This window comes from Micrasema longulum, unplaced genomic scaffold, assembly GCF_059751315.1.
Source record: "Micrasema longulum isolate JH-2025_06_02 unplaced genomic scaffold, ASM5975131v1 h1tg002269l, whole genome shotgun sequence".
NCBI classification, from domain to species: domain Eukaryota; kingdom Metazoa; phylum Arthropoda; class Insecta; order Trichoptera; family Brachycentridae; genus Micrasema; species Micrasema longulum.
The window spans coordinates 1-144,179 of NW_028279427.1; the positions used below are offsets into that span (position 1 = coordinate 1).

The 144,179-nt window shown below is 30.9% G+C and overlaps 5 protein-coding genes across 8 annotated transcripts; 3 read left to right on the plus strand and 2 right to left on the minus strand.

Annotated features, from left to right (window-relative positions):
- Positions 1 to 4: 4 nt before the first annotated feature.
- Positions 5 to 4,862, plus strand: LOC148272619 (patj homolog; the record flags this gene model as incomplete). Its single annotated transcript, XM_088239803.1, has 4 exons — positions 5 to 146; positions 297 to 596; positions 1,701 to 1,867; positions 3,804 to 4,862. Coding segments are annotated over 4 exons (774 nt in total), but the record flags the coding sequence as incomplete, so codon positions are not given.
- Positions 4,863 to 11,496: 6,634 nt separating this feature from the next.
- On the minus strand, positions 11,497 to 56,335 carry bgm (acyl-CoA synthetase bubblegum family member 1). Of its 4 annotated transcripts, none has more exons than XM_088239804.1 (16): positions 56,211 to 56,335; positions 30,802 to 30,876; positions 29,856 to 29,925; positions 28,096 to 28,300; positions 25,058 to 25,192; positions 23,783 to 23,984; positions 23,497 to 23,598; positions 22,739 to 22,885; positions 21,943 to 22,052; positions 21,718 to 21,858; positions 20,502 to 20,720; positions 19,245 to 19,479; positions 18,183 to 18,323; positions 14,020 to 14,145; positions 13,080 to 13,200; positions 11,497 to 12,456 (listed from the first exon to the last, which is right to left on the minus strand). In XM_088239804.1, exons 2-16 carry the CDS (start codon positions 30,865 to 30,867, stop codon positions 12,380 to 12,382), a joined length of 2,097 nt encoding a protein of 698 aa, XP_088095930.1. In that variant the 5' UTR covers positions 30,868 to 30,876; positions 56,211 to 56,335; the 3' UTR covers positions 11,497 to 12,379. The 4 variants fall into 4 exon arrangements, with proteins under 4 accessions (XP_088095930.1, XP_088095931.1, XP_088095932.1 ...); XM_088239805.1 differs by lacking the exon at positions 56,211 to 56,335 and adding an exon at positions 43,817 to 43,947; XM_088239806.1 differs by lacking the exon at positions 56,211 to 56,335 and having other exon boundaries at positions 30,730 to 30,838.
- Positions 56,336 to 58,279: 1,944 nt separating this feature from the next.
- sau (Golgi phosphoprotein 3 homolog sauron) lies at positions 58,280 to 71,971 on the plus strand. The gene is made up of 5 exons (XM_088239801.1): positions 58,280 to 58,676; positions 58,756 to 58,903; positions 61,219 to 61,317; positions 61,524 to 61,699; positions 70,433 to 71,971. Exons 1-5 carry the CDS (start codon positions 58,485 to 58,487, stop codon positions 70,679 to 70,681), a joined length of 864 nt encoding a protein of 287 aa, XP_088095927.1. The 5' UTR covers positions 58,280 to 58,484; the 3' UTR covers positions 70,682 to 71,971.
- Positions 71,972 to 81,305: 9,334 nt separating this feature from the next.
- LOC148272622 (C-Maf-inducing protein-like) lies at positions 81,306 to 121,900 on the minus strand. Its single transcript, XM_088239808.1, has 13 exons — positions 121,799 to 121,900; positions 113,738 to 113,866; positions 101,898 to 101,948; positions 101,743 to 101,814; positions 99,199 to 99,288; positions 95,881 to 96,122; positions 93,182 to 93,955; positions 92,244 to 92,496; positions 89,787 to 89,885; positions 86,285 to 86,440; positions 85,015 to 85,170; positions 84,104 to 84,248; positions 81,306 to 81,473 (listed from the first exon to the last, which is right to left on the minus strand). The coding sequence occupies exons 1-13, from the start codon at positions 121,898 to 121,900 to the stop codon at positions 81,349 to 81,351; spliced, it is 2,394 nt and encodes a 797-aa protein (XP_088095934.1). The 3' UTR covers positions 81,306 to 81,348.
- Positions 102,479 to 113,371, plus strand: LOC148272623 (uncharacterized). Its single transcript, XM_088239809.1, has 4 exons — positions 102,479 to 102,676; positions 102,762 to 102,904; positions 107,159 to 107,351; positions 108,595 to 113,371. The coding sequence occupies exons 1-4, from the start codon at positions 102,602 to 102,604 to the stop codon at positions 110,239 to 110,241; spliced, it is 2,058 nt and encodes a 685-aa protein (XP_088095935.1). The 5' UTR covers positions 102,479 to 102,601; the 3' UTR covers positions 110,242 to 113,371.
- Positions 121,901 to 144,179: the final 22,279 nt, after the last annotated feature.

The window sequence follows — 144,179 nt, forward strand, 5'->3', positions numbered from 1 at the left end:
TGGGGGGCTGGGGATCTCCTTGGAGGGAACGGTAGATGTAGAGGAGGGAGGGAGGGAGGTACGTCCTCACCACTACATCCGCAGTGTACTGCCCGAGGGACCCGTCGGCCGCTCCACAACTCTTCGCTCTGGAGACGAACTCTTGGGTTTGTTATTAAAAATTTACATTATCAGCATTCTCTGCACTGAAGAAGTAACTACATTATTTGGGAAAGCAAACAAGAAGAAATTTAAATACATGATATATTTATGTACCTACTTACATAATAAGATTTTTTTTTTAAATTTAATTTTAGAGGTAAATGGTCATCGCCTGCTGGGAATGAACCACCTTGAGGTGGTCTCCATCCTCAAGGAGCTTCCAGCACGGGTATGTCTGGTGTGCGCACGTGCCCCTGTGCCCCCAGTCAACTCATCAGGGGGTGCCCTGGTTAAGGCCAAGTCCGATGGAAGCCTTGCGGGGGCCGGGGGGGCTGGTGGGTCTGTGCCCTCGCCGGACGGAGCCAATACCAGCCTGAATGGGGCCCGTTTACGCTCCCGCTCCCTGGAGCCCCTCACTGGTTTAGCGATGTGGTCCTCTGAACCTCAGATTATAGGTAATTCATTATGGATTATAAATATTGCAATTTTTTTTTCTTTGGACCACTTTATAATTTGTTTTACATTAAGAAAATAACTTTGTTTTTAACCACTTATTTCATGCAATATTTCCGACCGACATAATAAAATTTTACCTAAATAAGGAAGCTTGTGTAGCTTCGAAGCCGGTCAGTAACAAAATAAGTGGTTATAGAAGTTTTTATTTTATATTTATGAATATTGTATTTATAATATATTGTAATTAATGCACAAAAACACCCTGAGCCCTAAAAAATTATGAAACTTAACTCATTTATGCCCAAACAGCCATGCCTAACGCCTATTTCATCATCATTGCACCCAGTGGTGGAAAGGGCACTCCAATTGCAACATATCTAGATTTTTTTTGCATGGAAGTAAGGCGATCAGTCTTACGTTTCAGGTTCCAGTCCAGGAACAGTGAAATATTGCAGTTTTAAACCATTGTGGGGTGTAAAATTAGCTTGAGGTTTATGCGAAATTTGATTGCGTAAATTTAACCTCAAGAAAGAAAAAAATAAAATATTAAAAGTAATTTATTATTAAAGTTTATTGCACACATGAAAATGTAGTGGTTACACAAATAAAATAAAGATGTTTTGTAGTAGATCGGAATGCTGGTGGAGGCAGAGAAGGGTGGGTATAGATAATAACTCATTGTTGTCACTCACTCTCTGGTTCTCTTACCACCATTAAAACTAATATTTCAAGTCGACCCTGCCAGGAATCGAATCTGGGACCTCAAGAATGGTAGGCGTATGCGCCAACCACTAGACTATGAGGCTGATTTGTTATCCGACTTATCCCCACTTGATTTTAGGCCGACTTATCTTTATTTTTCTGGATTTTTACCCGACAATCGAAAGCCATAGAGTCAAAAACATTCATCCAGGGTTCTGGTTCTATACCGCACACAGAAATGTATTTTTCATCCCGCTCAGAGAATGATAGAGTATTACAGATGCGTATTTAGTCATTCCCTAACCACCAGCTGGGTGTATAAAATAGAAGCCGTGTAAAAACTTTTTTTGTATTATCATATTAAATTATTGTATATTCTTTCATTTAACATTTTCCCACAGAACTGGTAAAGGGAGAAAGGGGCCTGGGTTTCTCTATTTTGGACTATCAGGATCCGCTGCGACCAGCTCACGCAGTCATTGTCATCCGTTCCCTTGTACCCGGGGGAGTAGCACAGCAAGATGGACGGCTTATTCCGGGAGATCGTTTGCTCACTGTCAATGATCAGGTTATTTCAATGCTACAGTATTTTCTTACTTATTGCTGACTGTGTGATAGGTGTAAAAGTACAATCAAATAATATTACATCATCGGGTTTCTGCAACAAGTTAGTAACTAACATTTTACTAGTCTTGAGATATTGTACTTTTAAAGTTAAAAGCTCATCTCAAATCAACAATTCAAATAAAACCACAAGTTAAATGTTATAAAGTATTCGTCAAGCATCAAATAATCTTTGTATTTCACATTTTAAAAATATATATTTTATTTTTATATATTATATAATATAATATGTATATATAAATAAATATATTTAATATTTTATAAATACAAAACATTATATTTTATAGTATTTAACTAACAGTTTTATTTGAATGATTGTTGATTTGGGATGAGATTTTAACTTTAAAAGTGCAATATCTCACTATTAGTAAAATATTAGTTACCAACTTGTTCCAGAAACTCGATGATATTATCTATCAAAAATAATAAACACAAATTTAATCAGCATCTAAAATAATTATGTACAACTCTGTAAATATAAATTGATTACTAATTACCTATTACAGTAAAACCCCTGTTTTACGTTTTTTAAGAGAACAGCTAAAGAAAGTGTTCAACTGAGGAAAACGCTAAAGTGAGGAAATAAAAAACTGCAGAAAAATTGTCATATTTGGGGATTATTCATATTTACCTATGATTTCATTTAAAATATTTTGTATTTTTTCAATCAATACCACAATTGCCAAAGACCACTTCATTATATAATTTCTAAAATTTTCAATAAGATTCCTAAACAGATCTTAAAAGATCTCAAAATGTTGAAGAAACTTTCAAGAAAAAAATAATTAAATGGCTTATATGTAACAATGCTTTATATTGATTATTATTTTATGTTAACAGTCATCTATTTAATTTTTTGTATATAAATTTTGTGAAAAAATATGTATGCTTTTAGTTCTTAATAATGTTTATATTACTTTTTAAATATATATAATTTCTCTAACGTTTTTCTTTGTAAAGGAAAAATAAGAAACCTGCTGACAAGCCGGTTTCGCGGTTTACTGGGTTTCATTATTTTTACTTTTATATATTTTTTTCTGTTCATGTTTACCTTATTAAATAAAATGTTTTTTTTAATTAATTTAAAAAAAACATGCTTATATAATTTTATGTAGGTGCTTAACCTTAAAAACCCGAAATTAAAAAGTTGAATTTACATAAAATAATTTTTCCCTAAATATTCGGATATTTTGTTTATATGGTATCACTTTTTTTAGTATGGCACCACATAATTTCAACTGTCATTTACATCATGGCAAAACTGTTTCACACTTTAATGATAACTGTTTAAACAATCTTCTTTCCAAGTTATGTTTATAACTTCAAATAATATTTCTAAAGCCAAAGTTTTAAACTTTCTGCATTGTAATTTATTGATGTAAAGACTTTATTCTTCCTAAACATGCGTCAACCGCATGTCACAATTTAGTAAAATGACAAAATTAGACACTTAAACAAAATGGTCAATTACACTGAACCTACTTTGAATTTAGTTTGAGGCAACAATTTACACATTTTTTTATTTACCTTGATTTTATTCACCATTTTGGGCAAACGCAGCGGCGCGCGGCTCGGCCTCTTTTGGCAGATCGAATGAGTTTCAAAAATTTTCAACATAAAAGCGGGGTAGTGAAAAACTTTAATTGTGGGAATATTTGAATGAGAGAATGTATGAAAAAAAATGGGACCTAAACATTTCGGCGTCAAAAGCGGAAAAATGTAAAATTGAGGAACGTAAAAACGAGGTTTTACTGTATGTATCTAGTCAATAATATAGCTGTTTCAATGTACATAGTTCTATTGTGCTAAATAAACATTAATATTTCATCACTGAACAGGAAAAACCGAAATGTGCATCTTTAATTTTTATACATTTCCAGAACTTAGAGAATGCAACGCTGGATCAAGCCGTGCAGGCTCTGAAGGGAGCCCCAAGAGGACTTGTCCGTATCGGAGTTGCTAAACCCCTTCCCCTCGCTGACTGCATCCCACCCAATGGAATGCCCACCTCATCCCTCCCGCATAACAAGATGAATACTCAGTAAAGTATATTGCCTGGGACAGGCTTAAGACAAATGGACTTTATATATCTATGTTTGTTTGTAATGTCTTCACTTTTATAGACCTTAATTTGTTACAAGTTCATTTATTAATATCAACAAAAAAAATATACTTTGCGGTATGACATTTTGTATGTACAATTTGTGTATAAATTAGTAAAAACCGCTTTAAATGATAATTGGCATAGAATCATATATCAACTCATTTAGTAATATCGCTCAGATTTTACCTCAACATTTAACAAGCATTCTTTGTATACTGATAACATAGGTAAATGTTATCTAATTATTTAAAAGATAATAAATTGAATCATTCAAGAATATATACATCAACTTGTTTAAATTGCACAAATTTCTATATTGGTAAAACTTCTCGTAAATTTCAAATTAGAATCAAAGAACATATTATAAGATAACAGCAATAACTTTTTGTGAAAATTTTTATCAAAAAAGGGCAAATAAAATTTACATATCAATAAATAATGTGGTCTTTGTTTAGACAATCTTGAAAAAAAAAATAGAAGTATAAGTAAAGCTATTTACCAAAAACTTCCCATGGTAAATAATTAATAAATTTACTTTGAGCCCTCTTCTAAAAATATTCCAGCTATGATTCATATTATCTTTTTTCTCTCTTTCTTTCATTTATCCCTCCCTCCACTATTTTATAACACAAATAGTGATGCGAATGATTCTAAATTAGTAGAAGTCCCGATGATGAGGTAGTAACCTCGAAATCAGTCGACATATAGCTAAAAATGAAAGTGTAAATTTGTTGAAGTTCACTTATTAGTTACACATTTGCAAAACAAAATATGCTTATAATCTCATGATTAATTAAAAAGGGCGATTGTAGGTAATTGAATCTCAAATCAAAAATGTTAATGTCACGTTTTCACCAATTTTAACATGCATAAAAAACAGTCCTTATTGTTTGATTTACTGACAAAAAGTATTGATACTGATAATAGCGTCTCTCATGCGGTTTTATGCACTGATTTTTTTTTTTTTTTTTTATAATTATATTTATGTGTTAATATTAATTATCACTTATTAAAAATATTTCTTGCAAACTGATACGTCAAAAAAGTTGTATGAACTACATATAATAAAAGTATAAAATAAAAAAATTTAAATATCCTGCCTCGATACAAATTTACCTAGTGAGGCTAAGTTATTACAAAACCAAAAAAACTGTCAAAAATATGAGTATTCAATAAAATGTAATTTTAAAATTTCCTGGTTTTTGCTATTACCTACTATCAAAAATGATTAAAAGTAAATTGTTACACTTATTTTGATTTCAATGAATTCATAATCATAAAAAACCCATACTAGAATTATGTAATACACTCATTATGATTGTATTGTATGAAGAAAAGAGGCAAATTGATCAAAATGCTCTCTCTCATAAAAAAATATCCAGACATTCCAGATGCCAGTTAAAGACAGTTTAGAGATATAATGAATGGTATTTTTTTTAAGGTCACAGTATTATTTTAATTATGTACTTAACTTCTTTATAGTTTTACTTCTCTCGCAACTATTTTTTCTAGTTTTAATTTATGATGTATAAATATATTATGTTTTTGGATATACTATAGAGAACCAAGGGCTATAATTACATACATATTATTCAAGTACTAATTGCCCTCATCTTTAGCAAAATATTGATTGCATTCAAACAAATATTAATCAATGTTTTTAGCATTATAATTTATATATGATTAGATACATATTAAACTTGCTGATTTGTATGAAAAAAATCACTGTACAAGAATTTTCAATACATTGATGTAGTCAGCAGTCAGCTAGTTTGAATTCTGAATAGCTTGACAATTTTATTGAGTGAAGCCTGGGGGTACATTAAAATATTTAAATGGATACTATCTACAGTTTAGAAGCTCTTAGAAAGAAATTCAAGCGTTTTTCAAATATTAATCATTCTTTACAGATTTACTAACTATAAATAGCTGTAACCTACATAAACGTACCCCCTTGTCTTGGAGAAGGACTGACGATTTTTATTATCTGTTTTTAACATTTAAACTAACCGCCAATAAAAATAATTAGACAAAACAGTGCATGTGTACCTATTCTATAATTTTAAACATATTATGTAATTGTTAAAGAAAAAGAAAACATTGTCAATAAATTGATACATATTTTTTAAATCTGAGTTTCTTATGTGTGCATGAATTATTATAGGTTTTAATAAGATGAATATCATAAGCGGAAATTTTAAATGATGTAAGGGGGACAAAGTGTAAATTGTTGGGTATAAATAAAGATAAATGATAATGTTTTAAATTCAAACCTGTACATTCCTATAATAAATGTACCTACGATGTTGACTTAATATTTTATTTCTGAAATATTGTTGCCTGTATACCATTTACATAAATTTATTTTTGTTATTAAATACACTGTATAAGAATATTATTTACACTTGTGATTCAAATGGTGGAATATATGAGAAAGCAATAAAATAAAATTTGGAAATTTAGGTTTTATTTATTTTTCAAAATACCCATTCACACCAACATAATGGAAAAACCTGTACATATTATTGTATTTGTTGAACTATCAAAACTATACATCTAAAGAATAACAAAATGTATTTTTTATTATAAAAAAGTAGATACAAGTTATTATTTATGTACATACAAAATATACATAGTGGAATGTGGCTATTGAAAATAAATAATATGTTTAATTTTGAGGTACATCTATGTTAAATATTACATAACATCTCATACTTTCATTCTAAATATATCAACGTAATAATTTAAATTGATATATTTTCATTTTAAAAATTGGCAATCCAACATTCCATAGGTAATACGCACAGATGCAATAAGTACATTATGATGATTTCAATATTATAGTAATATTCAATAAACATTATTTATAAAGCGATGCTGATGAATATAAAATTTTAAATGGAATAAAATCAATGTAAGGAGTGTATCAAGAAAGCTAGTTCCATTTGTATTTCTTGCCATCGCAGCGCTGCGATCAAGTAGGGAGTTATGTAGGAAAATAGTTAAAGTTTAAACATTTTTTCACACCCATTTTTTTTTCTGAATATGTACTTGTTTTTTTAATCCATCAAACGGAACTTAGATTCTAGGTTTCTAGTCCTGTAATTATTTATTATTTTATCTTAATATAATCTTTCATGTTAGTTTCATTTACACAAACAGTTCAGAGTACTACACCTATGAAGGGTACACGGCTTAAATGGGTTCATCGTATCTTTTCCATTTTCGAGATATTAATGTCTTTTTTTTCTCCTGGATTAGTTCCATAAAAAAAAAAAACAAATTTAACAAAATGTGACTCACTGTCTTACAAATTGTAGGAAATAAATCAGTAGTCAGATGGCAGAAGGGACCATCTGTAATTTTTTCAATTTTACTTTTTTTTAAATTTCAGTAAGTACATTCTGAAAAAAAAGGATTTGAAAAGATAGTTAATTATTAAAATCTGAACAAAACACTTAAATATTTTAGTTTGTAGATTGAATCAAGGTCTCAGCTCTCCTGAACATTTTTGAAAATACAGATGGTCCCTTCTGCCATCTGACTACCGAAATATGGGGTCACGGCTGGCATAAAACAGTCAAAATGCATTTCGTTTTTATTAAAAGAAATTGAGATTTAAACATGATATCAAATATTAAAATCTGTTTCTTTAGATAAAAGTGACCAGTTTTTTGTTGAACTTACTTTTTTCAGTTGAGCCCATCGCAGGATAAGTGAACTAACTGACATTTCAAAGGTGAAGTAAACTCATTGCTCATTGCTTAAATTACATTTATGTAATCCGCATAATCTAAGTACCTTTTTTCCTGTTTTATGTACAAAACATCCATGTTTAGTAAAATATCAAAACAGTTTGATAAAAAAAGAATTAGGCAGAAAGCTCGTAGAATTCAAACTTTGAGGGTTGCTGTATGGTGAATATATCATCCAGAAGGTACTTAACGGCTGGACAAGAGGCTTCACAATTGGGGGAAAGAAGTTATCCAACCTGAGATATGCTGAAGATATGCACATTTATTGCATCATCAGAAATTGAAATGAAAGAAATAATTGACTAAATAGATGCTGTTAGTTCAGACCTGGGACTCTCAATGAATATGAGCGAAACTAAGCTTGTGGTCATTGATCAAGCTAATAAAGTAGCACCTTTATCTTTATTGCATAACTTAGAAAGAGTCAACAATTTAATTTATCTAGGTTCTCTAATCCGCGATGGTGGTGGGTGTGAAGGTGAAATACGGCAACATGTTGGTATTGCCAAAAGTACTATGAGTCGGCTGGTGAAGATTTCGAAGAATCACAGTATAACCCATTAACATCAAAAAGAGACTAGCGAAGGCCTTGCTTTTTTTTAGTGTTCATGTATGGTGTGGAGTGTTGGCCACTGAGAGAATCTAAAATGAAAAAAATCGAAAATTTCGAATTTTCGATGTTTGCGGTGAATACTGTGGATTCCATGTACAGCTTTACGAATATATCTATACTCCGTGAACTAGACATAAGAGAAAGAATTACATCCATATGCGAGAAAAGAATCAGTTCTTGAATGCAGTTCTTTGGACATATTTACAGAGGGAACTCTGATAGTTTGGAGAAAGCTAACCTCATGCGAAATGTCAAAGGGACAAGGTCACATAGACATTGACCGACAAGATGGAGCAGCTAGGTCACTGAATTATCAGACCTATCACTGACAAAAATTGCACACTTCTTCAGCACGAGAACGTTCCAGACGAAGGGAGGTTGTCCACAGACGAGCCATGCCTGGATCAAAGAGAGAGAGAGAGAGGGTACAAAAGTTTTACCATTTTGTTGTCAGTTGGTTAACTTCACCTGCAATGAGGCTTAATTGTAAGGCACACATGGTTTTTAAAATTATGTTTAATTAAACAAACATATATAATTATATGCAATCAATTTATTTCATTAGTATGCACTAGGTGTATGCAGAAGTCTTTTCTTGAAATTCTTGAATGAAAGACAGTGCGCGCTCTGGTAGACCACAAAAGTGTGGAGATGAGCAATTGCAGGTGTTACTGGATGATGGACCCAAACTCAAACTCAACAGTAATTGGCAAAGGCATTAAATGTGTCGCAAGAAATAATCAGCAGACGTTTACGAGCAGTGGGGAAGATCAATAAACTCGGTAAATGGGTCCCACACGATTTATATATTTATGCTTTATTAAGTTAGTTTATACATCTTAAGAACATTTTTTTTTTTTTTTAAATAATTCGATTCCTTCTTTTTCTTTTATCTCTTTGAATGAACGGCAAATGGAAAATCGCAATCATTTGTGAAATGCTGCTTCAACCCCATGAAAGAAAATCATTTCTGTACCGTATTGTGATGGGTGACAAAAAAGGATTTTTTTTGAAAACCCAAAGCGGAAAAAATCATGGCTGTCACCTGGCGAAGCCGGTTTTTCAACACCAAGGTCATATCGCTCCAGCAAGAAGACTATGCTTTGTGTATGATGGGACCAGAGCGGTATTGTGTATTATGAACTCTTGAAGCCCAGCAAACTGTTAAAGCACTAATTTTTACCAGGTTAGCCATTTATGGCTCAACTAATGGTTTGCTGCAAAAGACAAACAGTTTTTCTGGCATGGTATTCATAACTTACCTGAAAGATGGGCGAAGTGTGTAGAATCTGATGGCCAGTATTTTGAATAACCAAAAAGTAAATTTTCCTTGAAAATTACGTGTTTTCTTTACCACAAAAACCAGCAAAAACTTATGCATACACCTAATATATTGTATAAATATTTTATGAATCGAGTTGATCAATATAAAAATATCTTAATGTAAATTATACATTATAATATAAAGTAATCATTATATAATAACATTTCGATCATACAGGCATAATTAGGATATTGAAAATGCTACGAAGTAATGAAAAAATGAAAATTAACAGTAGAAATAACACTGGACTATTGTTTAGTAATTTAAAATATGTAGGTAGGTACAGTAAAACTCCGAAAACGAGTGCCAGATTTGATTGCTTTTGAAATAATACAGCAGATTGGAATCATATTTAAAACTTACTTAAACATGTCCAGCCAAGCTAATTGCACAATAAAATTAAAATAAAAAAATTCTTTATTTTTTATTTCCTGATAATGATCTGGACATTTGGCAACCCAGATAACTGGAGTTCGGATAAACGGAGTTTTAGTGTATAAATAAAGTAATATTTTTAATTACACTTTCTTCCTTTGAATCTAAAAATCATTCAATAATTTATTTTAACATACCCTTTTTGGTTTGTATCAGTCTGCCCACATTTTAGCAATGATTAGCATGCTGTATTGGCATGTCTGTTATATAATATTTTCTAAAAATATATAACGTAATATTGTGCAATATTATCAATAAATTGACCCTGTCAAAATATTGACAGCCAAGGTAACATACTAAGATTTTGGCACTTGAGTTAAATATTAAATAAAATACAGTCCATTCTAAATTTTAATAACTTTTGAATTACATGTGCGTAACTAGTGTGCCTACTAACACAAAATAAAATTGTTAGCTCACCAACAGGCACTAACACATTAACATAAGGTAATTAAACATTCGAAAACACTGCACACTTTTAAATTATTGGCACATGATACACATTATACAAAATAAACATTAATTGGATGTCAATACAAACCCTTATTCCCACAGTAAAACATCACAAATTTTAATATTCACCTTTGGTTATTATTTTCCAATTCAAAGCTTTTGCTTTGAATTATACAAAAAATATAAATTAATATTTTATGGTGTTATAGCCTTTTCTTAGCAATGTATCCTATAGGATACATATATGATCTCATTTTTTTTTCATGATCAAAAAGTGAAACAGCATTCAATTAAAACAGTTTTACCAATTTTTTTATTCTTAACTGCACATCATCACAATTCATAATAAACGTTGATAAAATAAAACAAAAAAATATTTCTGAAGCCTTTTCAACCATCAAATGTGTAAAAAAATATTTTTTCGTTCTTTCAAGATGAGGGTTAAATTCTTTTTTTGTTTGGCCCTAAGACATTTTACAGTTTTTACATTTTTTTTTTTGCACCACAACAGGCCAGGAGGCCTAATTACAGTGGTGAATTACATCACAGAGCACCCAGGCTTGAGAAAAATCACATTTTAATTTTTGTGTTCTCACCGGGAATCGAACCTGGAACCTTCCGTGCGTGAGTCAAGCGTCTTGACCACTACACCACGGAGACTTTTTAAAATTTGGAATAAAAAAATATTTTGTAAGATCTTGGATGATAACTATGACTGCCTCTATACATTGCTTAATTTCCAGAGCCGCACATAACACAGGTTCAGTTGTCACAAAGAATCAGGGTCAGAAAGGAGAGTAATATCGCGGGGTAATTAGTATAATTAGGTAACCTCAAAATCAGCATTTGTGAGTTAGCTACTTAAAACTAATGTGTATTTTCTCATCTCTTTTCAGTAAGTGATGGGGCGCTAGATTCCGTTAGATCCAACACTGATAATTTAAAATTCAACATACCTAATATTTTTGTTCTGAATTCACCATACACATTGTATACATGTACATAATATTATGTATAAATAAAAGTGTTTATGTGTAATAAACATATTTTCTAGTTTAAGTTTACACTTACATACACATTTATTTACATAAACAAATTCCCTAGTTAAAAAGGTCAAGTCAATTCTTAATATCAATGCATTTAATGTTACAATAGTATTGGAATTTATTAAATACCCAACAGTACCAATACTTACAAACACGTAGGTAGGTACACCAAAAAACTAAATGCAACCTCTAATGTTTAAATTTGAATGTTTTAGATAGTTTGTCCTATGAATATAATAATAACAATTATTATTATTTTACAAACAACATTAATTAAGTTAAAAAAAGCATATTCTATAAAACAGTATTTTAATTTAGCACGATAAAAATATTTATTATTTAATTTTTTTGGAGTTCCCTAAGCACACAAATTACATAAAATATTTGTTTACGTAATATTCTTTATAATTAAGTTAAATGTAATCTTGTTGGTACAACAGCTTCCTTTAAAAACAGAACATAAATCATGTAAAATGGATCGGATTATATTACCACCAATCTCTAAAATATTTTTACATGATCCAAAATAAAAATTACAGGCAGGTTCATACCTTCTTAAATTTGACAACTTTTTAGGGAATTTAATTTCAAATGTAAATTTTTTTCAAAAAATACATCTAAGTTTTCCTTCATTATAAATGAAAATAAACATTTTCCATGAATCTCGAAAAAAGTCATTTTATTTAATTGATTATATTGATTTTAAACCGATGATATGTATTGTTTTTATGCACTGTAAAGAGATTCAATGATAGACGCATATTTACTGGCTACAACATTTCTCTTAATTTTCAATGTTGGACCTGAAATAAAAAAATATTATGTTTTTAATAAAAATTAACACTGATTCTATAATATAAAAAAATAAAGACATTTAAAATAAAATGAAGACAAAATATTAAGGCTTTACATAATATTCTGCAGATACATGTTAGTTGCAATGCTGGTTACAAGGCAAACATCATCAGCATGAAATAGAATGTCACACTTAGCAAGTCTAGCAAATTCAGAGGTGCAGCAAATAGGTACGGTACGGTACCAACCCTACCAATTATTTTATTTATTGTTCATTTTTAAAAATTGTTTCGATAACATTTTTTTCACATAGATAAAGGAATATTACAATCGGAATAGATGATTTCAGAATGTTATCTGTTTGACTCAGTTTATTTAATACTCAAAATGAAATACAAAACATAATTGCGTACAGTTTGAATAGAAATGTTTGAGATTGTAGTCCATAGTCAAAATAATTATATTCAAAAATGTTTTTTTAAAGCACAATCCATAGGTCAAAAGTTTGTTTTTTTTAAAAATAAACTTTTAAAAAAACTGGTAAGCTCATGTCTGAGAAATAAATTTAAAGGGTGAACCAAAAAGTAATTTGTGGGGTGAATTAATATTAATTTAATTAGCATATGCTTACCTAGTTCATCCGTAGCTACAGACAAATCGACTGGCAAAATTGCAAACTTTTGTACTTTTTGGGCATTGGAAATGGCTTGTGTGTTTGCTCTGGATATACCATCTTGGATTTCTTTCATCACCTGTATAAACAACAATACCATTTCAGCGCAGTTTATAGTTACAAATTAATATTTTGATTTAAATAACATAAGTAGGTACTTTTGTAATTTTATTATGTCTTCGGCAAGTTAAAATATATACTTGGAAACAAAAAGGTACCTATACAATTGAAAGCTAAAGTCTGTGACTCAAATATCTTGCCAGTGACAACGATTGGCCTGGAAACGAGGAGATTTAATGCCGAAAAAAGGTTCCCAACATTGCATAAAGAACAGCAAAGCTAAAATGGCAATGTGTGGGGCACGTGCCAGGATAGATCAGTGTCAGATGGTCGCTTAGAATCCTGAAGTGGAGGCCTTGAAACAACAAAGGAGGCGTAGGAAGACCACATAAAGGTAGACAGATGACATTGTCCAGTTTGCGGGTCTTAGATGCCAGCAGATAGCCTAAGACAGAAAATATTGGAAGAGTTTAAAAGAGGCCTTTGTCCAGCAGCGAAATAAACGTGGCTAGCAGTAAGTAAGTAGGTACTTGTGTTCTTTATTCAACTACATATTTTTGAAACCGATAGGCTTTTTAAAGATTAAGTTAATTCGATTAGGTAGGATTTAATAAAATAATAATTAATTAAAAGTACTGTTTGCCTCATATTTTTATTCTATTGAGATTCAATTCTAATAAAGTTGTGCAAAAGGCTGTGGGAAATATTTGATACATCCTGATTGATACATTTTGATTTAATGATAATAATTAAAAAAATTATTCGTAAGGTAATCGAAAACTCTCTAGTGGAAATGTTCCGATGATTAGAAATACACATTTGTAATCAATAGAATTACCTTCTGATTAGGACCCATCATGATATCCTTAACAGTAGTTATATGTTCTCCAATATCAGATATCCACCGGAGAGAATCACTGCTGAGCTGGTCCAAGGGAACTCCACTAGCACTATCAGTTTCAGTCTGGAAAATAAATTATTGATTCCAATCAACTTCAGTGTTATGGTGGCTACAGATACAGCTTTCGCAGTAAACGATCCTCAAATGCTGAGTATGTCGGTGTCTAAACACCTTAAGGTATTTATGAAGAATTCGCAACTAAAATCTTAGTATCGGAATTGATTTTCCATATTTAGCTCAAATAATAAAACATTTTTTAAAAGATAAAAGTGCTTTAACTACTAGTTTTTTGAAAATATTTATTTATTTATCAAAAGCATACAAAAATGAACATATAAATTATCAAGTCCTACTGAACTGCATAAAATGCAGTTCGTCAGCAGATGCATATAGTTAAGTTCTAATATATATACATAATCTTATCTCTTAAATTCTATAAACATATATTAACTTAATATATAGTAGATTACTATGGAAAAAAAGAAAATATGTACATCGAAAATAAAAAAAATAAAAAATTGACCAAATAAAAAAGAAAAACACAAAAAAAATCTATTTAAAAAACCACATTCTAAAAGCCAGATTCTCAGCAGACGTCTTTCTCTTGAGCCAGATAAGTTTTTTTATATTTTTATATTTAATGGGAGCATACTATACAATTGAATAATATATAGGTTAATAGAAAAGCTAGATGCTTATAATAAATCAGATAGAACAATAATTGGTTTCATGATGCAACTTGCCATTCATATATGAGCTTATAAATATGTCATCACACCCGCAGAAGTACACTGTGGTATGTCTTAATTGGCCATCTTGCAGGAAAGCAAAAACATTTTTTTTTAAATAAGTTAATGTTAGTCATTATAATGCCCAGTATTTTTTGTAGTATTTTCTGATTTGACTGTTAAAATATAAAAATAACACTATAGCATTATTATTACTGCAGTGTTCTTCTTAATATTTTACTCAGTTGATTTACAAAAATACTGAAGGTATATCCCGCTCAAAAAAAACATAGAGATACTTGAGTATTCTCTTCAGAAAAAAATGTGGTTAAACTGCATTCATAACTCAAATCAGTAAAATTTAGACTTACGGCAGTGTACTTTTTGGGGATGTCGTGAATCATGTTTGGTTTTTTCAGTGCTTTCACACTATAGATCATTCAGAGGATATTATTACACCGTCAAACATGACAATTTTGCCCACTGCCAAAATCCTTAACAAAATCAAGCTTTAAAGTAAGAAAAGTTACTGGTATCATAAAAATTTCATTTGGTAAGTATATTTTGATAGTTCCATGGCAAAACTAAATATTTAGTTTACCGCCAGCTTCAGTTGATCACTTAAAATTTGAAGTTAAACTTGAAGGTCTGTTTGTGTATATCTACAAATATTGTCAAAACTTTTGTTGTTGCGGAGTTTGTGTTGAAAGGAGGCAAGTAAGTTTTATATATTTCATCGCATACACAATAAAGACGCTATAGAACGTATTTCTGTATATTTATTTGAACAAACAGAATAGATATTTAAGTGGGCAAAATTGTCTTAGATTCCTTAGCTAGTGTTTTGATAATGTTGCCCATGTCTAGGGTTGTCGCTACATACTACATTGAAAAATGCAATTGGTAAACAATCCATCACAGCAATTGGTAAACAATCCATCCGATTTTTCTCTGCCATCAGGATCAAAAGATACCTACACCTTATAGAGGAGAAAATTAAAAATAATGTCATAGCGACACGGAAACAACAGACTTTGATGCCTACTCAGTTGATGAATCAACATCATAAGTCATTACGACGAATATGAACAATTTTTTTATCAATATTCCTACAGAGATGAGGTAGAATTTTTTTCAAATTCAGGATTATCGATATTCGAGCGTTTACAGGGCTTATGACCTGTCATTGGCTGGGTTGAGTGGCCACTTTACGTACAACATTCCCCATTCCGCTTATTAGCGAATATCGACAATAGTATCATTTTGATTCTTGTATATATCTTATTAAATGAGAAAGCTTTCACTAGCGTGTTGGAGCACCATCTATGTATTGATATTGAAGTTAAGTATTTTTAATTAGCATATTACTTTATTTTATGTATTTAAGACTCTTCCGAGTTAAATTAAGTACTAGTAATCGCCTGCAGATGATTATGCAATTTATTTATACTTATATTTTGACCAGATCTTATTACACAACATTATTTTTTGGTATGTGTATTTTTTGTACATACACAAATCTGGATTTCTCCCGAGGGGAAGTAGGTATATATTTTTTTATCAATAACAAGTTGATAAAAAAATATATACCTACTTCCCCTCGGGAGAAATCTAGATTTGTGTATGTACAAAAAATACACATACCAAAAAATAATGTTGAATATGAACAACGTGCCTCCGAATCTTCGGATGAGAAAAACGAAAAAACAGTGTCTGATCCGCTTGAAATTAATAACGGTGAAGAAGTCGCTTTCATTTTAGTAAAGTTTAACACTGTTAATACGCAAAATGACAAATATTATGTCGGTTAAGTTATCAGCGCATCAACTACCACAATTTTAATATTGTTATATCATTTGTAAGACGCAAACGTAATGGAGCTTTGTGTGATCTCAAGTTGAGGATATTGCTGATGTATTTAATTGGAACATAGTGAAATATTTACCTTAACCTGTAATCTTGCGTCAAGGTTTTCATAAATTCAATGTTAATCTTAAAAACTGCAAGATTGAGTCATTTTCTGTGAGTAAATTAAAAATTGTTATGCAAAAACCAATTTTAATTTTTACCATTCAAAAATAATTTAAACCATTTTAAAAAATGTTAGAATATCCGACCACATTTTACAAAGTTTTATTTATTAAATTTGCCAGCTTTTTGTGAAATTATGAAGACTTATTTTTTTATTTTAAATGTTTTTTGTTTTAATATTTTTAACAGTCTAAAGAAGAAAATAAAACATACAAAATATTATGAATTCTGTACATAAAATACAATTTCAAAGTATAGGTAATCTAGTAAATAATTGCACTGCTGTACAAAAAAAAATAAAGAGCGTTTTTTTTTCTACATACACATTTAAAGAAAAATCGTTTTGGGGGCAAGCTCCCTTAATTATGAAAATCGCATCTGAACTGAAATGGTTTGTAAAAAAAAAAAATAGCTTATGCATAGTCAAACACGAACAAATTAAAAGGATTAGAGATAAACTCCTTTGGTTTTGTTAAAAATCCAATTATGTGGCAACCCTGACCCACAAATCCACATTGTATAGAAAAATTGAGGAAATAGTTGACAATTTTGCCCACCGGCTTTTTTCATTGATTTTATAATGGTGATGCCTCAATGATGCTATTGTTTAAACATAAACAGTTTTTTTCGCCCAAAAAGTAGTAACAAACCGTATGATAAGGATGATAAAACCAAAAATAATAGTTAATTACCAAGTGGGCAAAATTGTCAACAAGTGGAGATAATTTTGCCCAGCATGTTTTGTCTTCTAAAATTGCATAAATTAAAGAAAAGCAAACGTTTTGTACTTGTAAAAATGCTCAGAATAATTAGTATCACTATTCAACAAAATGGATAAGAGTAGCCCGATACAAAAAAAATATGATATTGTAAAAGTTTGTTAAAACTGGGCAAAATCGTCACGTTTGACGGTACCTCTGATAGCAGAGTTTGATAGCAGATTGTATAAACAACAAACAATTTTCTGTAATAAATAAGCACTAATATTACTGAAATGGCTATTGAAAAATCGTAATGAAGAGTTACTAATACATAACATAACATTTTAATTGTAATGAAATAACTTTGTTTTTTGTAAGAACCACTTTATTTTTTATAATTCTATTGAATTCTATTAAGGATATTTCCAACTAGTTTCGGCAAAATACTATGCCTTCAACAAGGCTATTGTTAGTTACCCTGAAGAAGGCATAGTATTTTGCCAAAACTAGTTGGTTATTAAATTATAAAAAATAAAGTGGTACCTACATGCAAAAAAACAAAGTTATTTAATTTCATTGTAAAATAATGTTCCACAAAGTTAGCGATTCAAATATTTAAAAAAAAGTAATGATGTTTTACCTTAAAGGTTAATAGCACTGAGAGGAATTTTTTCCTATCTCCAATAACAATGGCTTGTGATATACACGGAAGCTCCTTTTTAATTTGCTGTTCTATTAGAACTGGAGCCACGTTTTCTCCACCAGCAGTTATTATTAGTTCCTAGAACACCAAATAATACTCTGTAATCAGTACAATATAATATTCTGTAATCGGTACAAATGCACAAATACTATTTTAAAGCACACGGCAAATTATTTTAATATTTTACATATATTATAAAATATCAAAGGCCGGAATTAGTTTTGACGGAGGGCCTTGTGCACATTAGAGCCAAACACAACTGATTTCAAACCAATGAGCAATTAAATGCAAGATGTATTACTGTGGTACGTTCAGGAACTCTCCCTTTGGCCCTGTGAGCGCTTCGCCGGCCAGATCTGGCTCACTGGCTGCCAATTGCCGATCGCTGATTATATATTGATATTATGATAAATACAATTTTAATTATTGTAGAACGCATGAAAAATTACACAAAAAATATGAAAGAAATACTCACATAGGCGCATTACTTCAAATTAATTAGAAGGTTTATTATATCGCCAGCCTAACCTGTAAAACTCGTAAATCCCTAACTTATCTTTTTTCAGGAGAGAGTAAAAACCGTTTTTACTTCAGTAGTGAATTGTAGCAAAGTTTTTTCAGTTATTTAAAAGAAAAAAATGCAACACTGTACGGATATACAAGTTCGACACAAATAGATTATTTGAAGTCCGCACAGAAAACACTTAAATACCAATATTGATTATTTCGCAACTTCGGTGCAACAAAGGCACGTCAGCTTATTTTTAAATTTTACAGGAGAGGACTTTTAATTTTTTTTTCGCATTTATTGCCTTATTACTGGATTTCTATTTGCAATAGGTTTAAAATCTTGATAAAATCAATTGTTTTTGCTATAGTTTGCTTCACAATTCATTGTGACTTTGTTGTTTTGCAAGTTAGGGTAATGATATTATTGTTTGTAGAAGAAATGCAAACATATCGTTTTTGAAAAACCAATTGAAATAAATATATGTTTACCTTTATTCTGCCAGTAATGTATAAATAGCCGTTTTCATCAAGTCGTCCCACATCTCCCGAATGTAACCAGCCATCACTGTCGAAAGTCTCATTGGTTTTGGCAGCTTCATTCAGGTACCCCATGAAGACATGTCGCCCGCGCATACAAATTTCCCCATCTCCAGTATTGGGGTCTATATTGTCAAACTTAGTCTCTACTCCGACCATTGGCTTCCCAACAGACTCGAGGTTGAAGCTATAATTATTATTAACAAATACATTTTCATCACCTTATTTCAATAAAACCAGGCTGATTTTGAAATATATCTCTGCCACATTAGGTATTTCTTTTTAATAATAAGCTCTTCACTGTTCACTACAGGACAACTCTTGCAAATTTTACCACAAACATTCAATACCTACAATAATAAAATTATAAATACCTACATATAAATAAAATAATTAATACAAGTAAAATTACTAAACTGGAATTCTGTAAAACTTAGTATTTACTGTTTTATTAGGAAATTATAAGAAAAAAACATAAATTTCTGGTTGGGTCAAAATAAAATATTTTGAGAGATTATTTAGCTTTTTTTAGTACATGTTAACCCTTTCAGCCTGAATTAATTTCTGTGGATATAAAATATATTTTTTATTCTCTGTTTACTACTAAAGGAGTTATTTGAACATTTTTGGTATTTTTCATATTTTTTTTTATCTTTTATACTTTTGACATTATTAAACATTATTTGTTTATAAACAATGAATCTCAAACTGATAATCAACAGACAACATTAATTTAATTTTACCGAAATATATTTACAAGTTACCTTACATATCATTTATAAGGACAACAGGAATTTCGCTCCAAAATAAGCAAACCAGCCAGCTGTCAAAGTTAAAAACTAACATTTCTGAGTAATGCTGATTACTGATGTATGCAAAAAAGATTAAAGATGTACTTAGGGGGTTCTAGTAATTAAAAAATGAATCCGCCGCTTTTGAATTTCGTTAGGTATGAGAGTAAAATAAATCATTGCATATTTGAAAAAAAAAAGTTTGTATTTTAATGAACACCCGGGTGAAAGAGTTAAACCAGACTGGTACCGTGGTACCCGAAGCATAAGACAACCGAAACTTAAAAAATATTTTGAGTTTGTCCTAATATTTATAGAAGAGTCATTTCGAATGGGAGGAAACAGAAAGATTCACAAATTATTTTTAATTCAACTAATTGATTTACCATTCATAATCCAATATTAAAATGTCACTTACGCATCTAGATTACCAAAGGAATGAGCTCCGGCGGATTCAGACATTCCGAACACATCCATAATAGGCATATCCAAACTCATAAAGTAAGATTTAATATCACTTGAAAGGGGAGCTGCGGCAGTCAGGAACATCTTACACCGAGAGAATCCTAAAGCTGCCTTCACTTTTTTCAAGACTAGATTTTGTGCCAACATGAAACCATAAGAGTTATCATTTATTCTGAAAACCAGAAAAGATATATAAATGTTTTCATTTTTAGAAGCTTTTCTTCTTATTACAGCTATTTTTTAAAACAATTTACATAAATGTTACTGAACATAGTATACAGGTAAAAGGCATTAATGATTATTTGTTTGTTATGGAGAAAAAAATTAATGCCTAATGAATCCAATAAATAAAATGGAATAAGTAGTTCAAGTAAAATAAATTAATATATCAAACAAAAACAATAAATAAATTAAACAAAATAAGTCATTAAGAAATTTTAAAGATTAGTTGGTTGTGAATTTGTTTTCAAGGTACATTTTAAAAGAATGGTTTTTAGCTTTGAAAAATCTTTAAAATTTCACCATTCAAAATATATTATTTATTGTAATTAGCAATAATTTATTGTATTCATTTTTAATTAGTTATATTTGAATTATATTTAATTAGCTCTATTCGACTTATTATATTAATTCTACTGCATCGTTCAATATATTATGTAGTTTATTATGTTATTATAAAAAACAATTGAAGTGCAAAATTCAAGTAACTCTAGATTTTCTAATAATTTAATTTTGCACAGATGTAAAACAACAGCAGCGTTAAACCATTATACGTACATAGGTAAAAAAAACTTTAATAAACTTCCGGAAAACTTAAAATCTATAAAAAATTATCAAACTTTTAAAACTAAAATTAAAAAACATTTAAGACTCACCCCTTCCTAGACTCCATACCAAAGAATATTTATTTTTTATTTTTAATTTGCCTTGTTTATTTTTAATTTTAATTTACTTTGTTTATAAAAAAAAAAAAGTGAAACGAACTCCCTCTCTTTGTGTTTACACAAGTATCTACTTTATTAGAGAGGTAGAAACGTTATATATAAGATGTTCTGTATATTTACCTATTTTGTATTTCAAAAATGTATTTTGTAAAAAAAAAAAATTTCAATAAAAAAAATAAAATATATATATATATATAAGTAATAAACTGATTTAAAAAATTATACCCGTTAATTGCATTATGGTGATGGACGAGACTTCTGCCTTTAGCCCAGCTAGCAATAGATCTTTTGATAATTCCATTAGCAGCCCCAATAGCTGTCATTTTCTCATAGATCTTTTCCCATACACGTGGAACACCGAGGAATCTGTAATATGGAGTCAACTTTCAACTTCATCTACAATGATGCGCAATAGTCGTGGAATATTTATGTAAAAGGTACATAACAAACCTTGTCGGCTGAACTTCTTGAATGGTTTTGATTAGGGAACCTTTTAGTGCATCTCTGTCTGCAAAGTAAATAGTTACTGCACTCATTAGGGGAATAAGGATGTCCAAAATCTGTAAAAATATTTATTTGCTCTAAAAAAATTTGTTTACTTTGAAAATTTACATAGAAAAATAATTAAAGTTATAAAATACAAATTAAGCTAATCTTTTACTATTCCTGTATAATCATACTATTTGAAGACGAAGCTCACTTCGTTACTCATAATTAAAAAATGTTAAGAAAATAAATATGTCAATTTTCACATGATCATTATTTAATATATCATTATCATCATATTCCCATTTGCACCCAGTGATGCATAGGGCACAGAAAATAAAACATTGGAACAGCAAATGCAATATATATCGATGATCTGTTAGGCTAGGGTGAACAATTTTAAGCTTCAGGTGCCAGTCCAGGAGACAATGAAATATTGCAGTGTCAAATCATCTTTAAATTAAATATTTCACTTTGACCTTGCCAGAAATTAAATCCGGACCCACAAGCATGGTTATCGAACGCCCCAACCACTACAAGGCAGACTTATTCTCACTCAATTTACTTTCAGAATTTTTATCTGACAGTAGTCATCTAATCAAAAACACTCGTCCAGGGTTCTGGTTCTTTTTTACATACAGAACTGTATTTTTTATCTACCTGGACAGAGACATACACATTTAATGAATTATTTTTTATTAATTGAAAAATCTCTTAGTTTGTTGTTTGTACAGATATCAATGAGTTAATATTACATTACCTGAGCAGCAACATGACTTAGTGGTAAATAGGATATTAAAATTTCATTGCCAGCGTCTATTTCAGTGATTTGTGATAGAGCAAATCCTTCCCATGTTAGATTGTCATGAGATAACATTACACCTTTTGGATTTCCCACTGTCCCTGACTGTAACAAAAAACATTGAACGATGCGATTACTACTGATATTTATTTTTACCCTAACTTTGATTTAGTTTTTTTTTTTTTTTTAAACGAATAAGAAATATTTGGGATCTTGTAATTTACGCAAATATTTTATTTTGAGGGCCATTTTCAACGTGTTGTAAATAACTCACTATTAGAAAATGGGAATCAAGTTGGGACGCCACGGGACCACAACCCGATTTATTTTAATTCTAAGATTTTTATAGAGTCAAACTCCAATTATCCGGATTAGTGAGTGCCAGACGTTATCCGGGTATGCTAAAATCCGGATAGTTGGATTAAACATTAAATTAAGGCAACGATTTAAAAGAAAACACCAAATTTACTCTCAAAATAACTTTTTTATTGCTTTTGAAATGATACAGCGAATAGGAATCACATTAAAAACTTGCGTAAAAAAGTCCAGAAAAGAAAATTGCTTTGACGAAGCAACTCGTTTACTGGTTATTATAAATTCAACTTTATTTTTTATTTCTTGATAATGATCCGAATATTTGGCAATCCGGATCACTAGAGTTTGGATAAACGGAGTTCTACTGTATATAAAATAACAGACAAAAGGAAAATACTAACCGTGTAAACTAGAGTGCAGCATTCATTAGTAGCTATAGATTTAAGTATTCCATTGAGTTCTGTGTCAGGCTCTTCTTTTCCCCAAGTCATTATTTGACTCCACTACGAATCATAAAAATTCCAAAAAAATATATATAATCCACCATTTATAAAAACAGGATCGATTTATTTAAAAAAGTTAAAAGTAAAACATAAGAAATACCAAAAATGACAAATTAATAATTATTAATTTATGTGTTTAAAATACTATTAAGTAATATGGGTGAAATAAAGCGATAGAACTTACAGAATAAATCTTATCTGTTGGGTTTTCTATTTCTCCATTGACTTGTACGGCAGCTTTGAGTAATGGCAACCTTGGCCATATCTCCCTTATTTTCTCCATTTGTTTAGCGTCTTCTACAACAACGATATTAGCTCTGCTATTTTTTAGTACATGATGGCAAGCCTCGGGGTTATTTGTTGTATAAATACCAGCAGCGAAGGCCCTGGGAACATAACATTTTTAATTAAAAATTTGAAAAAAAAACACATTTGCCACTTTTACTTGGGTACACTTATGTACATACTTCTTTTACACTTAGGTCAAATAAAATGTAGGTATTATATCGTTGGGATCGTAGAATAATGACACATGTGACTTTCTTCAACTTTATGTGAGAGCAGTTTAATTTTATTTTGATACTTTATGTCACAACTTCATAAGTACAAAAGAATATCATTTGATACTTGAGTTATATATATACTGGAAAAAAAGCCTTTTTCACTTTTTCAACATCAAATATAAAAGATAGTCAATGTTGCATTTTTTGCAAATCGGTCGTTGTTGTACAATCCTGACAATACGATGCATAAATATGCCCCTTTTGATCGCATGATCTTAGATTACTACTGGCACTCAAAATAGTTATCATTACAATCATTTCCACACACTGTGGGGCATAAGGCACTTCATTGGTACTCCTCTTGCAGTATATTTGGATCATTTTTGTTACATGGAAGGAAGGTAAGTTGATCAGTCATACTCTTCAGGTGCCAGTAAGGAATGTAATACTGCAGTAAAGTATGTATTACCTCAAGAATTATGGTAGGCAAACGCGGGAACTACTATACTACAGAGCGGACATTTAGAGAAAGTAGAGACTTGATTTTGTTTTTCAGAATTTTTATCCCTAAGTACCCGTTATGTCGAAAATAACTGGTATCATCATCATCATTTACATTTCCGCACCTAGTGACGCATAGGGCACTGTATTGGTGAACCAAATGCAGCGTATTTCGATCATTTATTACATGGAGGTAAGGTTATCAGTCTTACGCTTCAGTTGCCAGTCCAGGTACAATGAAAAATTGGAATTCAACAAATTTTAAAATCAATATTTCGTGTCCAGGAATCAAACCCAGGACCTCAAGAATGGTAGACAAATGCATCAAACACTACATAACAAGGCCGAGTATACCTTTGACTAATATAGCGAAACTTAAAATATATATACCAAATGTATATATTTTATGTTTAATGTTAAAAAAAACACATATCTTATATTTTATAATTACCTACCCAGCATGAATAGCCGCCAGGTCTGAGATGAACCACTGTGGAGAATTGAAGCTGAGAACGCAAACCGAGTGATGCCTTTCGAGTCCAAGTTTAAGGAATGCCTTTGCACATGTTCTTACATTCTGCTGGTATTCTCTAGAAAGTTATTAAGCCTTGTAAAATGGAAATACGATATGATGTAACAAGAACAATAATTCACAATGACAAAAGGAAGAAGAATTGGTTTTTGATTTGTATGACCATCATAAAAAAAGAAAAAGTAAAAGCATTGTCAACATTTTGTCATGGATTGAACGCAACGCAATTAGTTTTGCTTGAAATATTTACATAAATAAAAGTGAGAATCATTTGTTTATGTATTCTTCAAAACAGAACATACTATATTACATAAAATAATAACGTATTCCTAACTCCATGAGACCAAAAGCCCTGTGTATAGTTGGAATATAATATAATGGAGAGTGGAAGCATATATATAAATGTATATACATACATATATATATGTATGTATTTACATGTGTATGTATTAATATGTGTATACTGGTAAGTTTATATTTTATTTGTCTGTTCTTTCTTTTAACTTTTAAATTATTCATATGTATAAAAATGTAATTGCCTACCTTAGAACGGGGTAGGTACCCTTGTTTACTGGGCAAAGTCTACAAAAATGTATTTAATATGATAAAATGTATAAATAAATAAATAAAAATACACATATACAGGTTAGCCAGAGAAGTGACGACCAAAGGTAAAATGTAGGTGCCATATATTGAGGGGTATCCAAATCACCCCCATGTATGTTCTGCGATTGTGCTTAGTTTACGAGTTCTGATTTTTAAATGGGTTTTTGAAAATTTTGCCACTGGATCCATTTATATTTTATTTTCCTAATTTTGGGATGGTTTTTTCAGGATTTATTTTTGTAACTCATTTTTTTTAAAGTTGTGCTTTCACCCATAAAATGCTGAAATCAGCCTTCAAAGATACTGAGGTAAGAAATTCTTAAGGATAATTGTGACAGGGAGTGTAGAAACTAACAAAAAATAACTGTTAGAGATAAAATGGTGATACGTGTAGTAGTAAACACAATGTGAGAATGAAGAGGAATTTTCTACTCTAGTATCTTTGAAGGCTGATTTCAGCGAATAATAGCCAATTAAGTTCTACTTTTCTTGAATTATTATGAAAGATTAGAGTCTAGCGCAGTTTTTAAAGTCACTAAGTAATTGCTCTTTTAGATTTTTAATTTTAAGTTGATAGTTGAAGTCTGACTCGCTTGAACTTAAATTCTGCATTTTAAAAACTTTTGTAGTTTCCATTAAGGCTACGAAGCTGATTATTTTATGCGTGAAAGTACAACTTAAAAAAAATGAGTAACAAAAAGAAAATCCTGAAAAAACTTTCTATAATTTTTTTTTAAAATTTAAAAACCGATCCGGTCGAAAATTAAAAAAAAATCATAACTCAAAACCTACGCAAAATTGCGGAACATACATGGGGGTGATTCGGTTACCCCTCAATATGAGGCACCTACATTTTATCTTTGTACATCACTTTTCCGGCCATCCTGTATAAGTACAAAAACCAAAATTATTACATAAATAACAATTCCATATCACATCTAAACAACCCATAAACTATGTATGCACCATATTATGATAAAAAATAAACAAATTTATGCAATCCTCCTGCAATGCGCTTTTCCTCAACAGACAAAATGGAGTTTCTGAAGATTGCTTTTGTTCTGGAAAACTTAATATGTTCATTTAGGATATTGAACATTCCTGGGGTCACAAAATAAAAATTTCGTAACACAGAAGTCATATGTGTTTGTGTCATTTTAGATGAGCTTGAAAATATATTTATTTGTTAGTCATTGATAATAAAACAAGGAAACAAGATAAGATTTATCCTTTTATGGAGCTGATAACATATTATTATTTGAGTCCAATAAAAATTGACATAGTTCTGTGAAGTAAAACGTCATACATTTTAAATGAATTTCTACAATCACTATATTAATATTTTTTATTCCATTTTTGATACAAATTGTATACATGTAGAAAGTCAATGCACAAAAATAGTTTAATTTTTTATTTTTTAGTTGCGAAACTAAATTAAATATTTGATTTCTTATTATTTTACCCAAATATTAAAATTTTTAGACCATTTCCCAAATTCCCGTTCAGTTTGAGAAAATTGACCCAAAAGTCATAAACAACTTGTGCTGGAATAATGGGAATCGAAATGTGATAGAGTGGGATTTGAACCTCGGACCATTGAGTCCACATCATTTTCCCCCATAACCCAGTTCAAATCATTTGAATATTAACTTAAAAATTAATATAATATAGTATCACAAAATGTACTCATAATAAGTACAGTAGGTAGAGCAGCTATCGGCATATAGCCTCTCTAACGCTCATAGGGTGACCACGGTGTAAAAATATAAATACATAAGAATTTTTTTTAAACATTACAGCTATTTGTCGACTTACGACCTATGCGACTTATGACTGTTCGACTTTAGGACCACAATCTGCGATCAGTTGTTGACCTGCGCTGAATACAATAAATCGAGATTTCCATGTAAGGTAATTATTATTTAACCACAGACCATACAAATAAAAGTGACAACCTATTTCATTTTCGTCATATAATAATATCTTTAAGCAGCGTGAGTAATTGTAAATATAAGGAAATTATTGTACGTTCCGACATACAACCAGATCAACTTACTACCTATTTTTTGAAACCGATCGCGGTCATAAGTCGACGAATAGCTGTTTTTACATTATTTACAAAATTTAGATTTAACATAGGCACCAGGATAATAAGGCGACAATGTAATAGATGTTTGATTTTAGGTCTGAGAGATGCATTTAGTGTAAAAAAACGTTGAAAATGGCCCCCAAGATTGAAATATTTAGGTAAATCGCAAATATTTATTTTATAAAAAAATGTTTGAATAATTTTCTTTCAGATTTTTAAAAGGAAACAACATTCTCTTACAAATATATTTTTGCATAGTATTTTACCTGTAGGTAACTTTGTCCCACGATCCATCGGGTAGCTTTGATGCATATGCCACTTTATCAGGATAACGGGCAACAGTGCGGTTCATAAGACCCGGTATAGAGACGGGCAGTTCAGATTCAATACCCTCCTTTTTTAAGCGCAGCAGTACCCTCCCATCTGGTTCAGATGTTATATAATGGGTTGCAGGTAAAACCTGATTTGGACCTGAAACCAGAAGGCAATAGTACAAATAATACAATATATCATTTCTAACAAACTTTTCCATTGTGATTTTTAAGCTGATTTAGTAATCAATATTTTCTACAGGAGATATGGTTTAATTATTAAATGATTTTGTAAAATAAAATAATTTGAGTAGAAGAATTATTATCTACTGCAGTGATTTAATAATTGCTCAGGGATATGTAGTTACTTTTTGAATAGAGTTTCTGTATCTATTATCAATAAGAATAATATAATCTATCTGGTTCTTAACTATGTCAGATACCACACATCTTGAGGAGATTTCCATGTATATGACCTCCTTTTCGGTGACGTAAACCGGGTATTAGTTATGATCATATTCCTGTCTTGACAGAACTCATACAGCCTATCACCCCTCTGGTTTCTCTACCCATGGCCATAATCACCAACAATGTGTGCACATTTTCCTGTTCTTATTTTAGCATTAAGGTCTCCCATAGTTATATTGACCTCATTTGATTTCAAGCTACCCAATGTCCTCACTAAAGATTCATAGAAACTTTTAACATCATCATCGTACCCGGGCTCAGCAGTTGGTATATACTTGCACGATATTAATATTAAATGGTTGGCCCGATAGTTGAAATATCATGATTCTGTCTGAGACGGGTGCAAAGTTTTTAACATATTTTGTAAACCCTTTTTTATAAAGACAGCAGCTCCATTTCTTCGAGATTTATCCCGTGAGTCACTACCACAGTAGTACAAATTGCCATTTTATGCGTCCCTGTACCTGTCCATCGTAGCTCGCTCATACCAAGAATACTTCATTTTAGTCTAAGCATCCCCATTGCATTTTCCAACTTTCCATCGGCATAAATACTCCGAACATTCCAGCTTCCAATTCTTATCACTGATTTCACTATGTTGAGCCGGGAGATACTTCGCAATGCCCCTGCCCAGTGAAGGGCTGCCTAAGACTAGGGGCCATGGTTGTCTGGTTTCTCTTCAAAGTGATATCCTGGGAAACAATAATCAGAGTGGTTTCCCATTGCCTTCTCTGTAGGGATCGCTTTTCCTTAGCTGGGTGGGTCTCATTATTTGGCGCCGTACATTTGCCCTCTCATTTTCTGCTATGACATTAATGGTAATGTCAGTAGTCACATTATATTTCGAGTGTCCAAATACTATAACATGTCCAATTACTAAAGAACCCACCCTAGTTCAAAATTGAAAGTAATTGTGACCAACTTAAAAAAACAATCTTTTTATATTAAAAAGGAATTCTTTTCAAAACTTTAACTATTGCTTTTGATTTGAAACCTTTTGGCTTTAGGCCAGATTGTTTGATCATTACTAGTAGTTGTAATCAAAAATCAAAAGTAATAGTAGATAACAATTTTAAAAACTGAATATTTTTTGTATAAAAAAAGGAATACCTTATAAAAGCTTTAACTATTATTCTTGATTTTTAACTAACAATCCGGTCTTAACGCAGAAAAGGGTTTGTCATAAATATGAACTCGAACATAAATAGGTAGGTAACATAAAATAAGAATGATTATTTTGTACATACCCTTAAGCGGAACATCTTTAGGAATTGAAGATTGTTTTGTCACTGGAGATTTCTGAATATTTATAGTTGTCTGAAAATAAAAATAAGTATGTGAAAATAATACCATTAAAGAAAAAACTTGGTTGAATCTATTTTTGATGTCAACATTATTGCCTCTAAGACTTTCTTATAATATTTATTTTTTAAATATACGGCCTAAGCCAATTACAACAGTTGTTTTAAAAAGTATATGTACAGGAAATTGAAAAAAAAACATAAAACTATGTAACAAAGACAATCAAGGGTGATAAAATAACGGTATACAATATATTCATAAACACTTCGATCTAAACCATGAAAATCCATTTTCATCCCACACTGTGTTACTAATATACAATTAAAATATTTAAAAATCCCATACCAAGCACAAGAGGTTTCCTCTTTTTTGATGTGGTATTCGTTTCATGTCCTTCATGTTTACTTTCCCCTTATAGTGTATTTTTTTGTAACCAATTGAAAATGTTAAATAAAAAAATAAGATAACATTAAGCCATCATTTAGCCATAGAATAAAGAATAGTCGCCTTTAGCTTAGAATGAAGTCAGTTGACATTCGAAATATGTACTAATAAAAATATTAGAATGAAGCAGTCGACATTGGAAATATGTACTAATAAAAATATTCCCGGATTTGAAATATTGCAATAATATTTAAATAAATTTACCAAAGGCATTAATATTTTCATACACACTAAGCCTAACTTTTGAAAATCACAAAAAAACACTACATGACATTTGACAAAAGCTGCAAAAATCAGTTTGTCATCCATTTTGTCATGTGTTAAAAAGTTTCTTTTTTCAAACAAGGCGCTTAAATTATGGAGGTAAGTAAGTACCTACTGATATTATACTATTTCCATTGTTTCAAGTACCTATCTTCGTATTTGTAAATTTTTTAAATGCCTTGCCTTTATTATATCATCTTCTTCAAGGTGATCATTGTGGTACCCGTTCGTAATAGTGTGTGGCTCCATATTTTATTTCTGAAAATAATAAATAATCTAAATTTATTGCGCAGGAACATTAAATCACGACGTGCCATGTTTTCATTAAGAAAGACAGTCTTTTGGGAATTATTTAACACTGTATACATTTCAAGACACACTAGTTTTCGAAAATAAAATAGAGTAGGTATATTCTTCTTCTTCTTCGTTTTTTCATGGCCTTTTCACATCTCAACTCGGGTGTTCTGGCCAAAGTAGGTATATTGAAAGTGGTGTTGTCAATAAATAAGTCAGGTAAACAATTTGAAATTACGCTCTTAACGTGACTTTAACGAAATTTTACGTTTATTTATAATGGAAATTTTACAAAACTTGGTTTGCGGAAACTTTACACTGTATTGATTGTAAAAAAATATCATAACAATTTAATTTCGGTCTTTTTCACAAAATGGCGTAGAAAACAAAAAATAAGATAAGTTATTTTTATATAATATAAAGTTTTCACAAACCAAGTGTTGTAAGATTTCAATTGAAAATAAACATAAAAATTGCATTTTTTAATAAAAAAAATATAAAAGCGCCATCTATGAATAATTAGTTTTATATTTTCATTTAGAATCACCTTAAGCAACTGTTATTAATATTATTTTGTAAAATATCAAAATTATTTTATTTAGAAATGTATTGTTGATAAATGAAACATTTTTTTATATTATTGTCAAAAATGACCACCATTTGGTGAAAAAAAATGTAAGCCTTACTTCAGATAAAATAGTAATTATTGTTTTATTTCATTAAAAATTAAAATGTATTGTACGAAATGTAATGTATTGAAGGTAAAAAAATTCAAAAGTAGGTACTCGATAAAAATAATTGTAAGTAAATAAAATCTTGGCCTCATAGTTATAGTTATATATATATATTTTTTTTTTTGAATTTGGGGTTAGTAAAACTAAAGTAGTGAAATAATCTAGATTTTTTTTGTGCGTTTGTTAATATTTTCATAATTGGTACTTTGAGTAATAATCATTTTACATATTATTACCCCATGTTACACTTTGATGGCAATTTGTTTGCCTTGTAATGAACTATCCAGGTATTTTAGTCATCATTCAGAGGCGTACTGCTTTATGTTATTATTATATTTATTACCCATAGACATGTATAATTAAATACTTAAAACGTCGATAAGTAATATAAAAATGTTCATGTACGTCAGGAAACTGAATCGACACATTTATTATTGTTAATTTAATAAATAAATATCTACAAAATGTATTATTTGCAATATTAATTTAGCCAAAGTAATAACGTTATTGCATATTATTAAATCCAAAATTCTAAAATTAATTCAAGCATTTTGTAGAATCTATTTTTTTATATTTATTTATTTATTAAGGAAATCATACAGTCTTTATATAAATACAAGGTACAAAAGAACCATTAAAAAAAGTATGACCAATTACAGATTTTACATTAATTTATTGTGAATGCAGGAGGAGAGGGGAAAAATAATCATTAATAAAGGGAGAAGACATTGTATAGCTCCAACTTTACTTTCCTCCCTCTTTCTCTGCTTCCATTAACATTTATATTTCATTATAAAAATTCACAACCAACAATAATTAATTAGATGCAGGTGGTAGATGTACATATGAATAAGTATAAATTAAGAGTTGAAATTAAAAGTTAAAATTAATCTCAAATATAAAAATTAAAATCAAAAGTAAAAGTTAAAATTAAAATTAAAAGTTTAAATTAAAATCAAAGTTAAAAGTTTAAATTAAAAGTTAAAATTAAAAGTTAAAATTAAGAATTAAAATTAAAAAGCTAAAATTGAAAGATAAAATTAAAAGTCAAATTAAAAGTTAAAAGTCAAGCAGGAGATAAATTTAATATGTCTTTAACAGATCTGATAAAAATATGGTATTTACAATGTAATATGTCGATGTCACTAAAACTGTCATTATAGGTAATCTGTATTCTTCGAAGAGTGCTATTTTTCAAATAATTAGTCATTGAGTTAGGAATGCCGAAGAGTACAGATTGACAAGTTCTACGGACAGGGACTCGATATGAAATGCCTCTAACATTTTCTGCAAAGAAAGCTCATATCCATCATGGTTCGCCGAGTTGCGAGATTTTGAACCTTGTGAAAATTAGCGGACTCAGTCCTACTTGAAAATGAAACAATATTTTTGAAATCTAATTGTCTAAGAAAATAGTTTTGAATATGTTCAATATGATTTTTGTACGTATTATATTGAGGATTCCAAATCGGCTAACCAAACTCTAGGACATATGAAGAAAAAAAGTTTTTTTAATGCGTCAGTTCTTGTGAAAGGTTTGGTTGATCGTATGACAAACCCTAAAATTTTGTTAGCTTTTTCTACAGTATTTTCATTATGTTACTATATATTCTCTATATAGTTATGATATGAATCCAAAAAAGAAAAAAAAAATTTTGCTTTTTAACACTTCTTGTTGATAATTGTCTAGGAAACATTAATTACATCAACCCCGTTGCGTTATGTTATTGTGATATTTGCAAGCAGAACTTAATAAATGCAATTTTAAATGTTATCAATTTGTGGTGAGGAAGGTGGGTATCTTTACATTGTGATAATGATAAAGTGTACTTATCAAACTAGAGTCTATACTAACTATATTTAGAGATGTGTTGATCGAAAAATAATAACGTATAAAAGTGGTTACCCTAAAAATATTTTTTCGCTGTACCAAAATGTCTAATCCTGTATAATAATATACATAATATAAAAACACCATTTTGAATAAACTAGTGAAAATAGGTACCTGGGATATAAGTTAATTAGCTAACAAAATTTTAATCTGGTTGTGGTCACGTGGCTAGTGTTGCGGACTCGCGGATCAGAGGTCCGAATTTTGAACCACTTTCTACCTTAACTTGATTTCCATTTTCTAATAGTGAGTTATTTACAACTCCTTGAAAATGGCCGCCAAAATTGCTTTTTTTTATTTATTATAAAAATAAACAAAAAATATTTAACTGCTTTTCTTTTCTTCGTTATTCAGTGTGAAATCTCTCATTTGAGTTATCATTAATTAACCTTGGCTCCGGTTAGTAAATATGTTTCAGTTGAATAATAATTGTTTACAAATATCTAGACTTTTATGTAACAGAATAATACATCATAATATGGATTATCATAGGGGTTATCATCTATTATTATCACTTGTATATCACTAAGTCTCCACTTATATTATACAAAGTTGTTAGATTGTTTGACCCTTGATAACCAAATAGCATGAAGCTCTCATGTAAGTTCATAGTATCTAATCTCTATTACCTATCTAGAAAGCGTTGACAGGCGACGCAGTGTTACGTTTTACGCAAGCTAGACGCTAGAAATTCACTTTTGAATTCTTGGACAATAATGTCATACGCGCTATATCGCATTATAAAAGCATTCCGAATAGAACAGTGCCCAACGGGACGTTAACGTTTATATTCAATTTATATATACAAAGTAAAATTATAAATTCTGTATTAAAAATAAAATATTTATACAATTTGTACCTCTGAGGTGGCTTTCTGAACACAATAGCGTAGAAAACACATTTTTAACGCGTATTTACGTACTAAATTTAACTCTTCGCTCGCAATTCCGTTCAGAATACCAGCCCTGGTCATGTCAAAAGCAGACACGATAGAAGGGCATGTATGGCACGATATATGAACGTGGAAGAAGTTACAGTTTAGCTGAAAATGTTTCTTTCAGAAAACATAATTACGAAACGCCGCCCCGTACAATACAGTTTACCGGATATAAAAGCATTGTAATCTAACTTTTTATTAATACTTTATATAGGACCTATGTTATGTAAATATTTAAGTTGATTTTTGAGTTTATTGAGCGAAGTTCAAATTAAGCAATGTGCATGCAAGTATTTAACATTAGGCTAATGTTTTTATTTCTCAAGGTTAAATATTGGATTAAATCGAGGATTATCTTTTAAAATTTTACAATTTACAGCTTATTAATAAAAAAGATATCTAAAGATTTTAATACGTTTACTTATTTATACGATCAGTTTTAATCGTTCGGTAGTATTTATAAAAATGTTAATTTCTCTGACTGCTCTAAAAAAATTTGAAACCTACTTATCGCTAAGTCTTTTTTGTATTTTGGAACCTTGACCTGATAAGTTTTTTTTAGTGATAAACAAAAACGTTAACAATGCCTCAATTGATTTTAATAAATTATAAAACGGAATTTTTAAAGTCTGAAAATTCGGCGTGTTTAAAAAAAAAATAAACAAAGCTTAACTTTTTATAAAAAGCAAAAAAAAAAATTAAAATGTATTTATAACTAAGCAATTCTGTATATTTACTTTTAAAAAAGTATTTAAAACTTAGCAAATTCTGTAGATTTACTTTTAAAAAGATATAGTCGCATCTTTACAATTTTTGAAGACTTACACGTTTGAATTTTATTTATAGTCACTTTAAAATTTACAAGAATGCGTAAGTCTAGACATTTACAGAGCTTATGACATGTCATTGGTAGGATGAAATGTTTTACACACATTAAATTGATAATAGTTAATTACTAGTTTCGGAAAATACAGATCTTTCGATCTAGATGTGCAGTTATTACTGTAAATGGAATTATATCTGCTTTCCGAAACTAATAGAATACACTTACTAGTGCTCCAAAACAAATTTAAATGGCCTCATGACAAAGTGTATTATTTAATAAATTTAATCATGTTCCACGATATTAGTGCCGATTCAATAAATAACAGAACGCAAATGTTTGTTTGGTTATTTATTTGTTCCTTTCCATTAGATTTATTTATAGTGATATTGGAAAACATAATAATGAAATACTGTAGATATTTTCAAACTTTTTATCACCTAAACCATAAAAAATGTGTTTTTATAAAGTAAGAAGCAAAATACTAAAGTTAAAAAAAAGATAATATAATTTATACATTTTATGTTCATCTTATATACACAAACCGCAGCGCAGGCATTTAAATCGCTGTATTATGCACATAAGGCTATATTTTTTAATGGAAAATTTTGCTACAAATCTCTCCCGGCGAACATAAATACTGTGCAAAGTCCTTAAGAATATTAATATTTATTACATTTATGTGATGTACGCCATTTTACGATTTGTTCTTGACCGCGAGATCAATGTACAAATAATATTCACTGTAATATCGGAAAGCAGATTGTTAAGGTACCACGGGTGTTATATTTATATTTTATTATGTTATGTTATTTCAGACAACTGGATAATATGTATATTATTAACAAACTCTCTATTTGTTACAGATCTCTTGAAAGATAGCTAAATGTGATATTTCGGCAATTTTTCACCATTTTGTGTTAACGCGCTTTGTCAAAAAATTTCTGAATAAACAAATCGTCGGGATCGTAGAACAACGACGTTTGGCGAAAAATGGGACATTGACTTCCTTTTATAATTGGTATTGAAAAAGTTATTTGAAGTCTTGTTTTTCTAGGTTTTAAAAACATATATATGTAAATATAACTTACCCAAGTATCAAATGGTATACTTTTGCACTTATCTAGTTGTGACAACGTGTAAAAAAAATTTAAACCGCTCTCACATTAAATTAAGCTGAATAAAATCGCATACGTCGTTGTTCTACGATCCCGACGAAATGTTCAATGCATTTACTGACAATAGAATAAGGCTTTCGAACTGAAGGGTTCGAACTAAGGGGTTCGAACTGTCAGCAGGATCGCTGTGAGTCGCATCTTGCTGGAGGGTGTGATTCCATAAAATGCTGCCAACGCCCAGTTGCATTCCACCGGCAACACTACCGACTAGTCCAACTTGTTAGCGTCCACATCGCGAACCCTGGACAATGAGATCACACTCATATCGGTGTGATCACAGATCTCAGCAGATAACGAGAGGGTGAAAGGCGAGTTTCTGACGCCTCAAAACTAAAACCAAAGCCAATGATCAAAGAGGAAGAATAAGGCTTGTAAACTAAAATTCCGATTTTTCAGAGCACATAAAATTTGTAAAACTGCTCTACTTCAAGATTTATAAAAAGTGCCACAGCAAATTACTTTTGAATTTTCTTTTTCTTATTCATAAGGGTGGAGATCAGTGCTCTACAAGCTCCTGGCATCACTGCGACCTGTGAAGATTTATTGCAAAGACGCGCGACGTTCCCTTAGTGGATTCCCAAAAATATCTATAAATCTCTAACAGGTAAAAATAATATAGGTACGGAGATATTTAGGTATTTAAAGGGACAGTTCTAGAGATAAATTAAGAACAACGATTAATCACTAGCTACAGTATTGTGCGAATTAATGGAAAAAAAATCCTTATTAAGTGTTTTTTAAAAATATATATTTGTTAATGGAATCAAACAATTTTTTTAATGTATATGTCAGCGCTATGATTTTAAAAGTTGTGTAATTTTGAAATTACTCAGCGGGTGAAGTTACAACTTCTCTTCGGTGTGTTCTACTGATCGGTGAGTTGACTTCTCGTAAACCGGAAATATATCATAACACTATCATTGGTTGATTCGTGAAAACTAGTTACATCGTTCAAAGTAGTTCGGTTTTATTGAAATATTTTTTTTTCATACATTTTCAAGAAACTTTGCAGTACAATTTAATGCTCTAATTTTTACTACGCAAAAGAAAACATTTTTTATCCAATTTCCCGTAGCACTGAACTTCCTCGTTGCAGGCAAGCATGAATAAAGCTCTCGGGAGATATACCCAGCTAACTAATAATTAGCCATAGCTATCCAAAGTATCTGCGTCTGTCACCTTATTTAAGTTTTTCCGAACATCGCACGCCAAATAATATTTAGAGAAACCTGTTCTTATTTATTTTTATTTTTTTATTTTTTTGGGTATCAACCACAAAAGTGAAACAATTATATTCGGATGTCCAGAAAAGAAGTATGGCGTTCTATATTGTTACATTCATCTTTTATGCAGGTAAATATATGAATAAGTTGAATGACATTTAATGGCGATTAAAAAAGCTATCATATTATAAATTACTATCCAGTTACTGGGTGTTATTTATTAATATTAACACAGGTGGTATCTACTTCAAGATTCTAGGAAAATGAAACATATAAAAAATATTAAGATTGCAAATAAGTCTTGTAGGCTTTGTTTGTATTTTAACCCTTAGACTGCTAAACAACGATATATCGTTGTTGTTAATCCCTATCATAAAGTTCTAACTAGACTGATGCTGACGTCATAATCCCCAAAAGGGTAAATGAATTCGGGAACTGCTTGTTGCACTTAACCGTCAGTGGTATAAAACATTTTCAAAACATAAAAATTACTTATTCGACGGGTTATTATTCAGTTTCGTACCTATTTCAGCCCTACGGAAAATTTAATACAAAAAATGTTTTCTTACGCGCGGTGAAAATTCGAGCATTAAATTGTACAGCAAAGTTTTTTGAAAATTAATAAAAAATAATATAAAATATTTTAATAAAAACGAACTACTTTGAACGACGTCACTTGTTCATATGAATAAACCAATGATAATAGGGTTGTGGAAGATTTCCGGTATGCTAATCGTCAATGGAGCAATCAACAGAACAAATCAAGAAGAAGCGGAAGAGAACTTGCGACGTCACACGCGGATTAATTTCGGAAATACAAAACTTTAAAAAAACGTAGCGCTGATAATACGATACATAAAAATTGAAAAAAAAGCTTTGTTTAGTAGTTTATTAACAAATATATATTTTTTTTTAAACAACTAAATTTCCTCATTATACATTTATTTATGATGTTTAAATTTGCAGTGTTTTTAAAAAAAGAGAAACGACTAAACACAGGAAACTTCTAGCTAGCCGGGAACGGAAACAGGGAATTTTTTACATTGCAAAAACAGTGAAATAAAAAATAAATCATTTTAATATTTAGAATTTTTAATCACTTATATGATATTTGAGAAAAATAATTATATTCTGTGTCTTCCCTGCTGTTATACCCGATCCAGTGATTACAAAAATATTGATGTATTTCCGTAATGAATAACTAACTGAATACTTTACCTTTAATATAATAACTCTTATCTAGTAAGGTCCCTATATCACCGGAAAACCCCGTAATTAAGAATATAAACAAATAAGTAAAGAGCCATAAAATATAAATATAATTCACCATGGAACCTAAATGATTGTCAATTAGGACGTTTGAATATTAAAAAATCATTTGTTGATTTATTATAATGGATACCTACAGTAATGTGAAATTTAAATGTTTTAGCTTTTCATTAGGTAGTAATTATTACTCTCCAAACAAAACGTAATTATTACTATACAAACTCTATTCTAGAAACTATTCTACAAACAAAACGTAATTGTGGTAAATAAAGTATATCAGCTCGATCTTGATCCAAAAATATTTCAGAAATGCTTCTTCGATTTTGAGCTCTTCATAAGAGTCATATAAACTATCATCACTATCACTTAGAAGTTGATCGTTATTGTCGAATTCACTTTCGGAATAGGTTGAGCTGCTAAGCTTCCGAGTTTCTTGGTGAGGTATTATTATTTCTATATCACTTTTAATATCCGCTATCATTTTGAATGATATACTTTGTATATTTATTCACAATAAAAAGGACCCTTTGCAGAGTTAACTTGTCAGTTAGAGTATTATTATGGATAACTTATATAGCGCCATTTTCGTAATAAAATACCTCAAGGGCGCTTTACATTGTGATTCTATTGTTAAGTTAATTTAATTGAAGCTTTTAAATTTGTAATTTAATTAAAATAATTTATTTTGTTGTCACGTGCTACGGATTTATTCAAATGATTTAGAGAACAAGTGGGTTTTAAGTTTTTTCCGAAACATCACTTCACTTTCACAGCCTCGCACCTCTGCTGGGAGAACATTCCATGCCATAGGGCCTGCGACCGCAAATGCGCGTTCACCAAATTTAGTGCGCTGTTTGCGTAGAGGTATAATAACTTTTCCTCTCGCCGTAGACGTAGCTGATCTAAGCGTGAGACGCCTGTCAGCTAGTTCATCTGGAATGCATAGTTCCCTTAGATATTCCGGAGCCGAGTTGTGCAGTGACTTATACATAAGCCAACAGAGTTTGTATTCGACCCTCTGTGGAAAACGTAGCCAGTGTAGTTCCCGAAGTAGTGGAGTGATATGACTGAACTTAGAGATTCCGAAAATAAGTCTCGCTGCGGCATTTAATACAGATTGTAGGCGAGTCATTTTGTTCATTGGTAGACCTGCATAGATACCATTACAATAATCGACTCTAGACACTACAAACGCATTTATTAATTGACGGGCGGCATCAACCGGCAAATTTTTGCGGATGCATTTAATTTGTCTCAGCTGGTAGAAGCATGAACTTAAATAATAAAGTAATAAAGTAAGATTAAAAATATATATAAATGTACACAATATGTAATTTACCACAGCTGTTTGTAATTTCAGCAACTGTTGTCTATCTCGCTCAATCCATTATGCGTTAACTAGCTATTAGTGAAACGGAATATTTTTCTTGGAAGTGATATCAATTTGTGAGACAGTTGTACGAAAACATTATTTTTAAAATTAAAATTATATTATAACATCTACCAAGAAATAACATCACTTCTTAGTACATTTACCCGTTATCATGAAGTTTCAATCTAAATAACTCCATACAAACATTTGGACATACTCAAAATATTGTTGATCGAAATAATTTGCATAAAAAAAATATTTTTTAAGTATTTTTAGGCATTACCTAGGAGGTGAAATAATTTATCCAGATCAAACTCGCCGAATTCAATAAAGGTTTCAGCTCTTTTAGTTTGCAAAAGTCAACAGATGCAAGAGTTGAGGTAATGTAAAAAAAAATCGTGAATGGTGAATATTTCGCAGTGTGTAAAGTGGCCATTTAAAACAGCCAATTACAGATTATAAGTCCTGTAAATGCCTAGACTTCCATATTCCCTTGGCAAAAATGTGTTCCCTCTATGTTGCAACAAATTCCAAGATATATTTTACTTAAATTTTGTTTAGCATGCATTGATGGAAGTGGTAGGTTTGATTATAAGGGCACTTTGCCCCGCAATCAACAAAAAAACCACCATAATACTGTCGTTTCAATAATTTGAGATTGCTGCGCGAGTTCATTTTTGTTTGTTTTTATTTTCCATTAAGAAAGGGTTTACAACCGCTGTACGAGAATGTGTTGCGGGCGGCACGAGTTGTCCATCTTGCTCACTCTACTGGGCTTGAATTAGATATTTATGAAATGGATGATTTTTCTTGGAATTGCTATTAATTTTTAAAACAGTAGTGTGTTTGGAAAACAACGTATTCGATAAAATATTTTTAAAATGTATTAATAATAAGATTTCTGATTAGATTCTTGAAAAACTGCGTAGCAGCGTAAGGGTTAAACAATAACAATTATCAAGTTGATAAGGTATTGCAGTAAATTGACATTTCATTCAACAACAATAAGTATATTTGTATATTACCATTTTGTTATCATATGGTATATTTGCGATGCATTATTGTTATTTTTCTATTTTATTTATTTGCTTATTTATTTGGTGAACCAACCGCTATAATTATCTCATATTTATATAACAAAACAAATAACAAATAAGCCAATTACAGGTTTTCACAAGTAGCATCACAGTAAGTTAAAAAAGATTCACGAATCTTCCTTTATCTAGCAGTGAAGAGATTAAAGGTAAGAATAAGAAGAAAAGGTGAACATATATATTTAGATTATCTTCCTACCATAATCTTTAATATTATTTATTGTTATTTTCACCTTCAAATGTCTGTGAATATGTTAATTTTTTTCAGCGCTACAATATCAACATATTAGATATCTGTAGTAATATATATATATATATATATTTTTTTTTCAAATAATAAATCGTCCTTTTAACGTAATCATTTAAAGTATTTAATTTTATATCTTATATTTTTCTGTTGAAAACCAAAAATATCTCTAATTTCCATAGTCTATTTTTCATTATCTTCATCGCATATACCTATCACCTACCACCCTACTACTCCTTAAATTTTCCCGGCTTTGTTTTCGGAGAAAAAGCAGTGAAATAATAATAATTTTAAGTTTTTTTCCTCTTCGTACTAAATAAATCACAAACTCGTACTTTAATAATAATGAGTTATGCAAAATGCTAATGTATTTGCCGATATTTATTAAAACGTAATTAAAATCATTGAAATTAATTACCGTTGAATTCACCATAACCTATATTATATGCTCTAAACTTTTTAATAATTAAAAAGGAATGGCCAACGCTCAGACGATGCAGTCATTGTGGGTATTTTTTCCAATTTATGCTAAAGCTTAATTTTAAGATGCATTTTTCTAAAGTGTATTTTTGTAATTATATTTCTATGTATATAATATATGTATGTATGTAAAAATAAAAAATAAAAATTGCACTCGTTTCATACTGCATACCTACCCGGATACTTATGTATAATAATTTACAATCTATTTTTATTTATTTATTCATTCGAAATTACATTCATATTCATGAACTTATTAAGGCTTTTCAGGCTCGCTGCCGTGTTAAGCAATAATAATTAACAATAATAAAAAATACATTGTTAAATAAATTAAATTACAATAACGTGTGATGCAATAGAACAACAATCCAGAAAAAAATATAAAGAATAATAAAATAAAACAATAAATAATAGCATTCCAAAAAAGATGAAAAATTTAGTTATATACGAGTACATAAATAATCAAATATTCAAAAGAATAGAATCATCGAAATCAATAGAAATAATATAAAACATAACTGAAATGATAATTGGAATAATGAGGTTTATTGAGTAAGAAATATAAGTAATAAACAATAGTTAATAACGTACGGCGTTTGCTTTCGAAATAACTCGTAGTATTTTTTTCTTTTCTTTTAAATTTACATTTAATTACTATTCATTTTGTGTCTTCTTCTTACCTTTAATCTCCATTCCTTCCTATCATTCGCTATTATCATACACGTTTAACCGGCTACCGAAACAATCTCATCGACCCATTTTTTATGTGGCCTTCCAACATTTTTGTTTTCCCATGGTTTACATTTTATTATTCTGGGTGTCCACCTGCTAATGTTTTGCCTTGCCTGCCCACTGCCTATTTAATATAGATGCACGATTCATGATATCTACGACTTCGGTTCTCTTATTTTCTCTTAGTTCTCTTAATTTCTTTATGCCTTATTCTGTCTCTTAGACATACACCGAACATCAGCCTCTCCATGGATCTTTGCGTGCATTTTTGTTTCTGGCTACTTTTTGTTTCGTTACGTTTGTAGTCCGTATGTCGTCACCGGCAATATACACAATTCATTGACTTGTCTTTTTAAGCAAACAAGGACTTGTTTATTTTTAAAAATATCCTTAAGCTTGCAGAAAGCAGCCCAACTTAGCCCTATTCTACTTGGCAACTCCGCTGGCTGGTTATCTTTACCAAGTTTGACTTTAAGTCTTAGATATATTATGTGTTCATCAACTACTTCGATTTTATTATTGTTAATAACTAATAAATAATTAATGAAACAGGTTGTGGTCCAGTGGCTAGTGTCTCGGACTCACGGCTCAAAGGTTCTTGATACGAATCCCACTCTACCCTAACTTAATTCCCATTGTCTAAAAGTGAGTTATTTACAACTCTGTAAAAATGCCCCTAAAAACGAAATATTTGGGTAAATCATACGAGCGCTAATATTTCTTTTCCAAAAAAAAATTTTGAAAAAAAAGAAAACGTCTTTCCTTGTTAGATTTATAATCTTTGTTTTATGAATACTCGTTTTTAAACCAATCCTTTTTAAAACCTCATGTATTCCCATAATCATTTCGCCTAGTTGATTCACGTCTTTACTTACAACCACTATGTCATCTGGGAATCTGAGGAGACTTAAGTATAGTACGTACCATCAATCTCTACACCTTTATTCTTCTAATGTAGGCTTTCAAATACATCCTCCAAGGCTAGTACAAAGAGCTTTGGCGATATTGTGTCCCCCTGCCTGACAGCTTTCTCTATGTTGATTTTTGACAGTTTTTATGTCCTCATCAATCTTCTCATGCGTAGTAGCGTTGTCATCAATAAATTTTATTAATCCTTTGTATCTAGAATCAACTCTGGCATTTTGAAGTTCTTCAAAAACAGTCCATTTTTCAACTGAGTCAAACGCTTTCCGTTAGTCTATAAAAGGTAAAGGTAATGCTATGTTGTATTCAGTTTACTTTTCTATGAGTAGTCGAATTGATTGGATATAGTTAAAAAAATAAATAATAAATTAAAGAGAGCAATGAAGTATGTGTGTTATTTTTTATAGTTGTTATGGGCTTCTTGTCGATATTTCAAACAGCATTGCAATCTCCGTCATCTGGTTAAATATCAAACGTCATAATTCCAGAATATCATGAATGCAGTGCTCGGTTGTTGACACATGGCATAAAACAACCCAGAAAATGCCACGTTCTAGATTCTATTTACGGGTAAAAGATCGAAAATTCGTGTCATGATACATAATATATTTTATATATAGGTACCTAAAGTTTCTTGTTTTGCTTTTGTTGCTAATTGACTCATACTTTGTGATTTAATTAATGTACCAACGTGTTATTTAAGAACCTAATTATGAGTAAGAAAATTACTAAGTTATAAATTATAAATGGATGAATTATATAATTTTGACTACGAGCTGAGAACGCAAAATGACCTAGAAAAGAGGCTGTTGATCTATGGCCGTACCACATAACTTTATAAAATATCAAATGAAACACACCTATAAAACTTTCTCATCATTTCAACTTCTCGGTATAAATACATAACAGCTCTGTGTTATAACAAAGCGGCTTTTGTTAACCTGGACTCCATAGAACGTGAATTATTTCCATGGAAAATTGCCATACACCTGTACCTACATACTTATATATACTTTTGTAATTTATATTACCAATACATTTTTATGGCTGTAAGTCTTTTTACTCCAGTCTAAGCCAAGCCCAAGTTACAGATTGTATTAAGGTAAAAAAATAAAAGAGACGTAAATGAATATCATCTACATCCATACCATCGACCTATTAATATACGTATATTAATAGGTCGATGATCCCAACTTATTAAGGCTGTAGTCTGGTAAAACGCACGCAAAATGAGGAAATCACACGATTTTGCCATTTTAAAACGAATGTATTTTTTAATCACGCAATAATAAATAAATAAAAAAACATAAATCAGATAAAAACTACATTTTTTTAAGGTATAAAAAAAATATACTTAAAAGTTTTACGTAACTAAAATATAATTACTTTTAGACCGGCAGATTACGCCATTTCAAATTTCGACTAAACTTAGGTATCTAGGATCTAAATAAAGACTAAGTATCGAACTAAAATTTATTGTAATAATTTGAAGATAATAAATTGAACATGAAAGTGGTTGAAGAAATGTAATTATTTGTTTTTGAAAAGAAATATAAGCATTTTAAATTACATACATTTTTGAGACATTTTCCTTTATTTCTGTGTAAAATTATGCCTTCGATAATACTTTCAAAAAAATATATTTATTGAAATATTTTAGTTGAAACCATTATAAAAATGTTTTTTTTTTTAAAGAAGATGATTCTGGTTATAGTATTTAATTAATAACAATATATTTTTAACATTTTTATGACTTTCACACCTGCCCTCACCGGTACCGAAAATAATATTATACAAATACAAATACAGAGGTTTTATTAACTTTATTGTCGAGTACCAACTTTTTCTAGTTTATATTATTTCATATTCGTAAATTGTGTATACAATTAATTTTTTTATTTTTATAAACATACGTATAAAGGTTAGATGAATTTTAGTAATAAGTACGAGTATTATTTATTTTAATTATCAGTGAAGCTCACAAGCGAAGGTAAAATTAATATGAAATAATTTACAATTACAATACAGCACATTTGCCACAGTGTACATACGCATATAATTTAGAGAAGAAAAGTCTGAAATGGGTATCCTAGCATGGAAAAGATCCACATCTCTTTGTGTGCTGTTTAATAGACCAATTTTACTCCCCACAGCCATCATCAATAGTTAATTGGTCTTACATTCACGAAGACTAAATGGCCAGCGTTTTATTATAACTTATCAATAATGGGCCTGATTAATAAACTTGGTATAAAATTACGCCTAGGCATAGTGGTAAAATTAGAATGGGAATACCACAAGGATCATACCAGTAGGGCCCAGTGTGAAATTCGTGTATATAATATTATGTAGGGTAAAGTACGCAGTTGTCGGCACTTTAAGAGATAATGTTATTTTGTTTAGTGATGTACTAAAGTAGATACGTTTATGATATTTGAATAAAAAGAACGTTTTTATATCAAAAACAGTTTGAGCAACTTGCATGAATATATTTTTAATACTTGGAAAACAATTTTTATAGAATATAAGAAGAAAAAAAATCTGCACCCAATTACTCTCTGTTTTATTTTGTTTACAGATAACTGGTTAAATAATTTAATTTTCTACAATTTACATAAAATAGTTATTGAAAACGACAAGATTTATAAATTAATATATAAATATAAATAATATATAAATAATATAAATTCTGATTTAGATCACGATAGGAAACTTTGTCTCGTTCCTTTAGAAAAACACAACCAACACCATTGGATTCTAAATTTGCACCTTTATCTTTTGTCTGTGATTGGCCCTGCAGTGGGCGAACGAATTCTCCACAGTACGATTAAACTGCACTCTGGCGATAGACTCGTATTTATCAAAAAAGGTGTATCTATGATTAACATTAATATGTAGTCAACAGAGATGAAGAACATTTTAGAGAAGGTAACATAGAAGTCTAAGCATCTACAGGGCTTATGACCTGTCATTGGCTGGTTTAAGTGACCTTCTCTCAAATGTTCTTCATCTCTATTGTAATATGTTAATGTTAACAGCTCCCCAGGGAGTTGAATCCAGTCCTTGTCTACAAAAATTTGGACAAACTCAAAATATTGGTGTATCTATGAGTTAAATAATTCCACACAACTATCAGATGCCAAACAATTGTTTTTTTTTTACATTAAGATGAAAGAGTGCTAAAAAATTGGGTAGTGCCGATAAATTGTATACTTTACCCTACCTACTATCAATTTCCGAAAAAGATTGCAATAATTTGATCCATTTTTGAAATTCAAGTCTAATTTTTTTTTAAATACAAAGGCGTCAATTCTATGAAACATATAACAAAATGAAATCTTTTTCTTTTCGTTTTGTTTATTTATTAAATGTTTTCGAGATAAAAAAAATACACATTTAAAGTTTATTTTGACAAAGTTTAAGTTTGCCTGGATTGACACCCGAAGCGTAAGATTGATGATCTCGATAAGCGAACCAGATACGCTGCAATTGGTTTATCAATGAAGTGCATTATGCACCATTTGATACAGACAAGTTGATGAGAAAAGGAACATCGCACTTTAACTAGACGAACTATTTCTGGTTTATAGTAGTTATAGAGGATTTTCACGAAGGTCTATAATATTCACATTTAATATCTACATGAGCATATCGGTTAAGCGTCTACATAAATATATCCACATTATTATTTTATGCGAGATTATAAAGATAAGCGGCAACAAGGTATAATGTTTATCAAAACGTGTAGTATGATCAATCGAGGCAAATATTGCAAACGGAATCAAAAGAATGCACATGAAACTAGTAAAATTTTAATTACGAATTGCGAGAAAAACATAAAATTGAAAAAAAGACAGGAAGTTGTCTTTTAAAATAATACAGATATTTAAGGGCCCAATAAGAAAAAAAACCTTCATAATTAAACCGTGTGGTGTCTTACATAGTTTGGTTTTAAAAATGTATCTTCCGACAAACTCCTACTAACCCATTAAGACCTAAATTAATTCATGTGGGTATGGAAAAATATTTTGTATTCTGTAGGTATCTGAAAAAATTATTAAAAAAATTTTGGTGATTTATGTTTTTTTTTATCGTTTATGGTTTAAAAATTCTTTAAAGTTATAAACACTGGGTCATAAACTGATAATTAACTTTATTTGGTGTGGTGTTTCGTTGCGATTTTTGTACTTTTCGCCCAAATATGTATAAGTTATTTATATAAACATTATAACTGTATATACAATGCATTCTTTAAAAAAAAAAACGATATTCATAACACTCGAACGGCTATTATTCATAAGACTGGGTCTGAAACTGGTAATTAACTTTTTTGGTGTGGTGTTTCGTTGTATTTTTTTGCCTAAATATGTATTAGGTACTTATGTAAAAAATACAAAACGGTATCGGTTTACAAAACATGATATTAAAAAGAAAACGATATTATTCATAAGGCCTCCGTAATGTAATGGCTACGACACAAGACTCACGCACGGAAGATTCTGGATTCGATTCTCGACGAGAACACAAAAATTAATGTAATTTTTTGCAAGCCTGGGTATCCTGTGATGTAATTCACAACTGTAACTGGGCCTCCTGGCCTGTTGTGGTGCAAAATTTTAAAAAATAATTACAGACTACCATTTTCTATCAGTGAGTTATTTACAACTTGTTGGAAATGCCCCCAAAATTAAATTTAAGTAAATTCCAATCTTGATTACTCCCCGGGGAATAAAATTCAGCCTTGTCTATACGGATTTGGACGTATATACTCAAAATACTGTTAATGTGCATTTACTTTTTGGGTTGATATCTGACAGTTATTTTTCTATCAACCTCAAAATATTGATATAAAAATTTATACCCACATATGTATATTTATAAAGCGATAAACGATAACCCTTTTCAATGTTGAATGTTTTAAAAATGCTTTGGTATTTTTATGCCTTATTATCTTCTGGAATAAAAAAAATTATGTTAGGTCCACAAAATGATTAATGTAATTTTTAGGATTACGTCTAAACAAATTTGAATCATTTAGACTAGACGATGAACTTATAAAAATTATTACCAAAAATTTTAACCCGTAAAATAATATAATTTACTAACATTAGTTCTCGGACCCCGTTTGACTTTTGGGTAAGAAACTTGTACGAGTAGATGATAACAGACAAACATAATGAGTTAGTGAGATAGTTTACATTCATCATCATCATCATCAGCCGTCTCTTGTCCAATGGTGAACATAGGCCTCCCCTTTAGTCTCCATATTTCCCTATCCTGTGCCAACCGCATCCAACCACTTCCTGCAACTCGTCTTATGTCATCGACCACCTTGTCTGAGGCCTGCCGACACTTCTTCTACCCGTTTTGGGTCGCCATTCCAGGACTTTTTTGGTCCATCTAGAGTCTGTGGTTCTGGCTATATGACCAACCCAGCTCCATTTCTGGTTGGCAGCCCTATGGACCACATTGGTGACCTATGTTTTCGCTCTAATCTATGTGTTGGTTTACATTACTTCCAAATTAATTTCAATCTTATTTGTATTTAAAGCATTAACTTTGTGGTTGCAGGGAACAGAGAGCGAGAGACGAGGATTTGTTGTTGTCTGTGGCCGCAGTGCCCAATGGACCTTTATAAGGGCGCGTAACACGTCACTCGCCCTTTTTTGTCTTCACCAGTATTCAAATTCACTTTAAAGTATTCTTTGTTTAATCTCTGTATTTTCGTGTGTAATAAACCAAAAATTGTAAGTAACTTAAATTATTTTATTTATTTATTCCTTGAGGTTAAAGCCATTTTTTACAGGTATATTATCATATATTTGTTAGTTCATGTAAAAACATACGATTAAATGGATTTAATGGATTGGCGCTCAATATTTTCATTTAAAAAAAAAGTGCACGACTAATGTAAACACCTTATACATTAGCGCACTTATTGCCAAATGGCAATTTCATCCAACCTACATATGTACATGTAATATGTGTGTAGGTATTATTGGTGTGTATCGAACACATTTTGTATGATTAAGCTAAGTTAAAATTAATTTAAAGATATCCTTGGACATTTACTTATCCATTAAAAAATAACAGAAAAATGTTTTACCTATATTAGTTGGTATTTTATTTAATAAACTTCTAAAAAAAATAAAGGAAATAAATTTTATCAATAAATTTGCAATAGTGTTAAAGGTGATCTATAAAGATAAATTTTCATCATCATCATTCCCTTTCCGCACCTAATGGTGCATAGGGCACTGAGTTGGTACACCCATTGCAGCGTATCTTGATCATTTTTGTTACATGAAGGTAAGATGATCAGTCTTACTCTTCAGGTACCAGTCCAGGGACTATGAAATATTCTGGTGTGAAAACACACTTTAAATAAATATTTCATATCAACGATGTCGGAAATCGAACCCCTGACCCCTCGCATGGAAGGCAAACGCGCTGGGCATTACACCACGAGGCCGACAAGAGATAAGATAAGATAATTGTTACTATAGTATTAATTTATATTTGGAAGATGAAACAGGGTAAATTTAAATGTATTTAGTTTATCAATTTAATGTAAGCACTAAGCAACATAATTTTAACTTTTTATTTGTTTTTTGAAGATAAATTTGTTATATTATTATTATTATAGTATTTTATAATTCTTTATTGGTTAAACTGTAATACATTTTCAGCGGCAATATGTCCGCCTATTACTCATCTATACGTTCGTTTGATTATTTTGTATTTATTACAATTGCATATGTTTACGTTAAATACAGATTTTTAAAATTTAATAATTATTATTATTTATATAGAATTATGTTTGACTAGGTACCTAATAGGTGTTTTTTGTTTGAAATGTAATTATTTTTTGTTGTTCTAAAATAAGTATATTTTCTAATAATACAAACTATTTCTTTGTTTATAAATGAGATCCTATTTAACAAAATAATTATAATTGAGAGAAAAGAGAATGAAAACATACTCATTTAAAAATATACATTTTTACAAGCATAATTTATGTTTTTATTTTCATTAAATAATAAAGACTCGTCAAGAGCAGAGGTCAATAAGTTATTGATAATAATATCCTTAAGTGTGTAGTTAGTATTACGTGATCATTCTTATTGTAATTTTAATAAGAACACGCAATTTTCTTAATCGTAATTATATTTAAACAATAATTATTTGTACTTATAATCTGAAAAAAAAACTGCTTACTTTTTATCAACATATTATGTACCTACATACATTTTTATTTTATTAGGAGATTCCACTTCCATATCAATAAATGTTTATTTAAAATGAAATGTGTTTATTTTTATACATGTTTTAAATGCATTGCAACACTTTTTGTTTGCATATAGTTATCTAAGTAAACCATTCTGACGTTCTGGTAATTTGATAAATAAATAGCATGTACCTACGTAGCACAATAAAAAAATGAAGACTTCTAGCCTTAGAGTAAAATATATTTATATTCTAAGCTTCCAGCCCTGAAATTTAGATAAGAAAAACAGTTGGAGCTTAAGCCTCAGTGCATTTTGTGAACTTCGTTTATTTATTTATTTATTTATATTGGGTCATATCAGGTATTTTATTTATTTTAATTTATTACCATCGATAACCTCCGTGGAAAACGCAAATGTTAACAATTATTATTTTCTCATTTGAATTTCTTTTTTTTGTCATAATTTATGAAAACTTCATCGGTCTTTTTATTTATTTATTTATTTTATTTTATTTGGGAAACCAACAGTTCTACATATATATTTACAGTAAACAAACATATATAGTTTATAAACTCAGAACTAATAACAGATTTCCACAAAGTATACAAAGTTAGTAAAGAAAATATATTACTTATCGAATAAATACATATAAGTTTATACACATGAAAATGTTATTTTCATGTACTCGTAAATATTTTTTAATAATCAAATATTTATTTTTTATTTTTTTAAGAACAGTAAGATATTAAAAATCGGGCGGGATTAGAACAAGGATGCCTGAAGAGAGGATAAGAAGGGGAAGGGAGATGTACATATTTATTATTATAATGTCTACCAAGTTACATAATTCATTTTATTGTGTAAATTTTAAATCTGACAGAGTGATGTTTGTGTAATCTATGTCTTTAAATTTCGTATTGTACACTGAAAAAGTTTAACGAAAAAAAGCATTTTTAACATACGATGTTTTACTTATTGCTACATAAAACAAATTTATGTTATAAAATTGTTGTTTTTAATACTTATTATATATGACTGTATGTTTTCTGAATAAAATAAAATAAAAATAAATAAAACAAAATATTATGCCACCCAGTGGGTTGACATCCATTACATTTATTTTAAACTTAATATTATGTAACTAAAAGCACAAGAATATAGACAAAATCGTTGATATAGTAATTCGATTAAATGAGAATGGAGTTTAATTTGATTCAGTGATCGCATCAAGGATGACAATTTTTTTATCAAAGAAATCGAGAATGGGGCATTTGTTGGCAGACGTAAGAATTCTGGGCAAGGCGGAGTAGAGTAATAACCATAATTAGTTTTAATGAAAAAGAACTTTCACAATAATTAACCATTATTTTGTCAGGTGATTGAAAACACTCAGCTTCAGCTCAAATTCAACTCAAATTCAGCTGATAAAATATATATATATTTGAAAACGGACGTTTTTTCGAATGTAAGTAATCGGGCAGTAGTCCCATGGTTACTGGTGCATCAGAGGATCAAGGTGCGAACGTACTCTGCCCCAATTTGATTTCCATTTTCTAATTTGGTTAAATTTTCAGAACACAAATATTTCTTTTGGAAAAAGTTGGTTGATTCATATTAACCAGTAACGTCGTTCAAAGTAATTCGTTTTCATTGGAACATTTTTAGATATTTTTTTCGCACAGAAGAAGAAACTTTGCCGTATAATTTAATGCTCTAATTTTTACCGCGCGCATGAAAACATTTTTTGTAACCAATTTCTCGTAGGGCTGAAGTTTCTCGTTCGAAGTCAGTGGACTCAAATCAATATTTGAAGTAATATCATAAATTCATTTGATTTTATTACTTCGAATACGAAAGTGTGTATTATCAATAGATAATCCAATAAGAACAAGTACATGATGATTTATATATTTTTATTATTTGGCACGATAGCGCATGAACAAAAAGAACATTTTACTTTGGCTCTAATATCTGTGTAACTGTAATAAATAAATATTTTTGTAATTCTCGGAATAAAGCCTTTAAGCTTTATTACATAGAACAAAGGCGTTCGAAATTTTTGGTTCGGTTTTAGTTTGGTTTTTAGTTGAACGACAAACGTGTAATGGGCGGTTTAGGTTAGCGCTCGCAATTCTCTACCCGAGTATCTACGGCCTGTTGTATTGGTGTAATATGTAGCCAACTTTATAGTCAATAATCATAAAAACGTTTTTCTCTGCATGGGCGACTCTATTAGGTTATTTGCATGGTGTAATGCATGTACCTCCCTATGAATTATTTGGTTACGAATAATGGCAGTAATGGCACCTATACGCTGCAATTCTCTAAACAAGTACTAATCCATTAACCTACAATCTACAATACATGTTTTTCCTCTATGAGCAACAAATTAAAGTGATCAAAGCTGTTTAAAATATATGTTATACGTGCTATGTATGAATATATCGGTAGTCAGGTGGCAGAACGGACCATCTGTATTTTTGTCTATGTTTTAGTTTTAAAAAGTTTCGATTAATATTTCAGTAAATACACGCAGCAAAAAAATAAAAAAATCAGCGTCATTTAGAATGGTAATTTATTATTGAAAAGCAATAATAAAATATTTTAGTTTGTGGATTAAAGTCTTGAAATTGAGACGTATTTCAGCTCTCCAGAACATTTTTGAAAATTACAGATGGTCCCTTCTGCCATCTGACTACCGATATACAATATAGGCCCATATCAGAAGTTTTAAAAGTTTTGTTGACTGATCAAAAACATGGTAGTTCATATATGTCAGGGTGTCAATAATTAAACGTAATGTTGTTTTACGTCTCTTGTTGACTTTTAAACAAGTGTAACATGTTTTGAATTCTTAGACTAAACCAAAATAAATACATAGGTACTTGAAATTTTAGAGCAAACGCGGTATAATTTAAAATATGTATTTTTATATCTCGTAATCTCATTGCTATGATATGAGTTTAATAATTTTAAAATTACTCCGCCCGTGGCGTCACTAGTTTTCATCGTTGAGTTGTCCCGACATTTGAAAATAGAACCCCGTAGTTGTCAAAATACACAAAACATTGAAAAAAATGGCTTCATGGAAACCGGAAATCTTTCACAACATACTCGTATGTCAAAGCTATCACTGATTTGCTTTTTTTTAAATATTTGAAATTTATTTATTAACCCTTACGGATTATTACATTCATTTTCCAAAAGTAATATATCATTTTTTATTTATGCTCTATTGTTCATAATTATATTTTTAACGCCCTTTGAAAATTTTGTTTGAGCCTTTTGTTGAGTTTTGTCTTTTCTTCGTTTCTTTGTTGATTAACAAGAACTTGTGACGCCCTTCAAAGTAGTTCATTTTTAATTAAATAATTTTTCATGCATTATCGATAAACTTCGCTTTATGATTAAATGCTTTAATTTTTGTCGCGTGCAAGAAATCATTTTTAAAATCCAATTCCTCTTAGCACTGAACTTCCTCGTTGTACAAACCTTATATTGTTATTTATTAACTATAACTACTAAAATCATTATCAATAACGCCAAGTGGTTAAAAAGCTCCGTACATTATTTTTTCGTCCTTGGGAAAAGAAATTTACATATTTAAGTACTTCATTGCTTTTTTTTACTTTCCCTGGCACATTTTACCAAGACGCATTTTGAAACCAAACCATTTTGCGTTTAAGTACGTTTTGAAAGTAATTCTGATTTTTGTTAAGGAATAACAACTAAAACAATTCAATCATTTGAAAATAACATGAGTTTTCAATAATTATAGAAATCATTCCGGAGAACACATTTGCATAAAAATCTACAAAAAAATGTATTCAGGTACATTTTAATAAAGTACCTACTCACTAAAGAACCTGGACTAAAATAATTTTAAAGTAATACTTTTATCATAATATGTGATTAAAATATTCAACGAATCGAGTTGGGCCGTGGTCTATGATATTTTTGCGGACTCCAGGTCAAAGATACGAGGTTGTTTCTCCGGTTTATTACATGATTCTTATTTTTTAATACAGTTATTTCTGGCCGTCTGGAAATGGCTACCTATTTTTTTTGTTTAAAGAATGTTTAAATAATATGCATTGCCTACATTGTATTAATATACGGAGGTTGACAGTATTAGATGGAAAGTTAATTGATTTTTTTCACATAAGTAAAAGTTTTCAAAAAAACTTTGCCTTCCTCCCCTTTTCGTGAAAAAGTGCCTCAATATAATTCAAAATAAGTCTATTGCAATTTGCAATATAAGTACGTTGGTTAGGTAATGCTTTGTTTTTGTTTTTTATATTTGCTTCTCTAAATTGTTATCCGTCTCTGTTGCAATTTGTTAATATGAATACGCCATTATGTTAACGGAGGAAACATATAATTTGTAGGTATAACACATATGAGGTTATTAGAAGCAAACTTTGAAATCTCCATCGAAAAAGTAAAAAAATAATTGTGAGATTTCTAATTATGCTTCACTAAATCAATGGAGAATGCTATGTTTGCGGTGTCAAGTTGTATAATTGAAATCTGTTTTTTGCAAGATTTAGAAACGGTTTTGAATTACGCTATTATTTAGGTAGGTAGGTTTTATATGTTTATTATGGTTTATTTTGGCATCAATAACTAATTTTCCGTTTTCAGTTGAGTTTTCTATGTTTGCTTCTAACACCCTCATATATATATATATTTGTTTTGGGCTTTAGATTGTAATTAGTCCAACGAAATTATAAAGTTTTCCATTTAACATCGCCTTACATTAATTCGTGCAACTGTTGTTTGGTTTCTTTTTAATAATGTTTTGTGGTTTTATTTAGGTACCTAATGATTTAGTAGTTTTTATGTACAAACTACAAATTATATGTTTTAATCGCACATGATAATGACATGTAACTAGAGTGAAAATTTGAACATTGAATAGCTTTCCAGATTAAACATATTTTAATCATTTACATTTTAAAAATTGAAAAACATTTTTAGGTGCAATGCCACTCATAAAAAATAACGTTTGATTTCAAATATCCTAGGCTAATGTTTATACAACTGAATAATACGTTCAAAGCTTGTAAATAATAACAAATACAAATATTGAGAGAACAAGGTTGCTTAAATCTAAAAACAAATTAATTACATGCGTAATAAAATTTATTAATAAAGGCACTCACATATTATATCAGCTTAATTTCGTTTCAGAAAATATGGAGAAAATAATTTGAGAACACGGCACATAAACAAAAGAAAGTACGAGACGACCGCGTCGATCGGCGCAATAAATTCAACTGAATTCAATAAGTATATTATTATATCGTATTAATTCCGTGTCCACTAAACTACTAAACCCAATCAGCACGACGTGAATTCCTTCAGTAAAGAAATTATGTTTTAGAGATGTTGATGCATAATAATTAACATAATTATCATTAGCATCGTGCAACTGCAAAAAGTAAGTAATTGCTGATTTTACTACATTTAAGAAATGAAATTTCTCAATGACTATTAGGCATTGCAAATATTTGTTTTCATAGCACTTATAGAAAAGACGGAACTAATCTCAAATAAATCTGACAGACCACGCGGAAAATTCCAGGATAAGCTTACTTACTTAAATAAGACTAAAAAAAATCAAATCCGTCAAACTAGAACGGATTGATCAAAACTGATAGCACAATAACTCTCTCTAAAAACTCCCCAAAAAAATTACTAACTCTTGACGGGGAAACAAATCTGAAAGAATCACCTTGAAAAAGTGTGAATGATTAAAGAGCACATGCTGAGGTAACAAATTCACATGATTGTGAAATTAAATGAACATATCCATAAATAATTCTTCTACTATTTCATTGCATGGTGCGATTTGATCCTACGATAGACACGTAAGTAGGTGCCCACGTTTATTTAAAGTCAGCAAATTCTCGCGCAAAAAACTAAATAATAAATTTGTAAGTTGATATTTTTAAGTCTTGGAAATCTTACAACACAATATTATTGCTGATTTTGATAGTTTCTGTCTAGTCTTCTTATGAATTATTTATATTGTATTTTGATTTAATAAAGTAAATGTAGCTGCATTTAAATATTTATTTAGCAACTCACTGCGCCTAAACGAGTATTTCGCTTATTATTTTTTAGCTTAGGTAATGAATTACGTAAAGGTAAACTCTGCGTCAGTTCTGTGTGTGAAATGCAACCAGAACTCTGGACTCTGGCTTTCAATTCGATGGCTACTCTCAGGTAAAAATACTGAAAAGGGAAATCGAGTGGAGATAAAAGACTGCCTCGTAGTGTAGTGGTTGGCGCGTTCGCCTACCATGCGTGAGGTCCCGGGTTCGATTCCTGGCAGAGGGATGTGTAATATTGGTTTTAAAGGTAATTCGACACTGCAATATTTCATTATTATTTTCCTCGTGACCTAATTGCAATCCTACACGAACAGTAGCAAAAATTAAATAATAAGCAAAATACATTCAATTTGTCAAACTAACATTGAAAGTGAATATGAAGGCAGTATGAGTTAAATTCAATTAATATTGCGGTTTATGAACATGAAATAAAAATAAAAATATTTTTTTTCGATTTTCGATTTAAAAAAAAGTTTTAGTATGAATGAAACCGATAGGTCCTCGGTCTTTAAAACGATATTCGGGTTCGTGGAGGGAGTGCATTAACTGTGTGCCTTACCTTCATTGATCCAGATTTGCTGCAATTGGTTTACCAATTCAGTGTCCTATGAACTACTTAATGTGGATAGGGAAATGATGATGATATGAAATTATAGTCAAAAGTTTTCAATATTTATTTTCGAAGAGTTTAAATACTGCTTATGCTTAGTAGGTAGGTACTTACGAATTTATCGACTGAGTTTTAATAAAACTTTTGGAAAACTGCAACAGGTGGTGTTCAACTACACATTCAACATTATAAAATGTTATGATACCTAATGAAGAAAATAATTTTAGAAATTGCGAAAAGAAATTTAGAAAAAGTAAAATTAAATGAAAAAACATCTTACTTACATTAATTGTGTTAAACATTGAAATCACAATGAAATAAATTATTGTTAAAAAAAATTATTGTTTCAGGAGGTATTAATAATTATTAGCTTTAATATATTAATTTCAATGAAGATTTTCAAAAGCAATTAGTACTTACATTTTAAAAATTTACTTCTAAGGTTATCACGTTTTGGTAAAAGGCCTAAATTAATGAAGATTTTTTTTTAAAACAGTCGCGCTTTGTTGTGCTCGGTCGCGCCCTCTTTTACCTACACAGTTCCAGCTGAGAAATGAAGAGCCACCGCGGCCATGTTTTTTAGCATTCATGTCGGATAGTAAACGTCAACAATTCCATGGTGTTGATAATTTGGAATTTTTGTTCTGTTTCCATGTGTATATTTCCGAATTCAATCATAGTGTGTCAATAATAAACTTTACTGGTGAAAGATGAATCGCTCTGACGGTTTAGTGCAACGTAGGAATGTTTTGAAAGAGAGTTCCGAAGGTGTGACGAAAGAAAACCAGGATGCAGACGATAAAAAGAACGATCGCAATTCACAGTCTGAAGATGGGGATTCAAAGGAAACTCGACTCACTCTTATGGAAGAGGTTTTACTTCTTGGACTAAAGGACAAAGAGGTATTTTACCATTAAGTGAAGATTTGCCAGGTTGTATCCGTGCCATTTGGAAATCTAATATGAATGTTTATCTACGTAGGGTTATACGTCATTCTGGAATGATTGCATATCCAGCGGTCTCCGTGGCTGCATTCTCATTGAGTTGGGGTTGCGAGGACGTATAGAATTGGAAAGGGCAGGTATGAGAAGAAAAGGACTACTTTCAAGAAAACTGATTGTTAGATCAGGTAATTATTTAATTTCTCCATAAAGCTTAATAACGTCTTTAAGTTAATCATAAAGGACATTATTATTACTGATAAGCCTGCTAATATTACCAATGTTAAGATGCATGTAATTCAACTTTATAATTAGGATATTGATGGATGCTTAAGTATCTCGATTATTTTCATATGTAAAAGTAGTATAAATAAAATAAAGAAACAAAAAAGTTTGTGCAATGGATGACATTAGAAATGATCATAAACGTTTATTGTTTTTTCAACACTATAAACACTCAGATGACACATTTCAGTATACCTTGATAACATAATTTGTTTTCAGTGCATTTATGATTATAATACGCATAATGCTATTAATATTGATACTTCTTCGTTTTTTATGGCATTTTCACCTCCCAACTCGAGTGTTCTGGCCAGTGTTGAGTTTTCGTTTTTTTTTGTTTATTTAGATATTTACACATGTGTTAATATATACAAGTTCGTGAGTTAGTATTTAATATTTTGAAAACTTTACATAATATATATCACATTTTAACATCTTAACACCATTTACTACTAGATAATTTTAAATACATGCTTATTGGGTGGGGACAGGAGAGTTAGAATATGGATAGGGAATGAGATGCTAATATCAGAGATAATATCAGAAATCAGGATAACAATCACTTATGAGGTATCAAAAAAAAAACATGGTTTAAATCTTCCTCCTCAAGCTGACATTCGCAAATGGCAGAGTCCCAGACATGGATTCTGAACAGGTGAGAACAATTGCAGCAGTGCCCAAGCATTCTGCATATTGAGGAAGTCTCAAACTTGTTCAGAATCACTTTGGAAAACCAAGGCTTTTCTGTTACGTTTGGCTTGTCTACCCTTGGCTTGGAAGGAGGCTACCCAATATTCTTGCCATGTGCGAAATTACTTTTCCTTCGTCATAACAAGGAGATCACCCAGTGGTAGTAAATTACTGTAGGCTATAATTAGTCAAATCGAGAGAGAAAAATAATATAGTGTTGTGGTAAGCATGCCAGATCCAAATCTGGTTTTTTATATGCTCAAAATAATGTAGTACTTATAATTATTTTATTTAAAAGACATCTCTGTAGTATTTAGTATTTTTTCATTAATTATCAAATTTTAGGGTGTTAATATATCTCAGAATATTTTTTTGTTGATATAATAACGATAATAAATTTTATTCCAGTTAAATGGCTAAATAGTGCATAGCCAATTCTGCCATATAAAACAAAACATATTTAATTTTAATAACCACGTAGATGTAATTTGAAAACTATGTACAACATATTAATAAAAAAATTAAAATATAAAAATTTCCTAAAAAATTTAAACAAAAGTACAAAACAAAAAATTATCAACTTGTAAGCAGATAAAGGAAAAAAAAATAGAATAAAAATGAAATAATAATTGAATGTTTTTTTGCATAAGAGAGATATAAAAAAATATGTTTATACTGACATGATGATGAGTGTAAGTAGCAAGTAGTTGGCTGTTTTATTCAATCATAATAATGGTGATTGCTTTTTGTCACATATCAGCCAAGTAGCAAGGCTGCTTTGCAAATACGTTACATAACAACAATATTTGTGAGAATTTTGGACAATCTGAAAACTGAGGTGATTTTGTTCTGGCAATAATTTAATCTCAGTGTTTATAAAAACATGCGTCCGGGATCATTGAATATTTTGAAAAAAAATCTTTGCAAGCAAATACCACTAGATTTAAATACTACAAAAATATGTATGTTCAAACATGATTATTTAAAATTATTATAAAAATAAAAACTTAAGTGTTTTATTATTTTAAAAGAACACGGCGGAGAGCACTCCTCCCATCAATGAAGTGTTACGAAGTGAATACCGATTCAATGAATAATATTATGCATATTTTAGATCAAACAAAACATCTGAATATCTTCATTATAACTAAATTAATCATCTACATTTATGTGTTTTGATTCTTTAATTATTATTTGTCTTGCACTTTTGTTTACAATCATCATCATTCATATCAACACACAATGGTGTATAAGGCACTACATTTGCATACCAAATGCAGCATAACTCGATCATCTGTTACGGTAAGCTGATCAATCACACGCTTCAAGGCCAGGGATACTAAAATATTGATGTTTAAAACTACTTTTAAAACAAATATTGAATTGAACCCGGGACCTCAGATACAATAGACAAACACACCAACCACTTTTCTTTTTAGACAGAACTGTATAACTTCTTTATTCTCTTGAACATGGACTAAATTTGCTCACAATACAAATTTATTTTCATTACACTCTTGTTTTGTAGATACTCCAACAGGAGACGTTCTCCTCGATGAGGCATTAAAACACATGAAAGAAACAGAACCTCCGGAGACTATTCAGAGTTGGATTGAATATCTCAGTGGTAAGTTGTGTTCTTAATGTCCTGTGTGATGTGATTACATTATCTTAATCGGTTTAATTTCATTACCTGTACATAAAATACATATTTAAATCCATTCCAAGTAATAAATTTTAATTTTAACATTTTATCAGTAAGTTTTCTATTGAGATTTTTTCTTTATCTCTGATCTGCCGATGAATCATTGCTGATAATACATTTAATTTCAGGTGAAACATGGAATCCATTAAAATTGAGATACCAATTAAAGAATGTCCGAGAAAGGCTTGCCAAGAATCTAGTAGAAAAAGGAGTATTAACAACGGAGAAACAAAATTTCCTACTATTCGATATGACCACACATCCACTTACTGATAATGTTATTAAATGCAGACTTGTTAAAAAGGTAACATTTATCTATAAATATTTGTTATCAACAAACACTTAAAGTCACTATATGGCTAACTACACATATTTATCCTAACTTGAATGATGGCAAATTATGCCCCTGAGTTCAATAGTATTAAAAAAAGTCAATGTCGCATTAGCTTTCAGATTTTGTTTCATTAGAAGAGAACTCGATAACCAGTAATGTTAAGCGATTATACTATGCTCAAAAGTTGTTTTAAAATTTTTCAAGATTTAAAAAAATATCCTAAATGTTCTCATAATATCTGTGGTTTGTGTCTAAAAGGGCCAATGTCATAAATTACAACATTACGACAAAGTAATTTTGCAGCTATTTTGCAACATTATAATAAACTGTTTGAGGTGTTTGAAACTATTTTTAAAAAAAACTGCTACCCATGTATGTTTATTTTTTAATTGACATCAACTCTCTACAAATGTTGACAAGAAAAAAAAGAAATCCATTGGCCTGTCAATTCAATTCACGCACACCCATCCATACAGGCCATTTTTAGACCCAAGACACATATATTGATCCCCGATTGCCAAAACATTGTAACCAACAAAAACAATATTTTATAGGAGAAAACTTCTTCCTCGCAATTAACAAGAAATTCGCTTTGAGAATAGAACTCTGTTTCGACTATTTATTTCATTGATATCAATAAAATAAATATTCAAAACAAAACTTGGTTCTTAAAGTATATTCCTTAATAATTAAGAAGAAAACATATTCTATAAAATATTACTCCTATCCTACTATGTTTTGGCAATCATGGCTCGATATGTTGTATGAAAAAAAAAACAATTTTGTTTCGTTTAGAAATTTCTTTAACAAAAACGTCAAGCAGGAAAGCACTGGTTACTGTTAATATGTATCTTAAAATTGATAACATTACAAATGGCTTTCATCACTGTATGAAATAAAACATAATGAGAAAATTATAAAAAAATATTCTCGATCTAAAATGAGATCAACCTACTACAGTATGAAATTAGGTTCGTACTGCACACATCTCTCCCTTCGCTACGTTAGCTTCACCCACAGTGCTCATGGCCACGGTGCGGCGTCTATAATACTTCAGTAACTCGTCGACTGTCTCGCATAGCGCTTGCTTTACAAGATCAGACCCTGAAATAAAATGGATGTTCAACCAATATGTTCAAATTCTTATCATTAGTTGTAAAGAACAAAATAGGACAGGTAAGCATTCGAATCGTAACAATGATCCATTTTTATAAATTAATAGTATACGTACTGTACTATATAAAATAATGGAATGTTGATGTTGATTAATTTTAATAATTTTTAAAGGTGGTACACAAACCTCAACGCACTATGATTATTAATATATCTATAGGCGGGGGGAACAACCAAATAAGTCAAAATGCTTTACTTTTCAGGAGACAGCTTTTTGTGTCTCAAACATTGCAGGAATCAAATCTAACATTGAAAGAATATCCATCTTTTCTCCATACTTCTAGGAATTGGATCATTGCTAATAATCAGGAGTACATAGTCATGTGATAACTCTTCCATGTAATGTCGTTTAAGGCATATAGTTAGAAAAGGTTCTTCTAGAAAACTTTTTTTTAGCCGATAACTAATAAATTTATTTTGTGTGATAAATTACATTGATAATACTATCCTTCATAACATTATTTAATTTCTGTGTTTTGGAACACGTGTGAACATAGGTGCATACTACGAGATGAGCAAATAAAAAATAAATTGAATAAGTTGACTTATGTGATTGTTCCCCCGCCCACAGATATATTAAAAAATAATATCTAAGAACCCTGATATCTCGCAAACTTATGCCATTCACACAATTTCTGAGCAGACTGGTATTGTGGCGTATTCGGTAAAATATACATTGTTACGATATTCAAGAACCAGTGAAGTTAAATCCCCAAATAAAAAGAGTCGGCGATTGAGCATACATATTTTCAACAATCGATGATTTCGATAAAAATGCAATTAGATGGAAGGTTATTTTTTTTTTTATTTGGAAAAAAATATCCTACAATAAACAAAGTTTTGCAGGCTGTCAATAGCGATGATTCTTTACCAAATTGAAAGCATAGCAGTTTCCATTAGGTAATCAAAGAATTGGGTTTCCAATATTGTAATCGAAAATGCGACAGTTTATTGACTGAGCGGGAAGACCAAATTCTTTGGCGTAGAGATTATTAAAGAGCTACTGAAAGAGACTTGAATAAATGCAGGAGATGTATAAAAAAATCATTAGGTTGATAATACTGTTAAATCGAGACGAGAAGCTTTCGCACGCGGCCTTTCTGTGGGACCCTCTAATCCAACTGGTAAAGGAAAACGGTTAATAGTGTTACATATTGGAAGTGCCGCAAGATTTATTCCGAATGGTTTGTTAATTTTTGAATAAAAAAAAATTCTGCAGACTATCACTATGAAATGAACAGAGAAACATTTTTGGAGTGGTTTATAAATATTTTGCTAACACTGGGTGAAAATTGCTGCATCGTTATAGATAATGCCCCATATCACTCTGTCAAATTGGACAACCTTCCAAATAAACATCATTAGATGGTTCCAAGACAAAGAAGTTAATGTTGATACAACAATGATCAAAGCGGAGTTGTTGCGGGTTGTCAGCTCGTACAGGGGGACATATGACAAGTATGTGGTAGATGTCACTGCAAGTGAAGCAAATAAAACTGTGCTTCGATTACCTCCCTATCATTGCGAAATAAACCCTATTTAATTGGTGTGGTCGATGGTAAAACACTGCGTAAAAGTTCACAATACCACTTTTAATGTAAGTGATGTGAGAACACTTATGCAAGAAGGTATTGAAAGAGTTACACCAAACTATTGGAATAATTTCGTTAGACATATTATTGGTATTGAGCAAAAATTTTGGATGTCGATCATATTGTTGATGAACTCGAGGACAATAATAATGATTCATTGGCTTACAATGTTTCAAGTGGGTCATTTGAGGAAGATTAGTTTTTGTTTTAATGGCAATGATGATATTTTCTATTGTTGATATTCCTTAACTGATTTGATAAATCTGATGCCACATAAAATGCAATATTTATATTCTAATACTTTAACCATCTTTATTATCACCATCATTAAATGTATAAATTGCTATCATTTTTTAGATTGTAATTAAAATAAGAAATAAAATGAATCAATTAATTAAATTCAATTAATTAATCGGGATTAAATGTGTTAAGTTAGTAGTGGGGGAGGAGACGGAGACATGCGTGGTCACAGGTCGATCTCATGTTGGATAGAGAATAGGTTTTATTTGGTTTTTTTATTATTTAATTTTACGAGCAGTCTTTTCAAAATTAGATTAAAAATATTGTTTTTCCAAGAAAGATTTTTTCTCCTTCCATACCTTTCTTTCCTACCTGCTGATATGCCTTCAGTGGCTCTAAAATAAAATAAAATGCACGATAACAATATCAATGTTAACATATTATGTGTGCTATCAAAACCTCTGTGACAACTGTCAACATGGACGTGACAACTGGCAACCATAGGGGTAAAATATGAATACCTAAAGTAGATCTTATTTTAGTACATAACGAAGTGTTAAAATCTTCAATAAACATTGAGGGATTATTTTTATCTATCAAAAAAGAATTTTAGAATTATCCACAAGTATTGCATGGAATTTTTCTTGAAAATAAGGATTTTACTTTGTTAAAAAGCTAATACGTTTTTTGTTCAACATAACATTCATAATGATCTTGATTCTGTTCTACATTATGGATTTTTTTAGTGTTCTAGAGTGAAGGTGTATTAGAATTTAACATTCACCTGCAGAGTAGTTATACAGTGTATGTTATGCACTGATAGCTTATCAGCATATTGTCATACTAACCCACATCGGATTTGTACTATCTGCTGTGATAGTGTTTATTGTATCTTTGTTACGTATTTTTTACTAATATTTTTATGAACCCCTGACTTTATTGTTTTAGAAGAATTTGAGGACTTTGTATTGTCAGCTTAGATTTGGTCAAATAGGTCTTTATTAATACAAACCTGTGATCAAATAACAGATGGCATTCCTTTATGTTAATCGTTTTTCAAAATCACGGATTATACTCAAATTGCATTCAATTACCTCACTCATGGCTTACAACATTCTTTCTTTTTGAAAAAGCGTAATTTAAACTAACCACCTTTACCTAGACTTTACTTGGCCTTCATATTCCCTAACTTTTTGGAATTATTATATTGGCTCCATTGTAAACCACAATTCACTACTCTTATAAACTACTTTAAAAATATATCCTACCAAAGAAAAGAGGAAGATGTCTTGATTCTTGACTAGGCGGCAGTTTATAATACGAGGGTTGTCCATGTTCGCATACAGCTCACAAGGCAACTGAAACGAAACATCGAATTGCTAGACCGTCCTCCGTACAGTCCCGACCTAAGTTCCAATAATGTGAATGAAAATCAAGAACAGACTACGTGGTCAAAGGTTCCAGTTGCCAAAAGAAATAGTTGACGCCTTCAAAAACGCTATTTCAATTGTACCAACAAACGAGTGGAATAACTGCTTCCAGAGTTGGTTCGAGCGCATGCAAAAATGTATTAATCTTCGTCCAGAATACTTAAAAAAACATTTAAGTCTTCAAAAGCTAACTGCTGTTTTATTCCAGCTCTATATGCAAAACTTAAAAGATAACCCTCGTATAATTAATAAGTAACAAAAATATTTTCCAGCATTTAAAATGACATATGGAAGTGATGAATTTTTTTGTTGATTGCGTCTTCTAAAGGTTTAAAAATCTATATCAATATTTTGATTTCCAATTGTTAATATCTAATGGTTATCAATTTTGTTTTAATTATCTAGGAATATGATAGCCTTTGACAGCTTAGCTTATTTTTAATAACTAATATTCAAGCTACGTAGTTTCATTTTATATACCTATACAATATTTCCTAGCGGTAAGCACGTTGAAACTGCCATCCATAAGATCTCAGGCTTGATTCCTGGGATTATTATAAATATTTTTTTAAAGTGTTTCACACTGTAATTATTCATTGTTACCTAAATTGGAGGCTGATCATCTTCCCCTCATATTCACTGAGAAAACATTTAAATACATTTTAATTGTGTTCTAGAGATGGGTAAGACCCTGTCACCGAAAAGATATGTGTCACTTGATCTGTATTTTTAAAGTGACCGAATCTCTTAAGTAGTTCAAGAGTGTGTGCGAGTGTGAGATAAAAGCCAGATTTCTGCATGTCTTGCAGTTACAAAACGAATCAATAAATTGGGTTGTGGTCCCGTGGCTAGTGTTGCGGACTCAAGGATCAGAGGTCCGAGGTTCGAACCCCTCTCTACCTCAACTTGCTTTCCATTTTCTAATAGTGAGTTATTTACAACTTGTTGAAAATGGCCAGCAAAATTGAAATATTTGGGTAAATTATAAGAACGCTAGTATTTCTTTTGTTTTAAAAAAAAATCTTTGAAATTCTAGCATCCTTATAATGCTTGAAATAATTTCATATATTTTTCAATTATTGAAAAAAAGTCAAAGTAAATTATTTTTTAATTAAGTAAATATCATGTAGTCAGCCTAGCGGTGCAGTAATCAGCGTGTTTGCCTACCATGCAAGAGGTCTCGGGTTCGATTCCCCACATTGTTAACATGAAATATTTAATTAAAAAGACGCTTTACACTAAAACATTTCAAAGTCCCTGAACTGACAAGTGAAGTGTAAGACTGATCATCTTACCTTCATGTAATTTTTTTTATCGAGTTTCGCTGCGATTGGTGTACCAATGCAGTGTCCTATGCACCATTAGAAGCGGAAAGGGAATTATGATGAAATTATTAAAAATGATTGCTGGTTTTGTATGGAAAAATATTAATTATTTGAATATTTTTAGTAGGATTTATTTACAAAGAGAATATTTTTTTTACACGTATAAATATTAAGCTTTATACTTTGTTTTATTTCTTCTGATTATTTTTTTTATGAAAGGGGAGAAGTGTTTACATGTGTAGCCTCTAAATACATTTGAAATAAATACAAAATAGTACAATAAATGTCAGTCTGTTTTATCATGCCGTTTGGATTTGGATGATTGTTAATTGGGCGTACGTGTTCAATAAACACACACTTGTACACTTCGGAAGTGTTTATAGATAGAGCAAATGACTATGTATGCGTGGCCTCAAATTAAAATAATTTACCTTTACTTAACCTATCCACTAACTACGTGTACCGTATGGTTAAACGGAATACGGACACGATTGTTGCGAACGAATGAACTAAATGACCTAGAGATAAAAAAGCTGCGAATGATATAAAAGATTCGAAGATCTGAATGACACTAAGATCCATTAAGTTCGGCGGAACTAACTGACCGAGATGAAAGAAACATATTTTTAGTTCAATGTTTCCGACCTTGTCAGTATGACAGGGTCGTTCGCGAACTACACATGTCTATTGTGTTCCATATGGACCAATAGGAGCAAATAAAGGAATGAGGGAGTAATTTTAAGACTCGAAAAAATCACTGCTTTAAAATAATTAGTTAAACCATTTGCATATACAAAATTTCTAATCAGAAAAACAACATTTGTATTGTTATGCCTAATCTGGAATTAGCCTTAAATACAGTATTTTTAAACCATCTTTTCAAGCACGTGTAATTATTGTATTTATTTTTTGAATACGTTGCTAGGAAATTTAACTCTCCTAGCATGTACACTTTCTTCAGAGTTGCGTAAATAATGCTCGTATTGCCAAACCACGTTGAAGACTTATGTTAAATGCTGGTACATGGGATTTTAACACCTAAAATATGTATGTTTTAAAAATAATTTATTGCACATATCAATGCATTAAAGTTTTAACTATGTTGAATGATTGACTGCTGGTAACCATTCCTAGTATGCTCTTGTTTACTGAATACTACTAGTGAATATCCGCTCTTCATTCTCTTTCCACAAAACACACAGATAACAGATGTTTAAGAAAATATGTGAATTCAAACAATTCTCGGAAAATGTATTCTCTCATTTTATTTGACAGGTGTTCACTTTTGCAAGTTTATCAAGTAATACCGCTTCAAATATAGACTGAGTAAACTTCAAACTTGTTTTATTGATTATGGCTCAGTATTAACTGAAGGTTATACAGTATAAAACAACACACCGGAACTCTAACCATGAAATAATATTTTTTCAATTAATATAAATAGTATTCACATTTCATTATTGTATTTTATGATTTTTTGTAAGGAGCTAATTAGTTATATACATATTCAAGATGATAAAAAGGGATCATCAAACTAATAAATGTAAATAGAAACACCGAATAATGCAGAATACTTATTGTGAGATTGTAATATGGGTTGTTTACTATAATAGTGGTGTGACTTCAAGTTTTGAAAAATATGATTCTATTGACTAAAATACATTGATTAATCTATTTCCTTCAGTATAACAGTGAAAGAACTCCTAGTTCCTAATAATTTCCACTAGATGGAGTTAATTGTTTTTATATGGTACTCTAACTTATATGGTAACTAAAATAGTTCACTATAAGAGTAAAAAAGGGAGTCACAAGTCACAGTAATATAGTGAAGTATATCCACAGTAAATTAGGTTTGCCCCATTTCAATGTTTTGGTAATGGATTATACTGAATTTTTTAGTACTAATGCATTACAAAATGTAATCACCAATCGAAAGAAAATTACTTGTATTTATAGCTTTAGCTGGCTCAATATCTGATGGCTGCGTTTTTAATTAGCCTATACAATTTACATTTAAGGAAACTATTGACAAAACACCGTTTTATATTTGGAAAAAATAAGCAAAAGATACCGATAAATAATTTGTATCACATTCAACGGGATCCACCTTACCCATTAAGAAAACGCATTACATTAATGAAGAAAGATAATATGATAGACCCCTAACATACATTCCACCAATTTATCATAAAAACCTAAAAATATAACAATCAACTCTTTCATCCGAAGCTGGAGAACGTTCATCTGATGATGAGTTAGCTTATGACTAAAATTACACAAACATTCACTATAACAGAGAATTAACTCCCAAAAAAGTAGGAAAAAACATTTTTTTTCATTCATTGTAATTTAGATAGATATTTAAAATTTTATTTTGACGTTATTAACACTTAATGCATGTTTTCTTATAAAAATATATAAATTTACTTAATATTTTTTTAATGTCCGTTTTACAAAACTCTTAATATCTCAAAATTAGTATTAATGGATAATTGTAATAAACATCACAAATATCAATTGAATTTATAAAGATTTTGAATACAGTAAAATAATTTCACAGCTTTGAATTTTTCGCGATGAATTTTATTGATGAGCTAGTTATCCAACCAATATCCAAAAATAATAAATTGAAGGGTTTTTTTACTTCTTACAATTTTGATTAGTTTACAACTGTTTTTTTCTTCCCTTTTTTATGTTGAAAAAATAAATATTGGCCTTCTTATAATTTGACTAAATATTTCAATTTTGGAGGCCTTTTTCAAGGAGTTATAAATAACTCAAGTTATAAATAACTCAAGTTATAAATAACTCAAGTTACAAATTATTAGAAAATGTGAATCAAGTTGGGGATTGAGCGGGTTCAAATCTCGTACCTCTGATGCGTGAGCCACGGTACTACAACCCGATTCATTCCATTTTAAAAACTGCGTGTGTTTACTCTAGATCCAGGAAGCTGTACTGACACGGTGGGTGAATGACCCCCAGCGCATGGAGCGGCGGACTGCGGCGCTGCTGTTGCTAGCTCACGCCTCAGACGTGCTGGAGAACGCCTTTGCTCCACTTTCGGACGAGGACTATGAACTGGCCATGCGGCGCGTGCGCGAGCTGCTCGACCTTGACTTCGAGCAGGAGAGCCTCAAGCCCAACTCCCTGGAGGTCATGTGGGCCGTGTTTGCCGCCTTCGCCAAATAGCGGCCGGCTACCGCCAGCAGCTGGTGGTAACCCCCCTCGCTCCGGTGCTATGATCTACACTCTGTTGTTATTTTTCCTTCGGAACGCCGCTTGTTATTTTGCAGGTCCAGTATGCTCGGTTCCAACGTAACATTCCCTCTTAATTGCCGTTGCGCTCTGCGCGAGTGTATTCAATATGATCTTCCCATTAATGTATATAATTACTGTTTCTCAAAATTTCTCGCTTTTATTGAATTGATTCCTGCCATACGTATTGTAAATTAAATCCTGTCAATTCTTTAGCGAATCATTTTTTAAAAAAAAACTAGAACAGTGCAGGTTCCGAAGTTAATAATAATTGTAGCAAAATATCTTAGTTTTCTTGGACAAAACAATAATATTTTTCAATGCCATTAGTATTCCAATAAGTCACTATTGAATTACATACAATTGACTAGTGGCAGAAGAGTTATTTCTAATCAACTTGAAATGGCTCTATGGATTGAATAAGATTTCAGGTTTGTTTATCCAAATATTGAAATAATATTGTTTATTGTTTTATGCTAAACAAAATTGATGAAATTTGACTTCTAAGATTGCTTGGTATTTGAACGAATATAAATTATCAGGGAGATTTGCTGTTATTTTTCGTCCCTTCTTGTATATCTCAAATATTGTGTTTCCAACAATTCGGTAAGATTGAATATAATCTGCAGTTCCTTCAGGAAAATATTGTACAGAAAATTATTTTACAAATTCACAACTTATTGCTATTTCCAGTCAAACCCTTGACATCTTATATTGTTTGTATTTATATTATGACTAGTTCTATACTTTGAATTGAAATGTGGCTGTTTTGTGTGGTTCGAGATGTAAAACAAAATCTCTAGAGTAGTATGCATCTAGGACAAATACAAATTTATACTTGTACAAACTGAGATCACTCGTTTAAAACGTATTAAGTAAATTATTGTATTATGGTTTGATTGCACTTCTCTCAATAAACCGTGCCTTGATTATTTTCTTGTTCTGTCAAAACAGCCACAGATTTATAAATACACACATTAACATATTATGTTATTCCTAGTGCCTATTATTTGGTAGTATAGTATGGAATCCTATTTACATTGGTAGGTACATATGAAATATTTGTTATTGAATTCCATAATGCACACACTATTATTTTTTTCCATTTTTGCTTTACGTTTTTTTATTGTTTATCATTTAAAATATTATTTATATCGTATTATAGGAAATTGATTAATAATGTATGATATTTTAAATTATAATTAATTATACTTTAAACGAAGTTTCAAAGTCTTTTTATTTTCCCGCAAAAGTGTTTTTCATCCTTACAAAGTTAAAATAGTACAAATTGAAACTAAAAAAAATATATCTCCACTACAAATAAATTATAGTACATAGTAAATTCTCTCAATTTACAGAAAATATCAACATAATAGTTGGTTTTAATATTTTTTTCATGAAATGCACAACTTCTACCCATATGGTATTTATATTCGAGTCTTAGAATGTAGCACAAATTGTTTCCATTTTATTAATAATGATAATATATTTATTTGTTACTATCATTCTAGCATGTTTTCAATTGTTTTATTCACTTAATAAATTAATCAATATATATTAGGTTTACAGAATTACAATATATATCATTTTTACACGTGTGTATCTTAGCATCAGCTGGATCGCAGGAATTTTCCATTGATTTGAATATTACCAAAATTTGTATAATTTCTTAGAACTTCAAATAATTAAATCAGGTCCAACTCCATTTACTCTAATGAAATACAATACTGTTATCAAACATTATATTTGTAAAATGCAGTTTCAGAGGCTACATAACCAATAGTCATCGATTTATATAATCTGTTTGAATAAACTTTTTTGTAGATTTAAGAGACACAATTAAAAAAAAAAAGATTTTCAGCAATCATAATTTAAAGTGGATCGATGGGCCAATAATATGCGTTAATTTAAAAAAGCGGTTTTGAAATGCATGCATATGATGATTTATTATATGTCATAATTGGGTTTTAAATTTTATTTTATTATTTTTTTACAAATATTTACATGTTTTTTATGTTGACTTATGACAATCACCATACACACTTTAAATCTTACTGTTATTATTTCCCCTCAGCTGCAAGCCATGTAGTTCGCGAAAGGTTGCCGCACATTTTACAGAATTCTCCGTGCATTATTGTGGCAAAAGAAAAAATTATATCACAATATAATGTGAAATATTACAAATTAATATACATATAGAAAGCAAGTTATCGTCTGACTAACTTGCAAAACTCCAATCTCAAAAAAAAAAAAAATTACAGGAGGGTTAAAAAACAGTGTAATTTCAACAAATTATACTGTTTTTTCACCCTCCTGTAAAATGTTTATTTTTGGAGATTTGAGTTTTGCAAGTTAGTCGGACATTATGTGAAAATGAAGCCTCACAACCATTGATTGTCTATTATTACATTTCTGAAATACTGCAAAATGAGTTTTTTTTAAATCATTGATAATAATAATTTATGTAAACTATGTTACAAGGGTAGTCCCTGAAGTACCCGACCCAACAAAGAAAACATAAAATAATTTTTAAAATTAAGTTTATTTCTCAAGTTAGCCTTCTTTTAGCTCAATACATTTTTCCTAATCATGTTCAATAGCTTCGATACCTATAGTGAGAACCGTCAAACTCCTCGAAATAGCCGTTAACCCCAGACTCCGACTCTTAAATTTTGCCAAATCTTTTACCACTGAGCCATTTTTTCATGTTTGGAAAAAGAAAATAATCCGAGGGGCTAAATCTGGCGAATAGGGTGGCTGAGGAAGCAATTTGAACTTTATTTCATTGATTTTGACCATCGCGATAACGTATGTGTGAACTGGTGGATTTTCTTGATGAAACAACTCTTTATTTTTCGCCAAATGCAACCATTTTTTCTTGATTTCGTCACTCAAACGCTGCAATAAAGTTGCATAATACTCGCCGTTTGTTGTTTTTCCCTTTTGAAGATAATAAAAATTATCCCATGTGTATCCAAAAAAACTGACGCCATAACCTTGCCAACAGATGGAACTGTCTTCGCTCTCTTTAGAGCCAATTCTCCCCTTGCAGTCCATTGTTTTGACTGTTCCTTCGTCTCAGGTGTGAAGTGATGAACCCATGTTTCATCCATGGTTATAAATCAATGCAAACACTCTGCTTTGTTGCTGTGTAACATCGCCAAACACTCGATTGAAACATCCTCATGATGTTGTTTTTTTCCATTGTGAGTAAACCCGGCACTCACTCAATATGTGATGTCCAGCGCAAATGCTTACCATGTCTGCTAGGTTTTTGTCGAATGACCGTCGACTGAAAGTCACACCAATTTATCAGTCAGACCATTTTGTGAATTTTCTTCACCATTTCTGGCGTGGTCATTTCATTTGGTTGACCACTACGTTGTTCGTCTTGGCGGTGCGTACGACCTCGTTTAAAATCTGCCGTGCAATATTTTATTGTTTTAAACGAAAAAGCAGACTCCCCCCAGAGTAGAATCTATCTCGGTTTTGATATTGGTTGAACTGAGACCTTTCAAATGAAAGTATTGTATAACATTGTTATAAAAAAAAATTGTTATGACCAATTTTTTCCATGTTTACAAATTCACTGATAGCTTTCAATCGGCTGTCAATTAAATAATAAACAACGTGGTATCTTGAAACTTCAAACTTAAGTTTTTTAAGGTTAGTACCTCCCCTCCGATCATAGTAGTTTTTTGAAAACAACTGCAATGTATACGTCAGGTTGGGTATTTTTGGAACAGCCCTCAACAATAATCTCAAAAAATTAAATGGATAATATAGGTAATTGCTCGACTTCAAATCACTATCTTTTAGTCATTATTAAAAACAATTCATTTGCAACAAGAATAATCAGTTTAAATTTTGCCCTGGAGAAAATACGCTGGACAAAAAAAAAACTACAAGCTCACTAAAAAAATATTGATAAATAACGAATTATTTTAGATATTTAAATCATTATTTTTGTATTAGTTGGCATATTTCATGCTTACTCTTCACTTTTAGGTAAAGATAAAAATCTTACTTGTGAATTGTACTTATAAACTGTCATTATATAGCAGGTATCGGATTACTCGAATCTCAAACCCATACGGTTAATTTGTGGTCAAGTGCTTGTAATAAAACAATCAAGAAACATGTTATTTTTAAACAAATATTTGTGAGTTCTTATTGGTTTATTTTAAATAACCCTTTAAAAATATTAAAAATAATTTAATATTTAGTCAATTCTTCTTTGTTTTTTATAATGATTAAAATTCTTTTATTTAAGGAAGCGTACAGCAAATCAAAAATTTCTAAGGATTTTTCTTTTTCCCAAACATGAATCATTTTGACAAAAATTATTCCATGTTTTTGGCTTTTTTTTCTCAACTTTTCTTTTCATAATTAACAATGAATTATCAGTCATCTGTACCAGAGTTACCCGCCCCCGGCTGCTTCATTTTCTTTGTCCTATCCAGTTTATTGAAATTTTAAAAATAAATCCTCTCAGTACCTTCTGAAATCCATCTTGAGAAATTTCACAATTTGAAACATTTTTCTGCAAAATGTGATCATTTTTTATTTTATCGCAATCGTTATTTTCCATGATTTTTATATTATTTTCACTCTAAGGCCAGTAAGACATGACTGTTGTGACATTTTAAAGTGTAAATACATATTGAAAAAGGTGATGCATAGTGTCCTTATTATGTGACATGCAAAAAAAAGAAATGCAGAAAAAGGATTTCTCAGAAAAAGGGCCCAGTAAAGTCAAGGGTTGCGGTAGCAGGTGGACTAGTAGTTTTTTGTCCAGCATTATATTTTATCTAAGTCACAAAAAAAGTTCGATGAAATATTCTAGGACTTTTAATAAATTATATTATCAAGTCCGCTGTTTCAAATTGTAGAATTACAGTAAGAATGAATATTGCACATTTTTCTCTCTAATATTTTGAGTATCCTGAATTTTTTACAATGTGAAATTTAATAACCAGCCAAATTTTAAATATGCTAGGCTTTGTAGATATAATATAAATGTAGCAATCAATGTAAATAAATAAAGGATATGTGTTCATAATAAATCTATGTTTTTGGTTACAAAACACATTTTGTTTTAAAAAATGATTTAAAATTTCTTTACAGACACATCTTAGAATCTAAACTTCTATTGAAATTTGTCAAATAATATTTCCCTTAATTGTACTAGTGACAAATATGACTGTAAATATTTTAATTACGTTGTTTTGCTTTAAATCAAAAATTGACAATCAAATTTGTTTTTTTTTTTTTAAACAAAATGACATTATCATATTTTCTTAGCTATCAAATAAAATAAAAAACATTCAGGTTTTTTACAAAAAATGTCCGCCCTCTGAATTGGTGCATAAAAATTCAACCACCACAATTAATTTAATTGGATGCATACAATGTTTAATAAAGACATAGATGACTTATTTTAAAGAATATTTGTCCATAAATATTATTTTTATTTGATAAGAATTCAGAAAGACCTTTTTTAAATCTGTAATACACAAAGTTATTAGTGGGTTTAAGAAATCATGTTTTTTTTTTCTTCTTTTAAAGGTGCGATTAGATCTTTAATCCAAGTATTGTCTTTAGTTCTTACTTACACTGTGTGTGCTTTATGGAATTAAGAGAATTGTTTTAAAGTATAAAGAATTACTTTTGAGTTGTCAGCTTTCTTTAAGTGTGTAAGCATTCTAACTACAAATTCCTATATAATATTTTGAATGTATGTGATATAAATGAGTTAAATATCATCCCCTTAGTAACACAAAAACGTATCTCGACTTTTATCAATTTTGAGTTAAGTATATACAACCTTTCTAAAAATAACAGGTTCTATTTAGTCACAAAGACACATATCTTGATGACACTTTATTTGAAGCTTTAAAAGGTATTAATTATATTCTCAAGTTTTCTTAAATTGGACAAAATCGAGATACGTTTTTGTGTTACTAAAGGACGATATAATTAATGTAATTCAATAATCAAACTATGAAATACTGAAATTGTTTCTACTGTTTATTATTGTAAAAATATTTGTGTTTTGGTTCCTTCATTTTTACAATTAAAAATTTATTTCATGTAAAGAGGAGAGAACAGTGGATAAAGATATAGAAAGCATTTTTAAATAGTTGATTAAGGTTTTTGATTATTTCCAAAGGACTTGTGGAAATTAGGTGTAAATATTAATTTTTACTTCTGAATGTTAAAAAACTTTATTAATTTAAGTTGAAATTCTTTCAATGTTTTGTTTGAAATATTTTTAAATATAATCAAAATTTAAATATATGATTCTGAACATCAATAATGGTTTATTTTATTTAGTACTTACCTGTATTATTCCTATAATATTGTCAGGTCCATAAATGTTTTTTTTTAAATCAAGTTGCAGGAGAGAAAGCACTTTTTTTTTCTTTCAATTCACAAAAATAGCATTTTGCAGCCATCAACCTATTAAATACTCATAGCGTTGCCTTGATTTGAATACAATGTAAGTTGTAGATGATAATTTTACAGGAGACAATAAAAACATTAAATTTGTATAAAACTTAAGTTTTTTAAAGGTACACACGATTTCAAAGTGTTTTAACCAAACAAATGCAAATTTCTGTACTACTGACCACCTACTGACTTACGCTGTATTCCAAGGAATATACATTTTTTAAATATGCATTATTTGAAAAATGTGTTTTTTCTCTTTTCTTTCAACAATTTCTTCATTCAAATGACAGAGATTGAAGATATTTTGTATGGTGAAAAATATTCAAACATAACCTCGAATATAGAAAAAAATACTTACTTTGTTTTCAAATTAAGGGGATGATAGACGTGCCCTGAGCTACAAAAAATGATGACATTTAACTATGCCCAAAAAACACTCAGCTATGTCCGACACGGCCGCACTGGTAGGAATACATATATTAAAATTTAATTAAATATGAGTTCATCATCAGAGATCCAGATTAAATAAATGAGTATATCAGAACGAGTTTGAGGAAAGAACCCGATTGATTTCTATCAAATACAAATGTAATTTATTGTAATAATGGTCAAAAATCTGTATTTTTTATTAAAAATGTGTGCTTGTAAATAATGTCTTTGTGTGTAACAATGCTTAACAATTTTTGCTATTTATATTTAAAAAATGATGCTTTTCATAAAATTTCATTCAACAGTTTATAAACGAATTGTGTTATAATATGTAATATCACATGTGTGTTTATTAATAAATGTATTAAAGATGATCCAAAATATTTTAAAAATAGTATAAAATATTATTGAATGTTTTATTTTATTTCAATATAAATTTTCTAAACTATATTTCTTGTTGCGCGGCCCTATACTTGACAGTGTAAGCGCTCTGGTTAACCCAAGGTAAACATAAACAAACTTGTAACTATGGGTACATTTTCGTGTCACCACTGTTTTCAATATTTTACTCTATAGGGCAGGGCATAATTCGATGTCACTAAAAGGTAACAAAAAGACAGGACAGGATCATCAAGAGTAACTTTATATTTAATCAGATAAATGCTACATTTAATAGTTCTTACAGTGCGAACCTAAGTTAATTAAATAAAAAATGTAAATACTTATAAATACTGGATTATAAATATACATGTGTACTAATTCTATCTTAATAAGAGGCCACTTTCTCCAATAGTTATATCTTAATAAAATCAGTCAAATATTTTAAGAAATTCTTTCGACTTAGTCAAAATGAACCTGCGAATTAAATATGATGTCGTTTAATTCTACAAAGGTTACGACGGCCTTCCCCAGTACCGAATATGAAATTCGGGATGGATTATATATTAAAGCACTCATGATTTCTTTATACATATGTATGTTTCACTGAATACCGACCCCAAAACTGAATAAGTTAAATGATTCATCTCAAGTTTTATCACCACACATACATTCTTTTTCATACATTCCTTGAGATTTTTCTAATCAATGACACAATCATGTATTGGGTGTGTTGTGTTAACTATAAACATACAATTAAAACCTATTCTATAACTTAGTATTTTGATCAATAATCTTGTTAACAATCTCGATAATGACTAGTATAATTGACAATTATTATTGGTTTAAGACCTCCAAATAACAAAATGATTCTAACTCCATGTTTTATATTGGTAACACATATGGCAAAATCAAAATGAACTCAAATAGACTTATAAAAGTAAATAAACAATAACTGCTTAAACACATACCACAAACAATTAATAATAATTTATTTTTGAGAACAATACATAGGTTATTGGAAAGATATTAAATTAAACAATTTGCATACTTGCATGTAATTATGTATCTCACTGTAAAATCGAAGAATAATTTATCTATGAATGGTCTTGATAAGAACTTGAGAAGTGTGTATGGTGCGTTAGAAAAAGATATTTGAAATGATTCTGTTTATCTAAGAGCCGTAGAATATGTGAATTAATGTTTAAAGATTTGTTATTTCATGTAAAATATTTTTTTTAAAACAAATCTGTATTTGAGTTTAGCGACCAACCAAACTAGTTAATAAATAGTAAAATATATTTGTACTTATGATTTGGTAATTAAGATGCAATTCATATACTATTTAATTGTGCATATCATGAAATATGGTTAAAAGATTATTATCTAGACAAGAAAAATTATTATTTTCATAAGATTTGTGAAAAAAACTTCAATGTAGCTGTTATATTTGGCTGCAGCAGATTTTAATTTATGATGTTTCATTAAGTCACGATAGACCATCAAGGCGGGTCTATTAAAACATACATAACATATGAATGTATAACACATACAATAAGTACTTAATATTATTTCCAAAATTAACATTTACTAGATATTTATACATTACAACTATTTTTAAAATAATACCACATTATTTAGAAAGACATTAATATTAAGACATCTATTAATATAAGCGTAATGGTTCATACAATATTCCTCACACTATGCTAGGTATAAATAGTAATAACATTCAATTATCTAAGTGGTTTAAACTTTGTTCCTGTCGTTCTTGACTGAGGAATGTAAAACATACAAAAATTTCAGATTAAAAAAAGTGAAAGTTTTTAGTTTTTTTTTTAAAAAGTGAAATTTTTGTTTGAGAAATATTTTTCAGTGTCGGTTTATAATTTTAATTCACATTATTAGGGGAAAAGGAAAGAAATAAAATCCCGGGTTCAAAACATGATACATATTTTAGCCATACTAATCACAATTCACAGGACATAATCAAAAAGAGTGGTGGATAGTTTTGTGTTAATAGGATATTGAATTATGATACTACTCACTTTTCCCTGTTAATCATTCTATTTAACAATGCCAAACTTAGTGGGTTTCAAGTCCTCTTGTTTCCCTATTTATTTATTGTGAAGTTTACTTTACATTATTGGAGACTTGTGGAGAATCTGCACTGATAATATATCAAATTTAAAAGAGCATATTGTTATTTGGTAGGCATAAATCGAATACAATTTTGCTATAATTAAAATCAGGTAGTCTCGTTTCCACCAAAGAATAATAAAATTAGGGGCATTTTCTGCAATTTTTTTCGATGTTTTTTTTTTTAGCATTGAGTAATTTTAATACAGTTTTATGGATGAAAATTGTAAAATATTCATCAACAAGTTTGTGCATTGCATAACCCAGTTAAATCTAATTTTTATTGAAATTATGTTTAATGTGAATGATTTACATATTATGGAATGTTTACTTAAGTAATAACATACAGTTTAATGTTAATTCTGTAAAATAACAATCAATTGATTAAAAAGTTGTGATTAATCTAAAATATGATAATCACAAGATGTTGCACAAAATTCTACTATAGTTATTAATTTTTATGTTTTATTAAAATGAATATTTTATCAGATTTTAATAGCCCACATCAGTTTACTACTTATACAAGCAGTTTAGGCCACCTTTAAGTCTATGGATTTTACAAATTAAGCTTCTTATTCACGGATGATGAAATACTTTTTATCAATTTCTTCCATATCAATAAACAAATTTCATGAAAAAGAAAACTTCTTGCTGGTAATTATTTAATTTGATATGTAATTGTTGTCGTTTTAAAAACACTTAGCTGATTTGACACAAATTGATTTGTGCAAGTTTTCAAAAAAACATTTTGCTATAAAGCGCTTTCTTTCTCTGTAAATAAGAGAGTAGTCATAAAGCTGAAAAATATATGTTGTTTAACTAACCGTGCATGCAATAATTATTTAAATGACATACTGAAGTTTCAGTTTTATTCCAAGTTCTCGATTGCAATTTTATTTGACAATCTTATCAGCTAAGTATGTAAAAAAAAAAAACAATACAAATAATTATAAATTTTAGCTGTACCATACGAGCTAGTCGATAATTGAAAACCGTTATTCTTTGGTGCTGTTTCATAAAATATTGAAATAAAAGTTCATATTGATTTTTAATAAAACGCCAAATTGAAATGGCAAAATCATCTGTGAATATTCCGCTGTAACTATGAAAGATTAAAGATTGTTCTATTTATTTATCAACTACCTATTCAATATCAACATTTTTGGTTCTCTTGGCACGTGGCCAATCCCTCAGTGGTAGAATCACCAGGCATCAGTATAACGGACATCACTTTCTTGTAGAGCGGGAAGACATTGACGAAGGCGAGCCCACGTGGCAGCTGTTAACTTGGTACTATTTAAATTCAATTTTCTAAGGCTTGGTAACCCTGAAAATAACATTTTTACATATAAATAATATAAAACAATAAAAGCGTATTTAACCCTTAGGCTGCTACGCAGTTTTTCAAGAATCTAATCAGAAATCCTATTATTTATGCATTTTAAAAATATTTTATCGAATACGTTGTTTTCTAAACACACTACTGTTTTAAAAATTAATAGCAATTCCAAGAAAAATCTTCCATTTCATAAATATCTAATTCAAGCCCAATGGAGTGAGCAAGATAGATAACTCGTACCGCCTGCATCACATTGTCGTACAGCGGTTGTAAACCCTTTCTTAGATGAAAATAAAAACAAACAAAAATGATCTCGTACAGCAATCTCCAGGCGCATCGTTTTAATAGTTATTATCAAAATGACATAATTATGGTAGTTTTTTTGTTGATTGCGGGGCAAAGTGCCCTGTTATATATTATCAAACGTACCACTTCTATCAATGCATGCTAAATAAAAATTGAGTAAAATATATCTTGGAATTTGTTGCAACAGAGAGGGAAAACATTTTTGCCAAGGGAATATGGAAGTCTAGGCATTTACAGGATCTGTCATTGGCTGATTTAAATGACCATTTTACACACTGCGCAATATTCACCATTCTGCGTATGTTTACACATATTCATGATTATTTTTACATTACCTCAACTCATGCATCTGTTGACTTTTGCAAACTAAAAGAACTGAAACCGTTATTGATGTCAGTGAGTTTCATCTGGATAAATTATTTCATCTTCTAGGTAACGCCTAAAAATACTTTAAATTTTTTATGTAAGTTATTTTAATCAACAATATTTCGAGTATGTCCAAATGTTTTTATGGAGTTATTTAGATTGAAACTTAAAGATAACTAGTAAATGTACTAAGGAGTGATATTATTTCTTGGTAGATGTTATAATATAATTTCAATTAAAAAAAATAATGTTTTTGTACAACTGTCTCACAAATTGATATCACTTCGAAGAAAAATATTCCGTTTTACTAATAGATAGTTCACGCATAATGGATTGAGCGAGATAGACAACAGTTGCTGAAATTACAAACAGCTGTGGTAAATTACATATTTTTTACATTTACATATATATTTTTAATATTACTTTGTTACTCTAACTGACAAGTTAACTCTGCAAAACGTCCTTTTTATTGTAAATAAATTTACAAAATATATCATTCAAAATGATAACGGATAGTGAAAGTGATATAGAAATAATAATACCGCACCGAGAAACTCGGAAACTTAGCAGCTCAACCTATTCCGAAAGTGAATTAGACAATAACGATCAACTTCTAAGTGATAGTGATGATAGTTTATATGACTCGTATGAAGAGTTCGAAATCGAAGAAGCTATTTCTGAAATATTTTTGGATCAAGATCGAGCTAATATACCGAATTCACCACAATTACGTTTTGTTTGTAGAATAGAGTTTGTATAGTAATAATTACGTTTTGTTTGTAGAGTAATAATTATTACCTAATGAACAGCTAAAACATTTTAATTTTCCATTACTGTAGATACCCATTATAATAAATTAACAAATGATTTTTTAATATTCAAACGTCCCAATTGACTATCATTAGGTTCCATGGTGAATTATTTTGATGTTTTATGGCTCTTTACTTATTTGTTTATATTCCTTATTACGTGGTTTTCCGGTGATATAGGGACCTCACAAGAAAAGATTTATTATATTAAAGGTAAAGTATTCAATTAGTTATTCATTACGGAAATACATCAATATTTTTGTAATCACTGGATCGGGTACAATACCGGGGAAAACACAGAATATAATTATTTTCCTCAAATATCATATAAGTGATTAAAAATTCTAAATATTAACATGATTTATTTTTTATTTCACTGTTTTTGCAATGTAAAAAAATTCACTGTTTCAGGTCCCGACTAGCTAGAAGTTTCCTGTGTTTAGTCGTTTCTCTTTTTTTAAAAGCACTGCGAATTTAAATATCACAAGTAAATTTATAATGAGGAAGTTTAGTGGTTTTTAAAAAATATATACATTTGTTAATAGACAACTTAACAAAGCTTTTTTTGTTCAATTTTTATGTATCGTATTATCAGCGCTAAGATTTTTTAAAGTTTTGTATTTCTGAAATTAATCCGCGTGTGACGTTGCAAGTTCTCTTCCGCTTCATCTCGGTTAGTTCTGTTGATTGCTCCATTGACGATTAGCAAACCGGAAATCTTCCACAACCCTCTTATCATTGGTTGATTCATATGAACAAGTGACGTCATTCAAAGTAGTTCGTTTTTATTAACATATTTTTCATTCATTTTCAAAAAACTTTGCCATACAATTTAATGCTCAAATTTTTACCGCACGTAAGAAAACATTTTTTGTATTAAATTTTCTGTAGGGCTGAAACAGGTACGAAACTTAATAATAAACCCGCTGAATAAGTAATTTTTATGTTTTGAAAATGTTTTAAACCACTGACAATTAAGTGCAACACGCAGTTCCCGAATTCATTTCCCCTTTTGGGGATTATGACGTCAGCATCAGTCTAGTTAGAACTTTATGATAGTGATTAACAACAATGATATATCGTTGTTTAGCAGTCTAAGGGTTAATTGAACATAATTCAAAATCTATTATCATTTACCTGCTAAAGCTGCAATACCATTATCGGACACAGGTGTTTCACAAAGGTTTAAAACTTGAAGGTGTTGAAGATGCTCAGCTATCAATAGAACTCCAGCATCACCGAATTGGGTTGCCCACAGGTTCAAATATCTCAAAGATGGAAGCTATAAGGAAAATAAATTCATAACAATTACGAGAAAATTAATAAGCTACTCATATAATATTAGAAATCAAACACTGATTTGAGTCTACTGAACACTTTATTTTATTTTTACAAATATAAAAAATATAAAAACAAAAGCTTCGTGACAATTGTTTAAATATGGAGTTCTACAAAATAAACACCAAATCAATCAACACTCATATAATCATATAATAAAGAAATTATTCCGTTTCTGCACCTACTGGAGCATAGGCCACTGCATTGGTACACCAATGGTACACCAATGCAGTCAGTTGAAATATTATATGTAGTTAAATTGTAGGCATTTAAAACGGAAATGGAAAGCTGTTTGATATAATTTTATTCTTTCCTTTTTTTTAAACGGATGAGTAACACGAAAATCCATACTCTAAGGTTAACGTTGATGTACCAGATTGTAGGTCCTAAATCAAAATTTCAAAGCCTCTAGATTGACATCTGAAGCGTAAAATTGATTACCTTACTTTCATGTAAAGATAATGATTAAAAACCAAAGCGGTGCTATGTATTATAACGTGTGGATAAGGGAGAGATGATGGTGATAATGAATAACACATAACGTGTGGATAAGGGAGAGATGATGGTGATAATGAATAACACATCTATATTTAGGATATTGCGGTGAGAGTACCTAGTACCTAGCTATTACTACGTAGATTGTTTAATATTTATACACATATTATTTATAATATGAAACTTGATGCAGTTTAGAGATACACAGTAATTACCTTGATTAGCTGTTCTGCAACGGCTGAAGTGACATGTGTGAAAGCCAAGGAGAGACATTCTAGGTTCCCAAAAGATCCTGCGGATAGTAATCGGGCCACATCTGCATCTGTAGCTCTGGACGGCAATGTTAGGCGGCGTGGTCCACCCTTTTGTTGCTGTGAAACAATTTGTAATGCATACAGTTCATAAATATTCTTCTATTACAAAAATAATACTTTTGGTTTGTATCTCTGCACAATATCTTATTATTTTTATTTGTTATTTTTTCAAGTTAGATGGCACCAGGTCGGGGGAGTAAGGCGGGTGCGGAATGATGTCCCATCCAAGCGATTTCGCGCCATCTCTTAGTGAAACCGAAAAAGGCTTATGCATACACCTGGTATGTAATATTTTTCATAGTACATATTCCACCTATAAACTACATTAATTGTCAAAATAAATAAAAAAAATGACTAGTATCATATTTGCCTGAATATAACGCTACTTATATATTTTAAGCAGGAAGAAAAGGAAAAAAAATAGTAAAAAACATAGTATCATATTCGGGTTAGTACGATAAATAATGATCAAAAAATGTTATTTCCAATGAGCAGTTCGGTAGTCAGATGGCAGAAGGGACCATCTGTAATTTTCAAAAATGAACAGGAGAGCTGAAATACGTCTCAATTTCAAGACTTTAATCCACAAACTAAAATATTTTAGTGTTGTTTTTCAATAATAAATTACCATTCTAAATGACTGTGATTTTTTTTTTCTGCGTGTATTTACTGAAATATTAATTAAAACTTTTGAAAACTTAAACATCTTCTTCTTTTGCTGCTCCTACCAGAGGTTGGCGACTGTCATTCTGAACTCGTCACGATCCTGAGCCAGTCACACTGAATGACTGTCAACTGTTTGTGACCAAAATATGAGGTTTTTCTTCTTTTGACAGCTGTTAGTAACTCCCTCTCTTTATTGATTATGCTTAAAACCGGTTTATTGGAGACACAATCAGTCCATGAGATTCGCAGCATTTTTCTGCCCAACTATAGTTTGAAGGCCTCAATTTTGTAAGGCAATTATTTCCAACTAGGAATTACCAGGATTAACCATTCTGGCAACATTTAAGTTTTGAATAGAAGATTGCAAACATCTTTGATGTGCAGTATATTTTTTGCCAATTTCCCTTGTACTATATCTCCCCTGTGTATAAGAAACTGCCAAATTATTAAAAATAACTCATCGATATGAATAAATCTCAATATACTTATTACTATATATACTTACAAGTTTCTTGAGGTGCACTTGTTTCTGGCAAGTTTGGTGCAAAGCTCGGCGACCGGGAGCTGAAGAGCGAAGAGCTTGAACTGCATCCAACCTCTGCTGTTCTTCTCCAAGCAGTTCCCATTCCAGCATCAAGCATAGTGACTCGAGTCCGGCCGGCTAATAATGGTAATAAAAAGATAAATTTAAAAAATACATTAAAATAAAAAGACGATATTAGAAAGGTAGAAAGGATTTGTGTTGGAATGCAAAGCTTAGTTTAAGTATACTTAAATGACAAACGGCACACAGTAATAATATGAAATAAAACTTCCCTGACTCAACACGGATTTTATAGCAAGTTGGGGCAAGTTCACAGGCATGGGATATGGCAATACGCTGTATCTTAAAAAAGCTAGTTTTGAAATGAATGGCTAAAGTTTTTTAAACATTTTGTTTTATTCCTCGCAAACTAATATAAATAATTCAAAATTTTATGAGAAATTAGATTGACCCTTCATTCAAAACATAAATAAAAAATAAAGATATAAAAAAATGTACTTTGTGTTTTTAATAGAATTCACAAAAAAATGTTCTGGCGGAACATTTGGGGAGCAAAATGTTTTTGATTTATGAAAGCAATACGCTGTAACTCAAACATCTTATGTGCGCATCACTGTACCATTTTCTGCACGGAAATGGCGCTGTAATGGCAAAACAGCGTATTTGTGGGGTTGTCCTGGCAGAATGCTGATTTAAAGGTGCAGTATTCTGTTACTACTGAAGTTTTTGTACTTAGAGCATTGTATCATCCTCAATTCCTTGGGAAGTAACAAAAAAAAAGTTTGTATGATGTAACTCGACTAATGGAATTGATTGCGTTGCTAAGCTAAAATCCTGTATCTTTAGATACAGCGTATTGCCATAATACAGAGCGCCTGTATTTACTGAAAAATCAATAATCAATCAAATAATAAAAAAAGTTCATAAAGTGAGTATTATTATTTATAAATGACCATTTGTAGAATATTTACAGTGGTGATTTTGTAGTGTTATCAAACATTTAATCATAAATACCAAAATGCATATACATCACTAACTATATTGTCAGTGTTTTGGGAAAATTAAATATTAAGTTGTACTGTTTTTGTAAAATGTCACAATGTTGACCGACAAATCCCCGTGGACTAGAAATAGAAAAATAACGTTTCAAAACCATCCATGAGATGCCTGTAGAAATTATTGGTTTGTGAAAACTTTGTACTCAGTGCTACTTGTGAATACAATATTGTATAATATATGTAAATAAATTGAAATTATTTTCGCGAATGAAGCAAATATGGATGAAAATGAAAAAAAACTCTACTGTGTGGAAAACTATATTCGGTTACTTTCTTAATAATAATTAATATGACTAGAATTGTTTTTTCAGTTTATTTTATTTTGTTGCATTCTTTTTCAATTATCAACATATTTATATTGTACACAAATCAAACAAAAATAAAGAATTTTGACCATTACTACAAGGCCAAACATATTCAGATAGTAATAATTGTAGGCATCTTATCAAGTATATATATAATATGGTATGTAAGTATAAATACCATATTTAAATTTGTTGCAACAGAGAGGGAAAACATTTTTGAGAAGGGAATATGGGAGTCTAGGCATTTGCAGGGCTTATAACCTGTCATTGGCTGGTTTAAGTGGCCACTTTCTGCCTATGTTTGAACATCCACATTTCCTCAACTCTTCCATCTGTTGACTTTTGCGAAGTAAAAGAGCTGAAACCTTTATTATGAGGGTGAGATTCATCCGGTTGAACCAATTCACTTACTAGGCAACGCCTGAAAACAATTTTTCAGTTTTTTATACTTCTTCCTAAAAGAACCTGGTAAACCAGGCAGTTAAATCAACAATGTTTTGAGTATATTTTTGACTCAAAACATATGGACTATAGATTTATTATGTCGGTGATACTACAATACCGCATAACTATCAAGTTTATTTTTTTAAAGGGGAACCGGGGAATCTAAAAACTGTTCATTATTACGGTGATTTTAATCAACCCAAAATACCGTCAAAGTTTTAGAACAATTATCATTATTTAGAGTAAAAATATAAATAATTTAAAACTAACGGCTGTTTGTCCCTAGAAGTAATTTATGCAGTAAACACATTTTTGTTAAAAATGAGGTTATGCAGTATTGCAGTATAACCGATATGCTGATTCAATGAATTTTAATAGTTTTTAAAAGAAAACCAATAAACAAGGTACAAATATATTTCAGTGTCTGAATTTATTATTATATATGAATTCTCTACAAAACATTTCATAAAGATAACTCAATTTATAAAACATACTTAATATATGTATAAAAATAAATGTAAAGCGAACTCCCGCTCTAAACACGAGTTTTCACTCTATTAGAGAGGTAGAAACTTTATTATTAATTATGTATGTCCAACCATTTTGTAATTTTATACTTATTTTGTCAAGATTTTTTTCAATGAATACAAAAAAATATATATGAAAATTAATGTTCTAGTGTTTATAAAGAACCCTTAAGGAATACAGTAGAATTCCGTTTCTCTAGTCATCCAGATTTCTAAATATCCGGATCGTTATCAGGAAATAAAAAATAGAGGAGATGTTATAATTAGCCAAAAATTTTATTGGTTTTTATTTATTCATTCTATTACAAAAAAAAAAAAATAACATATCCCAAACTCTATGAGGGCAAGGGCCCTGTGTGTTGAGTTGGGATACAACATAATGGAAAGTGGACATTACTAAATAATAGCAAAAATAAAAATGAAATAATATTACATAGACATACATATATTTCAAGAAGCACCTGGACAACACGCTTAATAGTATATAAATCTATGCAATATCTCGCAGCAGTCTCCCGCAATGGTATCTTCTCTTAGACAAAATCCAGACTTGTACACTCTTTCTGAAAATGGCTTTCGATTTGGAGAACTTAATACATATTATTGAACACTCTTGAAGCCACAAAAGAGAAATTCCTCTGAGCAAACATCGTACGTATTTTTGGAATTAAATAATTCAAATTACAGGAAAACCTTGAATGAGCATTCTGCTAGGATCTACTCTTGTAGCCGCATGACCAGAAATTTGTCAGTGATTGAAAAAAGTCAAATGTCCAGTACCTTCATAAATTGGAACAATGTCTCAGATGGGAAAGTGGGGGGACATCGCAGCATCACTCTTAGTATTAATTTTTGTATATTAATTAGGGGGTTCGTGATGGACGTAAATGAGTTCCTTTGTTTAAGTTTTTAATGTGATTCCAATTCATTCGCTGTATTATTTCAAAAGCAATAAAAAATTATCTTAGATTTTGCATTTTCTTTCAAAACGTTGCGTTAATTCAATGGTTAATCCAATTATCCGCATAGCATCTGGTACTTATCAATCTGGATAAATTTTTTTCTGAATTGTTTTTTTTTTTTAGGTTATATTACTTTATAGAGTTGTAATATTACATTGAATACTTACATGAGCTCTTAGAGCGAGTAAAAGGCACGCGGGTAGCATTTCAGTAAGTTCTGTAAGAAACTTTTTTCTTTTGCAGCAGCAATTAAGTAGAGTCTCCAACTAAAAACAACAACAAATTGATTAACACAACACTCGTTTAAAAATAGTAATATTTACTTTGTAATTTTCCCCATTGAACAATATTTATTACACAGAACACAAACTATCAAGAAAAAATAGTAAAACAACAAATATGAATTAATTTAAAACAATGTTAAGTAAATATTATTTACATAACTCGTTTGATATCCTGTCATTTTCCCATCCTTTTTATTTAATTTGGTAACTATGATATTTAAATATATATTTTTAATGTTTCCAAAGCTGAGGTAGGGCTTGCCAGTGTGTTATTTCATTCTTCGTCTAGTGTTAATTTGATTTGATTACACTATTTTTGTATCACATTTGCCATAGTTCTATTGCACCAAAATAGTTTTTCTGACAACACCCAGGGCTGCTATTCTGAATGCTCTCGTGAGAGTAGAGAACACTTTGCTACACATAATTTACATACTAATTACCCGCTAACAAAGCGTTTTCTACACCCGAATCACAACACAGAATCGCACCCCAAAGCTGTTGAGTCAAAACATATGAATGAAAATATATATTGTCGGTCGGCGTGCGTTACTGCTAATCTACAATTTTAGCAAAAATTATGTTTTCAAACGGGGGAATTTTAAATTCTCATTAGATGTTCCCTAACTAGACCAATAGTAGGAGAGCTTTCTGAAGAAGATTGCTGCGGATCGGAGTAAATAATGTGTTAGATTAGATTTTCAAAACAGTTTTTACTGTCTCCTGGAAAAAGTTGATGAAGTAGATTGGTGGATGCACGCCGACCGACAATATGTATGTGATGTCTTCTGTTTCTAGGAAATGATTCATAATCACCTTATACTGACACAATTTGAAAATTGTGATAGGTTATTAAAAAATACATATTGTGATATTATTAAACATTCACATATTATACAGTAGGCTTGGGTAATTCAATTTCAAACCGGTTTAAAAAGACAGTTCGAATGCTCCGAGCTGTTAAGCTACAGCTCGAATTTCTAATAAACGGCTCGCAGCTCACTACAAAACGCTTTACAGAAAATGAAATATCAGGTCAGCTGACTACTCAGAGAGCATTAGTGGTGATTCGGTGAACTAAACATTTATTTGTGTGATCTGTATTTTTCAGCTTACTGCCATAGATGTTTCGCGCCTGAGCAGATCGCGGCAGTCGCGTGAAATAATGTGAGCTGATCTGCGAGCCGGTTCAAAACTCCAGCTCAAGTATATGAGCTGCTAGCTGACCTGCAGCCCAAAAAATAATCTTGAGTTACCCCATGCCTAGACTTTGAACAGATAAACTGAAAAATAAATGATTTGTTAATCATTCATACATTTCTATTTGATAACTATGTTCAACTATGCTTTCCTATGTTTCTTTAATATCTATATTGCGCCGGTAATATCTGTTATGTAAACTTTATTTCCAAAGTATTTTTAATTTCTCATTAAATTCATACAATTTTATATCAACAAAAAATACCAATATATTTTGTAGAAATAAAATTGTGTAATTTTTCTATTTATTATCAATAAAAAAACATGTACTAAAAATCCATCCTCAGAAGATACATAGTTATATTCATCTCTTGAACAATATGTTACTTAATAGATATTACATTTGTAACGAGATATGAGGTGCTAAGAGCCATAGGAGCTCAAATGACATTTGACATAAATTTGATCTCAGTATGTAGTTGAATGTAACAAAAATCCTTTGTTTTAAGCCACACTTACTCAAGCTGCAATATTAAAGCTGGAAGCAAAAAAAAAAACTGAATGGCTAAATTAAAGTTTCACAAAAAAATTAAGGCAGAGAAATATAACCGCCAAATTTGTGTGAGCTGTCAGTTTACATAACTTATTTCCTTTCCATTTGTTATGAAAAATCTTAACACTAAGCGTAGTCTTAGTCATTACATATAAGATATAAGAAGTACAGGACAATCGAGACCATTAAATCAGGGACTAAAATTATACAATAAACTACCAGACAAAACCCAACAAAAGACTCAAACAAACTTTTTAAAGGTGTTAAAAATATTATCATTAACATGTCATTAACTATAGAATATGAATTTAAAATGATATATTACTTTTGTAAAATTAATGTAATAGTTCGTAAGGGTTAATAAATAAATTTTAAATAAAAAAAAGTAAAAATGGTTGGAAGCCATTTTGCAAAAAACCGATTAAATGTCGCTTAAGTTCCTCTGGTTCTCAGCGCCTCATATGTTCTACTATTTAAATGTTATTTTTACCCTGCATTTGCTATTAAATAATGTTTTTGGTATTCTTTTCATAATATATTATCTTTGACTAGTGTAGGCTGTAGATAAAAAATAAGTATAGACATACCATATCTCCCCACAACTGTGCGTGTTCGGGGTGGGCCCCAGGAGTGGTGGGGCACAGCAAGTGCAGCCAGCCGGGGCGAGGGGGGCGCAGGGGCAGCACCCGGCGATGTACAGCACAGCGCAGGTCCCTTCCCAGTGTCAGGGCTGCGCTGGCCAGGGCCCTCCCTGCCCCTAGGGTCTCCAGGGCTCGCGCCGGTACGGGAACTGGCTGAAGGAGAGCCCCCAGACCTTCAGCCCAGTCTATGTATTCCGACCTAAAATGTATTCGAGAACTGTTACTCAGACCTAGTCTTCTACATACATTGCTAAGCGAGTGCTGTCTTTAACAGGCTCCATCAATTGGCGAAGTTGGGAAGAATTTTTCGATCCTTCATTTGCATTTTTAAATTTTTGATCTCCGAGCCAATATAATAATAAAACATTTTCAAATTTATATTCGAGTTTTAAGTATTTTAGGCTGGTAGTGAACGTGTTAAAGTCAACTTAAAAGCAAATTTATTTTACTCATGCCAGTTTAAGCTGATCCCTGCTATAAAAAAGTGTGTATGCTGTTATATTTTTAAAATTATGATCTTAATTTTTTTTACTAGAGTTGTTGTGTTACAAAACCTACTCTGGACAAAATTTGTGAAAAGATAAATAGATCACAATTTATATATGTTTAGAAATATCTATAAAATAAGATGATTTATTGTTCTTTTGTGATTCTCTCAAAAACGGAAAGAGCCTCCGAGTGGGTTTTGTAACTTTACAACACATTAAATAAAGTAAGACGGTTGACAAGTGAGAGAAATTGATGTAAAATTATATATTGTGTAAAATCAAGTGACTTTGTAAGCTAAGTAATCTAAAAGTATCATAATTTGAGGGTAATGTTACAGGAAGTTTTTTGTATTCTATTTTTACTTAAAATAAAAAAGAAATAAAAAAAATACTAACATATATTTTATCACATTAGCGAAACACACGAGGTCCTTATCTTCAGTCCATGGAGATTCAGCATTGGGTAATGTGAGAAAATTCCTTGTTACTTCTATTTCCTCTACAGCTGAGTACTGCGAGGAGGAATTGTTACGTTCATTTTTGGACATCTCTATAGGTGTATAGAAAACATTGTTGTTTTGCATTTCTCCATCATCTTGGTTCGAAGTAACACTATCTCTAGCAGGACTCATCGGAGGAGTGTAAGAAATAGTAGGGACAGTGGCAAGAGTTGAGGAAGTAGAAAATGTTCCAGGATCAGCGAAAGGTGAACAAATGGCGGGAGTGTCGGATGGAGATTCTGATCTGAATGATCCGTGTAATGAACGAGTTGCAGGGGTGCAGAATGGCGATGACACTGGGGAAGGGTTCAATGAAAATGTGGGTGTTACTGGAGGGGAATCAGATGCCGGTGTGGCAGAAGGAGAGCATCCAACAGATATTGTGGGTGAAGCAAATATTATAGGTGTCGGAGGCTGAGAATTCAAACAGGCAGATGGGTGTACATTATCTGCAGAATGTAATGATTTCCCGAGTTCTAGATTCTGAGATGATACAGATTGATATTCGCTTTTCTTTTCTTGTGACACGGGCAGTTGATGCAGAGCAGCTAGACAAGCCGCAGCAAGATTTGGAAGGACTCTGGGGTGAGGACAGATGGGTCCAGCGCCGTGTACAGATCGTACCCATGAACGCACAACTTCGTCTCCGCCATTTTGATGATTAAGCGCACTGAAAAATAAGAAGAGTTTTCATGTTATTTTTTTATGATCTAAAATTTTTAAACTAAGCATTTGTTACTCCAGTGTCAAAAGTGGTTAAAAGTTAACTTATCAGAAGTGTTCCCACATCTGTTTTCTCTAAATTGCAAATTTAAACAAATCTGCTAATTTGCAAATGTTGAAAAATGACTTAATTTATTTACCCATAAAATATGAAAATCATTTACAGTATCGAATGATCTAATAGCAGAGTAGTTAGATTTTGCCCTAATCGAATATAGAATCATGTTTTGTTTAATATTATCTTTCAAGGTTGAGGATTAGTTGTTTAATGAAAGTTTCTTTCTGAAACTTCTAGATGTAGGTTCTGCAGTGCAGATGATGAAACACCTATACACATTCTATGTGAATGTACAGCTGCGTCCTCGAGGGACCACTGGTTAAACCTGAGGATGTTAGAGCGTTTGCCCTCAACACTCGCTCTCCACTTCTTTGGAGGGCAAGATCTAAAATACGGAGAATACTACTTAGGTAACAGCTTGCCCACCACATACCGCACACCGCATCTGGGGTGCAATTATGAATTTTCTCTATCCCGTAGAGAGTGGTTAATTTGGGTTTTTCCATGCAACTAATTTTTGCTTCGTTTATGACCACACTGATCATTAAACGTCAAATAAATATTAACACGAAAAAATTAGACATGATGATTTTAATTTAGAGCATTATTGCGACCTTAAGCATTATCCAAAACACTTAATTAGGTTGAAATGACCAAACCATATTAGTTTTATTTCCGTTTTTTAAGCAGTTTTATACACCATTTGACGTTTAATCATCAGTTTGGCCATTACACGAAGCAAAGTGTTGTCGCATAAAAAATCTTCAAATTTATCACTCTTAAGGGGGTTGAGCAGATCTAGAATACCGTCCCTGAGGACATAAGTCTTAGTCTCCTTGGCGGTTTTCACACGGAAAAATTGCGCTTTGCCAAACGAAAAAAGCTGCCCGAAGGAGCTGTCTGTAATCTGGTAGCCTTAGCAACTTTGTGCTGAAAGAAGGTAATCCAGAAGCACATAATACGCACTTCATTCTACTCAGGTGGCAATGGCATCAGGAGCTTAACGTTGTCTTATTTTGAATACTATATAAGTTTTTTTTTCACTGACTTATCAAAATATTTGTATAAATTCAACATTTTGTAATTCCACATGTTTTAATGAGAGAGGTTGAAACAGTTTGACAGTAAACTTATAATTTTTTCATAGGAAGTTTGGAAAACGCTTAAAAGTTTTGGATGTAATTAATGTACAGGCCTTTATAACTTTTATAAGCGCTGATTGGAGAAGTAACTTTTTTTTTTTTTTTATACAAAAACATACGGATTAATATGAAGATGGCTCCTGCAATGATAGCCGAAACGACCAAACAAATCTAACTTACACAGGATCATCCCTGTTTAAAAATTTAATCGTAATTAAAAAATATGTTTTTGTTATCATTTTTTTATATGTGTAGTTATGATTTGATTCATTCACATATTATTGTTTTTTCTTTTTAGTATATTTTTTACGGTTTATTTCAATATTGTTTTATGAATATGCTTTATCAACATTTTTGCTCCTCTTTCTTTCTTTTATTTCAGTATAATTTTTAGTAAAAGTTTGATACCTTTTTTTGCATTCAATTGCACCATTACGACGGCTGTCCACCGCATCACCGTTCACTTCGGCCGTTAAGATACGGGCACAGCTGTCCTAGGAAACCCTAGCTTAAGCGACGTTCAGCCCTTTTATAAAACGTCGCTTTCAACATTTCGGCTAAGCTTCCGTTATTTTATGAACCTAGCCGCGTAATTAAGTGGCTGATTTAAATATTTGGCGGCGACATATATATTACTATGATAAGGAAGAATAAATTATAGTCAGTCTCAACCTGATGTATTCCTGGATGAGTCTCCTGAGATGGGGGGCCTTTCCGAAGTCCACGTTGTGCTTGAGGATGCGCGCAGCCACGAGGGCGAGAGTGTCGCGCAGGCGGGGGCAGCGCGGGCGGGCGCGCAGGTGGCGAGCGAGGGCCGCGGCCAGCGGCGCAGGCAAGGGAGCAGCAGCCAATAGCGGGCCCGCGGCACGTAACGCCACCCCGCTGCTTTCCTCGCCTCCGCTCCAACGATCCTCCTAACACGAATGAGATTTAACACACCACCATATCTATTCTGTAAAACATCTAGGCATTGAAGAATGCAGTTATTCTGTATGTGGAATAGAACCATATAATGTCCATAGATCGACAACATACATGCGCCAAATGATTTTGCCAGAAATCTGGAGCGTCGATCGAAGAAGCAGCTCAGCATTTTCCGTTGAACACAATGCATCATATTGTGCAAGATCAACATTATTACACACAAGACGTTTACTCAATAACTAAATCAGATGATAAATCCAGTGCAATGTTCTGCGGGACATTAATTTCATCCCCGCCATAGGGGCGTAAATATATAATTTTTTTTTTTTTAATTTTAAATTTTCATTGATAAACCCTTACTTTTAAAATTCACGTTCTACTGTTGATAATAATATTTTTAACATCTTTTGTAAAGGTTGTCTGAGTCGTTTGTTTAGTTTTGTCTGGTAGTTTATTGTATAATTTCAGTCCATGTTTTATTAGTCTCGATTGCCCTTTTCTCGTTTTAGAAGGTTGTATATAAAGTTTTTCTGATATTCTCTTATTGTTTTCATGTTTATGACAATTTTTTTCAAGTTTTAACTTTTTGTCTACAATTACATCAGTGGCTAATTTATGAATAAATTTTAAGGATTCTAGTTTGAAGAGTTCAGTTACATTATATTTAATTGTTTAGTTTGTTTAAAAAGTTCTTTAGTTGCCGTTAGATAGGGTAGGTCATATACTAAATTTAATATTTTATTTTGCTGTCTTTGTAGTCTGTTTATGTCATTTTGAATTCCTGTTCCCTGTTAATAGTAGTTGCATAAAACATATTTTAGTTTTTACATAGGCTTCGTAGATGATTTTTTTTCCTTTTTTGGAACAAAAAACAAATGAAAGGGCACAACCTATAAAACGACCACAGGGTGTAGTAACACCAACCTGTGAGACAGTTTAATTTAGTTATTGCCGTTACAGTTTTAAAAAACAATTTAATATGTCAATCTACAGGAGACAAATTTTTTGACAATTCGAAAAATATTTAATTAAAATAACTTAGTTCTTTATCTATGTTTACTGTTTTCAGATGGTTTTACCCGTCGTCAGAATAAATTACAGTTGATTTAAAACTATCTGTAACAGAGAGAAGGAACACAAAACCACAATGAAGAAGTTCAGTGTTACGGGAAATTGGATATAAAAAACGTTTTCTTACGCGCGGTAAAAATTAGAGCATTTTATTGTAAGTATGGCGAAGTTTCTCAAAAAATGTATGAAAATTAATAATAAGAGAGTTGTGATAAATTTCCGGTTTCCGGAAACCCAACTCACCAATTTGCAGAACTCTGCGATGGAAACTTGTGACGTTACATGTGGTGTAATTACAAAATGGCAAAACTTTTAAAAATCATAGCGCTGATAATAAAATATACAAAAAATATTTTTGGCTAAGTTTGATAGTCAATTAAAAAATATTGTTTTTTTTTATGAAACCACTGAACTTCCTCACTGAAATATTTTTTAATTGAACTAGGGACTCAACACGAATAAAACAATGTAAAAGAAAATACTTTAATCGAAAGCTTTTAAAATTAGCTGTATAAATATAAGAATAGTATTTTATGCAAATGGTGTGATAAGAGATATCTGTATACTGAATTTTCTGCCATAACAGATTTTGCTTGGAAACATTGAATGGATAGATAATTTTATTTTATACTATAACAAAAGTATTTAATTTGTTGCCACTTGACATGAAAACATGTCATTGTAAAAATAAAATTAAGTTTCTATTACGTAAGTCGTTAGTAGATAAAACGTTCCTTTATTGATTTATTATTTATGTAATACATTTCTTATATCTTTTATTTATTATTATTTTTTTACATTTATATATTGTTTTTGAAAAATTTTTATTTTTTATTTTTTTATCCCTCATTGAATACATTTTTGTTATTTTCTTGGGTTAACCTTTTCTTTTCTTTTATTACTTTCTTACTTTCATATTTCATTTACATTTTTTAGATCTTAATTTTAATATGTATTTTTAATTTTCTTACTATTTTTTTTTTTCTGTAGATATGAATTGAAATTCTCGATTTACTTTACTTTGTTTAATTTATTTTTTTATCTTGTTTTGATTACATTTATGAGCACACACTATTTATGTATGTGTCTATTATTATTTTTTTCTTATATTTAAAATATATTTAAGTAAATTACTATTCTTTAATTTTAATTGTATTATTTTACTCTATTTTCTTACTTAAAAAAAATAAAAAAAATATCTTTAAACTATTTTTATGTTTATTATTTTATACGTATACAGTATTATGTCTGTACTCTTCTTATTTGATTATTAATTAAAACTAATGTCTGAGCACCCGATGACAAACTATTATTGAATAGTTTATCGGGACAAAATATATCTTAATACTTTGTTTTCTTTATAATGTATTAATATTGTAATAATATGTATATTTCATTGAATAAAGACTCTATATAAAAAAAATAAAAAAAACATTCAACGATTCTTAGAACCTGATTAAAGCTGTAGGATTTAGTTGCTGGGTGTTAGTTGGAGTTACTACCTTAGTTAGAAATTGACAGAGAAGACACGAGATTGCTGTTTGATATTTATTTATTACATGACAAATAAATAATGAATTATGTTAGACGAGTGTTACGTCGATGATGGGTTGAAGATACTGCACTTGAACTACATACTGGAGCTGAGTGAACTGCACTGATCTTGTTGGACTGATTGAACGAGCTGACTGACATTAACTGCGTCCTCTGGTCTCTTTATAGACCATATTCCTTTGTAGTACATTTCTTCATGGTAGGGACGGTATGAATGTACTGCAGAACGATGCCCTCTGATTTCATGTGAAATACTCAGAGTTGCATTTTACGAATGTATTGGATTCGATTGAAAATGATGACATTGCATCGTCGGTCATTAGTATTTTTTAGGTGAACTAATTTAACACGTGTGTGTCATCAACTATGGACTATGGACCCTACAAAGCTAAGTAGTTTCAATGTTTCATATTGATCAAGTAAAGAGTAAAAACATCCTACCTCAGCCAAAAGTTGGGATATAATTTCCAAAGGTTCACTGGTTACAGACTCATCTTGTAATGGAGTAGTCATGACAAAGTCGACCATGTTCTGAAAAAGTAAATAAAATACAAAAATCTACAAATAACTTTTCTTTTATATCTTAGTTCAAAATAGAACATGGTGAATAGATTTAATTTGAAACATTACTATTAATAAACATAATTCAAAAATATTATAACATCCCTATTAAGGACATAGCAAAAAGCAATAAAGATATGGTTCTACAAGATACCCTTTTAAAACACAAACATATAAAATAAAAAAATAAACTTTGCATGACAATAATAACAATCCTAAGCCTACAATATGTATATGATCTGTGCACAAAATACCGACACCGTCCCAAACCTCGGCAAGTGCTCGCAAGCGTCTGCAAGGTGAGCCAAACGCCCGTGCCTCGATTATGAACGCTACCTTCATCTGTATATATCGAGACGGTATATTTAACTTCTGTATCTTACCTTGGCATTCCGATAACATATTCTACCTACTTGCTATATCGACATCATATGATCGAAATAAGCTAATGAATGACCGCTAAAAATTAGTCCGCGTTCCTTATGTCATTACATTTAAAATAGTTCTCATTTATATTTTAAATAGGCTTCATTGATAGAAAGTGCCCACTTCAAAGCGATCATAAACTCCAATAAATCCCAATTCAAGCAAAAAATGCTCGCTTGAACATGATTTTTTTATGACTTTTAACCATTGCCAAAACGACATGCTTAATGATCGTCTGCATTGTAACAGTAGATAACTGAGGTAGTACGTAGCGATTAGAAAGCCGGCTCTCGATACGTTCTCTCAGAAATATAGTAAAACAGATGGAAAAAATATAATAACTAAATTATTTTTTTACAGCTGTAACTTTCTAACTATAGGACAGAACCTAACGAGATTATTTTTGCATCTAACCGCTCGTTTCTCATAATCTGACAGTTATATCGGAATCAGCGTTGCCAGATCTACCGATTTTTCGGTAGATCTACCGATTTTGGAAGCAATCTACCGATCTACCGAATTCGATTGAAATTCTACCGATTTTTATACATTTCCTTGTTTTTTCCACAGAACAAAATTTCAATGCAAATAAAACGAATTCATATTATAATAATTTATTGCTTGTTTGCTCACTTCATTGCCATCAGTTGCTTATTTTAAAAAGCTGCTTATCTATTGTACATAAGTATACAATGAATGATATATTAATTATGGAATTGGCTAGTATTGTTGAATATAATATGGTAAAATAAATCATGGCAAAGAATTTCATGACATTATTGAAAAATGTATATTTGTCTATTTTATGAAGTGAAATGTAGATAATTTTTTAGTACTTCAGCAGTTACCTAGCAGTTTTTATTAAGTTTTAAGTTGCACTGAAAGAAATTTAAAACGTTAATTATTTCTTTGTTTGACAATAAAAATACTACATATTTTGATAAAATTGTGTCATTCATTCAATAAAATAATATTTTGAATTTTAATCTGTGTATTATATTATTATTTTTTATATTACATTTTTTGTAAGAAAAATAAGACATTATAAATCACTATATTTTGGTGATTCACTTATTGCAGTCCTTTTGGTTTTCAATTGTTCATTTACCAAGCGTTTTCAACTATTTAAAACAAAGGCCTTAGGCAAAACGGCGCTTTAATTTCGAACAACTGTCAAATTTATTTTGCCCCCCTCCTGCCCTCCTCCCCCCTCTCCCAAATCTACCGAAATCTACCGATTTATTTTTCTGAATCTACCTTTTTTCGCTTGATCGGGTCTGGCAACGCTGATCGGAATACAATTCGACTTCAAAATTTACTTATTTCTCTCTCATATTATTAATACGCTATTTAAAAAAAAGTGCCAGCCTCAAAACGATAAAAAAATTAAATAAATCGTAATTAAAGAAAAAATTGCTTGCCGGAACAATTTTTTTGTCACATGCGTAGATAAACGTATCGAGAGGTTCTAGACCCGTCGGTATAAACCGATGTAATCACATCAAAACTTGATGGGGGGGGGGGGGGGTATCGATAGTATATCTTTGTAATCGCTAGAGCGAATTTATCTTCAACTATACCGTCAAGGTGAAGGTATGACGTCTTTATCTTCCCATCATAATCGAGGCCCAGATCCACACGCTTATGCGTGTCGACGCTTGCAAGCTTGAAGTGTGCGGAGCACCTTTACAAAGCAAAATTGATGGAATGAGTTGAAGCTTATAGCTTCTTCGTCAACTCTTGATAGATACAAAATATATTGTTTAGAATTATTATGCTCTTCAGAGTAAATATTTATAAACGAATTTGATCAATTCGTAAACCCAAACCCAGATCCAATTCTGAATATTATGAGTAAGTTTATTACTATAGAATAATATTTCTTGGGAAATTATAAGTACTTACCTGCAAATTTAATTAGCTATTTTTTTTACGCCAAATAATTCTTTTGTGCATACATAATTTCTGGTTCAATGTGTGATTTAAATTTTTTTTTACCTTTAATTCCTTAAGTACAACTTCTCTTCTTGTGCTTTGTAAAATGATGTTTCTAAACTTGAAGAGATTTCTCTGAAAAAATGAAGACAGTTATTTTTTGCGATAAATGTTTTATTGATTAACTAAAAATATGTATAGTATATAGAAGTAATTACCTTCCACTGAATTGAGTGAAACCACTGATCTCGCGTGTATGCATTTTTGGCCTGTAATGTAAAATGTACATAAGTATTAGATTGACCAAGTATATGTTATAACTGTAGTGGAAACTCATTTTTTATATATTATAATAATTAAAAACCGTTGTTTATTTTAAATTATCTGATTTTAAGCAAACTTTAAAAAAAGGCTAATGAAAAAGGCTATCTACCTACACGAGGAAATCTTATTTTTTGCTCAATCAAAAAAGAAATAAACAATGTAAGACTTGACATTCACTTTATACAAACGAAAAGTAACGAGAAACATTAAAAACTATCAATTAAACTAAACGTTTATGCACTAATGATGAGAAAATTACGTGAGTGAGTTGCGATCTTTTCCATGAATATTATTAAACAAGTAAAATAAAGCTAAAATATTATTATGGTGGTGAGATTATAATACATTATCAATAGTAGGTACCTACTTACATACTAATTATTATTAGGTACTTATAGGCAAATAAGTAGGGAGGTACTTTTTGTTTTGACACAGAAAGGAATGTGAAAATTCCTTTTTCAAAAAAGGTCAAAAGAATAATGTTCTTATTTTATTAAAAATATTTCTTATTTCCGTGACTCGTGTCAATTCGTGGTGTTTTCCGAATCTTGAATAATCTTTTTCAAAAGCAGTGAAAGATCTATTATTATTAGTGAAAATGGAGGGCGTGACATTATTATTTATTTCCCTTATATTCGTTTTTGTAGAAGGATTCAAAGAAGTTGACCGTTCGGTTGGTTTTACAGAGCGTTTCTTTTGTCAAATTTTAAGCATTTTCGTTGTTTTTCGATAACGCTCATTTACCATTTTCTTTTCAGATTCTAATAGTAAGATACGAGATGAATGCTTATTCTTACGGCAAAATTTGCACCGGATGGCTACTCGAAAGCAATGAGGTTGTCGCGTCAAGCAATTGCTTCAAAAATACCTCAAATCTGCTTGGAGTTGTTGGAATAAAGAGGTAAAACACACTTGCGCAATATGTATAGTCATTAGAGAGTGAAGCGTGAAAGTCGTAAAAACTTCGTAAATATGTCACATTAGTTTGTCATTTTTCTTCGGTGCATGCAAAAATATTCCATCGATCAACAAAAATTTGTCTGCGAATAAACCATCGGCATCGTTGTGTTTAATTTTGCATTGAAGATTCAAAGCGACTTTCACAAGATGTCGCTTTTTATAATATACGAGCTGGACCCGGCAATGCTTTGCTATTTCTAGATTGCAAAGCTTTGCCGGGTGCACTATATGTTGGAATGCAATCTTCAAAAATGCGTTAAATGTCAGTAGATATTATTTTATCCATATAATTAAGAATAGTTCAGAAACCGCATACGAGCATCAAACAGCGACTAAACAACTATTAAAATAGTAGTTTTACGTTTTGACCCATTAGTTTCTTTGTAGACGTCGCTCAGTGCGCCACTCCCGATTCGAATTCAACTATGCCGTGTTGTGTCATTTCAAAGTGCAGAAATACTGCTGGGATTCTGAAGAAACAGGATAGAATCACATTTCATGTGTAATGAGCAAATGCATGTGTAACTAGCAAATGCATTACTTAAAAATTGAATTATTTTTCCATCTTGTCGAAGTTGTCGAAGAAAACAAAAGGGAAATTTCGTTAGTTTTGCCAGGGTAGTAATTTTTTTACCCTACTTTACTAATCTAGTGAGGGAACTAATAAAAATTGGATTACGGATTAAACAACGCCGTGGTAGACATTTGACCGACATTGTCTTTAAAACATCGAATATTATTTAACATGATATACAAATATCCGTTTTATGTCAAATAAAATTTGTTTTATATTTTAAGTTTAAAGTTCATAAATTCAATTACTCTTATTAAATGACCCTTTACTTATCTATTCTTTGTGTCAACCAATGTTTCCGCGTGTACAATAAAATTTTAGAGAAATTAACAACATGCTTTTTTTAACCTTACCTTTGTGTTATGATTATATTTTTTCCCATCTGGCAACATTACGCAGCGACATCGAGAATGCGCGCGGCGAAAGTGGGGCAAAGTGGGGGGATTTTCGGACACAGTCCGATGTATTCAAATATGATTCTACGCTCTTTCTGGACTATTCTTAATTCTATGATTTTATAATTACTGAAAATCCATCAAAGAGAAATAAATGGTTAAAAGTTATAAGGAATTTAAGGAAAGGATCTGATTGGGATCCATAAAAAGCGAATATTGTAAACATTCAAAAACAAACATTTTTTTACACAAAAAAACACTTCTTTCCATTTTTTCGTATATGCATTCTCGTCGAATGCAGTCCTGGTAAACGATGAATAAAATATTTACGCTCCTAACTTTTTTCTACTTCACAGATTGAAGATTTTAAAAGCTATAAATTTGCCTATGGCAAAGCTTTTCAATTTGCTGAAAACCTCACGTAAATCAGTCCGGTAGTTATTCAGTCCATCGAAGACACGAATACCAACATTGCCTTTTATATATATAGACGAGCTGAATCCGACAATGCTTTGCTATTGCTAGATTTAGAGTACATACTCATATGTAGATTAAATGAACACATTCGAAAGTTTGGTATCAATTATTGTGTTTAGTCCAAATTAGATATGTACCCATACATTAATATTTTTATGTTTCGGTTTACATCAATTGTGAGGACAGAGTATTTTGGTAAATTGGTATTCGAAAATTGTTTTCCGGTCACTGTCTTGAAGATGCCTCCACGATACTGTGCAAAAAAGACAACTGCATGTCAGACCTTTTGTTAGAATAAACAAAATCGACGTTTCGTTGTCCCGTTTTCCGCACCTCAAAACTGAACTGATTTAATTATCTTTTTAGACAGTACGAGAATAAAACTTTCTGTATCAGTACGTTTTGCGTTTTTTAAAAATAGTTATATTTATATACCGTGCACCCGAAGACAGCATGTAAACTAAACAATGTTTTTTTATGGGTTTTTGGATGGTTCTTGTTCAAATAATGAATATTTTTTCAAAAAACAACAATCGGGACACGCCAATGGTAAATACCCATAATCCAGAGAGAAAATACGGGAATACGTTCGTATGAAGAAAAGTCGGACCGCGATTCCTCTTGATATTAAACATTAACATTTTTTAAATATATTTTTTGAAAAGGAATAACCCGCTAAGCCTCTTCTTTTAAGAGGCTTGTCAGCAGGTGAGAAACAGGATATGGAAGGAAGTTATGAAAAATAAACCACAACACCCAGAGCAATTGAGAAAAAAATCTTTCTTGGATTTTTTCTAGCAACTGGCGGGAATCGAACCCGCGACGCCAGTTTCTTAGTTAGCTGTCTTACCAACTGCGCCACGGCGCCTGCCAACAAGTATTAAATATTTGTATATAGCCACTCACCGACTTTTTTATGTCTACCGGTTTCGAGACGTACCTGTTTCTTATCAGAACACCAATTAAAACAACATGCAAAACCCACTATACACCTTCACCATAGTGGTAGCACAAAAATATAAAACCAACACATGCATTTTAATAAGCAACCCTTAAATGCACTGATTAGGACAAACGTGCACTGTAATCAGTGACCGTAAATCAGGACCTAATGGTTACGAAAATGATATATGTTGTGGGAGGAATAGCTGTAGAAAAAGGAAGGCGATGAATGGAGGGGCGTGAATTGAATATCGTATAATGGGCCACATTGAAAGGTTGTTTGATTATTGATCAAAGTAACATAAATTTTTTAAGCTTTCTTAATTTGACATATTTCTATATTATTTACTTTTAACCCTTTCTTATTTATATGAAAAATTTTAACTCCTGTATCTTTATTAGTCATAATTAAAATTGATGACGTAATTTGCGTATTCGGAGAAATTATTATTGTGGAGACACCTCATAATATGTTTTTCAACACGAATATAAAAATTTCTTGATGTTCTTCCAACATAAACTGAAGGACAATAATTGCACTTTAATTGGTAAACACCTAAACTATTCAATACACTATTTTTGTATTTATTATTAAGCAATTATTTACCAATATTGTTATTTGTATAAAAAGCAGGTTTGATATTATTTGGTGAAAATGTGGATATATCTGTGGTACCTCGTGGTGTAGTGGCCAGCGCGTTTGCCTACCATGCAAGAGGTCTCGGGTTCGATTCCTGACATGGATGACACGAAATATTTATTTAAAGCGGTGCCTTTACACTAGACTATTTCACAGTCCCTGGGCTGGCACCTGAAGCGTAAGACTGCTCTTCTTTCCTTTACGTAACATAATTGATCAAGATACGCTGCGATTGGTGTATTAATGCAGTGCCCTATGCATCATAAGTTGCAGAATGGGAATGATGATGATGATGATGATGATGATCGTGTGATACCTAGACAAATTTATGGAAATTTCGTTTTAAAATACTTTGTACAGAATTATAACTGACAATTTACCATCTTCATAATCAAAGTAAAAATGCTTGTTAGCTGTTCAAATGTTCGTAAATTAAAATAAATATTCACATTCTTATGATTAATTCAAATACTTCGATTTTGGGACCATTTTCTTTTACTCGTAAAAAACCGAGTTAGAAGTTGGGAAATAAGTTGTGGTAAAACTGGATTTGAACCTCGGACCGCCTGATCCGGATTTTACGAGACTACCCACGGGATCACAACCCGTTTCAGCTATGCTGATGTATTATTTTGGGTTATTTAGTTGTGTGCTTGCATTTTAAATCGGTTGCAGTAATGTAATGTAAGGTAGGTACCGCAGGTCTTCTGAATGAGCATTTTTATGTGCATGTGCAAATAAATTTTATAACAATAGGTAAAATAAAAATCCGCTTTGTGGTCTAACGGTCAGCGTGTTTACCTACTATGGAAGATGTCTCGGGTTTGATTCCCGTCATGTGACATGAAATATTGACTGAAAAAGGTGTTTCTTCAACATAACATCTCATGGACACTGGAGTGGCACCTAAAGCGTAAAACTGATCAATTATGTACACGTAAAAAAAAAAAACAACGACCGCTGCGGTTGGTGTACTAATGCAGTGCCCTATGCCCTATGCCCGAATAGGGAAATGATGATGATAAAAACATAAAAACAATGAATTGAAAGTATTGTAAACAATGAAAATAAATGAGTATACTAAGTAAATCAAGTTTTCACTAATGAGAATACTTGAGAATGGGGAATTAAGTTAGGTTTAGTTATTCACATTTTCTTGTTCTCTAGGTCAAATGAAATTGCCAAAGAAATACGCCTGTTCCGGTATATAATAGGATTTGACGATTACGTCATTTTGGTGCCGGGAAGACCCTTCATCCAACAGTCGACTAACCAGAAGGCCTCACAGGAAACCCCATCGTCTTGCACTATCTTTCAATACACATATTACGAGAACGTCGAAGAGGAGACACATGAGACGGTTAGTATTTATTTTCCCAAAACGCTTCAATATTTTCCATCGCTTTCTCATATATCATGCATGTATTATGTATTCGGTATTTTATCGAATAAGTTATTTTGTATTACTTTGGGAGTATTGTTATAAAATGACAGCGCTGGAGCTGTTTAAATGAATTTCAAGATATCTACATGAATATTTGAAGACAATAATATACATGCCGATTGTAATCATTCGACTGAAGTGAATAAACGCAGTACTTCATTTGCAATATGGTCATAAGTAAAAATGATCATGAATGGCATAGAAGTGTATTTTTTTAAGTTTTACTTAAATTAATGGCTACTTCTTTTTTTATATGTTCATATTTATCATATATTTTTCAAGTCAATCGGTTTGGGGAAGTAGGAAGAAATTGCCTTAAGGCAAAAATATACCAGCCATAATCGTATAAAACTGTATATTATGTATTAAAAGCGTTAAAATAAATAAAAATATTCTAGCTTTTTATACAAAACGCCAAACTGCAATGAAAAGGATAATAAACAGCAGAGTTTTAATGAGGAAACACAGTTTTTAATTTTTATTTGTTAATAAACTATCAAACTATGTCAAATTTAAAAAATATATTTTTTTAATGTGCCGTATTATCAGCGCTATATATTTTTTAAAGTTTTTATGATTTTGAATTTACTCCGCCTGTGACGTTACAAGTTCTCTTCGGTAGTTGTCCTGATTAGTGAGTTTGCTTCCCGGTAACCAGAAATCTATCGCAGCACAATGGTTGATTTAGAGAAAACCAGTGACAGTTAAAAGTAGTTCATTTTTATTATTTTTTCATACATTTTCGAGATCGCGTAAAAAACATTTTTTATATCCAATTTCCTATACCATTAAACTCTTCCTCATTGAAATCACGGTTTACGAAATTCAAGTTTGAAAAAAATAACTCAATTCTTCGCAAAAAAAAAATTTGATGTATCAGAGATACTAATAGGAAGACCCTCTGTTTTTTAAACGGATTTGGCTGTGTAGAGGGAGTGCCTTGACTAATAATTAAACCTATAAATAAAAGCTTTCTAAAATAAAAAATATGTAACTATTTTAACTAAGGTGATAAACAATATTGCTCTAATATGCTTTGTTTTCGACTTTTTATTTATATTAAAAATATCAACACCTGCATATAATGATATATAGGTGTTAATGTTTGCAATTTTATAAGGATTTATAAGAAAGTCCTTATATTTTATTTTGTTTTCAGCCGAACAATAGTGGGTACCTGAAGTGTGGTAACAATTTGGCAGGAATAATATCAGGAAGTACCACGGAGATCACTTTATTCTTCAATGTCGTTGATGGAAATAATAAATCGATTTGCTCAAGGTATTCGAGATGCAAAGATAGTCGCCGTTACAAGAAAAAAATAACCGGATTTGAATTGAAAAGCTTTCATGATTTTGTGATTCATAACTTTGCCAAGCAAATAAAGGTTTGTGAAAGATCAGAAAACGTGTCGCTAAATGTGTCCAATTACGTAAATTCCCGGCACATTGTGGTTTTTAATTCTGATGTTGAAAGAGTTGAACATTGTTTCCAATTATTTGTACGCCCGAGACTCTTTAAATCTTTGCGCAGCAAAAATAATTCAGCACGAGTTAAACGTCTCGTTTCGAACAAACCGCATTCAGCAGATTCCCATATTTCTGAGGCAAATTTGAAAACATCTCCCCTCTCGAATATTTCCGCGACAATAATTACAGACAAACTTACTCCTCCGGGCGAGAATCTATCTTTTTCACTTCCACAACCAATTTCAGAAAGTACCAAACTATTTCATAATAAAGCAAAAATCTCTCAAAGTTCATCGCGAAGCCCCAATTCAGGAGAACCTGACATAATGATAGAAACTTCTGGAAATTATGCGAATAATACGGACTCGAATGAAAATCATAGAGAGTACATACAGGCAGGCGTGGTTTCCAATGCGAATATAAACATTTCTATCAAGACTAAAACAAACGCTGATGATACTGAAACCGAAAAGAAAAATAGATTTTCCGTCTCTTCGCGTAGCACAACTACAATCGGTGAATACAATGTGAGCGACTCCTATCCAACAAGTAATACAACTTGGGGCAATATAGCCATGGAATCGGGCACCGATTTTGTAACCGATAGAGTTAGTGTAAACGCGGACACTAAAAATACGTTAACATTCGTACAGCAGAATACTAACAGACATATTAGTGGTGATTCGAGACCGATGACCACACTTGATATACCATTAAGTATAAATAAAGTAGTGACGACTGATGTTAAAGATACGTCAACATTCACAAAACAGCAAACTGATGAACCAATAGCAGAATATCTTAGAGAGATACCCATACTTAATATTACTCGCATCAACATACAGGAAAGTACACCGTCGACCCTTGAAAATAATTCGTTTACTCCTACAGAAAAAACCGACATACTGGAATATATACATTTGACCAATGAAAATGGTTCGTTTTCTAATACAGAAAAAACTGACATACCGGAAAATACACATTTGACCCACGGAAATGATTCGTTTTCCCATACAGAAAAAGCCGACATACTGGAATATACACATTTGACCCATGGAAATGATTCGTTTTCTCATACAGGAAAAACAGACATACTCGAATATACACATTTGACCCATGGAAATGATTCGTTTTCCCATACAGAAAAAATCGACGAAGAGTTAACGCCATTGCTAAATGATGAAGCACGAAAAATGGGTCAAGATAACGAAAAGTTTGATAAAAGGCAGATAGACGGGAAAGAATTTAGCGTGAAAAACGAAAGTGAAACTGCTTTTGCAAAAAGTAATCTCGCAACCATTATTACATTTTTCATTATAACAATATATTTATTTTAAAATCCATCTTACACACTCACAAAATATTATATTCGGGTTGAAAACTCGTTATAGGTACTATTACGGATTGCGAAAATATTTTTTGAAACCTCGAACCAGTAAATCGGTCTACCTAGGGAAAGACTCCTTTCAAGATAAGCGACGGATATATTAATTGAATGGATAATTTCAAATATTTCTAGTAAAATTATTCTACTCATCATTTGAGAGCATTTGATACATAGTAATTAGAAAAATTTACTTTATTTTTACAAACTTGTTTTTAACAAAATACGTTTTTGTACACTCATCCCATTAAATTGAGAAAAAAAACAAGTTCACTAGTATTTTATAAATCGTCAGTATTTTATAAATCTTGTGAATGCAAAATAATGCAGTTCAGACAGTAAAAATAACGGTTAATAATAATTCTCGGGGTAACTACTTCAACTAAGTAACTTCAGAATCAGCATTTGTGAGTTACCCACTAAAAACACATATTTTATCCTTCTCCGCGAATGCTACAAACAGACAAATTCAATTAATATGATGAACAGTTTTTTTAATGTGATAAACAGTATCTGTTATAATATGTTAATATTGACCGCTCCCCGGGAGTTGAATCCAGTCCTTCAAAAATTTGGACAAACTCAAAATATTGTTAATATGATGATATTATGATTGTGATTAATTAAAATCATATGTTTTATGATTTGAACGCGTGACTCATCTATTTTTAGCATTCACGGAGGAAGATACAAATATGTGTTTTTAATGGGTAACTCGAAAATGCCGATTTTGAAGGTTACCTCGTTGTAGTAATTACCCCACTAATTATACTAGACTATTGCAGATATAATTAATGTTGCGGGGATCCATTTTAGTGAGAGTAGATACTCTTATATAATAGTTTTTAAAATGTATTGGGGGGTACGCCTAAGAGTACGCACCTAACAGATTTAAGCCTATAATTGTTTAACCATTCACATTTTCTAAAAGGTTTTTGTGTCAAATAAATGCCTTATTATTATACTATATCTACTTAGAAAACAAAGCAATCGGTTTGATGCCAAATATTTATTTGAAAAAAGAAATTGAAATGAGAAATGCATACTCTTAAGTTGAACTTCCCTAAGAGTACGCGAGTGAGTCACTAAAAGTACGCAAGTTATAAAATATCTAGCTACAGGAGGAATTCGAAATTAAATTTGTCACATTTTAAAAATAATTCGATTTCCGTATTTTTATTTGCAAAACAAATTAAATGAATATATGTCCAGCAAAAAATATTTTTATGCATTGAAATTTAAATTAATATATCTAATAAAAGAACAAAAAATTCATCAAACTTCATTGTTGACGCTTAACATTTACAGTCATCACAATAGAATGACACGCTCCCAGTAAAGTCCGTACAGTCCTCATGCCACCTTTCACAATTGCCACATTAGATCCAATCTCCGTTTGACGTTTGAAATTTTGCGATGCTGCACAGATGACAAGAACAATCATCATTCTTTGCCCTTTCTGGTGTCAATTGTAATTAAGGGACCTTTTTTCTTTTAAAAGTATTGGCTTTTTTTATATTATCTGTTTCTTTTTGTTTTTCTGCAATTGTGGTTTTGCATGGACTTGATGTCAAAATGTTTGGTTTCATTGTTTTTCGTTTTCTTTAATTAGATTGTTCTTTTTTGGAACGGACATTAGTTGTTTTAGGGACACAATTACACAATTTTTCTCATTGTCATCGTTATTATCAATCGGAATGTTCTCAATTTCTGCCAGAGTTGCTATCACAGCTGAAATGTCCGCGACTTCTACCGGAGCTGTCTCAATTGGAATGTTTGTGACTTCTGCTGGAGCAAAATCTTTGTCGCTAAATATTTGAACGTCGAATGGATATATTCCGCAACCGTCGAATGCCTTCACGGCCTTTTCTACGCTTGCTGTTTTTTCAAAAGCTTTTCCAAAGAGCCCGGCCACTTGAAATTGAGTAATAGCTTTTCCCGGACTAGACACGTGCCAGTTCACACATTGGTGACCATATTCAACTTTCAATGGACCAAAATATCCGACATCTAATGGTTGTAAACAATGGCTAGCACGCGGAGGCAGAGACAAAAGATTAACACTATTTTCCCTACATTTTTTAATCACGCATAGGTTAATATGGGATGAGTGGGTTGTCTAGAATTAATATAGATGGAGTGATTTGATAAAGTGGCCAATCTATCCAGTAAAGAGATCCGAATTTATGAATTCTGAGTCAGAAACTATTTGTAGAAAATTTGCTGGTGCTCCGGCAAGTAGTTCGTCTTTTTTCCTCTGAATTGCTGGAGAGACAAACCGACCAACAGCGGACATAGCGCAGACGGCCGTTACTAAAACTCTCCTTTCAGCTGAGGCAATCTGCCGTACCGTTTTTTTCCACCTGGGGCTAAGACTTTTGGTACTTTGTTGGAAAGAAGAAAAGTCCTGTTTCATCAACATGAAAAATTCTGTCTGGAGGGAGATTCTGGTTTTGCAATAGAGTTTTTAAATTCGAATAAAATATATTTATCTGTGGTCTATTGAATCCTGTTGCCCTGGCTAAACTAGTCTTTTCCCCAGATCTTGGTGACAAATTATAACATTTTCAAAAGTCTGATACCCAATGTCAGCCATTTCAGTGTCTTTGTCAAAGCGATGTTCTACTTTATTCTGCAAACTTGAATGCAAGTTTTCGAAAGTTTTTCATTGTCGCCCCATAAAAAAAAGCTGCTTTTTTATAAGGGGTGTGAATGTTTTGGTATACCTTTCTAAGGATGTTAAAATATGATCAGTTTAAAGTCGTTTTTAGACTGTTGATTCTTTTATGCCCAAACCCTTGGCTACTGATTTTTTTGACTCCCCATTTTAAATTTGTTGTTTAATACTTTCTAGAATTTCTCTTTTAAATAAGTTTCCTGTTTAAGTACTCTTGTGGAAACAAGCCACTCGATATAAATTTGACTGAGTTTACAAAACGTTAATGACAGAAAACTTGTTAACAATTAATATTAACAATAATATTATATATCTTTGATAAAACATAAAAAATATAACGGCATACTAATGAAGATACAGTACCTTAAGTCGTTTGTCCAAAATATAAGATGAAAATACAACTTTAAAGTTTATTTCTTCTGCCAGCCAGATGTCTGAAAGTACGAGTCCATAAGATATCTGTGTTTTGTCTTTGCGATGAGAGTATAAGTGTTGCCAGAAATAAAATGTATTATGAGATATTGTCTATTCGTACTCTTAGGGACTCCGAACTCTTAGGTATATATCCACTAACAATATATAGAAAATATTTTAAATTTATTTTCTACTAAATTTAGCTAAAGGATTTCTTAGCTTGTGTGGATTAATATTTTTTTGAAATAAAATATTTATATTTACTATCGAGTTATTTTGAATTTTATTCGTTTTTATCGAGGCCGTAGTTATACTAGGGGAATTGTTACATAACAGTAATGGTAGGAATCGGCAGCACCTGAAGCAGGAGAGATCCATCCCTGACGACTATCCTCAGGCAGAACTTGTTGTTGGCGTCCCACCTGGAGATGGAGTACACTTCTTCCATGCACGTGTAGGCCAGCGGAGGATCCAGGAACCCGCATGGCTGCAAACAAATTACACCCGTTAATATCGATTCTGCGCAACGCAGGTACAGAATATCTACACAAAGAATGTCAAACATAACTTTACTAATGATACGGATCTTATCACTGAATACTTTCATCTCGAGAGCATGAGCATAATAATGATGATCCTTGTAATTTCGACGAAATGTCAATTATACAAAAATATCATCGGTTTTAACGAACATTATTATTCAACATACAACACAATCATTGTATTAACATCTTGCGATGGAGATTCACTATTCTGCCTATGTTTAAAGACCCGTGTTTCTTCAATTCTTTTAGATGCTGATTTTTGTAAATGTAAAAGCACAGACTTCCATATTACCTTTAAAATGTTCTCCACCTCCACTGTACTGTGCTAGTCTTAATAACTCACTGTATAGGAGAGTATTTGTCTACAAACATTTAGATAAACTAAAAATATAGGCAACATAATTGTAACTTATTTAAAGTTAATGAATTTACTTTTAAAAATACATTTTACATCAATGATTTTTTTAAAAAATAGTCTTAACTTTTGTAGGTAAGTATTTAAAGGTTATTGATCCGAATAGAGGTCGATTAGAAAAAAGGGATGAAAGCAGCCCATATACAATCAACATGCGATCCATCAGGCGAATGTGCGGTTAAACCTTAAAACCACGATTATTATGCCAGTAATGATTTACATACAATATTATGATAAACATTGCCGTAATGAATACTACAATGGTTAGGGTAGGTGTGTGGAACAAAATATATAACATATTTTTATATGGTCGAAGGCTCCATGGTGTAGAAGCCGAAAAAAACTTGTGGAGGATGTCGGAAATCGAATCGGCGAATGAATGAAGAGATGCATAAATGTAATATATAGTAGGAATATACCAATATGGAGTTATTCTATATTCCCTGGACAATGTTGTAAGCTATTGGTCAATTTAAACATTAGGAAAGCATTGAAATATAGGTCAACGTAGGAATACTCAGAATTTTTATAAAATATTTACCCGGTACATACCATCGGTGATATTGCAATATTGCGTAAACTGTTTATTTTCACAGAAATAAATTCGTTATAGGGACTAACAGCCGTTAGCTTTTAATGACTGCCATTATTTTTCGTTTTTTTGTTACTTCAGCGGTATTTTTGGTTATTGAAAATCGTAAGTAATATAATAACAAAACGTTTTTTAGAATCCCCTGCTAAAAATAGCTGTAAAATTGCTAAAAATAGCTATAAAATTGCTGATAGTTACGCGATATTGCAGTATCACAGACGATTTTAAATTATGTTAAGCTATTGAGAAAGCATTTATTTATTTTTTTAATGGAAAAATCATACCGGCTATAACAAAATAATACAAGGTAGGTTTATATTTCATATGAACAATAGAAAAAAAAGATCAATTACAGGTGTCCCATTTGCATTAATTTATTATGGATACATAAATAGATAAAAAAAGTAAACAAATAAAATAACACACAAAAAAATGGTATAAAGCTAATTAGTTAGTATTTAAAAAAAGCTGGAACTCCCTACACTCCTCTCCTATCCCTTTGTTTTCATGTACCTAGTTTTTAATTTATAACAACAATTTCAAAACAATTTAATCGATACAGGTGGTATGTGGAAAAGTTAAGTACAAGTTATAATATTAAGGATGTCTTTAATAGACTTAAACTTTGAAAAAAACTGTTTTATATAAAAATGTACCTAATATGTCGATGTAACTAAAACTGAAATTGTAGGTAGACTGTATTCTTCGAAGAGTGTGTCATAATTAGTCTGAGAACATGGAATGTCGAAGAGTACAGAATGAAGAGTTCTTTGTACAGGGAATCTACAAAATGTTACTGAGAGTTTGTGGCATATTGATTTCATTATTTACAAAATTATGAAGAAAGTTCGTATCCAAAATGATACGTTGAGTTGCGAGATATTAAATTTTATGAAAATTAGTAACAAAATTATATTTATGATAAAATGTATAAATAAGTATAATAATCAATAATATGCATATTATCAATAATCATGAAAATGAATTATGGCACTAATTTTCATTAAAAGCTAGTTCCATATTAATTAAAAACGATATCAACATAATATATAAAAGGTTTTACATTTTTTAACAGTTACCTAACTGCACAACATACCTATTTATTAAATACAATTTGTTTTATTTATATGAAAGTAAATCTGTAAATACACGTTTCGTACAAAACTGATCGTTGACTGAAAAATATTCGTGCTTCAGTTCGGGACCAAAGAACCCGATTCAATATTATTTTATTGTTGATTTGAATTTATGTGACGTCACAATCTGCGTCACATTTGCGTCACAACAGCGGTGATTTATACCGAGGTAGACTGGTGTGGCGCTGGCGTCTAACAGTAGATACAGGTAGGTTCGTCCCAAAATGAAGGCATTTTTCCAATATAAATACGTGTAGGAGCGCATTATTGTAAACGTTGTTATTTTGCAATTGAGTAAATAAACGCCGTGCCTATTTTTTTTTATCTCGTTGCGATAAGAACACTGTTTCAATATTTATGTTGAAACGTAATACTGTACCCACACAAACCTATCAACTACTTTTGTGACGGAAATAATTATTGCTATTTTTATTTAACTCTAGAAGGCAACAGTCGGCTATCGCCGACTGTTCAATGATTGGGAATTCGGCCCTAGGGGCCTCATATAATCGGCCCTGCGGACCTCAGTTAATAGACCTTGGGCCTTGGTTGGTTAGGATCTTGAGCATCTTGAAATATCGCCTATTTGGGCCTCATATATTTTTTTGTTCAGAGCAATCTAAATGCGATAAAGATTTTGTCACTCAGAATAATGGTGCCGAAACCGCTCAAATATAATATATTCAATATCTACACAAAAAGTCATGTTAATAAGCGATTAACATTGCACAGCGAAGAATCTGTAATTAAAAATAATAATAGTCAGCTATCGCTATTACATGCTAGTTAATTCGGCCCATCGGGCCTAATATAATCAGCTTTGCGGTCTTAAATATTTTTTTTCAAAAGGCCTTGGGTAATAAGGATCTCGGATGCGTTGTATAAGTTATCCATAATACAAAAAAAAACATTTTTACTAATCACTTTGTAAAGTACCCTTGAGGGAAATTGCGAGGCGCAGAATCGACAGCTGGATAGTTTATAACCTCAAAATTGACAAACATTACTTTTAATCGAGAAACATTATTTAATGTTATTGAATTGAAAGGTTGAAATTTTACATTGTGACTTTTAAACGGTGTTCGGTTACAAATTTAAGCAAAATACTACATATTACAAAAAAAAAAAATTTTTTTTCAACATGTTTTGAAATTTCAATGTTATGACTTTCAAAATTAAATGAATTTCATTGGAGTTATAAGCGAGAAATTGTAACTGCTTTCTCCCCCATACACAGCGTTTAGACAGTGCAATACCGAATGAGCTTGAAACGACAAATTTTATCGAACGAAAATGAATCTGATTTACTTAAAGGATAGAGGTCAAATTCCTATCCGCCAATTTAATCGAACGTTCAACATAGCACGGCACCATGAAATAACATAGAGTGGATTCATTGATAATTATTTTTAAAATTATTTCGTTTGACAATAAGGTAGGTAAACACACGAAACTACACCATGAGGCTGACTAATCTCCACTCGATTTATTTTAACAAAATTTTCACCTAAATAAATATAACCAAAAAAAAATAAATAATAAATAGGTATCCACTCATTCTATTTTTATGGGACCGAGTGGATTGGCACAATACATGACGTGAAACGAGCCGTTTTTCAAGTTAGAAGATTTCTCATAAATACAAATCATTTATTACTAAATAAAATTAGTAAAATAATTCGATTTTATAACAGATTAAACGTGTCATAGATGTTCAATGTAAATGGTATTGCGTACGCCAATTGTAAATGGCCACAGTCCTGAGAGTACGTTTGTACGGATAGAGAAAAGTCAGACCGCCTTTCCTCTTAATATAATTATTAATATAATACCCAAGTACAGGCAAATCAAATCATGAAATAATTACGTTTTCGTATTATATTTGATGATGCAGTGTCAAATATTCAGAGTGATTGATGTCATGATACTTATTGCAAAAATTAATTGTTGCGAATGAATTCTCTGATTGTATTGCCGAATGGTTTGATCACCTATTCAAAACAGCATTATATTATAGTGTTTCTAGAAAATCATGCGATTATTTACATTTTCTTGGATTTACTGTTTTTTAATAGAAAAATAATGCTAATATGATATAAAAAAAAGCAACCTTCTAACTTCTGGAGTATAAATGAAGATTTGGAAGATGCCATTGAATAAATGAAAATTTATTAAATGTAATTAATTTAAGCAATAGACGCCATAATCTTAAATAATGTTTTTGCTGTTTGTGTTTTCTTAACTGCCGCCAAATGCCACCAAATGTCGCCAAATGCCGCCTACATAACGCCTGCGTAGCACCCATTCTCCTCTGCGGATGCGAATCGTGGCACCTCACTAGAGCCCAAAAATTTTGAGAATAGGTGCCTCAGAAGAGTCTCCTCTTCGTGAGGAATGCAGTAATAAGAGAACGGACGTAGCAAACTCCGCTGATAACCGTCGTCAAGCGGAGGTGATACGGTTGGCTACACCATATACTGCGTATGCCTCCTGACAGCCTTAACCACGACGTCCTGGACGCCCACTGCTGACTGTTCGTCGGCAGTTTGTGTCAGAACTTCGGGACGAGAACCAGACTCGGGAGGACGCAAAGGAGTTGGCAGCCGATAGAGATGCATGGAGGCTCTTCGTGAATACCGTATGCTCCAACTAGGAAGCGGATATGGAATGATGATGATGACGTTTTCAGTTTTGTTTAATTTTATTTGTTGTTTTAATTATTATTTTTTTTTTTATTATTACTATTTTTTGTATTTGTTTTCGATTAGGCAATAAGTTTGCCATTTAACCACGCACATCTCTGTTTTTTTTTGTATTTATCACGTTGTATACTTAAATTATAATTATTAAGAAAGATTTTTATTATTATTTTCTGTTTTTTAAAAGGTTTACATATTTATATTTTTGTAAATAAATTTTACTAATATTATATATCGGTATGTGTACCGGAAAACGTATTCTCGAAGTCATTACCTAAGTTTGATTACTGACAAAAATGCATAAATGTAGTGGTTTGTGGTAATAACATAATTATTATTGCCGTTATCGTTAGTACAAAGGAAGCGGTAAAGATTACCTTATGCAAGTACCTAGATGTATTTTTGAATTACGGTTTTAATTAAGTTTGTCATAATATACATATAAAAAGCTTTGTTTTTTAATTGGCCGTTTCGTCGAATAGACGTAAAAATTAAATGCATTTTAAAAATGAACAGTTCAAATAATTAAAAGAAACCTAAAAACATTTTTAATAATTTTTTTTAAACAATATGTATTTCCAAACTCGAGAGGTGGTGAGGTTTAAAATTATGTTTTTTAAAGAAAAAATATACCAATCGACATGTAGGTCAAGAACCTAAAAGGTGTTCCGCGGAACCCTGAGGTTCTGCGGAAGAGTCACAGATTAAATAGGTGCAATAAAGATTTTTAATTCAAAATACAGGCTTAATTTTCAAGTCAAACATTGCAGCATGCAAACAATAAGTTGTCATGGGACTTAAAAATAACATTTTTGTAAATTCATGTCGAAATGGGGTTCCGCCAAAATAAGGTTAAATAGGGTATCATAGCCAAAAAAAATTGGGAACTGCTGGGATGATGATTGACCTGATATTCAACTACAATAATTTTCAACTTACAACACTTACACACAACCGTAACTGACATCAACTTTCCATTCCTCGACATAGCACATCATTTTTCAGCTATTCCTTTTCCGTTCAAGCCGCTAGACTATGGAATGAGCTACCCCTTTATATAAAAAATGCACCTTCTCTAGCCACCTTCAAGAAACGCCTAAAACATTATTATATACCCCCATAATCCTGAATGCCTTGAGTTTTTACTGCTTTTTATTATAAATGTTTTTTTTAATCCCCTTTTCTTTTCTTGGTTCCTCTTTTTCTCTCCTTCCAAACTTTATTTATTATTATTTGATTCCACATTTTCCTACGTAGAATCAAATAATAACAATCATCATTTAATACGTATAACATAAAGTACTTAAAAAAATAAAAATATTAATATGTGCAAGCCTTATCTCTCAATTAAAAAACAGCTGTTATTTTCAATTAATAAGGTTTTTAAAAAAAAAAATTGTAGCATATGTAGATTTGAATATATATTTATGTTTTTTTAGTACGAAATTTGGAACAATCTCTTCTTTTGACTAGTCTGTTTTTTGGTTGGCTGGAAGATATTGCTAAAAGCAACAAGTCCGTCAAAGTACTTATTCTTTGTACTTGAAGTTTTAAATAAATAAATAAGATATGTAAATATCAGTCTTTTTATTAATCCGTTTCCACACCACCGTTCTAACACCCTCAAAAATGCGAGCGAAATTTGCACTTGAAATGGCTACCTGAAAAATATCATGCGAGCAAAATTTTCACGGTACAATTTTTAAAATCATACACCAGTAACTTTTTCTTTATTTGGATGAACTCCATTAGGGTTAAATCATTCAGAAATCAATAATGTAATCGAATACTTTGCTAATTGCCGAGCAATTAGCTCGCGAATGGCGTCACAGGACTGCAAGCGATACCTACCGTGGTAGAATCGGCGACTGATAACATTCATTAGGTATTTATATTATACGATATAATTGAATCCCTGGAAAATTTAATTGGAAATTAAATAGTAGGTAGACTGAATAGTCGGATTAAAAAACTTTGGAAAACATGCGGTTTAAGTGCATCTTCATAATATTAGATATACGAGTACATAATTACTTGGTACAATTTCTTAATTCCACTTTATAAATTCAAATTTATCATCACACCCCTGTCCGCATCCGATGGTACGAGTACATACGGCACTGCATTGGTACACTTTATACAGCGCATATCGATCACCTGTTACATTTAAGTAAGGCGATTAGTCTTACGCTTCAGGTGCCAGTCCAGGAACATAAAATATTGCAGTATCGAACCACTTTATAATTTCTAGTTAAAAAATCGTAAAAGTGAATCTTTTCAAAATGTTTGGAAGATTTTTTATCTAATTTTTGTTGACAACGATATTGACTTTTTCTGTTGAAGAATTCTCGATAGTTTTATACTGATCTTTTGTACTGTCCGGTGTTATTTAATGATATATTTGTGGCCAATAGGTTTATTTTGAGTAACTTAAAAGCAGAATATTCATTAAGGTCGTTTTCAAAATATCTCATTAAAAATATTCCGGAACTAAAACAAAAAATAAATTAGATAAACGAATTAATTAAGATGTGAGTGAGTCATGTGTACGCAAAATACTTATATGTAATGAATTTTTTTTACCTCGTAACGTTTACAATAATAGTCATTTACAAATAAAAAAAAATAAGATTTCCGGAATATTATAAGAGAGAAAAGAGAAAAATGATATAAATACTTATCGGAATGATAAGTTCATGATTTTCTTTTTCTATAAAGACATTTAATAGAAATAAATCATTGGTAATTTCTAGTTAGTTCTTAATATCAATAAAGTCTATTTAAAGGCGGTTAAAGTTTTTTGAAAAAGCAATGAGACTGAAACATTTATTGGATAAAATTGCAGAATAAATAAAATAAGAAATAAGATTAGGTAGCTTGTACTTACACAATTTTTGTGCAATGTATTTCTGGATTTCCTGATTGTTCACTGGCATTTCAACAACCACAAACCATGACTCTGTCTTCGCATACAGATCTCGCTTCCTCTACATTCATGCATCTTCTCATCAACGCGCGCTGATTATTCCGACTTTTGGCATGTCCATATTGTCCATCTCCAAACGCTTATTAAATTTGGTGATGCCGTGTCTTTCTCGGTCTTCCTCTATTTCTGGATCCACAGACACTCGCATCGTTAATCTTCTTAGCTGCTCTTTCGCGGTCCTCTACATGCGCAAACCAACGCAGAGCTCTTTTCTTGATTTTGTCGATAATGTTTATCTCGGCCTTAAATAATGTACGGATCTCGACATTTGTGCATATATTGTACATAGTTTTACCAGACATTCGCCAGAGAGGTCGCATTTCGACAGCATTCATAGTACTTTTATCCCTGTTTTTCCAAGAGCGTACTTTGCTCCCATACATAAGGATCAGCACCAGGACTCCATTGTGAACTACTAATTTTGCCTCTTGCGACAAACATTTTCACCGTTCACTCTTTTCCCGGCACTTCCTGTCCTTTTTCAGTCATTCCGTCCCTAGTAAACATACTTTCCAGACATACAAATTCCTCTACCTGTTTCAGTATAACCCCCCTTTCATTCATGTCTTTCAAAAACCATCACATTCGATTTATCGACATTCATCAGCAAACCGCTTCCCTTGCATACATCGTATACTTTTGTTACCAAGAATTGCAGGTCCTCTTTGTTGTTAGCAAGAAGCACGGCACCATCAGCAAAAAAAAAACAATTGACAGTTAAATCACCAGTTTTTGCTCCCATTCTTCAACCTTTCAGTTCTTTCATACGGTTATTGATACGAGGATATACGTTGAACAGCCATGGTGACATCACATATCCCTGTTTGACTCCTTAAGTTATGTCAAACCACGATATGTATGATCTATTTATCCTATCACATGCTGTGCTTATATTATATTTATATATATATATATTCCTACACAGGGCCTCCAAAAACTTGAGAGAGAACTTTGTGCTGTCTGAGGAATTGCAGCAGAGTCCGTTACTCCCCGAAGTAAGTTTAGGAGAATCTACACAAAGAACATAAGATAAAAGCTGAATCTTGGGAAGTAGTTGGTGAATGGCTCGTTTGTTTGAGATAGTTCCTCGAATTCCGCAGAAAAATTATAGTAAAGAAAATTAAATAAATTTATGTACTGATATGAAATTGGAATAAAGTTGATACAATATCAAATGTAAATATAGTTCAACAATATTTTGAGTTTGTCAAAAATTTTTTAGACAAGGACTGGATTCAACTCCCTGGGGAGCTGTTAACATTAACATGTTACAACAGAGATGAAGAACATTTTAGAGAAGGTAATATAGAAGTCTAGGCATCTACAGGGCTTATAACCTGTCATTGGCTGGTTTAAGTGGACACTTTATTCATAACTGTTGTAATATGTTAATGTTAACAGCTCCCCACGGAGTTGAATCCAGTACATGTCTACAAAAATTTTAACAAACTGAAAATATTGTTGATATATCCACCTGGTCCATGAAAAAGTATAGAAATTGAAAAAATTGATTTTCAGGCGTTGCCTAGTATGTAGGTGAAATAATTCAATTAGATGAATCTCACCCGCGTAAATAAAGGTTTCAGCTCTTTAACTTCGCAAACATCAACAGATGAAAGAATTGAGGGAATATAGATGTTAAAATATAAGCATAATGGTGAATGTTACACAGTATGTAAAGTGGCCACTTAAACCAGCCAATGACAGGTCAGAAGCCCTGCAGATGCCTAGACTTATATTTTACCTTCTCTAAAATGTTCTTCATCTCTGTTGCAATATGTAAATGAAAATATAATTTATTAGCATAAACATAAACAAACTCAAATACTATATCAAGTAATAAATTTAATTAAAATGCACAATTGTGCAGTATTTTTGTGCGTATCATTAACAATTTCCACAAATAAACATTTATCACAATATAGCTATTGTAAAGTATTTACTCGTATATACTAGAAAAAAAAAAAGTAAAGCAGTTTTTTTTCCAACGATATTTAGAGTTTGTCCGAATCTTTGTAGAGGGTTACTTTATAGTTCTGTTTTCAGTTTTCATAATGTAATCATGTCAGTATGTCACCGTCGTCCAGAGACGAATCGTTTTATTTTAACGCAAATTCGTTAACTAACTAACCAACACCCGTGGAGTTCGAATATATAGGCAGTTACATTTGTTATTTTTGTTATTTTTGCTACCTAAGTATTGTGAATTGTAAACGTAAACATATTTCGCTTATTGCTACTACAACCGATATTATAATGCATGTACAGTAAAAGCCCGATTATCCGTATTAATGAGTGCCCGGCGTTATTCGGATTGCAGAAATGCGGATAGTTGGATTAACCACTAAATTAACGCAAAGTTTTGAAAGAAAACACAAAATTTTCTCGAATTGGAACCACATTAAAACCGTACTTAAACATGTCCAGCAAAGTTAATTGCTTTGACGAAGAAGTTTTTCATTTGTTATTATGACATCTGCTTTGTTTTTTATTTCCTGATAACGATCTAAATATTTGGAAATGGGAATGATTGGAGTTCGGACAAACGGATTTCTACTATTTTATGAAATATTAAATAGTTACGGAAATATTTTTGATCTTCGGTTACTTAAAATCGCTTTCAAAGCGATTCATTAGAATAAATTATGCTTTAGAAATTTAATCGCTTGAATCGAAAAATTGGCGTCTTGTATAATTACGGCTAACAGTGGTTTTAAGACGGAAACTTACGAATAGACGTGAGGTTTACGACTTTCTATGACGCATGCAATATGGACGTCGGAAATCAAATATCAATTTTTATTAAAATCAAGATATAAAATATTAATTATATAATAATGAGATTTTCTGTGAAATGTTATATGAAAACTAGCATTTTGAAATTGTTTCGAGATGTAGGAAAAATAAAGATATCGAAAAAATATCCATCTGTGAAAAATAAATATTTTATTTGTAGCGAAAAAATCAGTCAAGAAAATATATAAATATGTATACAAAAATCTAACAATCAAGTATGGAAATCTTGTAAAGATTGCAAACAGTTAAAATCCATTTTTTATTTTGTTTATTTTTAAATTACGATTATCAACACATAGTGGCGGCCTCCGTGGTGTAGTGGTCAAGACGCTCGATTCACGCACGGAAGGTTCCGGGTTCGATTCCCGGTGAGAACACAAAAAATAAAATTTGATTTTTCTCAAGCCTGGGTGCTCTGTGATGTAATTCACCACTATAATTAGGCCTCTTGGCCTGTTGTGGTGCAAAAAAAAAAAAAAAAATGAAAAAAATGAAATACTAATTTTAATGAATTTTCAGAAATTAAAAAAAAAACTTTTTACTTTTATTTTTTGCGCCACAACAGGCCAGGACGCCCAATTACAGTGGTAAATTCTCAGGCTTGAGTAAAATCAAAATGTTTTTTTTTATTATGACTCATCAGAGATTTTCCAGTGAGTCGGGGAAAATTCACAGACATGGGCCGTTCCTGGTTGTCACTATAAAATATGCATCTGTACTCAATAAATTTATGAATATTTTTATTCCAAATAATCATATAAAAATTACATTAAAAACTTAAACTTTAATATTTTGAAATACTGCAAAAGCATTTTATTTTGTAAAAGTTACTTTGCAGGCAAACCATTTTATTTGTATGACAAAAAAAGCAATTAAAATGGTTTGAGGAATCAACGTTTTTTATTGAAAGATATGGAAGATCATTGTTCCAAAATCAAACGTCTTGAATAAAAAAAGTTTGATTAAATAAATAACAGAATTTTGTTTTTAACCACCATTTTTTTATATTTATTTTTACCATTGATTTAGTAATTTAATAAATCAATGTTTTTTACGTATTTTTTAAAAATATTTTTTTTCCACTCACCGGTTTCAAAGCAAACAAGCTTCTTCGTCAAGGTTTACGTAACGTAACTTGGTAAGGTTTACTTGAAAAAGATATTTGAATATTGTTTTTAAACTGGAATACTAATATTGTGCGTTAAAATAATCTCTTTCCAATCTTTGACAAGTGTAACCTTGAAGATTAAAGGGTTGGGGGTGGAAATTCCACATTCCAGACACAATAATTAATGGTGACCGATTAGGAGTTTTTCTCTTGAACGCGGAACTGTTTCGTGTTAGTAATATCGACCATCCAAAAATAGGTCAGGCGAGACAAGGGTGGTGGCGAGGAAAGGAGGGGGTAGATTACTATTACCTACAATATCGGGGGATGCTAAGTACGACACCCAAGGACGCTTTGCGCTAATTAATGTTAATTGTCTGATAAAGAATTATGTTTCAAAGGCAAAAGATAAAGGGACTTAAACACATTGAATTTAGATTTTAGGGACCGCTCAACTTTAAAACGAATCTAAAATTAATTGTTATTTATTTAACTTATTTATTTAGATAGTTGTAAAAAAAACTTAAACAACTAGTTATAATTTATTATATAAATAAAAGACGAGTGATACTTTAATCCACAAATTTGGAATATTCAGTGACCGGTTTCATCGTTTTCGTGACATCTTCGGATTGGTATCTTGAACTCCTTGATAAAGATACCAGTCTCGAAGACGTCGCGAAAGCGATGAAACCGGTCACTGGATATTCCAAATTTGTGGATTCAAGTATCACTCGTCTTTTATTTATATAATAAATTACAATGAACTTCCATCAAGACTTTTCACTAACAAACTTAAATGTTTTAGATAACTAGTTATAACTTACATTATAATCAATATGTGTTGTACAAAAATAATTTCAGTTACTATATTACAAGTTATTACATTCAGACGCATTATGTTTCCTAATTTTTTCATGTTTCCCATTTTTCATCTGATCGAGTTATTTGAGCAACTTTGTGTGAGTCATCTCTCTGTTTCTAAAGTTCACACAAGGGTTGTGTATACCTACCATTATTTGTTAGTTTTCATAAATATGATTTTTTAATTATTATACCCTTTCGGAACCTAATGGTGCATAGGGCACTGCATTAGTACACCAATCGCAGTGAATCTAGATTTTTTTGTGTTACATAAAGGTAAGATAATCAGTCTTCGCTTCAGGAACTGTTAAATATTCTTGGGTAATGCTTAGATTTTGAGTGTATGAGATTTAGAATAAACGGAAGTTATTGAATAACGTAAAAATGATTGCATTTTCATCATTTAAGATTATACAGAAAGGCAGAAAATTTCACAGAGAATCATATTCTGTAAAAAAAAGCATTTCGAAAAATTGCCGTTTAGGATTGTTCAGAATTGAATAGGCGATTTTTTAAAATATAATACTGAGAATTATCAAGGCAGTAGAGCATTCTACACATTTTTTTAAATCATTAGTACCTATTGTTCCTTGGCCCGTGAAATATTTACCAACACGTAATTTCTTACAAATAATAATGAAAAATGATTTTCAATTTCATAAATGTTGAGATTCTTAAGTTACATGAAACAATTCTCCTTAAACGAAATTGGTTCTCAGAAAATAAGTGCTGACTCCGTTTGTGTTTTTACAGAATAACAAGGTTGCATGCATTTAAAATAAAGCAACGGTCTTGTGACGTTATACACGTGTTAATTTTTAAAACACATTTAACATTGTTTATCTATTAGGAAAATAATATATGCAAGCCTTATAACGGATGAGGAAAGTAATGCGTTTATAGATAACATATCTATGACGTTATAACACCTGATTAAGTTCCTAGTTTTCTGATATTAAAACAACCAATGCGGAGAAATCACGTCATCATAAAATAATGTTTTTTTTTTACACTTTTGTGCAGTGTCAGATTTTATTGCTTTTGAAATAATACAGCGAACTGGAATCACATTAAAAACTTACTTACACACGTCAGGGAAAGTGTATAGCGCAATTAAATTTAAATTTAAAACTCCCCCTTTATTTTTTATTTCCTACTCCAGATGACTGGAGTTCGAAAAAACGGAGTTCTATCACAATGAACTCAATGAGGAACTTCAGCCCTATGGGAAATTGGATACAAAAAATGTTTTCTTACGCGGGGTAAAAATTAGAGCATTAAATTGTACGACAAAGTTTCTTGAAAATGTACAGAAAAAATAATAAAAAATATTTTGATAAAAACGCACTACTTTAAATGACGTCACTGGTTCATGTGAATCGACCTATGATCTGAGAGATATGGAAGATTTCCGGTCTGCTTGTCGCTTCTGGACCAATGGGAAGAACTGAATGAGAATAAGCGGAAATGAACCTCTGACGTTACACGCGGAGTTATTTCAGAAATACAAAACTTTGAAAAATCGTAGCGCCGATAATACGATATATAAAATTTTTAAAAAAAAATTTTGACTTAGTTTAACAGTCTATTAACAAATAAAAAATTCAAAAAAAAAACACTGAACTTCCTCATTACGTAAATTTGTTATGTAGGTCAGATATTGCGACGATTTGTTCATGGAGGATCGATAAATAAAAAAATAATTGAAATTTGAAAGAATTTACGCGAATTCGTCTTCCCAAACCCTTGCTTATTCATTAAAAAACCAATCGCCACCGACTAGGCTACAACACTAGAATATGACAGGTCCTAATGGGCTCGAAGCCTACTATATTGAATTTTAGAGAAAAAATATTTGAAATAAAAACATTGGATAAAATTATTAAAGTTTAATATACTATCCAATTCAAGAATCCATTAAAATTACTACTTTAAACTATACTTGGTTGAACATATTAATTTAATTATTGATGTGAAAACTAATCTTGCATAAATTAAAAAATGGTGACGCGTGGAACTGTCAAGCGGAATGTCATCTTGGCCGGTTTCTTCGATAATCTGGTGTGTTTTATCTAAACTTACGAGTCAAGAGTCATTTAGTTCAACTTATCACTAGGCCCAGTTGATCGATGCTTCCATTAAAAGCATAACTGCATAGCCCGGAAATGTCTTCGATATCACACAACATCACGTGCCGACTACTACGAGCGTTTGTTTATTCTTTATTTTTCAAATTACACAAAATCCATTTTTCTTTCTTTTTTTAATATGGTGGAATTATTAATTTATGGATTACATCATTATCTCAACCCTTAATTCATTAATATTAATTTAACTAAAATAAATAACATTGCATTGCCCATTGTCACCCAATAAATACACGTACAGTAAATTTATAATAAATAAAATCGTTTGAAATAAGGGGACTGTTGATTTCAATCGAAGATTAATGAGATGTCTAGAGACGTTGGATCAACCTTAATTAAAATAATCTAAATAAGTCACACTTTTTGCGCAGTCCCCTGTGTTTCAGTTTAAGTAAAATTATTCCCTCCATTTTTGACGCCTAGTTCACCCGGAATGAGACGCTTGAAAATGGACGTTACTAGAAGTCTAACGTCATAGAAAAATTTAAAAGAATCGTGACGTAAATTTTTACCAAAGTGGGCATTCTATGTTTACTAATGTCACATGTTACAATATAAGAATAAAATACAGTATTATTTTTTTTGAAAACAGAAAATAAATAATTCCTATTAAAGTTGCATTAATGCAACTTTGAGATGTGTTACGTAGACTAAAGAATCAGAGCCCTGCTTTGACTTTTTTTTAAAACGGAAATTTCAGGTGCAAAAAATTCTATTATTTGCCAGAAGGAAAAATAGACTTCTCTCTTCAGGAAAACTTTTAAAGTACTCGAGACAGAAACAAATGAGGAAGCTGTTGGTGACGTGCTAGTCATTTATCTACTATAATTTATAATCATGATGAATGCGAGATAACATCTCTTGAAGTCGCGCTCAACTGAGCAGTAGTCATATAGCACATATGGTGTAATAAAATAAAAGCTTGTTTTTAAAAAAATAGTAGCTCGGTTAAAATATGTTATTTCTTATTCATAATCGGGATTTTGGAATGTGATTAAAATTTCATTTCATTTTTCATTTCATTTCATTTTTTTGCACCACAACAGGCCAGGAAGCCCAATTACTGCGGTGAATTACATTACAGAACAACTAGGCTTGAGAAAAATCTCATTTTAATTTTTTGTGTTCTCACCGGGAATCGAACCCGGAACCTTCCGTGCGCGAGTCAAGCGTCTTGACCACTACACCACGGAGGCCACCGAAAGAAATTTCATTGAACTAATCAAGAGAGCTAAGGAAAGTTATTATTATTATTGTGGATAATTTACGTAGCGCCATTTTTGTGAAAATCACCTCAAGGGCGCTTTACAATATCCCAACACGTCTTGCAGCTACATAGCGCAATGACGGTTGGGATTCAAGTTCCCCGTTAAAAGTTATAATTTAATTTAATAACAGATAACAGATAGGATCTAGATTACATCTAGATTACATCATTAGATTTTCAAAGTCGCTTACAAATAAGAGCTAAATTACAACATATCTTGCAGCTACAGAGAGCATAGACGGTTGGAATTCTAAACCCTATTTATGAATTTTAAGTTTGAAATTATTTAATAGTTTATGGCAATGATTCAAATAAAAAAAACATACATTAGCTAAGAAGTAAGTTAGTCAAGTGTTTATAATAAAAAGTAAACAATAAAGAAGTAAATAAATAAAGCACTGTTTTCAAATTTATAATATTATTGTTCGCAAGATGGAAGCGACTACCGATGTCCGAGGGGTCTGCCTGGTAACCGAAAACACATAAGCTACATCTTATGTATATATACGTAAAATTATGTATTTATATTCTTAAGGAGACATTTAGAAAGTAGAGAAAACAGCATCAAACTTATAGGTAATTAAGTAAAACTTGGATAGGTAAAACGATACTAATTGGATAAGAAAATATTAATTATTAAAGAAAAAATTATATTATATCGCTTTCGTCAAAATGGGCAAAATAAGTTGTTTTACAAATTTTATATTTGAAGCGCTTAATTTGATGTTATTCATTATAGTAAAATAAATAAAACAGCTTCGTTTTTAACCACTTATTATTTTTTTTCTACCGGCCAGTTTCAAAGCTATACAAGCTTGTTTATCAAGATATACATAACTAATTGATTCTATCCGATTTTATTCTATCAATATTGTGCTTAGTATGGTCGAATAAATCAAGTCTCTTTGTCTTGTAAGGATGGGAAGCGTTATTCGAGATGGATACGGAAAAGCGAATCATAATAAGAAAATATATAAATAACCAAAAAAATAATATTTTCATTAGTCCACTCCTGTTTAGTTTTGAGCGTATCTATCTTAAATTACGTTTCTCATCCTTAAAAGACGAAGAGACTTGATTTGTTAGTTGTACACATTTTTCAGACGTTGTCTAGTGGGTTAAATAATTTAGCCAGATAAAATTCACCCACATCTATAAACGTTTTGGCTCTTTTACTTCACTTAAGTTAGTAGATAAAAGAGTTGAGGAAATGCGGATGTTCTAACAAAAGCAGAATTTGGAATATTACACTGTGTTTAACGTGGCCTCTTATACCAGCTAGCCAATGTTTCTTAAATATGTGGGTATTTCCTCTGTTGATAAATTTCGATGAATATATTAATTATACTAACATATTACAACAGAGATGAAGAACATTTTAGAGAAGGTAATATAGAAGTCTGGGCATCTACAGAGCTTATGACCTGTCATTAGCTGGTTTAAGTGGCCACTTTACACGCTGTGTAACATTCACCATTCTGCCCATATTTGAACATCCGTATTCCTTCAATTCTTTCATCTGTTGCTGTTTGTGAAGTTAAAGAGCTAACGTGCATACGCAATAAGCCAGGTAGAGCTTAAATGATAGGTGTACTAAAGAAAAATACATAAATAGTGTTAAAGAAGACTTCTTCGGTTGGTTGGAAATAATTGCTTTATACCATTAAACCAAATAAATACAAAGGTTTTAATTCAATAAATATATATTTCCGAGGGGGTAAAATCCAGTCTTTTGTCTACACAAATTTGGACGAACTCAAATATTGTAATAAATTTTATTGTTTCAATCGATTGTGGGCGTTATGAAACCAAATTAGAATGAAAAACTGTGCCACGTCACGAATATCAACTGACTTTAACTACGATAAGCATTTCAGAAGAATTAGCGTAGATTCTTTAAAAACATATCTTGATCTTGAAAAATTACGAAACAGTATTTTGTTGCGTCAGAAACCACGCGGGAGTTATTTTGAAATCGTTAGAAATATGTAAGTGTAGATTTATTCCATTTCATAATCTATTTATTGCATTTTTAAGGTTTTCGTTATCACATTTTTTTGAATAATAGATAATATTAAACTGGATGAAAATTAAAAAAATAAATATCAAAAAGAGAACTCACGTGTTTTTTCAACAAAATTAGCATATTATTGAACAAAGGAGTGTCAGTGATTTCCTTTCTTTATGTATTTTTATCATTTAATGTATTGCGTAGTCGGTATTTCAATGAGGATCATTGGTTTATTATGGGATTAAAACGGTTTTTATATGGTTCACCCGTGTGATATAAACACCTCAGTAAGCTTCTAATTGGATTTTATTGTAGGTATTATACTCACATATTAGTTTTTTTATAAGTTGAACAGGCGAAATTATGTGGTTTAGCATAATATTGGTATGGATCCATCGGTTTCTAGTATAAGCAATGCCCGTTCTAAGGATCGATACGTTGTGGTAGATGATAATAAATTAATATTTGCGTAAAGGTGAAAATATAAATAAATGTTTTATTTTGTAGTTAGGAAGATAACTACCTATATTCTTGCACATCCGCTGGTGATTTATGACGCGATGGACATAAAAACACACACATAATAATGTAATATTTACAATACACATTTAAAAAAAAACAACGATAATGTCCGGTATCATGGTGTTGTGTTGTTCAATATTTGGTGTTCTTACTCTTTGCAAAACATTAAGCAGTGAATATTTTTCAAGATTCAATGATATTCACATGCTCAATTTGATAAATATCGTAAAGTATTGTTTATGAAACACTCGCGATGTAATTAATTTAAACGTTTTATTAAAACAGATTTTATTATTGATTCACAAAAAACATAAAATACCCAACAAGGTTGCGTGGGAAAGAATATCAACGACGTAGTTATAAAGTATGAGTAACTTTTAGGTAATGTCAAAGCGTCGCACGGGTTGAGTATTATTATAAAAAGGAATCAAAGGTAGCTACTGGAGGAGGGCATTATCTAAATAAAAACCTTGACATATCAGGTAATAATAAAGGCCGCCCAAGGAAACGAGACGGCCAATGTATTGAAATCAAACTTTAAAACAAACGCTACACTTTTTTTTCATTTAAATTATTTATTGACAATTCTTGATGGAATTCCATTGTAATGATGTAATAACTTATATTTCAATATAAGTTATTAATTTAAAAAATACTTGGTACACTTCCACTTATTTATTTTGACCAATTAGCGCTTTCACCCTCTAATGGGCATCTTCAGACTGGTGAATATTATACAGTGTAAGGGTAATTTATATAAAACTAAATATTATCTTAAGTGTAGGTACATTTAAAAATAAGTTGAAAAAGATACAATACGCAATATTGCAATGGAACAGAGTGAGACAAATTATTGAAACATGTGTTGGCGGCGGTGTACTTTAAGAAAATATTCTATTATATGAAATAAATTTATTGTTTTATTACAATGTACAGGGTCTAACTAAGGGGGCTAATAAGGGTGAGTTTTTAAATTCTATCTGCTGATTTATTAAAATTCTATCGCTATTATTTTTTATCCTATTTATTTCTAAAATTTCTAATCTATCTAACTTTTGACCTTTATGTCCTACATGTAAAATTTTTATGTTTTTTGTTTTATCAAAAGTATGATTAAATTCATTTAAATTTGATGCATAGTTTGATAAGTCGTTATTTAATCTACGCGAAGCTAAATGTTCTTTCACTCTGTATTTAATAGCTCTCCCGCTTTGTCCTATATATGAACCAGGACAAGTACATGTTAGTTCGTATATTCCGCTATTTTCTATAAGTTATTACATCATTAAAACGCTACACTGTTTACGTATACCGTTTTATTAAATGTCCATTTGGGTATATTTATTATTCAAGGCCAGGCCGCTAAAATTTAAACAGATCAAGCTGAAAAAATTCAAACGGATCAAAACCTACCCATGTTTTTATTGACTTATAAGTTTAAAAAAAAGTTGCAATGAAGTATTTAGATCGTAAAGGCACAATATATTTCATAATAAACACTCTCTCGATTGTCGAGAAGTTTTGTGAATCGCTGGAATATTTGGTTAAACAATTAGAACTTTAAAATATGCAATGACTAAATGGAATTCCATATCGCACATTTATTACATATGAGAAACGCAATAAGTTTATCGTGCGCATTATTCTTTTTACTTTTATTGATTTTTATCTTAGAAACTTTAATTAATATTATTGTTATCAAAAACATTTTTCTCTTTGTGGTATGGCATTTTACGCTTATATGTTTATAAATTTGTATGAACCACTTTAATTTAGAGACTGATATTTGAAGTATAACTCTAAATTAAAGTAGTTTATACACATTTATAAACATATAAGTGTATTTTAATTAATCTTTACTTTATTTGGACAATCCTAAAAAATTAGATTTTGTTTGGTGTCACTATTGTAATAAAGGTACATGTTATGTATCTTTATCATTTGAATATATTATAAAGTCTCTGCTTTGATTTTTTAATATTATTATAACCTTCGTCAGCCTCGTGGTGTAGTGGTAAGCGCGTTTGCCTGCTATGCAAGAGGTCTCGGGTTCGAAATATTGATTTAAAACGGTGTTTTAATACTAGAATATTTCATAGTCCCTGGACTGGTACCTGAAGCGTAAGACTGATCATCGTATTTTCTTGTAATAAAAATGATCGAGATACGCTGAAATTGCTGTACCAATGCAGTGCCCTATGCACCTTAGGTGCGAAAAGGGAATAATGATAACGACATAGTGTGAAAAAATCGTTTTCTACACACGCTTTTGCGTTCATAATACCACCCCAGGACTGCAATTTTTTAAAAGCTTGAGAACCACAAAAATGATGTATGTCCGTAAACAGTAACTGTTATCATAAGTAAAGCGTGAGTTATCATAATGAATAATATTTATTTTTTATTTTTTAATTTCAATAAATATATCTCAATGTTGCGTGCTTCTGGTTTTAAATGTATAAATATTTTTAAAAAATACAGGATATAAGTTTATTACAACCATGGCTTATGATAATATGTCATCTAAAGAGCGCAATACAAATGTGTTTACCTTAATACAATAATATTTAAATCTACTATAATACCAATGTTTACATTTATCATCACGAGAAGTGAGCTGATTTTGCGAATACACGCCTCGTTTACGATAATTCATCATTCACCCACAAAACCACGCTTCATAGTGCTGTTAGAGATAAATGCCCCTTCGTGGGTAGACCTACGTTGTTCCTACTAAGCCTACTTCGTGGTTTACAGTGCACACAACCTGCAGTTAGTAATAGCAATGTAATAAATAGCATTCGCATTGCGAACTCATAATGAAATGCGATTAGCATTAGTAGACGCTAATCAAACTACATTGAATGAAAATTTGTTCATATTTAAACGTGCATTAAAGCGTAAGACTGATCATCCAGCCTTCATGTAAAAAAATAAATTATATCGTTTAGTGTCCGCAGCACGGGTAACCTCAGTGGGGTCACATTATTTTAGTTATTTTTTTTGTACATAATGTAGATTTAAAAAAAAATGTGAGAAGATTTTTTAATTTTATTTTGTTCAGAAAACATACAGTCATACAAAAAAAGTATTAAAAACAACGACTTTCTAACATAAAAAGACCAATTAAGTTTTCATAAATTATGCAAAAGATTTAAACTCTAAATGTGACAACAAAAATTAATAAATAAGAAACTCAAGTGGGAAAATAATCATTGTTAACATTTGCATTTTCCATGGAGGTTATCATTGGTAATAAATAAAAATACCGAATGCACACCCGAGCCATCCACGCACACACGCATGAACGCACATCCACAAACATATACATTACATGCGGCACATATACATAGCACAAACCACTTAAGATGTACATTCAGCAACTATCCCAAATAATCAACTCCATGGAGAAATTTTCTGTACAAATGCAACGTGCAGTTAAAAATGTCTACATTAATACTGGGTCCATTATAATTTCTACAGGTACGTCTAATGAATGAATTCGTGGTATAATTGTTACATCTTGTAAGTGGTGAACCAATGCAAGTGGCCTAAGAATTATCAAGTGCGAATAAGGAAATGACGAGTAACTGAAATGTACAGTGGTGTGTTGAATACAGGAGTTGGATGAATGCATCGATGATTTAGGGGCCACATGGACTGAAGTACTCTCTTATAATAGAGAAAATCCAAAAGAAGTTTCTGAGATATCTCTACATGAGAGAGTGCGGGTATTATCCTTGGCTCTACCCGACCGAGTTTCTCCAGGGTATGCTTGGCTACAACAGTTTAGAGACTAGAAGGAATGTGTATTTGACTACGTCATGACAGCGTCGGCATAGATTGTTTCATATTCCGATATTCAGGACCAACCTGACTATAGTTATGCCTGTTGGAAGGGCTACCGCTATGCTGAACAACATCGCTCTGGATATTGATCTGTTCCATGTATCCGAAGGGGTTTTCGGAGCAGGATTCTCCTACTACTTTGACATGAGTCTCTTTCGTGTATTTTTTTTTCTTTTTTATAATATGTACGTATTGAATATATGTTTGTTATGTTTATGTTATATTCAAAATAATTTAATCAAATAATTGAATAAATGAATTGAATTGAATGCACAAATTGTTGTTGCCAAATATACATTTCTATTTTTATATTAACGATGTGTTTTATAAAGCAAAATCTGTAACTATTAAATCAGATTGTAAATGAAAGTTAAGGTTGTTATTATTGAATCGGGTTATGGTCCCGTCGCTAGTTTTGCTGACTCACGGATGAACCGAGGTCCGAGGTTCGAACCCCACTCTACCCCAACTTGATTTCCATTTTCTAATAGTGAGTCATTTACAACTCACTTTTAGAAAATGGCCAACACAATTGTGATATTAGGGTTAATTATAAGAACGCTAATTTTTTTAAAAATAAGAAAAATAGTTAATAAATATTTCGTTGTTAGTAAATAATTTAGTTCTTTATAAAATAATAAAAATTAAATACTTATATCGTTGGCTCAGTTACATAGTGCGATAACAAAAAAATGTGATGTTTTGAGTAATATTATTCACTACATAACAAAAACACTCCTTTTCAATTTCAAGGTGTAACTCTTTAAAAAAAAGAAATTATTAATTTTCTCTTTTCTCGTTTTTAAATGGAAATAAATAAACTTAACAATCTCTCAGCTCCATAACTAATTCAAACGTTGTAATAATTTGCATAACAAAATTAATCCTAACGCAAGTAACCATTGTATATGTATTACACATAAATATATACACACATAATTCACCTGAGCTGATATAAATAATTATTTGTTACAAATCAATTTAGATGTGTCAAAACTTTGGTCAGCCATTTCTCCTGACTAGTAATTTCTAGTAATCTCTGCATGTAACTGAGCCGTCGGTATATTATGTATTACAATAGCAGTTAGCAGAGTACGGTTCTGTTAAAAAATAACTGAAAAGGAAATCTGAACTAATAAGATAGTCAACTTTTTCCAGGAAAAAAGTACAAATAACAAAAAGGCATTCTACGTTACATTCTACATTACGTTAGCACGCTAATGAAATAAAAAAATAGGTGAAATGAATAAAAATTTCCATCACTACTTAGTGGCCGGGATCGGCCACGTGATCCCCCACGCAGCGTGACATACACGGCGTGCGTGCCAACAGCCCCCTAACAACAGAATAAATATACATACAATAATGATACCACTTTCAGCCCCTATTTGGTTCCATGCTGCGGCGGCATCCCGACATTTTCTTTGACGCAACTCGCTATTAGGGATGAAAAATAACACAGACGTACAATTTTCACAAATATTTAATTATTTGTTAAAGTTTTATTTGAAAACAATAATAAAAAAACCGCATGAATATGGTTGGCAAAATGTTTTACATTTTAAACCAATTTCAATAGCATTTTGGATACTTTTAGCACTAACTTTGTAGATGATTGAAATATTTAATATTTTTGTGAAAATTAAAAATACTTTGTTTTGTGAACCATTACATTTGTTTACATAACCGACTAGTTTCGGCAACAACAAGTAGTCCTTTTCGGGGTTATTTAAAAACCTACGTTGTTGCCAGAACTAATCAGTTGTGTAAACAAATAAAGTGGTTTCCAAAACAAAGAATTTTTAATTTACAAAAATATTATACAGTTTCAATAACATTCCGTTAACATAATATAACTAATTTATTAAGGCAAACGCATCAACATACGAATAGGAATAATCAGTTAAATCAAATACAGGTTTGGAGCAAATTAATTTTATTTTCATCGTGAAAATTTAATACATGTCTACAAAAATTCCGAGAAGCAACACGTTAAGATTGCTATGATTTTATCTTATTTTTGTTTAACATGAGTAAATGGTTCACAATATAAATTAAAATCAGCTTACTTAATGAATTGTCATATATTTTGAAAGCAAAATCCTTTAATCACTTAATTCCCATTTTATTATTATTAAAATACACTGGGATTAGCGTTTTTTGAAATAAAACAAACATTGGGCAAGTAAACAAATTGAATGGTACAAATTTAACTTCAGAACTGGTGGACAATACGTAGGAGTTTACATTTAATTAAATTATATGTTAAATAAAAACATAATACAGGTAAACGTCATTTTACGCTGGGGCTCCGTTCCGAGATACACCGGCGTAAAATGAACACAAATATAATAGAAGATTTAGAATAATAGAATATATAGAACAAATAACAATCTAACATGTTTATTATATTTGTCTAAATTCTAAGAACCATCTAACATGGTTAGGTTCCGTGTCAAAATTCTAAGAACAATCTAACATGTTTATTTAATACATAATATCCTAAATATATTCAAAATAAATTATATTTTTTTAAATAAATACAGTTAAAATTAGTTTACCAAATTAATAATAATCTCTTGATATAAATAATGAAATTTTTATAATAATTCTTCCTCACCCGTTCGTCGGTACTAAATTAAATTCTCACATTTTTTTGAAAAAAACATCCAATTTCATTTGCTTAGATTGTTGCTTCTTTTCGTGCAGAATCATAGCATGAACTAGAAATATATGAATATTATTTTAACTTTAATAATAATAAAATAAAAAAAAATATCATACCTTTTTATTTTTCTTAAAAACAAAACGAAAACTAACTCGGAAACAATTTCACACACACAATACGCTGACCGCGTACACGGTAATATAATAAAACAACCTGTAAAAGTATGTCTGCTATTAGAATCGCGGCGCCTACTGTCGTCTGGTGTCGGCTGAACCGAGGAACCTCGGTTCAGCCGAAACGACTGAACGACCGAAATCGAACCGGCGCAAAACGACGTTTACCTGTACATCATTATTCCCTTTCCGCACCTAATAGTGCATAGGGCACTGCATCGGTACGTCAATCGCAGCGTACCTTGATCATTTTTTTTACATGAAGGTAAGATAATTTTACGCTTCAGGTGCATGTCCAGGGACTATAAAATATTATTGTGTGAAAACACCCTTTAAAATAAATATTTCAAATAAACCATGCCGGGAATCGAACCCGAGACCTCTTGTATGGCATGCAAACGCGCTGACCATTACTGCACAAAGCCGACAAACATAATACACACATTTATAGAATAGAGAGACACTGCTTGTAAACATTACTAATATTTATTTTTTAAACCGTAAGATTTTTTTATTATTTTTAAGTAATAACCCGCTAAGCCTTGAAAATAGACGCACTATATCTGAATTACGCTATTTATATAAATTATCAAATAATAAAGTAGACTCTTTTAAACTTCTCTCCAAAATTAATCTTAATGTCCCCTTTCGCGTGACAAGAAATACGTATTTATTCCATCTGCCAGTCTGTAGCACTAACTATGCACAACACTCTTTCCTCTATCGTTCTTGCTCTAATTATAATGCTTTTTTTCATCTATTGATGTATTTAACACACCCCTTAAATTATTTAAAAATAAATTAAGACTGATTCTTTCTGGCTGCGATACGATTCCACTTGCTATTTAATGATGCTCACACTTACTTCCACATACACACAAACACACCTATACACTTACTTTCATACAAATACACATAAACACACCCTTTTTTTGTTCCACAATTTAATATATATGATTTTTACTAAGAAACTTCGCTGGTCTGTCTTTAACCCGTATCTTTTTTTATGTTATTATATCATTGTCGACTGTTTGTTTCTGTAAAATAAATAAATAAAATAAAATAAATAAGCCTCTATTTAACGGGCTTGCCAGCATGTGGGAAAGAGGGGATATAGAAAAACAAAAAAAAAACAACTCCCAGACCAATTGACAAAAAATCTTTGGTGGATTTTTTTCTTGCAACTGACGGGAATCGCACCCGAGACGCCAGTTTTACCGTTAGTCATGGGACTTCTCCTTTAATTGTTTTTAAAACTTTTTTGACAGCTGTTTTGTTTAAATATTTTTTATTAGTTTCATAATTGCAACTAATGGGTTAGGTTAGGTTAGCTAGTCTTATTTCAGAATAATAAAAAAGATGTTTAAACTTTAATATGGCAGTTTTCACAAGTTTTTAAATTATTATTTTGTTTCCGTGTGAATTCGCCGGTATTTTTGCACGAAAAAACCCAGATAAAATAAATATTATTATAGTGAAGAAGTATTTACGCAATCAAAAAGCTTTTACAATCGAAAAAAAATTAAACAAACATTTTATTTATTTATGATAAAGAACTGTAGACACCCACCATTTAATCATTTGATTTGTCTCAAATAATAATGTTTATGTTTCCATTGAAACTTTTATTTATAGCTTTGTATATAAGTGCCACAGTTTATTAGCAAACCCACGTAATATAATTTAATAGCAGTGTGTCATAAATAAAGAAGATGATAGATTTATTTATATATCTGTGACGTTATTTATATAATTTAATAAATGAATAATTAAAAAGTACAGACGTCACACGTCTCTGATTTTATTGTATGACGTGAGACTAAAGGTTATGGTAGTTTTGTTGAGATTAATTTGATTTTTCAAAATAACATGAATATCAATTTGAAGGAAAAAAAAATTATCACATAAATAAAAGAAAATGTGGTTAATAAAAAAAATTAGTCCCACAAAATTTTGAACAAAAAAGCATCTTTTTTTGTTTACGTTTTTCCAAAGAATAATTAATCAATCACCCACATAAAAATAATTAAAAAAATACACAAATAAAAATAAATTAACTAATTTTGGAAACAATACATTGAGAATAATGTTAAAATGTCTGAATAAGAGTGTTTATATCAGTAAATGAAGTGCATGATTATGTTTTCTCAATTTGATATTTTATATTTAAAGAGCTGAATCCGGCAAAGCTTTGCTATTGCTAGATTTGAGTACAGACTCATATATGGATTAAATTAACACAATCAAAAGTTTGATATCAATTTTTGTATTGTGTTTAAATTAGATATGAACATATGCATTATTATTTTTGTGTCTGATGTGGTTGATCGAATTGTGAGGATATGCTGTGACAGGGTATTTTGATAAATAGGTATTTAAACATTGGTTTTCTGTCACTGTCTTACAGATGCCTCCCCGATATTGTGCAAAACAACTGCATGTCGGACCTTTTATTCCTAACTTAAATTTAAAAAATCAGCGTTCCGTTGTCCTGTTTTCCGCACCTCAAAACTGAACCGATTTCGTTATTTTGTTAACAGAGTATCAGAAAAAAACTTTCTGCATCGGAACGTCTTGTATTTTTCAAAAATAGTTACCATATTTGTATACCAGGCGCCCGAAGACAGGGTATAAAACTGGCCATTCTTACGGGTTTTTGGACGGTTCTAGTTCCCATAGTAAGCAATTCATTGAAAAAAATCGACAGGGACACGCGAATGGTAAATATCGAAAGCCTGTAAAAAAACACTGCTCTAGTGTCACATAATACAGGGAGTAAATTATAATAATACGTTATTATGATGAAAATTCATACCGCGTTTCTTCTCAAGATTAAACATTATTAAGCATAAAGTTTGACACATAATGCTTTTACGTAACCAAAGAAACAGGTTCAGTTTTCTTAAATAAAAGCGTTGACCTATTAGTACACATAGACGCACCCTAAGCCCTTTAAAATTGCGACACTTAACCTATGCCCAACGCGTATTTCGTCATTCTTTAATCGCCAGCAGATTTTGACGTTAGCTTGATATTTCATTTGAAACCCAAAGTCTGATTGTGCGTGAAAACGTGTAAAAACTGTTGGGATAAGAGGAAAAAAGATGGTGTAACTTTTAGTAGGAACCTAGGTACTCTTTTATGATTGAATTCCAAATCTAAAAATAATAAAAATTCAAATATTGAATTTAAGTGGGTACCTGTTTGTGTTTGAATTCCAAAACAAAAAATAATTAATTTTTAAATAAAGTATATTTTCGCAAATGTCAAACTCTGCTTTTCTCACTATCAGGGGTGCATTTTATTAAGAAATGGGATTTTAAAAAGCGAATTGATTATCAGTTAATATTATTTTAGTATTATCTACCAAAAATCCAGTAAAAAGAAATAAATGGGTGGAAATTATTAGGAAAACAATCTGATAAGGATCCATAAAAAACAAACGTTGTTTGTAAACATTCAAAATCAAAAAATTTTATACATAAAGAATTACATTCTTCCATTTTTTTGTATATGCATTATCAGCAATTACAGCCCCGTTGAATCATAAACAAAAAATATTTGCGCTGCTTACTTTTTCCTACTTAATAAATGGAATATTTTAATTGCTATAAATGTGCTCATGGCAAAGATCTACATTTCACCGAAAACCACACGTAAATCGGTCAAGTGGTTATTCACTCCATCGAGGACACCGATACGAACATTGCCTTTTATATATACGAGTATATAGATATGATTGAAATCTCGTAGATATAAGTTCGATATTTGCATAATAATCTATTGTAGTATTTTAAAAAGTATAAAAATAAAATAATACACCTACCTGCCTTTAATAACAGTTGTGGTCAAATTACGAAAATGTTATCTTTTTTTTAAAGAATACTTGTTTAAGTAATCGTATGCATATGTATGTATAATGACATAATAACAAGGTTACTGTTATGTGTGAAGAAACTATTGGAAATGTAATAAAATGAAATTATCAAGGATGAATTTTTATTATAACGGTCTAAATATAACTACTGTATACGTTTGTGGGTGCACACTACTGGCATAAACAATTTCCATTGTTTTTCCTATACCAGGAAACGGCTTACGTGATTTTCCCGACGTGTACCACCAGCATTTCCCCTGTACTGGCATCATACAGGTAAAAGGATATTCAAATTACGACGATGTCACTTCGTCAAATGAAATGCAAATTGTGCTATTATTTTACAAATCCGCTTTGCCTCAGTGGACTCGTTTATTTTTTTAAAGCATATGGTATTTTTTCTGACGAATTTAAGCCAAACTACTCAATATAAATATGATATTTTTTTGTGTTGTAAAGCATGGAGAATTGAACACTTATTTTTTTAAATAAAATACGTAATAGTTGTAGTAAACAAACAAACGGTGACTGGGGGCACGGGGCTTTGTGATATTTAATAAAAATATTTAGAAAAATTAATTTGTTCGAAGTAATAGTGAAAAATGTATTTTGTGTAGAGTTACAAAACAAAGAAAGTGATACATTTTTTATTTTATTTATTGAATCATACAAAATGTATTTTTTTTTTACTCCCAGGAGTTACAATAAACTCATTTTGGGACAGAAAAATATTTACATATAGGTATGTTAACAATAATAATATAGCAACAAATAGTAATAAAGTAACAAGTAATAATATGTACATAAAAACTGAAATAAGATAGCAAGCAAATATATGATACAAATCATACATCTGTTTGCCATCCTTTAAACAATCTATAATAAAAAATAAAAAAATTATTTACATTTTGCAAGAAAGAAATATTTAAGGGAAAAAAAAGAACTTAAAACTAAATTTCACCCTCCACGTACCTCCTCAAGTAGTAATTTTTTAAATGAATACAGTTATTTATTGACGTTCTATAGGACTCCGGTAGCCTGTTGTACTCACTACAAGCAAGGTAATTAAATAAACATGGAAATTCAAAATTTATTTAATTTTCCCACTTTTCATGTAATGCCCCTTTACTTATTTTTAAACACCA

What these genes read in the sequence shown, in the direction of transcription:
- bgm (XM_088239804.1), bottom strand. Translation starts at nt 30,867, where the DNA reads ATGGAGCCACACACTATTACGAACGGGTACCACAATGATCACCTTGAA. An exon ending in CTGGCGGCTATTCATGCTGG is followed by an intron (nt 23,985 to 25,057) that starts GTAGGTAATTAT and finishes TTATGTTCCCAG; the next exon opens with GGCCTTCGCTGCTGGTATTT. An exon ending in TAAGTCATGTTGCTGCTCAG is followed by an intron (nt 22,053 to 22,738) that starts GTAATGTAATAT and finishes ATATTTTTACAG; the next exon opens with ATTTTGGACATCCTTATTCC.
- sau (XM_088239801.1), top strand. Translation starts at nt 58,485, where the DNA reads ATGAATCGCTCTGACGGTTTAGTGCAACGTAGGAATGTTTTGAAAGAG. An exon ending in AAAACTGATTGTTAGATCAG is followed by an intron (nt 58,904 to 61,218) that starts GTAATTATTTAA and finishes CTTGTTTTGTAG; the next exon opens with ATACTCCAACAGGAGACGTT. An exon ending in AATGCAGACTTGTTAAAAAG is followed by an intron (nt 61,700 to 70,432) that starts GTAACATTTATC and finishes TGTTTACTCTAG; the next exon opens with ATCCAGGAAGCTGTACTGAC.
- LOC148272623 (XM_088239809.1), top strand. Translation starts at nt 102,602, where the DNA reads ATGGAGGGCGTGACATTATTATTTATTTCCCTTATATTCGTTTTTGTA. An exon ending in TCAAAGAAGTTGACCGTTCG is followed by an intron (nt 102,677 to 102,761) that starts GTTGGTTTTACA and finishes TTTTCTTTTCAG; the next exon opens with ATTCTAATAGTAAGATACGA. An exon ending in AAGAGGAGACACATGAGACG is followed by an intron (nt 107,352 to 108,594) that starts GTTAGTATTTAT and finishes TTTTGTTTTCAG; the next exon opens with CCGAACAATAGTGGGTACCT.
- LOC148272622 (XM_088239808.1), bottom strand. Translation starts at nt 121,900, where the DNA reads ATGCGAGTGTCTGTGGATCCAGAAATAGAGGAAGACCGAGAAAGACAC. An exon ending in ACAATATGGACATGCCAAAA is followed by an intron (nt 113,867 to 121,798) that starts GTCGGAATAATC and finishes ATTTGTTTGCAG; the next exon opens with CCATGCGGGTTCCTGGATCC. An exon ending in ATGGATCTCTCCTGCTTCAG is followed by an intron (nt 101,949 to 113,737) that starts GTGCTGCCGATT and finishes TTTACATTACAG; the next exon opens with GCCAAAAATGCATACACGCG.